We start from the raw sequence: 118053 nt of genomic DNA, 5'->3' as shown, positions 1-118053 counted from the left end.
GGCCTGTGGGTTCTACTAGCTGGTAGGGTACCTGAAAGTTAAGCTGAGCGTTGTAACACATGGAGACTTGTTTCCTAGCCAGCCCTCCTGACTGTGCGTCCCTCCAGATACACTTCATTTGGGCTGTGCAGGTGCAGGATGACAAGGAGCTGGGTACCAGCTGTTCCCCATGGCATTACCCCGGTTCTCCCCGCCACTATCCACGTGGGTATTCCATTGGGAGTGTAAGCTGATTCCGCCAGCATTGCCTTGTGCAGACTTCCCTTGGTGACTGCTGCCACACACACACTGCACACTCGGTGAACAGCAGCAGGTTCAGGGGAGAGAAGAACCAGTAATGAGGAGCGCCTGGCCATGAGTCACAGGGGATGCCTTTGCGTGCTGTTGGCAGTTCACCCAGATCTGACACATTTTTTATACTTAACACTATTTTAAATGCTACATTTATAACCCTATGTAGCAGGGTGGTCACCCGCTCCTGCCTGGAAAGGCTTAAAACAGCCCTGGGAGAGGGCTGTGGCAGGGGAAAAGCTGGGCTGATTAGGAGGAAGCAGGCTCAGCTGGGGCCACACCCCAATCAGGGCCCAGCTGGCCCTATAAAGGCTTGAACCAGGAGCTCAAGCAAACAGTCTCTCTCTGTCTGTAGAGGGAGATGGGCCTGGCTGCAGGGAGCTAGAGACAGAGTACCTGAGTGGAGCAGAGCTGGGGGAAGGCAGAGGAGCCGGGGAGCTCCAGCCTGGAAAGCCCCAGGCTGCGGCCTAGCATAAGGCCTATTAGGTACTGGGTTGCAGGGGGCAACCCATGGGTAGGCAGAGGCAGCAGGTCCGAACCCCTTTGCCTGTGATGAGTGGCTGATACTGCAGTCTGCCCCAGTGAATGGGGGCTAGATGGAGACTGGGCAGTAGCCAAGACTGAGGCAAAGTGGGGGTAGTGGGTGGGGGTTCCCCTGGGAGGGGGAGACCAGAACTGTGGGGGTACTGCCAGGGGGCAGCACCCAGAGAAAGGGGCACCAGGGTCCTGGGAGGGACACGGGGCCAGTGGCAAGGCAGATCACCAGCCTGCAGGGGGTGCTCCAGGACGCTGGAAGAGCTAATTCCCCAAGGACAACCAGCAGGAGGTGCCACCGGGTGAGTCCGCCCTGTTACACCCTATTGTTTAAAATTAATTTATCTTTTCTCCCTGCTTTTAAATTAAGACTAAAACACATTTTTATCAAAGTGGGCGGGGGGGAGGGGGAAACTTTCTCACTGCCACTTTTCACAGCAGACTTAGTGCCCCATTACTTCTGTGCTGCCGCTGGTGGTAGGCGCTGCCTTCAGAGCTGGGCAGCTGAAGAGCAGCAGCAGCTGCTGGCTGGGCGCCCAGCTCTGAAGGCAGCATCGCCGCCAGCAGCAGTGCAGAACTGCAGAAGTAAGGGCAGCAATGCCATACTATGCCACCCTTATTTCTGCAGAATGTTTGACCTTTGCGCTGGGAGGGGTAGCTCCCAGGTGGGCTCAGGCAAATTTTGGGGTCGCTATAGCCTCCACAAGCCCCCGTCCCAGTGCCCTCCTGCCTGTGCATCTGGCTGTTAAATTATCAATTCCTTTTTTTTTGCTGAACTCAGTGTTCTGGTTGATCTGTGATTTAATGCAGCTCTTCAGCTGCTGGACAATCAAGCCCTCTAATGTTGTCTCAGTCCTAGGGCCGGCCTTAGGGAAAATGCTGCTCGGGATGAACTTCTATTTTGGCACCCTTTCTTTGGAAGAGGAGTTGGGGGTGAAGTTGGGCACATCCCCTTGCACCGCCTTAGGCTCCCTCCTGCCCCTACATCCTCCTGCACCCCCTTAGTCACTCCGCTCTCCCCATGTCCCCTGCACCCCCTCAACCTCCTTTCTTGCCCCACATTCCTGTCTCCTCATGGTTTCCTGTCCAGCCCTCAAGCTGTAGAACACAGTGACAGCCATCTATCCTGACTACGGCCTGGCTTCAGTCTCATTGAAAACCATGGGCATTGGTGTCCATCTCTGTTATTACAACATTTTGTAACCCACTAGCCCTCTCTTTTTGACCTGTGACTGCAAGCCACTGTGCCTTGACTGGTCCTCTAGCGCAGCAGTTCTCAAACTGGGGTCCACGGACACCAGGGGACCCTAGAGACTGCACAGGGCGAGGGCCGCAAAATATTACAAAAAGTTTAAAAAAAATCTCACCTCATGTCTGCACTGCCTACTGATTAAAAGCAGCAAATCTACTATTGCTGTGTACACAACATATTCCGTGGTGCATGAACAACGCCATAATACATTACATAAGCATCAACATAAAAAATCGGACGGCTTTGCGATAGCAAAGCAGAAATGCCGTCCATTTTTTTGATGACTGAGATGTCTTTGGCGGGTGGAAGTGGAATATATTTTTACAGTGTGTGAGCAAATTACATTGAAAATAGATACATTTTTAAAATGTCCTCATACTAGTACTGCTAGTTGTGCTGAAGCCATGGATAATGAACAGTCAAGTAGTAAGAAACAAATGAAGAACAGAAAGTTTGACAAAAGTTATACTGATTTTGGCTTTATAGAATTTAGTGATAGATGATCGCAATGCGTTGTATGCTTACAAATCCTATAAAACGAAGCAATGAAACCTGCAAAGTTGAAACGACACTTCACAACAAGTCACCTTCAGTATAAAGGTAAATCCACAGACTTTTTTCAAAAGAATACAATCAACAGAAAACTCAAATGACAAAAGTAACATCAGTTCCGGAAAAGGCTCTGAAAGGATCTTTCTTAACAGAGCTTCAGATTGCAAAGAGTAAAAATTCCCATAGCACTGGAGAAGACCTGATTCTTCCAGCTGTTGTAGAAATGTGCAACATGATGATAAGTGAAGATGCAGCAAAGAAACTTAAGGCCATACCACTTTCTAACAATACAGTTAGTAGGAGAATTGACGAGCTTTCAAATGACAGCTAATTGAAAGGCTACGTACATGTGAATAGTTTGCAATTCAGCTTGATGAGACAGCTGATGTTGGTAATGCAGCACAGTTATTAGTTTTTGTTCATTATGTTTGGCTGGGGGACATTTTGGAAGATTTTCTTTTGTCAGGAGTTACCAGAACAGACAACAGGTCAGGAAATATTCAAATTATTGGACGATTTCATTAAAGCTGAATCGCTGAACTGGGAGAGTGCATTGCTGTTTGCACAGATGGTGTTGCTGCTATGACAGGCAATAGGAGTGGTGTTGTAGCAAGAATACAAGCCATAAACCCACAGGTAATTGTAACACACTGTACGTTGCATTGCCAATCCCTTGCATCAAAGAGAATGGAACCCAAATTACATGATGTGCTAAATGTAGCTGTGACAATTGTGAATTTTATAAAGTCCTGGCCTTTGAATTCATAATGTTTTTGCAAAGCTGTGTTTAGAAATGGGTGCAGGATATGACAAATTATTGTTTCATGCAGAAGTGCATTTGCTATCTCACAGCAGAATGTTGGAAAGAGTTTTTGAGCTTCACAAAGAGATGCTGGGTTTGCTTTCTGTGCACAATCCCAAGACCGCTGCAAATTTTTCTGACCCGATATGGATCGTGACATTTTTAACTTGTTGAATGTGCTGAACCCGTCCACACAAGGGGGCAATACAACCATACTTGAGGTGAGTGACAAGACTGCAGCATTTCAGAAGAAAGTAGAGATTTGGCAAACTAGTGGAATCTCCAATGTGTTTCTGCTACTGACAGATTTTCTCGGTACTAACAGCGTGACAATTGCCTGTGTGAGAGACAGGATCGTTGCTCACCTTTCAACTTTGGAAGAGTATGTCAGTGTTTACTTTAAAAATATAAACCTGGAGGAATATGATTGGGTTTGGGATCCATTCTCAACTCTTGCTATGTCATGCTGTTTGAGTGGAAAAGCAGACCAGGAGCTGCTCGAACTATTCTGTGACCGCACACTGAAAATTAAGTTGCAGGCACAGACTCCTTGCCACTTTTGGCCAAGTTTCGGCCAAGGTTGCTGCAGAGTACCCAATTTTAGTTACAGAAGCAATGGAAGTGTTGCTACCTTTCCCAACAACATATATATATGTGAAGCATCATTCTCTGCCATGACAGCTAGGAAGACAAAGTTCAGGTTCTGCCTGGAAGTGGAGAATGATTTACACATTTGCTTGTCAATCATCACACCAAGGATAGACAGACTCTGCAGTAAGAAACAGGCACACCCATCTCACTGATATCTGTAAGTACTCTTACACGTCTTCTCTTAAAGCTAACAATACGTGTTTATATGAAGTACACATATACTTCTGTCAATCACTTTCTCTGTTGATATGCATCCGAAGAAGTGGGTTGTAGCCCACGAAAGCTTATGCTCTAATAAATTTGTTAGTCTCTACGGTGCCACAAGTACTCCTGTTCTTTCTCTGTTGGGGGTCCGTGATTAACACTGCATTTGAAAAGGGGGCCGTCAACCAAAAAATGATGGAGAATCTCTGCCTTAGAATATGTGCTAACTGCTTGTGCTAAACAATCTCTTCTGCCTGGCATTTTGCTATGACGCTGGGAGTACCTTTCCCAGCCCTGAAGAAGAGCTCTGTGGGGCTCAAAAGCTTGTCTCTCTCTCCAACAGAGGTTGGTCCAATAAAAATTATTACCTCACCCACCTTGATGCACCTTTATTATGATCAGCCTCACTTCTCCATGCAAAGGCTGTAGGAAATGGCCGCCATTGTGACAGAAGGCAGTGTGGAGTAATTCCTGTTGAAAGTAATGGGAGCTGACAGCCACTTCAAATAAAGAAATATTTACACATTTGATGCCAGGAATCATGAGATTCCTTTAAAAGCCGTCATTTGGGGGAATGTTCACATTTTTATTTCTGGGCTCTTGTGCATTTGAAATGTTAACTGCAATGTCACATTAGTTGTGGTTTTTGCAGGGCCGGCTCCAGGCACCAGCATTCCAAGCAGGTGCTTGGGGCGGCAATCTGCAAGGGGCGGCAGTCCGTGTGTTTTTTTGCCCCCAAGCAGTGCGCCGAATTGCCGCCGCGGACGGCGCGGGCAGGCCATGCGCCGTTAGGGCGGCACGTGCATTTCTGTGGTGGCGGCAATTCGGCAGCAGCTTCTATGTTCAGCTGCCCGCGGCGGCAATTCGGTGGCAGCTTCTGTCTTCCGGCTGAAGACAGAAGCTGCTGCCGAATTGCCGCCGCCGCGGAATCGCGAGTGCTGCCCTAACGGCGCAAAGACTGCCCCCGGCGGCAATTCGGCGTGCTGCTTGGGGTGGCAAAAACAGTAGAGCCGGCCCTGGGTTTTTGCATTTCATATACAAAGGCTCACATTCCACTTCGCGTGGGCAGTCTCAGCCTTCTACAGAAGCCAGGCCTGGGGAAGGTGAGCAGCATTTGGTCCTTCAGTGGGAAGGTCTATAAAACACAGAGAACATGCATAATGTTCAGCATGACATGCAAAAGTCAGATGAACATGCAGAACACTGTCTGGCAAGGTGGACACATACAGCAGCCTTCGTGTAATGCTGGGTCATTCCTCTCCCCCTCCATGAATTCTTTAGTAAAAAACCCTAAAGATGGGTCTGTCCGTTTCATACATTATGATAGTATGCTGAAAACATGGTCCCTATGCACTTCCCCAATGCTCAGCTATCGAGTCACTAAAGGATAGCTGTGGCGTTCTCAGTAGTTTACACCCTGTGCAGTTCCTCACGTGAATCTGGACCCTGCAAGTCATTGCACAGGGTGCAGGAAGGCGCACAAACCTATTCTGTTCCAGCAAAAGCAGTAGCCGGGAGCGTGTTGGGTGTGAGTAAGGAGTGAGCTCGGCCCAGTACTGCATGCTGCGCCTCACTCTGCAGCCACACATGCTCCCTTGCCCCTAAAACTGTAGGGTAAAGGAGGGTGGAGCAGGTTTTGGCTGAGGAGACAGGGGCTTAATAGAGCCGGTTGCCATTTTTTGAATGAAACTTTTTTTTTTGGTTGAAAAATGGCCTTTTTTCAGAAACAGATATTTTCAATAAAGGTTTTCGTTGGTTTACAATGCTCTGTTTTTTCAACAAAACTTCAAAATGAAAAACTTCCATTCCTTTGGCTTTTCAGATTTGGGTTTTTCTGTTTTACCTTTTTTCTGTCTTTTCTTCCATTCCTTTGCCCCTCCCCCTCTTTCCCAGTAGTAAGGTGGAAAAATAAGAGGGAACGAGGGAACAAAAGCCAAACCAAACATTTCCAAACTGAAAAAGTTTTAAATTGAAAATTTTAATGAACAATTTCAATCCATATTTTTAAATAAACCAGGACAGTCTCTGCAAAAGCTGTGGAACAAAAATGATTTGGAAATTGTCCAAATTTTTTAAGACAGGCTTAAAACTGATTCTCCTGAAAGTAAAGTCGGGGCTCTGACCTCACACCACCGACTTGGCAGAAGTGAGTCAGCAGCCGCGTAGCCGCACTTGCTCACGTTAGGGAATGACCAGGTGCCTCTGGGTGCTGTTTGCTGGCCAGCCAAGACTTTGGGCATATGCAATATTTAGCCCATCAGACATTGCTTAAAGCAGCCAATCTGGTTCCAGTTTATGCAGTTGTGACCAGTCAGAATTTGCAGTCAGCCTCACAGCGCTTTGGCTGGCCTTTGGCCCATGGAATCCCACACTTACAAGGTTGGTCAAGTCCACAATACTTATTCTCAGGCTGAACGCCCCTAAAATGGGCCAGATCATGGTCCAGGCTATGCAGCTGCATGAGGCATATGGAGGAATCAAACACGCCTCCCCAGGCTTATGCAACTATTACAGCCATGGAGGGGCAAGCAGGAGATTCATAGCTAATACTTCCCCTGTGTGCAAGTGGGTGGGGAGTGGTCAGAGAAGGGCAGAGCCTTGATTCCACTCCCAAAGTTAGGGTTACCATCCGTCCGTATTTCCCCGGACATGTCCGGCTTTTGCGTCTCTAAAGAGCCATCCAGGAGGAATTGGTAACAAGGTTAAAATGTCCGGGTTTTTTTTCTCCCTCGCCTCCCTCCCTCCCTCCCTCCCATGCAGAGTGCGGCTGCTGATTGGGCGGCTGGGCCAATTGAGCTGCTCCCATTGGCCTCCAGCAGCCAGAGCCCTCCCCTGCTCCCCCCTCCCTCTGTCTGCAGCCCTGTGTAACACACAAACCGACCCACCGGGCAGCGTGTTTTGCCTACATGTGGAGCCAGAATGGTAAGGGGAGTCCGGGGGGGCAGTCAGGGAGCGGGGGAGTGTTGGATGGGTCCCCGGCCTCCACCTGCCACCCCCCTCGCCGTTGGCCCCCCCTCCCTGCCTGCCTCTCCCTTGCCTGCTTGTACTGCCAGAGCCAGCAGCAACTGCTGTCTGCTGCCCCCAGGCCCTAGTGTCCCCCATCCACTAATGGGAAGACAGGCTGCGCTTACTCTGCCCTTCCACCCTAGCCCTGAGCCTCTCCAACGCTCCAAACCCCTCAGCCCCAGCCCTCATCCCCCCACACCCTAATCCTCTGCCCCAGCCCTGAGCCTCCTCCTGCATCATGAACCCCTCATCCCCAGCCCCAGCCAGAGCCCTCATCCCCCCACACCCTAATCCTCTGCCCCAGCCCTGAGTCTCCTTCTGCATCATGAACCCCTCATCCACAGCCACAGCCCTCATCCCCCCACACCCTAATCCTCTGCTCCATCCCTGAGCCCCCTCCTGCATCATGAGCCCCTCATCCTCAGACCCACAGCCCTCACCCCTGCACCCCCTCCTATCCCCAAACTCCCTCCCCCTTCCCACACACCCCCTCCTGCCCTCAAACTCCCTCCCAAAGCCTGCACCCCCTCCCTTTGCACTGCCTCCCACCCCCAAACTCCATCCCAGAGCCTGCACCCCTCACCCCCTCCTGCACACCCACCCCCTGCCCCAGCCCGGAGCCTGCACCCAGCACCCAAACTCTATCCCAGAGCCTGCACCCTGCACCCCTCCTGCACCCTAATCCCCAGCCCAGGACCTGCACCCCAGACCTCCTCCCCCCACCCAACCCCCCTCCCAGTGCTTTAGGCAGGTGTGGGGGGGGGGGTTCTGGGCACCACCAAAATTTCTACAACCCTGCCACCCATGCGAGTAGATAAGGGTCGTCGGGGCAGTCAGGGGACAGGTAGGGTCCTGGGGGGCAGTTAGGGTGGATGGTTCTCAGCAGGGGGCAGTCAGGGGACAAGAAGCGGGGGGGTTGGGGTTCTGAGGGGGTCAGTCAGGGGGTGGGAAGTGGGAGTGAGTGGATGGGGCGGGGCTTCCCCCCCAAGTGTCCTCTTTTTTGATTGTGGAAATATGGTAACCCTACCCAAAGTGCCAGCCAGTACAGCTGAGTTTCCTCCCCTTTTCCCTTTCTCTCAGGAGCCAAATAGCATCCATAGGATAGGCCCAGCCTGTGAAGTATCATAATATTAGTGTAGTCATGGCCCCCGGGGCAATTTGTAACTGTCTCCCACTGGCGTGTGACTCCAGAACAAACATGATAATGATACAGCCATGCAAAGCCAGCATATACACAGTAACAAAGACATCCGAACAAGCAGAAAGCCAAAGCAGCTGTAGTAAAACCACACAGAGCCTGGTCCTCATGACTGCATGCGGGGGCTTTGCTGGCATAGGAACTGCAAGAGCGTTCATGAAACCAGCACCGGTACTACAAAAACGTGGGTATCTTTGTAGTGAGTTAGGGCTATGTGTTGCATTTACTAGTGACTGCTTTTGAGGAGGTGGGTTAGAGCAGGGGGATCCTGCTCCTCATATTGCCCCCACCTCACAGGAGGCTGCAACCATTTGGCTCCCAGTGCTTAAAGCCATGAACCAAGACCCTTGCACATCAGACTGCACTGGGAGGCCAGCACTGGGAAGAGCACTAATGACACCTAAAAACATAGATCCAGGGCTGCTAGTCACTGCTCTTGTCCCAGCATGGTACTGCCTCTTCAGGGGCATAATTTATTCCTTCCTGCGTAAGAACTGCTTTTTAATGCACGATTCACCCTCTTAGGATGCCAGTAGTTTAAGGTAGAATTAGCAAGCACCTACTGTCAGACTGCCACAGTACCACACTGGTTAGGAGTCCTCTAGACTCTGCTTCTGGCGAGGGTTAGTTTATGAGGCCAGTTTTAAGTGTGTTGGCAGAATCATGAAAATTTTTCTGAATGAAATTACTCACAAAAAGACTGAATCACGTTATCAGTAGCACCTTTTATTTTAACACACACATCACAATTTTACTGCACAATGAGAGAGACTTGGAAAGGTCCAATTGGTTTTAACGAATTCATTGCACAGACACTGAGTCACAGAGCCGTCCCTAGGGTAGGGTGAATCGGGACGACTGCCCCGGGCCCCACACTTTGGGGGGCACCGCAGGAGGCAGGCGGGGAGGTGAGGCAGGAGGCATGCTGGCAAGAGGGGTGAGGAGGCGAACGAGGAGGCAAGTGGCAGACCGGCAGGTGGGTGGGGGGGGCGAGGAGGAGCCCCCCCTACCAGAAGCTCTCCCTCCCCTCAGTGCCTCCTGCCCACCAGTGGGCCCAGCTGATCAGTGCCTCCCCCACCCTCTCAGCACCTACTTCAGATCACATGTTTTGCTCGCGGCATCAGGAGGCGCTGATGGGGAGGGGAGAGGAGCGAGGGTGCAGCGCGCTATGGGGAGGGGGCAGAAATGGGCGGAGAAGAGGGGAGCGGGAAGAAGTGGGGCGGGGGCAGAGCGGGGTTGGGAAGAAGCAGGGTGGGGATGGGGCCTTGGGGGATGGGATGGAGTGGGGACAGGGCCTGGGCGGAGCTGGGAGGGAGCCCCCTCCGGCAGATTAGAAACTCGACGCCTATGTCCTGGGCCCCCCCTAGGGATGGCCCTGCGAGGCAGTAATACATTTCACAGTAGGCGTCCTTGAACCCAGGACCCTCAGCCAGGTACAGTATACATGTACAATTTTTAACTTGTACAGAACAAGCAGCCACCAGTTTTAGATATCAGTGTACTACAAAGTAACAAATACATTGTGTTCTTTCCCAGATTAACTGGGATTCTGAAACCAGCGCCCCAGGAATGCATTTACGTGCTATTACACTTGGCTGTACCGAGACAATGGCTTTCCTGTGGACTAAGCCAGTGTTCATCTGGTGATGGAGCCCTGACATCCATGCTTAGCCCTCCAGTCTGGTTTATAGCCTTCTATTGCTCCACCCTCCACTCTGCTGTTTGGCTACCTTCTTCTGAGCTAACATTGCTCCGTTACAGGTCTCAGTCCTCTAGTTTGGTCTCCTGAACTGTTCCATCCTCTTGGCTGCCTGTGTTCCTGTCTAGTTACTTGGCCTTTTCCTCCAAGTCCAAAGCATAGGTCCCTTGCACCTGAGCTAAAGGAGAATGTCTGTTACCTGGAATAGTACTAAGGATTACACTTGCTCCAGGGTGACACCCCATCCCTATACTTGGGTAGCCTGACATTTCATCCAGAAGAGCGCAATAATAGCATGGATACAGCAGCTAGTAGGTTGTAACCTTCCATCACATCCTTGTCCTCTCCTGTTGGAAGGTTCTTGATGTTTTCACCCTGATTGTAGTATCCCCTTCAGGATCCTGGGCTCTCAATAAGTTACTGAAGAAGAGCCAGATTCTTTCTTGGGTCAGGATCTGCTCAGCACATTTGTGGGGACGGGGAGGCACAGATGGGAAGTGGGGAGGGTGCTGTCAGAGGGCCAGTTACTGCTTGTTGATTCTCTGTATGGTACTGTCCCTGCCCCAGCTGCAGTTCAAGTTAGAGCAGCCACACGGCAGTTCCAAGCTGTGCCAGCTGGCAGTTGGCCCCAAGACATCATCTGCCGGCTGGGAATAGTCAGAAGGCAGCATGCTCCAGCCATGCTGCCTCCCCACCCCAGCACCCCCTGACATGGCCTTTGGTTCAGCAGCTCAATAGGGAATGGCAAAAGCTCTGACTCTGCTTGCTCTGCAGTCGCTGATAAGGTGCAGCTGGTGAATCTGCTAAGCAGAGGAGTGCACTGGATCTGCCCTGTGGCTGCTACGTCTTCAAACCGTCTCCCTAGACATGCACAGGCCCTGGCTGTTCTTTGATGGGGCACTGGCTGAGGGGCATGTGGATCGGATGGAGAGTCACCTTTAGGACAGAGACCATCTTTCTCTGTGCTTGCACAGTGCCTAGTGTGGGGGTCTGGTCCATAGTTGGGGTCCCTAGGTGCTACCATAAATAAATAATAATTAATATAACCGCTTTCCCTATTTGCTGTCTTGAACTGTCTGTCTGACTGGTGCCTCAAGAATTTAATAGCTATTTGTTTGCTTCCACCTCATTTGATGCTAAAGAAACAAGCTTTGCCCTGATGCACACAAAACCAGCACCAACACTGCACAGGCAAATAGAAAACCAAGCAAAAAACAAGCACTAAAACCACAAAAACAAGCAAAAGAGCAGGCACATGCAGCTAGATTTTCAAAAGAACGCATCACTTAACAGAGCTGACCCTGAGCTTTACTGAAAAGCTGGCCCAAAACCAGCTTGCGAAAGCATATGAAAGAGCAAGAATGACTCACACTATGCTCGTCTGGCTAAAGCAGAGGATGGGGAATCAGAAGATCAATGCTGATGCTCCGACCGACATCACTTATGGTCTGGGAGAAATCACTGACCTGCTCGCCCTGTTTCCTTAGCTGTAAAATAGCGATAATGATACTTAGCTGCCTCACAGGGTCATGAGGCTTAAAGCTCACAATGGCTGACTTTCATGGAGCTCTGCCTGTGACATTTAAGGCAGATTATTTAATGGGCCAATTTGCGTATTTGCAACTAACTGGCATATAACAGCAAACTCTGGCTTTAAAAAAAAGTCCTTGGTTTGTCTACAGAGCAGTGTCCGGGCGAGCTGCCCACACAACGCACTGCCAGCTTGGCTCACAGATAATAGTCTGTGTCTGTGGCCCATGGATTTAGTTCTTGGTTTTGCTGCTGAGTCTTCCAATCAGTGAAAAGTGTAACTGTGTGGTGTGGGAGCTGGAACTGAACCCCTCCTGCAAACACATCTGATCTAGGGACCCAGACACCATTAGAGAGAAACAACTTTTAATCCCTCCTGAGCTGGGCTGGTTACAGACTGATGACTGACAGGCAAAAGGCTCTGAAGCCCATTAGCAATGGCCTGAGGCATCCAGTTCATTAATAAGTCCACTGCTGCTGGCTCTGGAGCACCAGTAGCCTAAAGGTGCACTGAACTGCAAAGCTAGTGAGCTGAAGGTCGAGTCTCAGCTGTTCCACTATGGGTGCTGCTATTGCTGTACTTTTCACAATCTTTATTATAAGCCAAGACCTGATACTGGAACCTTGGGGGTAACTGTCATCCGCCCACTTCAGATAAGATAACTGAGAGCGTGCGGATTTGGGAATAGATCCTGAGTTCTCTAATATAACACAGTCAAGTCCCAACCACTTTGCCACACAGCTTCGTCTGGAAGGGACATGGCAAATGAGGTGTGTCTGTATCCAGGCTTACACAGAGTGTCTCTGTGTCACCTTCTAGTGGCTAGACAACATATACAAATGTATGACTACTCTGCTGCGTCTGGCTCTTCAGCTCAAGAGGTAGACGCTCATGTTTGGACATCCAGCAGTCTGGATTCATTCCTCATAGACAACTCAAACAGGCTTGTTACATCTGCTAGGCTGTCTGTAACTACTAGATTACAATCTTCTCTTGAGCCAGAAAGAGAAACCAAGAAACCTGCCAGTGGCCACCCAGTGTCCCACCACTGTCTGACAAATACTTGTTTAACCCACTGGCAATAGGTGTGTTCTGGCTCCCTCTATGGGCTATATCCACATAAGAGGATAAAAGCATATTTTTCTCCTCAATGGTTTCTCTTTAAGCTTCAGCAGAAGAGGTTATGCTGTGGATCTGAAGGTTGTGTATGCAAATCTGGCTGATGACCCATGTGGGTGAAAAACAAATAGGTAGATATATTACAGTTAGTATAAGGACCCTGGAGTAATTGATGGAAGGATTTTTTATTGCAAGATGTGTTTAGCAGTGAATCTGGATGTTGTGTTAATATTTGTTTTACTGTTGCATTTGGATTTGGGGTATTTGGCGCTGTCTATTTAAGAACAGGATTTGGCAGACTGAGCATACGCTCAAGAAGAGCTGTGTTTGAGAGACTGTGCTGGTGTGAGTAGACTGGGGCAGACTCTGCATGTGTCAGTTCGAAAAGGTCAGGGTTCGATCGGATAAATGTGTTTTTCCAGAAAGCAGCCTCACTTTCGCACATATGGAAACTGGATGTCCCAGGGTGTTGCTATTGCTATAGAGCCTTTCACCTGCAGGTCACCACCATGAGTCCTGCCCAGAAGTGGTTCCCCTCTAATGGCTCCCTGTGTGGGATGAATTTGATGAGTGCTAGTTCCCGCTCCCACGGCATGAACACACCATTATAGTTTGCACTAGAATGTTGGCTCTTCAGGGCAGAGACTGTCTTTCTCGCTGTCTTTGTACAGCACCTAGCATTGTGGGGCCCTGATCTCAGATAGGTGGTTCTCTAGTGAAAGAACCTGTAGCAGGGGCCGGAAATCGCCTGAGTCCCATGGGTGGGGGCAGCTCAACACTCAGAGGACAGACCGGAAAATATCATTTAATCATTTTTTAAAATCTCATTCTATTTGGGCCACTCTCATGATGTTTTAGGGTCTGGCTCATGATTTTTGAACTTTTGGGGTTGGTGTTACTGGCAATAAGGCTGAATTAATGAGTCCCAACTAGAGCAGTGAAACTCCAACTAGGCTGAGAGGCGAATGACATCACAAAAGCATCACTACAGCCAACCAATTAACTTCTCTCCGTGCTGAACACTGTGAAACAAGGATGGTTGTGGGAACCTGCTATTATTATGTAATAGGAAACACTGGAGGATTATCTCATGTCTGCACCCTCAATGGACATGATGGGATCCCACTTACTTATAGAGAACAGACATAGCCAGCAGCTGAGAGACACTCACCAGATGGGCACTTTCACACTAAGGGTATGTCTATACTTACCTCCGGGTCCGGCGGTAAGCAATCGATCTTCTGGGATCGATCCCGGAAGTGCTCGTCGTCGACGCCGGTACTCCTGCTCCGCGAGAGGAGTACATGGAGTCGACGGGGGAGCCTGCCTGCCGTGTGTGGACCCGCGGTAAGTTCGAACTAAGATACTTCAACTTCAGCTACGTTATTCACGTAGCTGAAGTTGCGTATCTTAGTTCGAAGTGGGGGGTTAGTGTGGACCAGCTCTTATTATCCCCAGTTCCAGCCACAACCCTGGAGCCACTAGTGCAACGCTTATCAACAGCAGTACCGTGGCCTAGCGACGCACCACAAGACCTCGCTGGCTGTCCGTTTGCCACCAAACCTGCGCCACAACAGTTTTCCATTTTCCATTTCTGACCAGGTGCTGTGAGTGAATTCCTGCACCAAGACCAGCAGGGCGGGTGGTGCGGTGCCAGGGAGGTGAGATCACTGGGAGCTTTTCTCCATCCCCAGTGCCTCGGCCCCATGCCCAGGCACAACCATAGGCCTTGGGCTCCAGGAATGGTCTTTGTGGCAATGGTTGCTCTAGTCTCCTCAAAGGGGACAGGGAGGGATGGGGCTATGGCCCACGCGGCCTCCCTTACACACAGGCCCACCGAGCTCCCCTTGAAGAGGGCAGCTGCTGCGGCCTTGGAGGAAGAGGCAGAGTGGCTCCTGGAGTTCCAGTTCTCATTCATGGAAAGTGGCTGAACCCTGAAGGGCTACAATTGAGCTCTGTGAGCCAGATCCTCAACTGATGTAAATCAGCATGGCTCTGCTGATTTCAATGAAACTACCCCAATTTACACCAACTCAGGATCTGGCCCGTATGTTTATATCATTTCACTGCTGTGAGCTGAATGGTTATTGTTGGCTACATTCACTGTATCACAATCAATACAGCTAGCTCATGACATTTCCTGAGGATGCTGTGACAGGAGATTGTACCAGAAGGAGTCCCTCACTTGCTGAAGGGAGATGTTACTGAATGTGTTACTCCCACTTGCATTCATTGTTTTCATTTGTTCACACCAAGAGCCCCTCCTCCACTTGCTGCTACAGAGTGTGACATCCAGCTTGTGTGCTGGTTAGTCTTATGCAGGGAGTCAGAATGAGAAGATGGATTTGGGAGCATGAGCTTCACAAACTGGATTTCCCAGTGTGATTAAAACAAGACACAAAAGATTACAGGCAGTAACTCATGCCTCCAGAATAGCCTTGCTCTGTTTGTGCTTAAATCCAGCTCTGGGTATAAAAATCATCATGAAAACAGATCCCAGAGTAGCAATATGTTCTTTCTGAGAAACTGTGCAAGTCTAAATACAGAGGCCAGATCCTCAGCTGGTGTAACTCAGTGCAGTTCCATTGCCAACAATGGAGCTATGTCAATTTACACCGGCTGAGGATTTGGCCCAGACTGGGTGAATTACAATCTGGCAGTGTGGCTCTGGAAATATACAGAATAGCACTTAAAATGCTAGGAAAGGGAAAGTCCAGGAGCAGGGGCTAAATAGAACACTGTTTGACTCAAAAGACAAAGGTCCTGCTGTTTAGGTGAGAAATGAGGCTTTAAATGTGGCTTGGTGAAGAGTTAAGCAGCTTACTGCCTCATTCGGGGAGCGATGTGCTAAACAGATATATGGTCTCAACGGGGGTATTTTGGTGAAAGGAAATGACGCAAAAGTTAATGTTCCAGAGAAAGCAATTCCAAAATGCTGTGAAGTGAAGCCAGTGTCTGACTCACTGAGAGAGAGCCAAGATCCAGATATTCAAGGAGCTGGAGAATGGAGATGCAAACCCTGGGCATACAGTGGGTGAGCTTTGTCCTCCGTGTGTGGAACTCAGACACTGGGGCATCAGTTTATGGGAATTATGAAATGGCAATTAATCGCTGCTTGGACATAGAGCAATAACTAACTCCCAGAATTTATTTCCAATGTTAACAGAAAGAAGTAAGTTTTCAAGGTAAGATTTGACTGATGCCATAGTGTTGTCATTGGTACCTATCAACATTACCAAACTGCAAGCTTTCCTCGGAATAATAAAGGAACATGGGCCATTCGTTGTGCGCTTGTTCATGTTTTAAGCTTCCAGAGTGTCTTGTAAAGAGTGAAAATTATGAGTGGTCACAGGGGCACCAGAAAGCATCTAACTAACCAAGGCCTAATTTTCAAAGGCATTTAGGTGCCTAATGAAGCAGACAGGGGCTTGTAGCAGGGCAAGCTCTGCTCCTGCCTTTTTGCACACAGAAGCCAGCTCAGACTCTATTGGCTGTGTATCCACCGTGCCATTTGAGTTCCCTCCACCAACCCCTTCAGAGTTCTGTGCAGCAGTCTGTTGTCAATATGGCCTATGCTTTAGACCAGTGGCCCCCACATTTTTTTCCTCGCACACTCCCTTACCCTTGTCTGCCTCCCCCTCATAGAGCAGGGGCCGGGAGGGGGCTGCGGCTCGGGGGTGGGGGGAGGTGCAGACAGGGGTAAGGGAGCTGAGGCTGGGGCCACAACTGGGGGCAGGGCCAGGAGTGGAGCCCTGGGCACTGAGCCCCAGGCACGGGGCCGGCAGACAGGACACCGGGCGTGGGGCCAGCAGCGGAGTGCGGGACCGGGAGTGGGGACCTAGGCACGGGGCCAATAGTCGGGGCCAGAAGTGGAGCTCGGTGGCACTCCCTTCCTGCCCGCCGTGGGGGCTGGTCCGGGCTCTAGCCACACACCCCCAAACATTCCTCCATGCCCCTTGAGGGGGGTGCGTCCCACAGTTTGGGGACCTCTGCTTTAGACCATCTCCTCAGTACCAGAGAGGAGCAGAGATCGCTCTCCCCTAGGGCTTCACCAAGGCGTGGCTAGTCCCTATTCCTTTCTCCCCCCTTGCATCTTCTTCCTCTGCCTCTTTAATGAGCTGATGGACTAATTGGCTCATTAGTTCCCAAGACCACCAGCTTTCATTAGCGAATTACCTTTAATTATCCCAATCAGCTTTCTCGGGGGGGGGGGGGGGAATGGGGGGAATAATTGGTGACAGAGTGCAGGCTCACATGTTAACTCCCTGCACTGTGTCAGGGCCTAGTGGGATTTCAAAGTGCCTAAATGTGTCAGGCCTAAGTCTGCTTTAGGAAACTAGGGAGATGAGATGGGTGAGGTAATAACTTTTATTGGACCAACTTCTGCTGGTGAGAGAGACAAGCTTTCGAGCCACACTGAGCTCTTCTTTAGGTCTGGGAAAGGTACTTTGAGTGTCACAGCTAAATGCAAGGTTGCACCGACAGCCACAACTACACTGCATACAATATTAGGAAACTAGGGACTTCTGAAAATCCCACTAATCTCTTAACTGCTTCTTTAGGCATCTAAATACTGTTGAACATTGGCCCGAAGTAATTCAACCTTCACTGTGAAGTGTTAGTGCATTTTGACCCTGAGTTGGGGTTTGTGGCATGTTTCCTGTCAGAAGGGAGGCTCTAATCTCACACAGGCTGACAGATGGCCAGGAGAAGCTCAGTGCATTTGTGTCACACGCCATAAAACGTCTGACAGGGGTTTGGCATGCAGCAAGAAAGGGGAGTTGGATACAACCTTTGTAGTAATGAAATTCTACAAATTTCTCTCTGTATGGTAGAAAACTTACTTGGATAAACCTTTTCCCCAGTGATTAGAAGCCAGGCCTGGGGTAACATCTGTCACTGCTGACAGTGCAGAGCTAGTCTTTGAGACTGGTATTCTGGTTTCTCTTGCAAAGGTAATAAGTAAGGCGTTTTCAAGTTCTTTGAAAAGTTCCTGACAGAATTATATTTATTCCAAGGATCATCCTCAGCTGCTCTGGGTTTGCTCATCAATTCTTTATTGGTAACTCATGTTTTTAATCAGAGTAAATAGTTGGGGCTTTGTATTCCCATTTCCTCAGAGTAACATTGTTGTGACGTGCATGGCTGCCCAGATCCCTTACCTAGTACAGAATGCTGTTAGTCAGAAGGTTAAGTCACTCCCCCACCACTTGGCCTTCTCCATCTCAGAGCACAGGGGCTGGTCGCAGCAGCAGCCACTGGTATGGCTGGAGCAAAACACAGCGCTGAGCGGCCTCTTCTTGCTCTGGTTGGAACTGGTGGATTCTCTCCAACTTGTTCCCCTCCCTCTCTCCCGACTTCCATTCTCAAGGTCTGCTCTTTTGCTAGAAGCTTTCCAACTTTCTATGATTCTATGAACCACTCCCTGCAAACTCAGACGCTGATTCCTTCTCTCTGCTGGAACCACACACCCTCTCGAGTCTCCTAGAACAGCTGATTTATCATGGTGGATCAGAGCAGATCTCCTTTCTCCCTCACTGCATAGCCCAGACGCAGCAACTTCTTCCCTGCCCTACTTCCTGTGCTCTCTGGGAATCTCCTACATGTCTCCTGAGTCCTGGCCTCTGCCCTCCCCTTCAACCCCTCTCCTCTCTCTTTCTTCCTAGTCTCTAATCCTCTTCTCTCCTTGCTCCTCCTCTGCTTCTGTAAGTGCTCCCCTGTCATCTCAATGTCACCTCCCCTGCCTCCTCTTCCTCATTCCCACACATCCTCCCCTCATCCTTTGCGTGCTCTACCTCTGCTCTCTCCTGACCCGGGCCACCTGTGTATCCGTGCCACTCCTGCTCGCACCCTTTGCCAAGCTTTCAGACTTGGCCATGAGTTCTGCTCCTTCCAAATTTATTCCCATCCTCTGTACTCCTCCCTTCCTGCTACTCCCTCCGGAGTTCTGCTCCATTAGCAAGTTTCACCTTGATCCACTGTTCCAAGTCCCGGGCTGTCAGAGTAACTCAGGCTGCTTTCACCAAGTCTCAGAGCAGAAAGTCTCCCTTTGCAAGGAGCTTTCAGTCTACATAGCAGATCAAATTGACTGGATGTGGGGCAGCTGCTCTGACAGTATAAAACAGGAGGGAGAGAATGCCTGCACCACTCCTTCACGAGTTCTTGGTCAAGATATCCTCTCTCGATATAAATTATTTTGACAATCATAACCCATCCTCTACACTTTGCTTTCTGGGAAAGTCCATTGAAGAAGTGGTGGCCAGCCAACCCTAGAAGCATCTGGTACTGCTGTCAGATTTCAGACATAGGGCCGAAATGGCCCAGAATTTTGTTTTGTTAGCTGATGATGTCCTCAGAACAATGGAGAGATCAGACATCCATGCTGAAATATTTGACGAGGGGAAAAATTGGAGCACTAATGGCCAAGATTGCAAGATTGCAACTGTGGCACGTATGCAATGATGAAAGCCGCCTTCTCTCCCAATATCTCTGTACAGATACATCTGGCAGCAGAACTGCTCTGACTCACAGGCAGGTAAATGACATCTGGCTCTGCATTGAAACAGTCCCATGGTCAGTGCTGTGAAGAATTTTCCACCTACTTCACAGACACAATACACTGAATCTGGACTGGAGTGGCTGGTGTCATGGCGGAGGATCGGTGCCCGGAGGGGTCAAACACAATGTCTTCTTGGTGGGAGTTTCAGCCCGCTCTGAATATACTGCAAGAGCTTCTGCTTGTGGCCTGTGAATTGTGCTCATGCCCCTGTTGGTTTGCTGAAGTAAGAGCTATTAGGCCCATTGATGCCTGAGATTGTCAGTGAGTCTCTCCTGTAGAGTCAGGTGCCAGTTTCCCTTCTGCAAGTAGCTGTAGTTTGTCACTGGCAGGATGGAGAGTTATCAGCCTGTTGCTAATCTTCCCTCTGTGGGGAAGTCTATTATAAAGGTCTAGTGAGGCAGTTCTGGTGTCATTTGGAGTTCTCGGGTTTGCTTGTTCCATTTCAGCTCCAGGCCTGAGTTTGGGATGGAGTCATCACTGGTCTCATTGGGCACTGACCTCTCCCTAGAGATAGACAATGGTCAGGGGCCCATGCTCATACTTTGGGGCTGATTAGCAGCCTGAGATGGCTCTGAGGTTTATTAACTAGTCTGCAGTTTATTAACTAGACTGGGCAGACAGCTCTGCTTTAGGATGCTTCCATTCTTTCCTCTCTGATAAGTTCTGGACAATGCATGTTCTGCTCTGAGACTTTTTCGTGAGCAGGGGTAAGCAAGGGCATGTCCATGAGGTGGCCATGGCCTTCCCAACAAAATTTTCATGGAAAGCAATGTGTTTCTGTGACAGGTTGTCAAGGCTGTATCCCCACTTTGAACTTTAGGGTACAAGTGTGGGGGCCTGCATGAGGACTTCTAAGCTTAATTACCAGCTTAGTTCTGGTCCGCTGCCACCATTCCCTTCCCTGGGAAGCTTTGAGAAACTTTTCACCAATTCCCTGGTGAATACAGATCCAAACTCCTTGGATCTAAAAACAAGGAAAAATCAATCAGGTTCTTAAAAAGAAGGCTTTTAATTAAAGAAAAAGGTAAAAATCATCTCTGTAAAATCAGTATGGAAAATAACTTTACAGGGTAATCAAACTTAAAGAGCTCAGAGGACCCCCCTCTGTCTTAGGTTCAAAGTACAGCAAACAAAGATAAACACTCTAGTAAAAGGTACATTTACAAGTTGAGAAAACAAAGTAAAACTAAGACGCCTTGCCTGGCTTTTTACTTACAAGTTTGAAATATGAGAGACTTGTTTAGAAAGATGGGGAGAACCTGGATTGATGTCTGGTCCCTCTCAGTCCCAAGAGCGAACAACCCCTTAAACAAAGAGCACAAAACAAAAACCTTTCCCCCCCCAAGATTTGAAAGTATCTTGTCCCCTTATTGGTCCTTTGGCTCCGGTGTCAGCCAGGTTACCCGAGCTTCTTAACCCTTTACAGGTAAAAGGATTTGGAGTCTCTGGCCAGGAGGGATTTTACAGTACTGTACACAGGAGAGCTGTTACCCTTCCCTTTATAGTTATGACACGCCCCCCAAATCACAGATAGTGTTGGACGTTCGGTTCCACACTGGCTGTGATTTCTTCCTGGAGCGCTAGGAGAAAACAGAGTTAATAAGACACATGTACCTTTAGACATACTACTGATTATATAAAAACTAACAATATGTTCCAGTCCAAGAACAATTGTTAACCAGTTAACTCTGGGAAACTTTCCCGGGAGAGTGCATCGGCCACTTTGTTAGAAGCTCCCGAAATGTGTTGTATTTCAAAATCAAAATCTTGGAGAGCTAAACTCCACCGAAGAAGTTTTTTGTTATTTCCCTTGGCGGTATGAAGCCACTGTAGCGCAGCATGGTCTGTTTGTAGTTGGAAACGCCGTCCCCAAACATATGGGCGTAGCTTTTCCAGCGCGTACACAATGGCGTAGCATTCCTTTTCGCTGATTGACCAGTGGCTTTCCCTCTCAGACAGTTTCTTGCTGAGAAACACGACAGGATGGAATTCTTGATCCGGTCCTTCCTGCATTAAAACTGCTCCCACGCCTCGCTCGGACGCATCTGTGGTTACTAGGAATGGTTTGTCAAAGTCTGGGGCCCTTAGCACAGGGTCAGACATCAATCCAGGTTCTCCCCATCTTTCTAAACAAGTCTCTCATATTTCAAACTTGTAAGTAAAAAGCCAGACAAGGCGTCTTAGTTTTACTTTGTTTTCTCAACTTGTAAATGTACCTTTTACTAGAGTGTTTATCTTTGTTTGCTGTACTTTGAACCTAAGACAGAGGGGGGTCCTCTGAGCTCTTTAAGTTTGATTACCCTGTAAAGTTATTTTCCATACTGATTTTACAGAGATGATTTTTACCTTTTTCTTTAATTAAAAGCCTTCTTTTTAAGAATCTGATTGATTTTTCCTTGTTTTTAGATCCAAGGAGTTTGGATCTGTATTCACCAGGAGTTGGTGAAAGGAAGGAGGGGGGAAGGGTCAATTTCTCCTTGTTTTAAGATCCAAGGAGTTTGGATCTGTATTCACCAGGGAATTGGTGAAAAGTTTCTCAAAGCTTCCCAGGGAAAGGAATGGTGGCAGCGGACCAGAACTAAGCTGGTAATTAAGCTTAGAAGTCCTCATGCAGGCCCCCACACTTGTACCCTAAAGTTCAAAGTGGGGATACAGCCTTGACATGGTGGCAGAGCGGTGGAGATCGTTTTAAACCCAAAAGCCAGTAAGATATTTTTTTTCCTTCTAGCTGCTTGGAAAGCAGAGCTGAAGGTAGATGCATATCTTATCTCTCCTTGCCTGAAGGCAGAGGTGTTAAGTTTTTTTAACAAGAGCCTTTGTTAAGAGAAGGGTTCAATTAATGAGCAAACTTTGACTGGTAAAAGGAATTTACAAGTTGAATTGTTTTTTTTTCTTTTTACATCCTCGGAAGTAGCTAGTTAGAAAGTCTCTGTTAACTCAGCAGCACTCAGCAGCAGCCTGAGCTAAGTGCATCCCAGTTTCAGTCAACTGCAGAGGGGTGTGACCCAGCACAAGAAAACAGGAAAATGACTACAAAAGAAGTAGCTAACAAAATAGAACTGGCCAAACTAGAAGCAGAAGAAAATGAAAGAAAACATGAGAGACTGTTTCAAATTAAAAAACTTGAGACAGAGCAGAAAGAAAGAGAAGAGAAAGCCAAAGAGGAGGCCCACAAGAGAGAGATGGAGCTGGAAAAAGCCAAAGAGGAGGCGAGAGAAAAAGAAAGGAAGCATGAACTGGAAGTAGCAAGGCCTAGGCAGGATGCATCAGACCATCCTAGCAACTCCTCTCCAGGTACCACTTCCCATCCCAGGAAATTCCCCACCTACAAGGCAGGCGATGATACTGAGGCCTTCTTAGAAAATTTTGAAAGGGCCTGCCTTGGATACAGCATCACTCCAACCCAGTACATGGTAGAGCTGAGGCCGCAGCTCAGTGGACCCTTAGCAGAGGTGGCGGCTGAAATGCCTAAGGAGCACATGAACAGTTATGAACTTTTTAAAAACAAGGCCAGACTCAGAATGGGGCTAACACTCGAGCATGCCCGTCGGCGGTTCAGAGCCCTAAGGTGGAAACCAGATGTGTCATTTACCCGGCATGCCTACCACATTGACAAAACAAAAACCTTTCCCCCCCCACCAAGATTTGAAAGTATCTTGTCCCCTTATTGGTCCTTTGGCTCCGGTGTCAGCCAGGTTACCCGAGCTTCTTAACCCTTTACAGGTAAAAGGATTTGGAGTCTCTGGTCAGGAGGGATTTTACAGTACTGTACACAGGAGAGCTGTTACCCTTCCCTTTATAGTTATGACACAGGTATGGCAACTTCTTGCCATATCCTGGACAAACCTTATCGAATTAAATTAAACATTGTTGAATTAAGTTTAAATATCTTAGGAGCTCATTGTTTTAAAAATGCAAATATGTATGTGTTATTGTGGGATTGTATGTAATTTGTCTAGGAGACATGACTAATATGAGCCTTGGGAAGTGTTATGAGCTTCAATGGACTGTCCTAAACAATGGCTAAGACAAAAATGAACTGTTAGTTGAGTAGGTTTCCTAGGAAGTACTTGGGAGGAGGGGAATGCAAATTCCCACCTCTGGACTTGCTCTTTTGAATCTCTGCTCTGGGGAGAGGACCTATTCACAGGATCAGATGGTCCAAACGAGTAACTCACAGATTCATGAGTGTGCTTGTTCTGAGCAAACAGCTTTTATGAACTTGTGATCACAGAAAACCCCCTTGTGGGTGTTTGAAGGACTGTCCACCGGCCAGACCCCTTGTTGGAGTTGGGGTGATCTCTGGTAAGCTTATTAGCATGCATGTAGATTCTTTTATTGTTTTAATAGGTTTTCTCTGGAATGCTTTAACCTTAAGAATGAATGTGCTTGCTGAGAAAGAGCTAGGTCGTAGCCTAACTGTGTCAATTATACTGTTTACCATCTCTGAGGAGAAAAGTAAAGCAGGCCTGCTTAGGCAGTCTGACTTTGCTGCAGAATTCACAGAGTAGGCAGGCAGCCTGGAAATACCCTGGTCAAGAGAGAGAAAAATTTATGTCTCTGCCCAAGAGAGCTGAAGTCTGGGGAGCTGGAGGCCTGAGAGTGGCCCTTGCTGGACTACAGAGGGGGAATACAGGTGCAGTTGCCCTGAATTGTGACAGTTTTAGTTTTCAACAAAATGGCATTTTTTGATGGGGGGGGGGGGGAATACCAGGTTGTCCAAATTTCAAGCAACTCGAGGATTGAGGGTGGGGAGTTCTCAGTGTGGGGCTCAGCTCTGGAACACCTCACCTTACTGAGTTCAAATATGTTGACATTTAAGGCACAATGCAAGGCTCTCAAGTGTTTTCCTCAGAGGGTGGGGTGTTCGTGCATGTGTGCATGATATTGAGGGGGGGAGGATTAGAGAGAAAGAGAATTTGGATGTGCATGTGTGTCCCAGAACAAGGTTAGGATTCATTTTTTACTGATGTAATCAGAAACACAAATCGAATAATCAGAAATAATAGGTTTTGTTTCATTACACCTCAGCCATGTGGAAATGGAAAAAAATGTATAGTTTGTGTAATGGATCCACAGCTGACATGCGACTCTTTCAGCTCAAGTGCCAATCCGCCTTTATGATACCAAAGCTGCCTTCAAGCCTCAGTAAATGCCAGTAGATCTGATGACCACCACCATCAAGAAACCATTCGTGGAGAATGTAAGTCCATGGAGCTGCTAGGACAAAACTGTAGAGGTATCACTGTCCTCGTTATTATCAACGACTGTGGACACTGAGATGTGGTTGTGCATTCTACATCCCAGTAAAACAGAGGAAGTGGAATGCTCTCAGGTTTCCAAATCTCATTAGTGTTGCCAGGTCACTTCCGGGAGCTCTGCCAAGCAGCGTTCCCTCCAAGAGGCTTTTCCACTCTGCTGAGTGAGGATTCTCCAGCTTTCTTTGTGAGAATTCCATGACTCTTTTGATCACAATGCTGTTTACGATAAATAAACAACACGTTGCTATATCCGTGTTTGTATTTGCTGCATATTGAAGGGAAAGTAGAGCATTCATGATGGGCCAAACCCTGAGATCCTTACTCCCATGTTCGTCAGCACTGAGACAGAACGGCTCACTAATTCCCATTGGCTACAGTAAGAACTTTGCCTGAATAAATGCTGAATAAGATCAAAGTAAGGACCTATTGATTTGTCTGTGTAGTGATTGATGAAAGACTGCAGGAGTTGGCCCAGTTCATTCATATTAAAGTTATTATTGAATAATACTTGCTTTCAGTGATTTTGTCTATGAATGGTAGATATTCACCACATGCACCAGTGTGGATTAGTGTCACATACTGATGAAACATGTACAAATGTTGTACATTATTATTGCACACTGAATATTATACAGTTATAATTTTCTAAATTAGTGCTTATCTTGAAAAATAGATGTCTCTGTAGTAATGGTTGCTAGAGATACTATATGGTATATCATTGTAGGACAACATTGCTTTGTATGCACAGCTAAAGTAAACTTCATGGAATTGTGCACAGTTCAGTTATTTTTCATTATTCCTATTGGATTAAAATTGCACTTCCATGTTGGCTATTTGATTAAATTGCAAACATGTATTTGTCCCACCTCCCTACTTTAACCTGTATCCAAATTCCCAGGAACCATTCTGAGGGTTACACAAACCATCATCTATTAGAGACATGGAGAGCTATGTTCACTTACTATTTGGGGAGCAGCTATGGAGGCACTGTAACCTCAGATCCCCATCCTCATCCCTCTCCTCCTTTGTCCTGGAAAAGAGAATATAGAAGTAGCATCTTTAACAGAAACAACGGCTGTTCCCAAATGTACAGAAAGGAAGGGTCAAAATCAATAAGAGCACAACGTACCTGGGCTCCTCCATCTACAGCCAGCCAGGCCCTTTACGGTGATCCTAATGGTCTCAGGAGGGACTTGTTTCCATTGGCTTTGCCCTTCTCAGGGGAAAGCTTATGTACAGAGGCTAGGGGGAATGGGAATGGGGGTGGGGGTCAGGGCTGCGTCTCTCCCATTCTCTCACTCTTCATGATGAATCTAAGCAGCAGGAACTAACTTTGTACAGTACATGTGTTGGAAGTGGGTATGTTAATGCTACACCATTTAAATGCCAGTCCATGTAACTTTCCAGAAGGAACAGTTCTGCAGATGTTCCCTTCCATGCATTGCAGAATAAAGTACAGAATAAATCCAAGGCAGAACTTTGCACTTGTACCTTGTGTGCCAATAGGAGGCGAATAAGCAGATTTGAAATTCTTGATCATTTGTACTGTCAATGGCAGCTACTGGGTGCTCAATACTTTTGAAAATCAGGGAATTTATTTAGATGCTTAAATATAGACACTAGAGCCAAACCGTAGGCATCTCTTTTGAAAGTCTTGGCCAGAATCTTCACATCTGTTTGTGTATACACCTGAAGCTATTGGAAACAATAGGGATTACAGTACATTAGTAATTTTTCCTTAAGAGCCCACACAGTAAGAAAAAATGCTACACGCACATGAGACTATAGGAAATGGTCATATTGGAAGGTAATTATTATAAGGGCAACAGGAGCAAACTCTGTAGTGGTTTACAGAATTCTTTCAGTTCTAACATTTGTTTCCAATTGTTCAGAATGTTCCAAACCTTTAACCTTTTGGGCTGAAATTTCCCAGACTCAGGGTGAAATCCTGGCTCCACTGGAATCAGTGAGACTTTTGACATCACCTTCAATGAGGCTAGAATTCCATAGATTCCAAGGCCAGAAGGGACCACTGTGACCATTTAGTTTGACTTCCTGTACAACACAGGCCAGAGAACTGGCCCAAAATAATTCCTAGAGCAGATCTTTTAGAAAAACAGACAATCTTGATTTTAAAATGGCCATGATGGAGAATCCACCACCACCCTTGGTAAACTGTTCTGTTAAAAAATGTACCCCTTATTTCCAGTTTGAATTTGTCTAGCTTCAACCTGCGGCCATTGGATCGTGTTATACCTTTATCTCCTAGACTAAAGAGCCAATTATTAAATATTTGTTCCCCATAGACTGTAATTAAGTCACTCCTTAACCTTCTCTTTGTTAAGCTAAATAAATGGAGCTTCTTGAGTCTATCACTGTGTGATGGGGCAGTTGCCCCTCACTGGCAGAAAAGGGGTTAAAAGCAGCCCTATGGAGACTGCGCCAGAGGCAGCCAATTAGAAAGAGACTGAGAGGAGTAGCCAGTCATGGCCCGGCAGGCTAATATAAGAAGAGCTGCATGACAGAGCAGAGTTCAGTAGCTGACTGGAGCTTGAGGGGAGAAGACCAGGCTCCTAGCAGGAGGAAGGGCACCAGCACCTGGGACAGAGAGCGGCCAGCACATCGCTCGGCCCGCGCCGTTTCCCGCCGCCCCCATTGGCCCGGGACGGCGAACCGCGGCCAGTGGGGGCCGCGATCGGTCGAACCTGCCGCATCAGCAGGTAAATAAACTGGCCCGGCCCGCTAGGGTACTTACCCTGGCGAGCCGCGTGCCGAACGTTGCCGACCCCTGGTCTAAGCTATGTCAATTTGAGATATGCTATCCACGTAACTCATATTGTGTAGCTTAGATCAAATTTCCTCTGTAGTGTAGACAAGGCTTCAGTGGTCTCTGCCAGAAGGTGATTTTTTTTTTCTTGGAAGTTTGAGCAAAAGTGTTCAGTCATTTGGGTGTATGAGGAGAATGGGAAAAACTACAACCCCCACTTTTCTTATCCCCATTTTGCAGATAAGTTAACACTAAACATTTCAAATGTAGTTGCTTAAAGTTATCCACTACATCCACTCTCCTATTTATAAAATCTGGGAGCACCTGGGACACTAGACTTTGCAGTAACATCTAACAGAAAAATGTATGTAATCTATATGCATAGTCTGTCTGTAAAATGGGTCAAGTCCTGCATGCTCCCATTTCTCAGGTGATTTGACAGCTACAGCTGGGAAAACTTCAGGTAAATGCAAAGTGTCATGTGAGGCACATTTTAGAAATAAGAAAAACTTGAGCCACAGGAAAACTCATAGATTTTTAAGCCCAGAAGGACCATTATAATCATCTACTCTGACCTTCTGCAGCACACAGGCTAGAGAACTTCCCCAATTGAAAGTTGCTCCATCTATTTACCTTATCAAAGAGAAGATGAAGGAATGACTTGATTAGTCCATAAGTACCTGCATGGAGAACAAATATTTGTTGGTTCTTCAATCTAGCAGAGAAAGGTATAACATGATCCAATGCCTGGAAGTTGAAGCTAGACGAATTCAGACTGGAAATAAGGTGTAATTTTTTTAGCAGTGAGGACAATTAACCACTGGACAATTTACCAAGGGTTGAGGTGGATTCTCCATCACTGACAAATTTAAAATCAAGACTGGATGTTTTGTTTTGTTTTGTTTTAAAATCTGCTCTAGGCATTATTTTGGGGGTAGTTGTCTGAGGAGAGTGTGCATGAATATAAATGAGATAAAACCCACTGTTTATTAAATCTTGAGGAGCTTCTAGGCCAGACTCTCAACTTGTGTAAATGGCAGTAATGCCATTAAAGTCAGTGGAGCTACACTGATCTACACCAGCTGAGTGTCTGATCCTGTATCTTTTTTGCAGGCTATGTGAGTTACTGTGGTTCAACTTTGTCACCTTAACTGGACGCATTTGACAAATAACACATTGTTGAAATATACGAGAGAGCATGTAGACAGACCATGTCCCTTTTCTGCCCAGTAGGAGGATCGTGTCAATACAAATCATATAGGATACATCTACAAAAATGAAAATGACGTGTTATGAAGACCCCTTTCCAAACTCTAAACTAATGACATTCTAACCAGTGACAGAATGTGGTCTGCAGAGGACAGTCCATTGGGTTCTGAGCTTGTTTTTGCAAACCAGTGAGCAGACTTCAATTTCTATTAAAGACCCCACCTTTATGTTACCCACAGCATGAGAACCAATACTTCATGGTAGGCCTAGTTACATTGTAATAGTCACAACAATAAACAGAGCCCTGTAACTTCTTTTACAGGAGAGGATGTCTGTTATGAAGGATTGTAACAGGGTGCGCTGAGTAAGAAGCTAACTCATCACCCTGTCACTCTAATACCCACCAGTATATATTAATTGGGACTTAATTGGAAGACAGGTAGTTGACAGAGGGTGTCAATTAACTGAGTAGAGCTACAACTGAAAGGCTAATTGACAGGGAAGCAATCCCAGCAGGTGGGATTATATAAATTGACATGAAAGACAGGCTAAAGAGGAGGGAGCCTGAAGCAAGGCAGAGAGACCGCACTGGTTGCTGTTAGTATTGTGCCTGTCCCTAGAAGCAAATGGGGAAACTACCTGTGCAATGTAAATACATGTAACGCTACAGGCTGTGGCCTGCTGGAAGAATATAGTAAAACATGGTGCTGATGAAGGAGACCCGGAGTGGTTGTGGTCTGTGATTAAGTCCTGAAAAGACTCTCAGGGGATGACTCCATGACAAGGGGATAGTGGGAACCTTTTATTGGTATTTGGAATCAGAGGAAAGACCAGAGCAGAGAAATGCTGTGAATCCGTGTATGGCTCAGACAGACTAGGAAATAGGTTAGGAGAGTTTTCATAATATCTGGTAATATAACCAGGCTGGATTGTAAAGTTGGTGGAACCTAGTGGAATAGTTCTCTCCGTTGCTGGACACCGCCTAGAGCAGCATAAGGTGAAATACCCAATTAGCTGTTCCATTCTGAACATTCCTAGAGCTTTCACTCCTCGGAGGCATCTTGCTTTATGCAGGGAGAATTTGCTTTGCTTAGAAGGTTCTTCTGCTTTGACAATGTTGGCTTGAGCTCAACATTTTATGCTCTTTACTTCATTGTGACCCACCTATTTATAAAATCTGGGAGCACCTGGGACACTAGACTTTGCAGTAACATCTAATCTTTAGAGTTCTGAGTAGCTCCTAATTTAATTTTTGCTTTAGTCTTTCTCGCTGTCCTGTCACTTCCATTTTGGGAGCATTGGGGAAAATTTTCAAAAGTACAAAAGGTCAGTTTGGCCTAACTCCTATTTGTGCTGTTGAAAATCTCCCCCTTAGTGTTTATTCCAAGGTATCTAAAAAGCTTTGCAGGCACAGCCTAAGGACAAACAACTTGGTTAAGGCTTCCAGAACTGTCATTATGGAAGCACTGGTCCCAGCTTCATAGTTATGACTGAGTTGAGTTTTGTACTTAGAGCAGGGATGCAACCACGAAAAATAGACCTATCCTCCATAAATGCACAGCATTTACTCTTTGCATATAAAATGAATTTTCTGATAATGTGCAAGTAAATCTGTTTTAGTTTGAGTTAAAACTAATTAGAAAATAGGTCCCTTAAGAAACTTAGCACTCAACTGTCAGACTTCCCCGCCCCCCCCCCGCCGCCGAGATCTCAGTAATGAAATAACAGACTCTTCAAACATGTAAAGTTAATAGTGATTTTGCCTTTATTATTCATAACTGACAGCTCTGTCTTCAGCAGGGGCTAAAGAATAATGTTGCAATTAAAGCTGGGCAAAATTTTTCACATTAAACTTTCAATGAATAACAGATTTGATGACACCAAAATATTTTGCAAATTTATGTCATTTTCACTTAACTGTTTTGGTCAGGGAAAAGAACCTAAAATACCCAAACCAAATACCCCCTACCCTCCCCCCCCTCCGAAAAACTAAATGTTTGTTTTGACATTTCAAAATGAACCATTTTGATTTTTTTTAAATGACTGTTTCAAAATTTAATTTAGCTTAATGAAAACATTAAAAAAATTAAATTGTCAACATTGATTTTTTTTATTTTTGTCAAAACAAAACTTAATTTGACCCAAAACACACTTTTTTCAGCTTTTTTTGTTTGAAAAAGTGAAAGTTTGCTGGGTTGATGTAAAACAAATATTTTTAATTGTTCAGAATTAGCAAACCAAAAAAATCCATTATTTACCCAGCTCTAGTTGCAAAATAGAGAATTCTGCAAAGAATTGCTCTTTCAAAATGGATGCTATCTTTATTTTTTTTCAGCCTCTGTTAAAGATAAACATCAGTTATGCAGAAAAATGGGAAAACATGACCCTTAATCATTAATATTTCTTTTCACTTCATTGCACTAGGTCTGCTCAACAGAAAATGAGTGGAGGGAGAGAAATTAGGGGGTGTACATGTGTGTTCATGTGTATCTGTGCAGGGGAATGTGGGGACAGGTGGGAAAAACTGTGTGCACATGTGCATGCAGAGAATTTGAGAGGAAACAGGAGGAAGGGATAATTTGGTGAATGTGTGCATGAAGGAATGGGGGTGCAGAAGTAAACAGGAATTTGAGGGTGTGCGTGCAGAGGAATGTAGAGGGTGCGGGAGGGAGGGAGAATTTGAGGCATGTATATGTATGCAGATGAGGGGAAGGGCTAGAGGAGGTGTGGGGAAAGGGGTGCACACTGACTGATTTGTGCTCTTTCGGTGTACAAAGCATCTGTAAACCCAAAGTAACTAGCCAGTACATGCTGGCTGCTTTGCATTGCTCCTGACTGGCAAGAAATTATCCAGAGCATCCTGGTGAATCTGGCAATAAAAGTTACAATTAAAAACAAGTGATTTCAGATTAATTACTGTGTATCTTCAGGTCGTTAGAAATATCACATGATTACATTCTCTTTGGGTTTCTCGTTCAGCATCCACATGAATTTTTAATACTTTAAAATAAAAAAGGAAATTAAGATGACATTGAGGCTCAGAGTACATATCAGTAACTTAATGGTAAAAAATTACATGAAGGTTGTAATTATCCCAACACCTGTATAAGGAGCGCTTGTGGCAGGGTAAGTGTGTGTGGAGGATATATGTCTTCTGGGATGTGTATGTGCTTGTGGGGGGGGATTGTATATAGTTAGGAAAAGTTTTTAACTATGTTAGGGATTGGAAATACCAACACAGCAAAGGCAGCTAAGCTCTGCAATAGGCTTCCAAGGGAGATTGTGAAATCCTTGTCACTCAAGGTTTTTAAGAGCAGGTTGGACAAACGCCTGTCAGGGATGGTCTAGATTTCCTTGGTCCTGCCTCAGCGCAGGGGACTTGACTAGATGACCTCTCTGGGTGCCTTCCAGCCCTACACATCTAGCATTCTATTTTATGAGATATGGGAGTGTTTGGGGTATGTGGTGAGATATATGTGAGAAGAATTGTCTGATTCTGATTCTGATTCATCCAGGTTCTGATCTTCCCAGACAGGAACATCTGAACATCCTGTACTGAGCTGGGCATATAGCAGCATGGCCAGTGTGCTCTGGCTAGAGGAAAAACATCCTCCTCCCCTAAAGAAATCATCCCATATAGGGGAGAATGAGGCTATTAAATGAGAGATGGCTACATGGTTTCATGAACACCTTTGCCATTATAAACACCAACAGATTGTTTTTGGGAGTATGCCCTGAATGTAGGGAGGAGACCTAGAAGTAGAATGTCTGCTTCAAGCACAGGGTGTGATGTATTTAGCAGTTCTGATGTAGTCACACACACATTCCCGCTCTTCCTTCAGAGTGCCTCCTGAAAGGCCACCCAAACCCACATTCCCAACCAGTGAACTTTCGATTGGAGAGCAATACCTATAGCTAGGGGATCCCCACACCAAGAGATGACCCACTAAAAGATTAAGTAGACTACTGCTTTCTTCCACAAACTAGAAGCATCTTGTATTTCGGAGGGGGAGAAACAGCGACCCTGGAACTTTGAGCATTAAGGAAAGTTCAACATTGCTAATGTTCTGCTACAAATGGGATAAAAAGCACCATCAAAACAAACATGCAAGGGTTAGAATTGTTACAGTCTGCTATGCAACTGACTTGCTCTGTTTATCATGCAGGAAGGACTGCTAGTGATGCTATATAAAATTGCTTAACACTTCCCATTATAATCCCATTTTTAATCGCTTATAACTCTGCCACACTTTAACAGTTCAGGCAAAAAATTTCCATTCTTGCTCTCTACCTCAGGGTGAATTTTTCTGGGAAGACTCACCAAAACTTAATTTGACAATACTAACTTTTTTTTATGACCAGTTTTTAAAAAGAGCTCTAGCACCTTTGGTGCTTGTAAATTGATGTCAGAGAGGGGCCTTTTACTGTTCTAATAAAACACAACTAAATGTGGCCAAGTTATAAGCCTCAGAAAATCACCATTTGTACTGGCTGAGTAGAAGTTGTCATAGGTTTGCTGCCAAAATCTCTGAACAGTCCATCTGCATAAAGCATGCTGCCTGGCCCTACTGAGGCAGCTCCAGCATTTGGAAAGAACCATGCCTCCAGCCAGGACAAAAATGGCTCATTCCCCTCCTGCTCTCTGCCATCAAAATATCTTTTCACCTATGGGAAACAGCACTGCTTCCAAACATGTGCTCCCATGCCTTGCTGAGCAGCCTGTTTATTAGCTTTCCCCATCCAGATACCTTTTAAGCTAATGAAAGGTACACTGAGCAGGGAACCTGGAGGTCATTATTTCACATCTCATCTCCTTCACTGATTGACATCAATATTTCTGGGCATTTCATGTTTTGTTTTTTTTAATAGCAAGGCCTTTTGCCCTACCTGAGGGGGCAGGCAGGTATTCCTGCAATTTCAGATAGAATAATACAGAGGTTATATAAAGTCACTTCCAGCAGAGCTGGGACTAGCGCCTAGCTTTCCCATATGGCCAACTTCCATCTCAGCCACTGAGCCACCCTGCTTTTCAGAAAGTCTGCCAAATCGCTGTGCTTGTCCATGCTGTATGGAAAATGGAAATTCTCACATATGTAACCAACTGTTTGTGATGAGTGTGCTGAGCCTGAGTCACTGGAAATAATTAGCTCCAAGTCCTAAGTGCCCAGCCAAATCCACAGTCTAACCAGGTGACTCCAAGGCAGGTCTATAGGTTGCTAATGAAAGCAGCTACTCTAGTCTGCTCGGTGTTGCTAGCTGGCAGTTCTGATATATTACTCCTGCTCAACCCACAGCTGGTCACTTAGCTATCCTGATACTGTTTGATGTGATGAGTCAGCATTCTCTATAGCAGCTGACCTATGGATGATCACAACCTACTTCTGCTGCCATCTCATGTGGCTACTCTTTTAGCTCAAGGGTAGCAGTCTGAGCTGTGTATCTAATGGTCCTAGATTAAACCCTGCTGCTGATCTATGTGCGGAGCTGATACACTGGCACATGAATTCCTTTGATTTTTTTTTCATCAGCCACAAGCATGACAAGGGAGGGGCTGTGAGTGTATGTGTGGTGGTTGGGGGGGATGGGCAATGGACTGGTGGAAGGAGGAAGGGGCAGTGCATGTGTCTGGCTGAGCAGTGTGTGGCAGGAGATGTGCACTATGTGTTTGTGGTGAGGAATGGGGCTGGTCTGTGTGGAATGAATGAGGAGCATGCAAGGGGATGGGCAGCTTCAGTGTGGGAGAAGGATGGGCTCAGTATGTGGGGAGGGGAAGAGAGGGGTTGTGTTTGCAATGGGGTTGGGCGAAGTAGGCCTGAAGGGGACATGGGTGGTTTGCAAGGAGGATGATGGCCGGCCTGTGTGTAGGGCAGCTAGGCAATGCCTATATACTGGGAAGTGGGGGGCGGGGGGGTGTCTGTCTGTGCAGGATGTGCGGTGTGTTGGTGGGGAAATGGGTGGTTTGGGAGGTAACGTCTGATGTTTGTGCAGGGATATGGGTGGTGTGTGGGGAGGATGGGTGTGTACATGAAAATACATGTTGGTGAGGGTGTGTGGGAGGAAATGGGCCATGGGGTGGAAGGAGGATGGGTGATGGATGAGTTTGGGAGGAATGGGTTGTGTGTGGGATAGACAGGCGGATGGGGGAGGCAATGAATGTGTGTGAGGGGGATGGGGTGGTGTGTGTGGGGCAAACATGCATGTGTGAGGGGGAAGGGGCAGTGTATGGGGGGGGGCAAGATAGGTAGTGTGCATGCCAGGGGATAGGCAGCTTGTGTGTGTGGAGGATTGGTAGGATGGGCTGTGTGTGTGCATGTGAGGAAGAGGTGGGCTGTTAGGGGTGTGTGTGTGCGGGGGAGATGAGCAGTGTGTGTGTGTAGAGAGTTGTGTGTGAGGAGGCAGGCAGTCTACATACAGAGGGATGGACACTGGGGAAGAGAGGTGGGGTGTGTGTGGAGGGGAATGAGCACTAGGCATCTAGGGAACAGGCTACGGGTATGTGAGGATGGAATGGAAACTTGTAGGTGGATGGAGCTGGGCAGTGAGTGTGAGGGGGTGACGTGTGTGGAGGGTGCATGCAGAGGGATGGGCAGCATGTGTGTGTGAGGGGGTGGTGTGTGTGGGGGGGGTGCATGCAGAGGGATGGGCAGCATGTGTGTGAGTGGAGTGTGCATGCAGGGGGATGGGCAGTGTGTGAGGAGGAATGCGCTATGGCGGGAATGGGTGATATGAGTGCGTGGGGCAGGTGAGTGACTTGTGTGTTTTGGGGGGTGATGTGTACCCTGTCAGTGGGTGTTACGTGGGGATGGTGGGAGGTGTTGAGGGTGAGGGAAGTATGCGTATGGCATATGAATGGAGTGTGTGTCTGGAGGAGAGGCTAGGCAGTGGGGGCAAGTGGGGTTGGGTGGTATGCATGTTAGAAGGGGATGGGTGGTTTGTTTGTGTGTCGGGGAAGAGGGGCAGTGTATGGGAGGGGAGATGGCTGACCTGTGTGTAGGGAGATGGGCAGTGTGTATGTTGGGAGAAGGGTGGTATTTTTGTGGGGGAATGTGTGGTGTGTTTGCAAGGGGTCAGTGTGTGTAGGGGAACAGGCGGCACGCACCTAAACTGATGAGTGGTGTGTATATGGAGAATGGGTGGTGTACGTATGTGAGTGGGGAAAGATACTTGTTTGGGGGACAGGTTGTGTGTGCAGGGTGTGTGGGGATGGCGTGTAGAGGATTGACAGGAGAAGAGGTGTGGGTGTGTGTATGGTAGTGGGTATGATATGGGGATGGGTGGTGTGTGTGTGCAGGGGGGATGAGGAGAGTTTTTGTGGAGGTTGTGTGATGTGTGTTGAGAGGGATGCTTGGTGTGTAAGGGATGGGTGTGGGGGAGTATGGTGTGTGTGGTGGGAGGGAAATGTCTAGAGTGTCTGGGGAGATGGGTAATGCATGTATATGTAGGCAGATGTGTGATGTTTGTGGGCAGGATGAGCAGTGTGGGGAAGGAATATGGGAAGCTTGTGTTGGGTGATGTGTGTGTGTGGGGGGGGAAGTATGGGCAGTGTGTCGGCAAGGGGGTTGGGTGGCATGTGAATGTGTGTGTGAGATGGGTGATTTGTGGGGGGAGTGTGTGGAGAAGATGGCAGGTTGTGAGGGGATGATTACATGTGTAGCAAAATGGTGGGCTGGTGTGTTTGTGGGGAGATGTGTGTATTACTGGAAGTGGATGGGCTGTGTGTGAGTACTTGCAAGAATGGGCAGTGGGTGGTGGTTGTGTATGGCGGGAGATGGGTAGCAGGGGTGGGGAGGATGGATGGTGGTTGTGTGTGAAGGGGGGTGGGTAGTGGGTATGGAGGGGGATGTGATTTGTAGGCAGTAAGTAGGATGCATGGGATGTGTGTGGGGTATGGCTAGGAGGAGCAGTGGGTGTATGCAAGAAAGGCTGCAGAGCATGGGGGTGGTTTGTAGATGGGCGGGGTAATGTGGATGAGTAGTGTGTGGAGGGGACAGGCAGTAGGTACACTTGCAGGGGGGATGGGTGCATGTGTTTATGGGTAAAGACGAATGTGTGTATGGAGGAAAAGTGTGTGTTGGATGGGGATAGGTGGCTTGTGTATATGTGGAGGAGGATGGGGGTGTTAGTATGCAGGGGAAGATGGGCTGTGTTTGTGTGTGATGGGGTCAGGTGAGTTGTAGATATTTGAGCATGGAGAGTGGAGGTTGGGAGATGGGCATTGGATGCAGGCAGCAAGGGAATCAAGTATTTGTTGTGAGTGCTCATGTGTTAATGTGAGGGAGTGAGTGGTTGGTGCACATGCTGGGGAAGAAGGGGGGTGACTTTATCCTTCTTAGAATGAGGAGGTGTGCGCATGGCAGGGGTGAGAAGTGGTGTGCATGTGTGGCAGGGCTGTGAGAAGTGGAGAGGGGGTGTCCATGGCAGGTGGGGTGTGTTCACAAGTGGTGGGGTTGATAGGTGAGGTGTGTGTACAGGGGAAGGAGGACCAGTTCTGTGTGCATGCATGGCTGAGGGTGACAGGTGGTAAGTGGGTGTCTCAGGGAGTATGTGGAATAACAAGGGGGTCTGATGTGTTCTGGGTGGAGAGGCTGGTGGAGTATGCAGTTGTCCCTACTCCCAAAGGCTGCACATTTCGGACCCTGGGTCAGAGCGCAATGTCTGGCTGTTGCAATGGAGAACACATTTTACAAATTGAAGCCAATCATGTCATTGAATCACAAGCATTTTCACCTCTTTCCAGCAGGCCTGAACCCATTTCCAGAGAGGCATCTGGGCATCTGTACTGCCTGGATTCTCAATTGCTTTTTGCAAGCAGATGCTCCCAGAGCAGGGGCAGCTTCCTTTAGGCAAAGGGAAAATGTCATTTTCACCAAACACTGAACATTGGTGTAAGACTTTCAGGCTACTCACACTAGGAGAAAAGTCTTTGCTTCCATTTGCAACATTGCCTGCAAATCAGACACATGCCATAGGGAGCATGCCAATTCGCCTTTAATGAGGACGTAAGAAGTGGCACACGTGGGGACTTCACAACACTGAAGAAAAAATACAAGTCAAGCGGAATCCTATGGGCTTCTCTTTAACATGGTTCTTCTCCAAGTATCTCAGACTCCACCCAGATCTACTGAGGTGGGTGAGATCCCAGACTTTCTGAGGCTAGCAATAGCATCCACAAAAACCTCCACTGACCCAGAGACTGACTGCACTGACCTTTCTCTGAAGTACTTGATTGCCTCCTGGTCTAGGAAGGTCTGCTCCTCTCGAAAGCCCTGCTCAAAGATTTTGCGCTTGTGTCTGAACTCAATTACAGTCTTAGTGTAAGAGTTCAATGTAGTGACTGAGGCAGCCATGCAGCAGGTGAAAGAACCCCACGCCAGACTGTGGAAAGAAAAACCAGCAGACAGAATGGGGTTAAGACAGCAGCCCACCTCGTGTTTCTGGAGGCAAGAGACACATGTAAATGGAGTGTGGTCAGGAATGACTAACATATTAGAGAGAGAAGATGGGTGCAGTAACAAAAATGTAAGAAGAGCTTTGTGTAATCTCAAAAGCTGGGCTTTCACCAACAGGAGTTGGTCCAATAAATGATACACCTCACCCAACTTGTCTCTCTAACATCCTGGGACCAACATGGCTACAACAACAGATTTGACTCATTTTACTTCAAGAGAACTCTGACTAGAGCTAGACCGCTTGGATCAGCCAACAGCTTATTCACCAAAAAACATATATATTTTTTGGTCAAACAAAACTATTCACAAGTTTGGGTCAATAGATTCAGCTGAATAAAAATATATTCAAAACAATTAATTTCAACATTTTCAGAATGTTTTGACTTTTTAGTTTGAAATGACATTTTGTCAAGAATTTTAGCTGGATTTTTTTAAAGGGTTAAAAAAAACCTCATACCAATATGTAATGTAACACTGAAAATCCAAAAATATTTAACTTCAGATCAAACAATGTTTTGTTTAATCTGAAATAAGGTGAGTTGTTTTTTTTGTTTTGTTGTTGGTGTTTTTTTCATTTTGGCCACTGAACTAAAAACAGTGATTGTTCATTCAGCTCTAACTGTGGCCTGATCTCCGTAATGCAAGGCAGGATAACTTGGGCCATGATTCTTATCCTTGGCACTGAGAAGTCCTTTCTGGTAACATGGATGCTACAGTTGAGTGGGGTGAAATTTTTCAAATGAATAGTTTATTCTCCAAAAATGCAGTTTCAGTTGACCTAAAACTATTCATGAATGTGATATGAGTTCACTGAATGGCTTTAGTCAGGTTTTTATTTGTATTTTTGGGGCTTTGGTGCTATTCACAAAACAGCAGTAGGAAGAGGTGGTGCCCACCTTATAGTTCAGCGATTAGGGACCTTACCTGGGCTGTGGGAGACCACAGTTTGGCTCCCTCCTCTGTCTAAGGTTGGAGTAGGATTTGAACTGGGGTCTCCCATACTGCAGGAGAGAGCACTGAGCTATAGGGTAGTGTGAGGCAGGTTTCTTTGGGTATGTCTACACTGCACTAAAGGACCTGCAATGCAGCCAGGCTGGGTCAGTTGACTCCTGCTCACCGGCTTGGGTTGTGGGGCAATAATATTGTGATATAGACCCACCCACCCACACACAAGGTCTCAGAGCCCAGGCTCCAGCCTGAGCTCAAATGTCTACACTGCTCTTTTTAGCTCCGCTGCCCAGCCCTAGGAGCCTGAGTCAGCTGACCTAGGTTCTGAGATTTGGTACATGGGATTTTTATTGCAATGTAGTTGGGGGAGCTATGCTTGAAGATCTTAAAAATTTTCATTAATTCAACAACTGAAAAATGTTGGAAATTCTGAGTTAAAGTTAAACTTAAAAGAAATCCAGACAGGGTAAGACCTGGAAATGTGCAGTTGATATCCAAACAACCTTAATTTTGCCCTGCAGCAATATAATAAATACATTAATCGTACTTGGGTATGTGTGGTCCTAGATTAGATTAAACTGATTTTTAAATACAACTAGGAGGTTGAATTCCAATTCCTGCTTTAAGTGCAAAACTCAGCTCAACCTTAACTATGCTGTCATGACCTGCGCCTCCATAACACTGGTGGCAATTGGTCTAGTTACCTATATGTCCCCATTGCTATAACATCTGAGCACTTCACAAACATTAATTCCCACAGCTCCTATTTGAGGAAGAGTGGTATTCTTCCCCCCATTTTACAGAAGGGGGACTGAATCAATGTGAAACTATGCAATTGTACTAATGGCACACAGGAAGCTTGTGACATAGTCAGGAACTGAACACCCACCCTCTGAAGCCCAGCCATCAGATGACCTTTCCTCTCCTGTACTTCTTCAGTAGGGGGTGTAGGCCTTCCTGCTGTGTAGGCCAGACACTCAAACACTAGAACTGGATTTAAAAGGAAGCTATAAATAATATCCTATATATTTATGTTGCTGACTTAGAGGTAATCAAACTTCAGGGCATCATCTGATCCCTAGGGGGATCAAGGAATTTTCCCCTACATACAACACCTCACAACTGGCCTGAAGGCCATGTGGGGTTTTTTGTTTTGTTTTCACCCTCCTCTAAAGCATTACATGTGGGCCACTGCCAGAGGCAGATACAGTTGTCTGGTCTGTTTGGCAATTATGTTTGTTAATCTGGAAGGAGGGAACATAGTTTTATGGTCAGAGCAAGGACCTGAGAGTGATAGGCTGGGCTCTTTTCTCAGCGGTGCTACTGGTTTGTTGCGTGGCCTTTGGGAAGCCACTTAACCTCTGGCCTCAGTTTCCCAAACTGCAGAATAAAAATATTGACGATGTGCAGCCCTTTCCAGGGGGCACTGGGACTGATTTGATGTTTCTAAAGTGCTTGGAGGTCCTATGATAGGAGATATTCCAGAATGGCAACATCATTACCATGGAGATAAAAATGTTGTTAAGCATGAGAATGTGTCTCAGTCACTCAGGGAAGCTTGGCAGGAGACTGTAGCTATAACATAAAGAATCAATAGACACCAAGGAAACTGAAAGTTTGGTTATACACCTTTACCCCGATATAACGCGACCTGATATAATATGAATTCGGATATAACACGGTAAAGCAGTGCTCCGGGGGGGGGGGGGGGGGGCGGATCAAAGCAAGTTCGATATAACGCGGTTTCACCTATAACGCAGTAAGATTTTTTTGGCTCCCAAGGACAGCGTTATATCGGTATAGAGGTGTACTTTAAACAAATGTGTGAAGGTTTGGAAATGCCCAGTGACCATGACCTGGGCCATGGCACCTTCAGCCTCTCCCTCACAGCTGTGTCAGGATGCTTCCTGCTCATCACTGAACTGACACTCACAATTAGTTGGCCCCTGCAAATCCAATATTTATGTGGCTAACAATGTGAACTGGTGCATAGTGAGTTCTGAAACCAGGGTGGGGGCCCCAGTAGCCTCCTGATAACCCTTCTAAAGGGGGTGAGGGAGGTTAATAATTCCTTGCACTGGAACACAGGAGGGATTGTGGGGGATAACAGTCGTGGGGGGGGGGGGCCTAATCCTAGCAGTGGTAGGCTAAAAATCCCCTGCATTGGAATGTGGGATTTGGAAGAGGGGGAGGGCTAATCCCTTGCCTCACAATGTGGAGGGGGCTAATAATCAACTGCATTGAGGTGTGAGGGGCTAAGAACATCCTGCCTCAGATCCTGGAGGGTTAATAACCACCTGCCTTGGAATGTATGTGTGGATGGAGGGATCATTAATAATCCCCTGCCTTGGTGCCTGCAGGGAGTGTGTCCACACCTGCCTGATTCAGGGAATAGAATTAAAATATTACTCAGTAATAAAAAAAATTAAAATGCAAAAAATTACAATGGAAACCCCTTCCTCAGGCTCCACAGGACAATGCAAGCTGTTGAAAGTTGTGAAAACTGCCTGTGATCAAAATATTCCTAACTCCCCAAATTCTCCTATACTAGTCAAATGTGCCAGTTCTCCTAAAGGGCAGAACAATAAAACATATTGGGGGGCTTCTAGGCCAAGCCAGTATTTTTATCTCATGAGCAAAATAAATGTGGGACTCTTTCCAAAACCAACCCCTCCCCCCTCACTGTACATTAAATTCTCTCCAAAACACTTTGTCTGATTTGCCTCAAACCTTCCAAGAAACTCCCCCTGGGTGCTATTGTGAGATCCAAAAGAGCTATGCCTCCCACTGCCATATAGGGGCATTGCAGCTTCTATAGAAAATTTCCCTGTAAGACACAATTGAGCCTTTACTGTAAATACATGAAACCAAGAGTTTCAGAAATGTTATGGCACCTAATTCAAATGTATACACTTAATGGAATTGCTCTCAGTGGTGGTAATTGTGGCTGCAGTTGACTTGCAAGAGATATAACTAATGATTTTTATTTGCAATTTCAAAACTAGCCAATGCAATCCAATGTCTATGATCAACTGTGTGTTTTTTGCACTTGGAAATGCACATACAATTTCCTGGATATTTAAGACCATGTTTGTAACGCCTGCACTGATATCCATAATCAGACAATTCAAGAGTGAGATGAAGATACTAAATGAAGGAGACACTTACCAGAAGGACCAGCCATAGTCCCATGAATGTGGTCTCCAATCTTCTGGTCCAAGGCTGACTGTCACTTGGAAAACTTGGGTGTACATCATATGAGCCACCATCCCCAAGAGACCTGGAAAGCAGGAATTGCAACAGGATCATCTTTCCGATCTTTTCTATTCTTCCTGAAGGAGCTTCTCCAACTCCAGCAGATGCTGAAAGCTCCTGCAGATAACCCTCTTGGTGCACCCTGCACCACTGAAGAAAAGGCAGCACATTGTGGGCAGAGGAAGGGAGCCATTCAGGTTTTGCTATTTTACAACACAGTCTGAACAGTACAGGAGTGCTGATGGTATAAAGGGAACCTTTTGAAGAGCTTGCCAACACATTAATGTTAACATCAACCTTGCTACTGTAAGCCAGGTTTTCTCTGGTTATGCCATTCAGCTTCTGCATGGTACCTGAATACTTCCATTGGTTGCTCATACAAATTGATGTTTCCAAGAATCATATAAACATCCAGCCCCAAGTGTCCCTTGTGAGAAGTTGTTGTTGTTATATGTATTACCATATCACCTAGGACAGCGGTTCTCAACCAGGGGTAGATATACCCCTGGGGGTACACAGAGGTCTTCCAGGGGGTACATCAACTCATCTAGATATTTGCCTAGTTTTACAACAGGCTACATGAAAAGCACTAGCAAAGTCCGTACAAACTAAACTTTCATACAGACAATGACTTGTTTATACTGCTCTCTCTATACTATACTCTGAAATATAAGTACCATATTTATATTTCAATTGATTTTATAATTATGGTAAAAATAAAAGTAAGCAAATTTTCAGTAATAGCATGCTATGACTTTTGTATTTTATGTCTGATTTTGTAAGCAAGTAATTTTTAAGTGATGTGAAACTTGGGGGTACATAAGACAAATCAGACTCCTGAAAGGGGTACAGTAGTCTGGAAAGGTTGAGAGCCACTGACCTAGGAGTCCTAGTCATGGACCTGGACTCTATTGTGCTAGGTGCTGTAAAACACAGAGCAAAAAGACAGTCCTTGCCCCGAGGGACTTACAATGTAAGTATAAGATGAGACAACAGATGGGGGAGCACAAGTAAGCAGTGAGACAGTATTAGTCAGCATGGTAAGCAGTGGTCTCTGCACACCAGCAGCCCAACCATTGTCAAGGTTTTTGGAGGCATCACAGCAAAGGATAATTTTGAGGAAGGATCTGAAGATGGATAATGAAGTAGCTTTGTGTACATTCATAAGGAGAATCTCCAAAGCATGGGAGAAAGCATGAAGGTGTTTGAAAATTTAGCAAGTGGGCAGTGGAGACGAATTGTGGGGCCACTGTAGGTGAGCATCAACAGCTCAAAAGCAAATGAAGTATGATAGGTAGTGTGAGGACTGACTAGGAAGTAGAGGACTGCTTTTGGGGCAGGAAGGAATTCATTAGTAAAAGGATGCAAATGCAGTGCACCATGTGCAATATTTCAGAATGACTGATCATAACATGAAATTTATATATATGTGAAAAAAACCTCTTAACAGAAACAGTTCCAAATTGCATAAAGTTACACGCAATATAAAACGTCTCATGTTTTTTTGTAGAGGTCATTTGCTTGAAGACACTCAAGTACCAAGCACAACGTTGGCCATGAAGGGCTTGGGATTTCTGAGAAGATGACGATGTCATCTAAGTAGATCACTACAAACTACTTCAGAACATTTCTAAAGATGTCGTTCACAAAGTGCTAGAATGTGGCTGGAGCGTTGGAAAGACTGAAGGACACAACAAGGAATTCAGAATGATCATACTGGTTGTGAAATGTTGTCTTCCACTCACTGGCATCTAGCATACAGACTAGACTGTAAACACCACAAAGATCAAGCTTGGTGAATACTTTAGCAGAGCCCACCCTCTCCAATAGTTCATTGTTCAAAGGTAAAGGGCATTCATTCTTGAGAGTAATGTTGTTCATCGCTCGACAGCCTACACAAAGATGTGAAGAGCTGTATTCTTTTTGACAAACAGAACTGGAACCCCTGTGGTCGATGTAGATGGATGGTTAAAGTTTTTTGCTAGGTCCTCATTGAGGTATTCCCATAGGGCATGGAGTTCTGGCTCCAACAAGGTATAAAACCATTCAGTGGAATTTTGGCCCCTGTCTGAAGATCAATGGAGCAATAATAAGACCTATGCAGGGGTAGGACATCAGCATTTTTTAAAATCAAATATGTAAGCAAAATCTTAATATTTTGCAGGGATTAGTGAGCTGTTACTCCTTGAATTTGCTGGACACAAAAGGTGGTGGACTTCTCCATGCTGTTTCTTAGCCCTGCTGCCTGACTCTGCAAGACACCATTGCTGGCAGTAGCCTGACTCGAACCATACCTTTTGCATCTTCCAGGAGATATTTGGATCATGGACCAAAAGGCAGGGGATGCCAAGTGTGATGGGGAAGTGAGGTGAGTTAATAAAGTTAAATTTCAGGGTTTCTTGGTGGTCTTGTATTTTGACCCAAAGGGGCACATATAGTAGGTGACGGGACTTGGGGATAGCATGCTCCCATCAATCAATTTCACTAAGTGTGGGGCAAGCTTTCTTTGTACTGGAAGCTGGGTAGCCTTAGCAAACCCAGTGTACATTGAATTACTAGAGGCTCCAGAATCCACAAGTGCAAGTTGGGTGCAGCTCACCTTAGGTGTGGAAGGGATGCAGAGACAGAACAAGACTTACAAGTGGGGATGGCAGTGATCCACAGCTGTTAAGATGCATGTTGGCAGAAGAAGGGATCAGTTTGGGGAACCTGATTCCATGATTACATCCAGCTACAACCCCCTTAACGGGGCTGGACATGGTTGTTTCCTGGATCTGGCGCAGGTCTGGATTCAAGGGTGTAGTCAATGGTGAAGTGACCTGCCCTCCACAGTACAAGCAAAGGCCATTCCATCACCAATACTCTTTCTCCAAGACAATGAGGTGTCTTTTCATTATGGGCTCTGTCCCTGGGGCTACATCTGGGGGCAGTCAGAATGGGACTGCACCCAGACTTGGGTTGAATGTATACTCTTTTTTTCATGGCACCATTCGAACAGTCGACTGAACTATACTTACAGATTGACAGTATATGAGTTCAGCACTGTGTATGCTTTGAGTGGGGGGTAGCCCAAAGCTCAAGATCAAACTATTGATGAGATGTGGGTCAAAATGGACTCAGTCTGAGTTTTGCTCAGGGACCCAGGGTTCCCACTAAATCCTTGAGGGACCCAAATAGATAACAATATTTAAGAAATTGTACCTTTTTTTTTTTTTACATAGTGAATGGGCCAATACAGAAAAATTAAAGGGTTTCCATTCCCGCTATTTTATGTGCTTTAAAGCTTGGTTCTTGTAAATGCTCTAAAATCCAAATGGTTAATCAGATTGCTTTGAAATTTGGTGTGCCTCCTGGGCTGCATGGTAGTGTTAGGGGTTCCAGTTTGATGTCATTTGATGCCTGGGGATCCCCCCTGAAACCAGTTTCCTTCTGTTGCCTTGAACTGCTAAGCTGAGAGACACTAACCATTGGATGAATCACACCTCAGTGAGCTTGATGAATCTGCGCTCACCCTTGATGGGTTTGAACCCACCCTTCAGTTACCATAACTACTGATAAATTAATCACAAACCCCCACCTAAGACAAAAGGAGTGACTGGAGATTGGCTACAATTTGTGAGTCATGGGTAGCTGTTTGTTTTGGGGGGCATGTAATCAAAGTGACAAGAGTGAAATGCCTGCAACCTGCATGGAAACTATTTAAAAACACTAATAGAGACTCAAATTAAATGTATACCCCAACTTAAAAAAAAAAAATAGTAAGAGGACCAAAAATGCCACCATGGCAAAACAGAGTAAAAGAGGAGGTTAGAGGCAAAAAGGCATCTTTTTGAAAATAGGATTTGACTTCCAACTCAGGAAAATAGAATGGAGCATTACCACTAGTAAGTCAAGTGTAAAAGTATAATTAATTAGGCAGGTCAAAGAATTTGAAGAGCAACTAGCAAAAGGCACAAAAACTAACAGCAAAAAATTATTTAAGTACATTGATTGTTTGGCAGGCTTCCTGCTTCAAAATGAGCCACTGGAGGATGATCAAGGTGCTAAGGAGCACTAAAAGAAGACAAAGCCATTGCAGAGAAGCTAAATTAATTCTTTGCATCAGTCTTCACTACAGAGGGTGTGAGGGAGATTTCCACACCTGAGCCATTCTTTTTGGGTGACTAATCTAAGGACCTGTCCCAGATTGAGGTGTCAGTAGAAGAGGTTTTGGAACAAATACATAAATTAAACGGTAATACGTCATCCGAGCCAGATGGTATTTACCCAAGAGTTCTGAAGGAACTCAAATATGAAATTGCAGAACTACTGACTGTGATATGTAACCTATTGCTTAAATCGGTCTCTGTACCAGATGACAGGAGGATAGGTAATGGGGAGATTTTTAAAAAAAGGCTCCAGAGGCAATCCTGGCAATTACAGTCCAGGAAACTTAACTTCAGTAATGGGAAAATTGAAACTATAGTAAAGAACAGAATAATCACCCACACGTGCAGAGGTGGAGCCCCCGCTTAGGGGAGGCTAGCTCCCAGCTCTGCCCCTTCCACCCACACCCTTTCTGCCAGAGCCCCAAGACCCCCTCCCCCACGGCCAGAGCCATGAGTCCCTCTCCCCTGCCCTGCCTGGAGGAGTACCAAGTGGCGCCCCCTAAGCCAGAGGAGCCCTAGGCTGGCCGGAGCCCTGAGTGCCTGCACCCCACCCTCGGCAACCTTACCTGGGACTCCTCTGGCTAACCCTCCTGGATTGGCTGGGAGTTTCCCAGCATCAATCTCCTGGTGGCTAAAAGTCCAGTCGGCAGCACAGCGGGGCTAAGGCAGGCTCCCTACCTGCCCTGGCTCCACATGACTCCTGGAAGCAGCTGGTATGTCCCTGCAGCTCCTAGGCACAGGGGTAGCCAGGGGGTCTCCGCGCGCTGCTCCCGCCCCAGCACTGACTCCACAGCTCCCATTGGCCAGGAACCGCAGTCAATGGGAGCTGTGGGGGTGGTACCTGCAGGCAGGGGCAGTGCGCAGAGCCACTTGGCCACCCTTGAGCCTAGGAGCCGGACATGCCAGTCGCTTCCGGGAGCTGCCCGAGGTAAGCACTGCCCAGTCAGCGCCCACACCCCTCACCACCTCCTGCACCCCAACCCCCTTCCCCAGCCCTGAACCCCCTCCCGCACCCAAACTCCCTCTCAAAGTCCATACCCTGCACCCCCTCTTGCACTGCAACCCCCTGCCTGAGGTTCAGCCCAGAGCCCTCTCCCACACCCTGAACCCCTTGGCCCAAGCCTAGAGCCCACATCCCAACCCGCTGCCCCAGCCCAGTGAAAGGGAGTGTGTGGGGGGGGGGGGGACAGCAAGCAACAAAGGGAGGGGGGATGGAGTGAGCAGGGGGCAGGGCCTTGGAGAAGGGGCAGGCCAGGGATGTTGCCTCAGGGAATGGGCAGGGAGGGGAGGGGCAGGGCAAGGGTGTTCAGGTTTGTGTGATTAGACAGGTGACAACCCTAGTCCCAGTCCAGCCAAAGCCCCCATCCACCTGCCCAGACGTGCCCCAGGCCAGCCACAGCCATGCCGCACCTCCCATCCCCTCCCCTCCCCAGACCCCAAGACGTTGTGGGGAAAAGCCTCTCACTCTCCTCTGAAGAAGCTTTTGATATGCCCCATGCAGGTTCCAGGGCGGCTGGGCGGCAGTATTTGCTACTCAACTTCCTGGGTTCATAAGTAATCTCTCTGGAGTCCAGGGAGATTACTGATGAACCCGGGAAGCTCACTAGCACGTACCGACTCCTCAGCCACTCCAGAACCTGAATGGGGCATAATAAAGCAAAAACTTCCTCCCAAAACCCCTCACCGGGGGGTCTGGCGGCAGCAGCGCCAGGGGGTTAAAGGACAAGGGTGATCCAGTGGATATAATGTACTTGGACTTCCAGAAAGCCTTTGATGAGGTCCCTCATTAAAGGCTCTTAAGCAAAGTAAGCAATCATGGGATAAGAAGGAAGGTCTGCTCATGGATCTGTAACTGGTTAAAAGACAGGAAATAAAGGGTAGGAATAAAAGGACAGTTTTCACAGAGGAAAGAAGTAAATGGGGGGGGGCGGCCAAGGATCAGTCCCGGGACCTGTGCTGTTCAACATATTCATAAATGAACTGGGAAAAGGGGTAAACCGTGCAGTGGCAAAGTTTGCAGATGATACAAAATTACTCACGATAGTTAAGTACAAAGCTGACTGTGAAGAGCTACAAAGGGATCTCACAAAACTGGATGAATGGGCAACATAATGGCAGATGAAATTCAATGTTGATAAATGCAACGTAATGCACATTGGGAAAACATAATCCCAAATGATAGCTAATTTGGATTCCATTATTTTGTTACCACTCAAGAAAGATCTTAGAGACATTGCGGATAGTTCAGTGAAAACATCCACTCAATGTGCAGCGGCAGTCAAAAAAGCGAACAGAATGGTAGGCACCATTAGGAAAGGGATGGGTAATAGTGTTGTAAATATCACAATGCCACTATAGAAATCCATCCTACGTCCACACCTTGAATACAGCGCATAGTTCTGGTCGCCCCATCTCAAAAAAGATATCTTAGACTTGGAAAAAGTACAGAGAAGAGCAACAAAAATGATTAGGGGTATGGAACAGCTTCTGTATGAGGAGAGATTTAAAAGATTGGGACTGTTCATCTTGGAAAAGAGATGACTAAGGGGGGATATGATAGAGGTCTATAAAATCATGATTGGTGTAGAGAAAGTGCATAAGAAAGTGTTATTTGTCTCTTCATATAACACCAGAACCAGGAGTCATCCAATGAAATTAATAGGCAGCAGGTTTAAAACAAAAGGAAGTACTTCTTCACACAATACAAAGTTGCCCAGTGGAACTCATTGCCAGGGGATGTTGTGAAGGCCAAAATGTAACTGGGTTAAAAAAAGAATGAAGATAGGTCCATTAAAGGTTAGTAGCCAAGATGGTCAGGAAAGCCACACCATGCTCTGGTGTCCTTAAGTCTCTGACTGATCCATCCCCTGTCATCCAGTCCCAGCGTCTGGCAATCTATAATTGTCCTGTTTTGTTCATTCCCTCTGAAGCATCGGACATTGGCCACTGTCAGAAGACAGGCCACTGGGCTAGATGGTCCATTGGTCTGACCCAATATGGACATTCTTATGCTATGTTCTTAAAGCATTTGGGGGTGGGGGTGGAAATTAGACATGTGAATGTCCTGGGAGGGCAGGCTTATTAGGGGTGGAGGAGTGGGGAGAAGAGGGGTTTGGGGATGCAGTGTGGGAAAGGGGGATAAATGTTGATGGATAGTAAGGGAGGTGAGAGAGGTTGGGAACTAAGGGGCGGGAGGCCTGGCACTCAACAGCTGGGTCAGTGCACCCCACCCCTATGAATGCCACAGCTCTGACAGTGCACCCCAACCCACCTGTACCCAACCCCCAGCTCTGCCAGTGCACCCCAAACCCTTTGCACTCCCCAGCTCTGCTAGTACACTCCCTGCACCCCACAGCTCTTCCAGTGCTTCCCAACCCCCCTGCATCCCACAGCTCTTCCAGTGCTTCCCAACCCCCCTGCATCCCACAGCTCTTCCAGTGCTCCCAAACCGCCCTGCACTATCAGCCCTGTCAGTGCAGACTGGGGGTTCGGGTGAGGAAGGCTTGTGGAGTACGGGAGAGGAGAGGTGGGACAGTGGGAAGGAGCCATTGTGGGCTTGTAGGCGCCGGCAGCAGGCAAAGAGCCCTCCCCCATCCCCTGACCCAACCTTAGGAGCCAGAGGGACCTGCCAGATGCTTCCCAGGAGCCGCCCCAGGTAAGCACCGCCGGGACTCCCCACCTAGCCCCCCGGCAGGTCCCTCTGGCTGTTGGGGTCGGGTTGGGGGGGGGGGCAGAGGGCTCTCTGTGCGCTGCCGGTGCCTGCAAGCCTGGCTCCGGGAGCTCCCATTGGTGCTTTTCCTGGCCACTGGGAGCCACGGAGCTCGTGCTTGTGGCGGGTGCAGCACGTGGAGACCCCTCGGCTGCCCCTGATCCTAGGAGCCAGGGGGACCTGCGGCAGGAGGGGTGAGTAGGCGGGCAGGGGGGTGAAAAGGCCAGCGGCAGGCAGCAGGGGTTGAAGAGGCGAGCGGCGAGGAAGGCAGCAGCAGGCGGGAGGGTGAGGAGGTGGGCGGCGGGCCAGCGGTAGGCAGGGGGGTGAAAAGGCCAGCGGCAGGCAGCGGGGGTTGAAGAGGCGAGCGGCGAGGAAGGCAGCAGCGGGTGGGTGGGTGGGCGGGGGTGAGGAGGCAAGAAGCAGCGAGCCAGCAGCAGGCGGGGGTTCTCGGGGCGGGCATGGGGGTTTCTGGCAGGTGGGAGGAGGCGAGTGGTGGGTGGGGGACTGAGGAGGGACGCAGCAAGCCAGCGGCGGGCCAGGGGGTGAGGAGGGGTGTGGTGGCGGGGCTGAGTGGGGAGGGGGCAGGACCTGGGGCAGAGTGGGGGCGGAGCGTGGGAGGAGCGGGGGTGGACTGTGCTCAGGGCCGACACCCCCCCGTGGAGTGTCCTTTTTTGTGGATGTTCAAATATGGTAACCCTACAATAAAGAAAAAAATTGTGCAAGGGTTTCTATGCAGCCACCTTATGGTTGCCTGGGTAGTTTGTGGGAACAGGGCCGGCGCAACCCATTAGGTGACCTAGGTGGTCACCTAGGGCACTAACATTTGTGGGGCGGCGACCGAATCTTCGGCCGCCCCGGTCGTCATCGGTATTTTGGGGGCGGGACCTTCCGCCGCCTCTGTTGGGGGCTGCATTTCGGGGGCGGGACCTTCCGCCGCCTAGGGCGGCAAAAAAGCTGGCGGCGCTCCTGTGTGGGAATGTGTCAAAGCCAGTGCCCCTGGTGAACACCCCACCCCTGATGTTTCTAGTGTGAACTTTTGGTACATCTGAGCAATAAGATTTAAAAACTCGCGTTGCTTGCTACAAGTTGTCTCTGTTATAATAGAGCATGCTTTTGTTTTATGGGGATGCTTGATGTGAACACAGCAGAGTTGTCAGCAGCCAGTCTCACCAATTTTTTTGTTATAGTGATTGGGGGGGAGCTGGAGATAGAGAATTTGGGGAGGGGACAGAGACATGGAGAGGGGTTGTGGCTGCAGAGCAGTTGCTCAATGAGGATTGGTGGTAAGCAAGCCGTGGATTGTATTTTACTAGCCCTTGGGGGTGGGGGCAAGTGGCTACTTCCTGATCTTGGGGCAGATTAATGAGCGGGTTCCAAAGACACATAGCATGGAGGTTTGGAAACGACAGCGCAGGCATCTTTACCACTGAGGGAAAAGAAATATGTATACTGCTAGGTTTGCTAAAGGGTGGATTCCAGAAGATGGAACTTTCTCTTTGCAATCACAGTAGCAACAAGGAAGTTAATGTTGTAATTCTCCCCCTTCACAGTGAAACAGCTGTGAAATTCACTTGTCTACTGCCTAGCACAAACTGGAGTGCTGCTGAGTTCATTGTGGCCATTGGTGAGAGAGAGCGGACGGCTTGCTGTCCTGCACTCTTGTATCTTCTTGGTTTTCATTTGCATGGCCCCACACGTACAGGCTGTGTGAGAGGGAATCACACACAGGGTCAGATGCCATGTTTCAAGAGTGTGTGGCCATCCTCACCCTTCTGAGATACTCCATCAAATTCTGTCCTAGTGCAAGAGTCACAGTTTAGGGCTCCAGCAAGTTCAGGAGTCAGAGAGCTGGCAGGGAAGCAAAGCACATTAGGGATATACCAGGGACCCCAGCTGCAGCATTCACATGCTGTCCTCAGACCCTCACTTTCACTCTGTGTCTAGAATGCATGGTTGGGAACAAAATGGGTCTGTCTACCCTGCAGCTGGGAGCCTGCCTCCTAGCCTGGGCAGACAGACTCGTGCTAGCTCTGCTCAAGCTAGCACACTAAAAATAGCAGTGTGGCCACTGCAGCATAGGAATTGGCATGGCTTAGCTGCCCAAGTGCAATCCTGGCTGACCCCCAAGCTCAGGTGGCTAGCCCAGGCCGCAGCTTGTGCTGCAACATCCACGCTATTCATTTTAGCATGCTAGCCCAAACAGAGCTGGTGTGCATCAATCTACTCTGGTTGGGATGCACAGTCCCAGCTGCAGTGTAGACAAAGCCTAACACGGTTTAGTCTGCTGGAATCTGCAGCCAGCCTTAGACAATAGATCTGAGAGGTGTGAACTTCCCCATTCATGTCCATGGAGTTGTTCCTGAGCTGTCCTTTGGTAACACCAAGTTTTCTTCACCCATTGTGGATACTAGAATGCCTCTCAATCTTAATTCTCCTAATGCATCAGCTAGACCCCTTTCCTTTTTCCTGCACCCTCTAGCCCTCCTCTCTTCTTTAACGTGAAGATTAAAAAGGGATTTTCAAAACACACCTTCTCGTTTTCCTATTTGGTGACCAGGAGGGTGATGCTGAGAGAGGAGGTTCATAGATGACACAGTCAGGGCAGTGTCGGTGGCGTAGGAAGATTAACGAGCGTGCCATCACTTTGGATTTAGCTCCAGGTATTTTCAATTCTACAGGGCTATAGGCAGCACTACTGTGCTGACCCTTTCCCAAAGCTCTAATGAAACCTGGCGAGCTGCACATGGCTGAGAGGAGCCTGGCAGTCCTGTGTTTTCAACCTTTCAAAGTTTCAGAATCTCACTTCGTTGGATGTCCCAGGCGGACTGAGGAGTGGAAAGGTCCCTTACCTGACAGCACAGTGAAGACAGCAGCAAAGGCATTTAGCTTGAGCCCATCTATCACATTACTCGAATGGAAGAGCTCTAGGCACATGAGGCTGAACCCAACGACTAACAGCGTGATGTACAACACTTCAGACACGACCGATAGCCACAGGACACCTGCAACACAGAAGAGAAACAACCAGAGGCTGCTTTTAGTTACCTTTGACACAGTCCAAAATTGACAAAAGCACAGCATTGAGGGCAGGAATATGTAGCTCTGTCTCATGCCATTTAAATGGGGCAGAGAAAACACTTGAGGGAAAGCAAACGTGGCAGTGAAGGGGGCTGGCCTTGTGGGTGAAGGCTTTGCTTTGGGACACAGGCACCCTGGTCTCAATTCTCAGCTGAGCTCTTCTAATGACTCTGTGTGATCCTAAGCAAGTCATTTAATCCCTGTGTCTGAGTTCTCCAGCTGTAAAATAGACGTGATATAATAATAATAATAATTAATAATCCCCACCATAGCTGGGTGCTGCTGGGAATAAAGCATTGATGTTTGGGAAGTGCCAGGGACTGGATGTGAAAATGGACAGATAAAAGTGCTTGATATGCCTCGAGGGTAAGTGCTGAGCTGTCCTGAGACAGAAAGATTTAGTTAGGAGAGGTCAGAGAAGCTCCAGGGCTCACGCTCTCCTAAGAATGTGAATGGCGGAAGCAGCAGGCACTGACTGTTCAGAGAAAGAGTTGGTAGGGCACTAGAACTGTGCAGTTAGTGCCCACCATGTGTGTATTTGAGTTGGACAGCTGTGTGCAATTGGCTTGTCCCACTACATAGCACAAACTGGAGTTCATTGTGGCGATGGGTGAGAGAGAGGGAACGGCTTGCTGTCCTGCACTGTGGTATCTTCTTGGTTTTCATTTGGATGGCCCCTTGGGGATGGGCTGTGTGAGAAGGCGTCTCAGCTCAAAGGCCACAATTCAAATTCCCATTCCTCGCAACATCTCCAACATCTGAGTGGTGCTTATGTCACTTTTTTCCATCTGAAGATGCACATTTCTTTGGAAAGGACGGCCATTCTCCAATCAGCCCCAGTATGAAGCAGAAACACTGGAAAACTACCATTCTTGGATGGATGGATTTGAAAAGAAACACCCTTTATACCTTTTCTGGAGCACCATTGCAGGATGGTGGGGGTGTTCACCATGCCTACATTAGTGGCACAGTATCAGGCAACTCCAGAGAGACTTGCACTGACTCAGTGCTGTGTTGGCAACTTGATTCAAGCATCAGTTGACAGTCAGGTCTTTCTACTGCATGGATCCATGAGAGCAAAATGCACTGGTACCAGCCATCAGACACTAGTTTAATTTCCTAGTGCAGTGGAATTAATGAGAAATATAGCATGAACATCATATCTTGAAGGTGACGTTGGAGATGCAGAGGCAGTAGTGCTTAAAAAGTGCATTAAAAAGTTAAGTGACATGAGTCTGAATTGAGAAGCTAGCAGGTAAGACTATCTTTCAATGGGATAAATTAATTTTGGATTCCTAATAATGTTCTGTATGCACCGGTATCAGGACTTTAACTATGGCAATTTCCCATGAACCCACTTCAAGAAGGAACTGCTGCATGAACTACCTCAGTTGAAGAGAAAACATGGTGTAAGTGACCCTTCACCTATCAGCACTGACAATGGAAGGATCATTGATGTTCTCCTGGTATGACTGCCAAACAGGAGCGGCGGAAGCACCCTAAAAGAAGGGAACAATGGCCCTGCCCCCCAAGCTCCCGCCTTCATGCTGCCTCTTTCCCCGAGGCCCTGCTCCTGCACCACCTCTTCCCCGCCCCCCCATGACCCCGTCCCCACTAGCTTCTCTCCACCCCCTATCCCATGTCGCTTGCCTTTATGGCTGGTAAAAAGTGGGAGGGCCATGGCCCCTGAGCCCCCATTGTTCTGGTGCCCTGCTGGCAAAAAGAACATAAGCGCAGCAAAACCTACTGGTACCAATGTCTTTGGTAGGTATAAAAGGCCAAAGGTTGGGAAAACCAATGAGAAAGCACTGGTAAGGATTAAAAATGGAGTGAATACCATGGTACTCTCTCTGTCCTGACCATTTTTGCCTTTAATATGTTCTTTCCAAATTTCTAGGCAAAGCTGCATTTAGAAAAGTCCATTCTAAGAAGCAGGTGGATGGGTACCAATTGCAGTAAGGCAATCCCTCTGAATGCGGTTATGCAGTTGTGGGGAGGTGAGGAAGACTATGTGCAGGGCACCTTTTCTAGCCTCCTCCCCATGTGGGGTGAGCAGAGCAGGTCCTAAAAAGGGCAGCTCAGTCAGTCGCAGCTGCTGAGTTGCACTCCTGCCTCTGTCCAAATGCAAAAACGACCATCTAACAGCTGCCACCTGGGTGCTGGACTTGGACATATGTGCATGAGTTCTTTTAACGTGGAGATGCCAGTTCCCACATGGTGCTTGACAGGCTGAAGCTCCTTATCCAACGGCAAGGGAACCAAGAAGATTGGGGAACGCCATCCTGTTGCAGCCTTCGTCCACCTCCACAGCTGTTGAGAGAAATCACTGATGTTGAGGACTTGGGGTGGGGTGGATTGCTGTTCGTCTGGAACCTCACCTTTGACCTTGCTTCCTTGGGTGACCCTACAGGGAGTGCAAAACTCCTGATGGCATCGCTCTCGGAATCATGGGAACACTCAAGCTGCTCCACCATGTCAAGGTTATGATCCACTGGGGCAGGTTAGGATAACATAGGTATACTGAATTATGAAATTGAAATATAAAGATGAATTGCTAAATGGTAATAAGGGCTTTGTTACTTTAATAGTTTATAGTTATGGATAGTGAATAAGTTTGAATTAGGTAACACTTATGCCACGGCCTTGGCTTGGCTGGTGTTTTGCCAATTTTTTTCTTACATGGACTGGCTTAGATAATGCTTACCGCTGACAGCGATATTTTGTTATGCTGCAAATTTTAGATAAATGTAAAGCTAACTTTCCTTTTGCGTATTTCTTATACTAGTTCAAAGTCCCTTTACTGGGAAAGCCCAAGAACAAAAAGATGTGAAAACATAAGGACGTGCAAATAGTGCAAACAGCAAATGTTGTGTAAATTGAAGCTTGTCCATGCATGTTGTACGGGCTACATAAGAGAGTGCTTAATGCTGATTGGAAAAAAGTTAAAGATTTTGTAATGTAGAAATTTATAAGAAGACAAGAGAGGGGGGGGGGCAAGTTGGAGAAATACCAGACCAAAAACTGAAGGAATGAGACTGAAGGACCAGACCAGGAATCAGAGGCTGTGACAATCATCATGAAGTATAGAAGAGCTTCCCAGAACCCCAGTGCTGAGTAACTTGGGCTCCTACCTCTTCCATCTTATCTGTTTATTGTCTGGCATAAATACATGTTCAGAAAGTGGCAATTCTATCTGAAAATTTTATAAATAAGCCTAAATTGGGTGGACTCGTGACTCAGTTTCCCACCTTACACTCCCAACACTTATATTGATAGATTCAAGGAGTTTCATTTATTTAGCTTAATAAAGAGAAGGTTAAGGGGTGACTTCGTTACAGTCTGTAAGCACCTACATGGGGAACAAATATTTGATAATGGGTTCGTCAATCTAGCAGAGAAAGGAGTAACATCACTCAATGGATGGAAGTTGAAACTAAACAAATTCAGACTGGAAATAAGGTGTAAATTTTTACGTGAGACTAATTAGCCACTGGGACAACTTACCAAGGGCCATCATGGATTCTCCATCACCGGCAATTTTAAATCAAGATTGTCTGTTTTTCTAAAAGATCTGCTCTAGGCATTATTTTGGGGCAGTTCTCTGGCCTGTGTTATACAGGAGGTCAGACTAGATGACCACAACGGTCCCTTCTGGCCTTGGAACTTATGGATCTATGACTCTAGGTGTATATGAGCAGAGGAATCACACCCTAGCTCATAGTGTAGATGTAGCCTATAAGGCATGTTTTCAAATTCTTAATCATTCTCGTGGCTCTTCTCTGAACCCTCTCCAATTAATCTGCATTCTTGCTGAATTGTGGATGCCAGAGCTGAACCAAGTATTCCAGTAGCGGTCACAGTAGTGTCAAATACAGAAGTAATATAACCTACCTACATTCATGGATCCAGTTAGCCCTTTTCAATATAGCATCACACTGGTAGCTCTTGTTCCGCTGATTACCCACCATGACCCTGCCCCCACACACACATCTTTTTCACTGCTTCCCAGGATAGTCCCCGTTCTTTGTTCTTAGATATCTAACTTTACATTTGGCCATATTAAAATGCATATTGTTTGCTTGCACCCAGCTTACTAAGTGATCCAGATTGCTCTGTATCAGTGACTTGTCCTCTTCATTATTTACCACTCCCCCAATCTTTGGGTCTTCTGCGAACGTTACCAGTGATAATCTTAGGTTTTCTTCCAGGTCACTGATAAAAATACTAAATAGCTTCTCTGGGCTTGCTAGTCCTTGTGACTCTGGACTCGCTAGCCATCATTGTCCTGCTTCTTCATGTTTGCCCACTATATTGTTTAGTCTTTGGGATTTCCTCTGAGCTCACCAGCTCCCCCCACCCCCAAGCTCATCCAGTGCATTTTCTGTTGCCTGGATAGATAATGGGGAAGGAAAGAAACCATCATGCTGTCTGGAGTTGCTCACGACCATGAATGCCTGCCTCAGGACAGACTATCAGAAAACAGGACAGGCACTCCAGACTGGTGGTGTGGTTGATAATTAGATTTCACCAAGCCAGTAACAAATGTGAACTCCTGGATCACTATAACAGTCTTACCATGGAGTCACAGACAGTCCTCTTGGAGTCTCCAGTCTATCTTACCATCCGGACAAACTGGACTTCGTAATAAAAGGTCACTTACACCAAAAATCACCACATCAGGTTGCTCCCAGTCCCAAGAGACCAGTCACATAACCCAGATCTTACAGCAAAGGCAGTGCTGGCATTGGCAGCCAATTCTATAGTAAACTAACTAAAGGTTCATTAGCTAAGAAAAGGAAATCAGAGTTATTGAGGGGCTAAAGCAGGTAAAATATATGAACAGGTGAGTAACAGTCTATAATTCCAAATAGTAGCAGAGATGTAGTAATCTGCCAGTTTCCCAAAAGTCTCTCAGGGCTACCCAGAATAACTCTGGGGATCTCCATATTCTTGTTCAGTTGTTCTGCCCTGTTAGAATCCAAACAGTCCAAAGATAAAGGATCTTTCCCTGAATCAATACTTATAGCTTCTTCTCACCGAAGACAAGCTGACAGTGTCACTACCCATGTGGGCTTTTCCTTTGATGGCAGAGAGTGACGAATGCATTTTGAGTCTTTGACCTCCGATCATCACACACAATGACCACTTGCTTTAAAATTAGCACTTTTCTGTTGAAGTTCTTCATTTGCATTTCACACGGCTTCTTTCTCATTTGACTGCTCGTTTGATGGGTTATTTAGTTGTGAGGTATACACAATGTAAGTATTTGCGACTACATTATAATGGGATGCAGATACGTGAAAACAATGCAAGTAACATCTCACTTGTTTTCATGAAGATTAAACACCAAAAACACTCTTATACATTTACCAATTACTTTGATCTATACTAATACACAAGTGAATTGACCTGGAGCTTCAGCATGAGCTGGCACCTGGTCTGCCAGCGTCCCAGCTCATCTGATTTTGACAGTCCTTCGGTATGGGTGGGATGGTGGGGATAGGAAGGGAATGATTCGCATGCCTGGGTTCACAATTTCAGAGCAAACATTCTCAAAGATATAAAGTAAAACGTACCTATTTTCTTACAGCATGGAATACCGACATTACAAGTGAGATTAATGCATGCAGCAATTTGCAAGCATTTCATAGAGTCAAAATACATTCTTATAAGATTAATACCTATTTTGAGCAAAACTAACATACAGGTGAACTGGTCTGGTCTCTAGCTATGAGTTTGTCAGTTCTTAGCTAATGCCTGGGGCCTGGGCAAGAGCTGGCATCTGGCCTGCCAGCGTCACAGTAACTATACAAGTGTATTAAGTTTGAGGAGGAGGTGTGGGGATGCTTTGTGTCTCCTTTGTGAAAAGGCATTAAGCCCCATTCAGGCTTAAAATAAGGGCATGATGGCCAAGTGAGCACGCCTGCTTTCTCATTCAATTTCACCATTCAGATAGTTTTATTGCTATTTTTTTGCTTGTATGTTTTAGGCTCCCAGATTGGAATTGTATGCCACAAATACTTGGTGTGATCAATAAGAAATGCTGAAAGAAATAAACATTGAGCATACCGTCGTGGCTGGCACAATTTTCCAGCTCTGCACTCCCAGCACTGAGCATTCAGCCCATCTGTTGGGTAGTGTAATCTGATTATGTCAGACCATCTGCCTGATTACTTTGTGCTTCTGTGTAGAAAGCTGGGATGAGAGAAATAGATCAAGAAGCTGTGAGAGACTTCCTCACAAATTCTTCATGTTGCCTGGGGTGCTGGCAGACCAGGTGCCAGCTCATGGCAAAGCTGAACACTAATAAACACATACCTGGAATTAATCTGCCTCACTTGTGTGTTAGCATTGTTAAAATAGTAGTATTAGAATCATAAAAATGTGTTTAGTGTTTTGACTTTATATTTGTAAGTTGCTGCCTGCATTAATCTAATAACATCTGTATTCCATCTTGTAAAGTAATATTAGAGGGTTGTATTGTAAGCCTCTGTGACTGTGTAAATCATCAGGTAGGGGCTAGCCATTAACTAGTGTAAAGTGCTGATTTCCAATAGAAGGTATTACGTCCTATCCAACAGGCAAGGTCCATCAACACCAGATTGACTAGTGTGGAACATGAAATAGGACAAAAGATATTTGCTGTTTTGCTCTCTCTTTCTCTCCACCCCACCCCCCGTGAAGATCCCATCAGCTGAGTTTGCAGCTCAGAGCATATGGCAAGAGGGGGTTAAAAACCCCAAACAAAAGGAACTAGAGCTCTCTCTGCTGCTTGGACTCCAGTGGGCGAGGTTTTTCTAAGCATTGACAAGAGATCCCCAGCTGCTTAGCTTAGGTAGCCCTAAAAGACAGCTAGAGTTTACAGATTATAGAAGCTTCTATTTCCTTTTGAAATTTAAGATTGTAACTCATTTGTGTACTTATGTTCACCTGCATTAACGTTGTAAATAATTTCCTTTCCTAAGAGTTATTATTATAGGATTGACTACAGGGGTTGTCTTTGGTGTGAGATGTGAGGTGCAATTGACCTGGGGTAAGTGACTGGTCCTTTGGGACAGGAAGTAACCTGAATATTGCTGTGGTGCTTGGTGTAAGGGACCATCTATCACATAGGTAGGCTCACCTGGGTGGCAAAATAGATTGGAGTACCCAAGGGGACTGTGTGTGACTCCAGGTATAGTGCCTGAGGGTTTACATTTGATTAATTGGTTGGTGAAATCTAAATAGAAGTCACAGCCAATGTGGGGTTTGTGCCGTGGTTCTGAACAGTCTGCCCTGCGCTTGGTACCCATGCTCCTGAGCCACTGCAGGGCAGTGTTACTCTGCCAAAACCCATTAGAGGCACCTACAATGCTGAAATGTCATTAGACACTCAGCAGAAGAGATAGGGAGGGTCATCCAGCCAAGGTGGCTGTGGCTACCAGACTCTGGGTACATCTACACGTTGAGCTGGAGGTGTACATTCCAGCTCAAGGAAACATATTCTCACTAGCTCTGGTCAAGCTAGTGCACTAAAAATAGAGCAGAGCCCTCGTGGCACAAGCGGTGGGAGGGGCTAGCTGCTCGTAGTCTGTGCTTACCATTTTGGATAGGTACCTACTTGAGACCTCTGCTGCATCAGAGCTAGCATGGGTATGTGTCCTGGAGATGGAACTCACACCTTCAGCTCAAAGTGTAGATGTACCCTCTGAGACTGCATGTGGTGAGTTTAATGCCCAGGCACAGTTTGGATCATGGAAAGAATGCTGGTTGTTTTGGTTTCATGTGTCTTTAATCTTGGATGTATTTCTTTATTTTCTTGGGATGAGGGGAGCTCTGTGCCAAAGGAACTAAGAGTGTGGGCTGGAGTCAGAAGGGAGGGTTTCCATTGTCTACTGCAGTACAGTTGATTCCCTGCTATTTAACCAAACGAGAGGAAGGATGGTTTTTTGATTATACCATTGGACTGGGATCAGGAGTCAATTCTGTGTGTGACTTTGGGCAAATCACTTGATACCCCTGTGCCTCTTTGTAAAATGGAGGTAATAATACTTCCCTACTTTGCAGCATTGGGAGAGAAACTAATTAATGTTCGTGTGGCACCTAGATATGGGGTGATGAGTGCAATGGAAAACCCATACAGTAATATCTAAAATAAGAATATTCCCCATACTTTTGTATGGAAAATGCATTAAATCTCATATCCAAAACAGAGTTTCCCTACTCTATCCCCAAACACGTCAGAGTTAATACAAGCCATAAGTGACATACAACATGAGCTGCCAGTATGATGCTGCGGCCAAGAGCTAATGCGATCCTGGGGTGCATAAACAGGGGAATCTCTAGTAGCAGGGGTGGCTCCAGGCACCAGTGCACCAAGTGCGTGCCTGGGGTGGCAAGCCACGGGGGGCGGCCTGCCAGTCGCCGTGAGGGCGGCAGTCAGGCTGCCTTCGGCAGCATGCCTGCGGGAGGTTCGCCGGTCCCGCGGTTTCGGCGGCAATTCAGCGGAGGGTACGCCGAAGGCGCGGGACCAGCAGACCTCCCGCCGAAAGCTGCCTGACTGCCGTATTTGGGGCAGCAAAATACATAGAGCCGCCCCTGTCTAGTAGGAGCAAAAAGGTTATTTTACCGCTAGATTTGGCCCTGGTGTGACTGTTGTTAGGGTTACCATATTTCAGCAAGCAAAAAAGAGGACGGGAGGAGCCCTGCCCTAGCCCCGCCCCGTCCTGCCCTAGCCCCGCCCCTGCCCCTCCCACTTCCCGCCCCCCTCAGAACCCCCAACCCTCCCCCCGCTCCTTGTCCCCTGACTGCCCCCTCCTGGGACCCCTGCCCCTAACTGCCCCCCAGGACTCCACCCCCTACCTAAGCCTCCCTGCCTCTTGTCCCCTGACTGCCCCCCCTCCTGAGACCCTCCCCTCATCCTAACTGGCCCCCTAGAACTCTACTCCCTACCTGTACCCTGACTGCCCCAACCCTTATCCACACCCCCACCCCCAGACAGACCCCTGGGACTCCCATGCCCCATCCAACCACTCCCCACCCCCTGACAGCCCCCCACAGAACTCCTGACCCATCTAAACCCCTCTGTCCCTGTCCCCTGACTGCTCTGATCCCTCTCCCCACTCCTGCCCCCTGACAGCCCCACCCCCAGAACTCCCAATCCCCCCCCCGCTCCTTGTCCCCTGACTGCCCCCTCCTGGGACCCCTGCTCCTAACTGCCCTCCAGAACCCCACCCCCTACCTAAGCCTCCCTGTTCCTTGAAGGGAATCATAACATTCAAAAACCAGTAGGAGAAAACTTCAAACTCTCTGGTCACTCAATAACAGACCTCAAAGTGGCAATTCTTCAACAAAAACTTCAAAAACAGACTCCAACGTGAAGCTGCAGAACTGGAATTAATTTGCAAACTAGATACCATCAGATTAGGCCTGAATAAAGACTGGGAGTGGTTGGGTCATTACAAAACCTAAACTTAATTTCCCCAATACTAATTTCCCCCTACTGTTACTCACACCTTCTTGTCAACTGTCACGGCTACCACTGAAACTAGTTTACCTGTGTATTCATAGGAAATAGAAGATTAGCTTCAAAGCAAAGATCTGTCCGTGAAGAAAGATGCTTGGTAAAGTTTTCAAAAGTGCCTAGGGCACCTAGTAGCCTAAGTCCAGTGAAAATCATTGGGAGTAAGGCTTCAAAGTGACTTAGGAACTTTAGAAAATGTTCCCTGTTCTCTTGTGGACACAGCATTCCATGAGGACCCAAGAGAACTGGGTTCAATTCCTGACTCCATTACAGACTTCCTATGAGATGTTACGAATTGATTGGTTATAATGTATAGCATAAGGGGCAGAATTAAGGTTCCACAGAACACTTTATATCTGATATTGCTGGATGGCAATGAGTGATGGACTTTACAAACAACTTTCTTTTAGCATAGCTTTTTGTGAATAATAGGATACATATATTCATTGATCCATAGATTCCAGGACCAGAAGGCACCATTGTGACTTCCTGTATAACAGGTCATACCAGAGTATTAACAAGCAGTCACTCTGCCCCGTGCCTGTGCATTACTCGCCCAGCACGACAGTGATAGTTCCTTGGCTGCATGAAACGGGGAGGTGGGGGGAAAGAGGGAGAGAAGAAGGATGGCATCGGTTTTAAGCGGCCCTGAGTTGGGAAAGAATAGTTATGGTTGTGAAAAAAAACCCAACATCATCCCTCCCCCAGTCCCCCCATGCCCATCTTTCCTTCCCCTTATGAATGGGAACTGCATGGAAAGGGGGAGGGGCAGGGCCAGCTCCAGGGTTTTTGCCACCCCAAGCAGGCAAAAAAAAAAAAAAAAGTTGCGATCTGCGGCGGCAATTCGGCGGGAGGTCCTTCGCTCCGAGTGGGAGTGAGGGACCCTCCCCCGAATTGCCGCTGAATAGCTGGACGTGCAGCCCCTCTCCGGAGTGGCCACCCCAAGCACCTGCTTGCTAAGCTGGTGCCTGGAGCCGGCCCTGGGGAGGGGGGTGGTTGGGAGCTTGTGTGTGGGCCTGCCTAGGTCCAGGAAGGGAAAGGGTTGTCCAAGGAAAATCAAAGTGGTCCATTCTCCTTGTGACCATTGCAAATGTTATGTACCACTCCATCACCGCACTGAGCCACTCTGCAGATGCTGGGAGAAGCATCTGCTCCTTCAGTTCCATAGAGACAATGCTGTGTCCCTTAACGATGGAGAGGTGACTGGCTCGCGGTGTTAATCCAGAAGTTCAAGGGAGAAAATACACTTCCAGTGCATCTCTGTTTCCCTATCTTTTTCAATGCTGTTTGCTGTACACAGGGGCCAGAGTTTCTGGCAATGCAGGTGGGGTTGGTGGGCATTCTCTGTGATTCTCTGTTCCTCTTCCATAGGAAATCAATCTGCTAGCTTAAAATACAGTTTCCTCTCAAATTGCCACCCAGTCCTGTAAGCATAATTCAGCAAATTTTTGGAGTAGCAGAAATTTAAGCTGGTTCTTCAGATTTAAGGACTGCGCAAATGTGCTTGGTCCACCTTCGTAGCTCCTCAAATCACTCCACTTAGCCGAATGTAGAGGAGTCACCATTAGCAAAAACATCTCTCTGGCACTGGTGGCCAGGTGTCCTCCTCAGTCCTGGAAAGCCACATCTCTTTTCCATGCCAATGCTTTCAAAACTCCTGTGTTCTCCAAGTGATGGCCAGCCTTTAAAGAAGAAAAGGGTGACTGGTAATATTACCCCTGCGGGAACTGACCATACCCCAACAGGACCCTTGATGCACTGTACGCATTCCAACATTTGAATATAAGTAATGCAAGTATATATTTACCCTCAGCTCCTTCCTCATGGGCTGCAAAAGTAGTCTGAAGAAAGGAGGCTGTAACAGCTGCACTCCTGGGCTGCTAAAAACTATCAATATTGTGGCCTTCAGGCCTACGTTATGGGGGCATTTCTTAGGTTCCGTCAAAGGAGAAATGAAATATAATGCTAGCCATCTGTTTGACTCGGCAGACCATTCCGATACCAACAGGGAACCCATTCCACTGGGAAGGCAGCAGTGGCACTGCAGAGACAGCAGAGGAAGATGCCAAAGGACTCTGGAGGACCTGCTTGTTGGCATACACAGAAGGAGTCAAGAGCAGCTGGACTGATTTAGGGCAAGGGAGGATCAGGCTTTTGGCTAGGATGAGGCATTCCTGTAAATGGAGAGACAGCCCAGGCAATGGGAGCGTGGCCACAGGGAATGGGAGCGTGCACTCATACAGTGCCTAGTCCGACTGGCGGTAGAATGCTTTTGGGGCTCACCCACTGCTTTTGCTGCTGCTCCTCTCCTGGAACAGGCAGTGCCTCTCACTTCTGCTCCTCCTCCCTCAGATGCCCAGGCTGCAGCTGAGGCAGTGAATTCCAATCCCCACCCACCAGGGAGGAGCATGCTGGACACCAGCCACAATATACTCTGCTGGCATCTGAAACCCCTCTCAGGGGAACTCCCCAGAGCATGGAGGAGGGAAACAATGGGCTCCATCTTGTCCCTGTAGCCCAGCCTAGGATCAGCCCCCAAGCCCCACACAGAGAGTCCCTGTTTGTCTCCCTGCACCATAATCCACAGTTGTCCCCTTCCACCTGCCCTTTATCGGGGGGGAGGGGAAGAGCAAGAAGACATTTCCACAGACATTAACGTTTGCCCATTCCTCTGGGATTTTTTTTTTTTTGGTTGGTTCATTTGTTTCGGTTTTAAAGAAAAGTTTGCTATGGGTATGTAACTAAAAATTTCTATTCATTTCCCTTGTGTGCGCATCTTGTTTTCTGAGTATAATCAACATGATACTTCCCAGAGACTGGAAAGGGAGTAGCAGAATTCACAGCTCATGATGGTGATTTATTAAAAATCTGGTACCATGGAACTGCAAACAATTTCATCCCTGCACCAAGCCTTTCCAGGCCCCCCACTCATGAATTTGCTACCTTGACAATGAAGTAAGCGGTGAAATAACTGTTGCATCCAAAGCACCACAATGAAAACCAGAAGAGAATTTAACGGACACATCTTTATGTCTTTGTTAATAATTTGTGATAATACAGAGAGGAAACAAAAGTAAAATAACGGGAGATATGTAACAGTGAGTGGTGCTTTTACAACTCGTGTGTAGACTTCAGTATTGATATAGCCTGGTAAAATGCTCCAATAGTTGACTTCCCAAATTGGTTTACAACAGACTGATAGCTGTCAGATGTTGCCAGATACCAAAGGGTGATAGCCACATGCTTCTGTTCTATGGGTTTCCAAAAATGAGAGGCCTGGCCCTGGAGGGTTGGGGCAAGCACTTTGCACAAGTCAATGAATTTCTGCTTTCTCATTCAGAAGTTCTTCAGCCACTAGTCATCCTCCTCGGTGTCCAAGACAATGTGGACCCGCCACACCATGCTGATTCTCCAGGGCCAGAAGCAGCAATCCACCTGCGAACATACCATTGCAATCCTGGCATTGAAAAGATCTGTTCAGTGGGACCCAAATGGATTTTCATTCCTCTTCTGGGTCAGCCATCTTCACCATCTGAAATCTTTTTGGACTGATTCTGTCCAGTAACTAGTACTGCACCGCACGGACATTTGTCCCACGAGCAGGAGAAGAACGACATCATCATAGACTCGCTCCATGACTCCAATGCAGTTTGGCAGAAGGGAGAGATGACAGAGGTGCCGTTGTCAAATGCATGAAGGTACAGTTCCAGCAACGTGAAGCAAGGCAGTTCCTAGAATGTCTCCTGTGACGCACAGAACTCTGGGACACTGCTCCTGAAACGTTACCATTAACATTGCATACTGAATAGGTGCAGTGTGGATGAGGGCACTCAACAGTGCACAGCATATACCCATACCCAGTACAGCATCTCTGGCCACGTGGTGCAGGTACAGAGTACATGCTCTAGTAGTACACGGACAAGTAACTGTGTACACTTTAAAGTGCAGACATAGGCTAAGAGAGGCACAGGAAGTGACTCTGGGTGAGAGTCCCGAAGACAGAGAGCTCTGGAGAGTCTGTGAAGCCTCTATCTCATTTTAAATATCATACTTTTCCTTTTATTATTTTTGTCTTTTTTATTAGCTGGGAGATGCCCTAGCCCCCTTTTTATTTTCAGAGAGAGAGAAAGCAAGCAAAAAGCCCACATGGGGAAGATGCTGGAAAGAGAAGTGTCCCAGCTGTTAACAGCTCTAAATATTGTCTCATAAAGTAGGGTTACCATTCGTCCAGATTCCCCCGGACATGTCCGGCTTTTAGAGTTAAAAATAGTGTCCGGGGGGAATTTGTAAATGTCCGGACTTCCCCCCCCCCCCGCAGAGCACGTGCTGCTGACAGGGCAGTCGGCCGGATGGTGCCACTTACATGGGGCTCCGACAGCCAGAGAGAGCCCCTCCTCCACTTCCCCCTCCTCTGCCCTGCAACTGAGAGCACTCCCTCCCTCCCTGTATTCGCAGATCACCAGCCGTCCGTTCGCACCGGCAGTCTGGAGCTCCACCCCCTGCTCCTCCTCCCCGGCACGCTGGTCTGAGCAGCAGAGTAAGGGGGCCAGGGGGTCGGAGAAGGGGCAGGGAGGTTCTGGAGGGAGCAGTCAAGAGACAGGGAGGGGGGCGGGCGTTCGGGGGGGGCTTTCTGGGGGTGGGGGTGTGGGCAGTCAGGTTTTGGGCAGTCAGGGTACAGGTAGGGGGTAGGATCCTGGGGGGAGTAGTTAGGGTGGGGGGGGGTTTCAGGAGGGGGCAGTTAGGGGACAAGGAACAGGGAGGCTTAGGTAGGGGGTGGGGTTCTGGAGGGCAGTTAGGAGCAGGGGTCCCAGGAGGGGTAGTCAGGGGACAAGGAGCAGGGGGGCTGTCAGGGGGCAGGGGTGGGGAGAGGGATCGGAGCAGTCAGGGGACAGGGAGCAGAGGGGTTTAGATGGGTCGGGAGTTCGGGGGGGGGGGCTGTCAGGGGGTGGGGAGTGGTTGGATGGGGCGTGGGAGTCCCGGGGGTCTGTCTGGGGGTGGGGGTATGGATAAGGGTTGGGGCAGTCAGGGGACAGGTAGGGGGTAGGGTCCTAGGGGGCCAGTTAGGATGGGGGGAGGGTCTCAGGAGGGGGCAGTCAGGGAACAAGGAGCAGGGAGGCTTAGGTAGGGGGTGGAGTCCGGGGGGGCAGTTAGGGGCAGGGGTCCCAGGAGGGGGCAGTCAGGGGACAAGGACCAGGGGGAGGGTTGGGGGTCCTGAGGGAGTGGAAGGGGCAGGGGCGGGGCTAGGGCAGGACTGGGGCGGGGCTAGGGCAGGACTGGGGCGGGGCTCCTCCTGTCCTCTTTTTTGCTTGCTGAAATATGGTAACCCTACATAAAGATACTCAGTAGACTGTCTTCTGTGCCTAAAAGACTTGAGACTTTGAGATTGTCCTCTGTAATGTCTAGTAAATAAGGTTTGTTAAACTTCTGCTTAGTAATGGTGTTCTGTTAAAGTGTGTATTATAATATCTGTGGGAGAGGAAGAAAGGGTCAGCCCCCCACATAAGAACTGACGTCTAAGAAGGAAGCTGTATAATTGACTGTGAAGTTGTGGTTAAGATTATAAGAATTTGGTTTCATTGTTAACCAGGTGCAAATTATACATTTGATTGATTTTTGGTAAAATTTGCTAGTTAGGATTTATAACCAAATGGGCAGCCACCTTCTTGTGCCATCTCTTAGAGTTTATATAAGCACTGATTATATTTTTAATACTCATTTTATGATTTCATTCCAACCTAATATTGAGACTCACTTGTTTGATTTCTGGATTTGATTCTGTTTTGATAGTGTTTTATTCTTAGTTTAGTATTATTAATAATAGCTTAGCTATGGTGATATGTTTCCTTGATTTTTATTTTAGTTCATTTAAGAATTTTAATAAAGTTTATAAAATAGAAACTGATCCAGACAACAGCTCCAACTTTGTCCTTTCCTGGGGGGGTGCTCCACCCCTGCTCCACCCCAGGTCCCGCCCCCACTCCACCCCTTCCCCTGAGCCCCTACCCCCACCCTCCCTCTTTCTGCCCCTGCCCTGTTCTGCCTCCTGCCCCAAGTGTGCCCTGCCCTTGCTCCTTCCTGTGCCTCCTGCACGCCACTAAACAGCTGATCCACAGTGGGCGGGAGGTGCTGGGGGCGAGGGGGAGGTGCTGATCGGCGGGAGTCGCTGGGCAGGGAGGGAGAGGAGCTGATGGGGGGGCTGATGGTGGGTGCTGAGCACCCACCATTTCCCCCCCCCCGGGTGCTCCAGCCCTGGAGCACCCATGAAGTTGGTGCCTATGGATCCAGAATCACATCACTTTCAATAAGCAACATGTGTCCAGAACCTTTGAGGGCCTGGGTGGAGACCAGCCTGTCAACATAAAAGCATGGGAAGCTCCGCCTAATGTGTCTGTTGTTCTCACCTGTGAAAGGCATACAGTGCTTTCTACTGTATGTTCATCATCTGTCCAAGCTCCTGCCATACCTCCCCAGGTTAGTGAACTCCTTAGCAGTCTGACCACTGCAGATGCTGGTTGGTGTGGGAAATCCCCACAGCAAGATGACTCAAACAGATCAAAAAGTTAGTAGCGAAATAATCGAGTCCTAAAATGTTATGATGTAAAGAAACCTGTAACTATTCAATGTGAAGCCAGTGAATGCAGCATTATTAGACTGGCCAGCCTGTGGCATTTGCCTCGTCTTGGACTATCTCCGACAAAGCAAAGCTCAAACATAGAAAGATTGCCTAGCCATTATGTTTAAATGCATCAAGTTTGACCAATCTGTCCTGGGACATGATCATATCCACGTGGACACAGACAACAAACCTTTGGGATCCATCTTCAAAAACCCTTTGCTTCAAAATGTCTTCAAAGAATGCTAATGAAAATTCAAAACTCATTGCTTGGACATAGAATACAAAGAAGGTGTCTGATGTTCATTGCAGACTCTGTCCAGCACAGCAGGGCCATTAGGAACTTGAACATATCAAAAAGGCAAAATTCCTTTCTGTGACAGGTAGCTTCTGCAGATACAAAGACCTTCCCAAACAGATGCTGCACTGCCAGCACTCAGACCAGTCACATACTCTGCTCCCAGAGCCAGAACCCAGTATTCTAGTGCCAGTTCGCAAATAGCTATCTAACCCAGCGATGAAGTGCATGCTCTAGCTCCTTCTGTGGGCTATGGGCTGCTCCTCAGAGAAGTTAAAAGCATGCTCTCCTTTATTTCCCCCTTCCCCTCCTCCAGTACCCCAGTTCCTCCTAGACCTGGGGTAATTCAGGACTGTGTTATGCACCTGTGTGGTGGGGGTTCAAATCCAGCTGATGGTGGGACGGGCAGAAGTATATGTAAATTAGTGTGAGGACCCCAGGGAAAACAGTTTAAATCATTTTATATTACAGAAGAACAGTCAAACTGGCTCAAACAATAGGCCAGCTAGCCCAGTATCCTGTCTTCCAACAGTGTCCAGTACCAGAGGCTTCAGAGGGAATGAACAGAACAGGGCAATTACCAAGTGATCCATCCCTGTCATCTAGTCCCAGCTTCTGGCAGTTAGACATTTAGGGACACCCAGAGCATGGGGCTGCATCTTGCCTAGTAGCCATTGATGGATCTATCTCCATTAATTTATCTAATTCGTTTTTGAACCCAGTTATATTTTTGTCCTTCACAACATCCCCTGGCAACACGTTTCACAGGTTCACTGTGCATTGTGTGAAGTACTTCCTTATGTTTGTTTGAAACCTGCTGCCTATTCATTTCATTGGATGACCCCTGTGTTATGTGAAGTGGTAAATAACACTTCCTTATTCACTTTCTCCACACCATTCATTATTTTATCATATCCCCCTTCAGTATCTTTTCCAAGCTGAACAGTCCCAGTCTTTTTAATCTCTCTTCATACGGAAGCTATTCCATACCTCTAATGTTTTTTTATTGCCCTTCTCTGTGCCTTTTCCAATTCTAATACCTCTTTTCTGAGATGGGGTTGACCACAACTGCACACAGTATTCAAGCTGTGGGTGTACCATGGATTTATATAGTGGCATTACGATAAAATAGAAACTATCTGTCCCTTTCCTAATGGCTCCCAACATTCTGTTAGCTTTTTTGCTTGCCGCTGCACATTGTGCAGATGTTTTCAGAGAACAATCCACAGTGACTCCTAGATCTTTCTTGAGTGGTAACAGCTAATTTAGACTCCATCATTTTGTATGTATAGCTGGGATTATGTTTTCCAATTACTTTTCACTTAACAGCATTGAATTTCATCTGTTATTTTGTTGCTCAGTCACCCAGTTTTGTGGGATCCCTTTGTAATTCTTCGCAGTCTGCTTTGGACTTAACTATCTTGAGTAATTTTGTGTCATCTGCAAACTTTGCAACCTCACTGTTTACCCCTTTTTCTAGCTCACTTATGAATATGCTGAACAGAACAGGCCCCAGTAGAGCTCCTTGCCCCTCCTCCCCCACCACTATTTACCTCTCTCCACTGTGAAAACTGTCCTTTTATTCCTGCCCTTTGTCACCTATCTTTTAACCAGTTACTGGTCCATGAGAGGATCTTCCTTCTTATTCCATTACTACTCACTTTGCTTAAGAGCCTTGGCTGTGGGACTTTGTCAACAGCTTTCTGAAAGTCCAAGTATACAATATCAACTTGATCACACTTGCCCATGTGCTTGTTGACCCCTCAAAGAATTCTAATCGGTTGGTGAGGCATGATTTTCCTTTACAAAAGCAGTGTAGATTCTTCCAACATATCGTGTTCATCTGCATGTCTGATAAATCTGTTTTTTTTTTTACTATAGTTTCAACCAATTTGCCTGGTACTGAAGTCAGGCTTACTGGCCTGTAATTGCAGGGATCACCTCTGGAGCCTTTTTAAAAAATTGGTGTAACATGAGCTATCTGCAAGTCATCTGTTACAGAGGCTGATTTAAGTGATAAGTCGCATACCACAGTTAGTAGTTCTCCGATTTCATATTTGAGCTCCTTCAGAATTCTTGGGTGAATACCATCTGGGCCTGGTGACTTATTACTGTTTAAGTTACCAATTTGTTCCAAAACCTCCTCTATTGACACCTCAAATGAGACATTTCCTTAGATTTTTCGAATGGCTCAGGTGTGCGAATCTCCCTCAATATCCTCTGCAGAGAAGACTGATGCAAATAATTCATTTAGCTGCTCCACAATGGCCTTGTCTTCCTTGTGTGCTCCTTTAGCACCTCAATAGACCGGGACTCCCTGATTGTTGAATAGGCTTCCTGCTTCTGAAGTACTTAAAATAATTTTGCTGTTAGTTTTTGTCTTTTGCTAGTTGCTCTTCAAATTCTTTTTTGATCTGCCTAATTATACGTTTACTTTTGACTTGTGACAGTTTATGTTCCTTCCTATTTTCCTCTGAAGGATTTTACTTCCAATTTTTAAGAGATGCCTTTTTGTCTCGAACCACCTCTTTTACAGTTTAGCGATGACAGCATTTTTTTCGTCTTGTTGCTATTCTTTTTATTATTATTATTTGGGGTATACATATAGCTTGAGCCTTTACTATGGTGTTTTTAAAAAGTTTCCATGCAGTTTGCAGGGATTTCACTCTTGTGACTGTTCCTTTTAATTTCCACTTAACTAGCCTCCTCAGTTTTCTGGTGTTCCCCTTTTTTAACTTTAATGCTTCTGTGGTGGGTTTGTATTTCCCCCACAGTAATATTACATTTAATTACATTATGATCACTATTAATGAGTGGTTCAGCTATATTCACCAGCTGGAGAAGGTAATTTTGAAATACTGAAGAAATTGACAAACCAGAACTCCATATATCAGGTTGAACAAGATCTTTACAGCCAGTCCCTTCTCAGTGCTGTTGACTCGTCTCTTTATTTCTCTGCCTCTCAGACAAACAAGCAAGCAAACCTCCCACAACCAATATTTAATGAACAATAATGCCTATGACACTGCTGCTTGCTCTGTATGCAAATCCTTCTGGCCTATGAAAACAACACAAATGTGCTGCTCCTCTCCTCCACTGCTGGGGGTTAAGAAGTTGTTTCTGGGCTGTGGTTTATAGTTTGACTTCCTATAAAGCACTGGGTTTCCTCAGGAGGAGATGCATCTGGAGAACACTACACAAGACCTTGCAAAACTCCACAAAACTCCCACATAAACACTTGCCTCAAAGGTAGGGAAGGACTGATTGGATGTTCTTTCTCGCTTTACACCCCACTCCCTTTCTTGTCTAGCTATCATATAATTTCTATTGTAAGAGCCTCTTGTATTTTTATGAGAATGCACATTATCGCACTGAAGAAATATGAAAAAATAATAGTGATATCTGCAAAGTGGCAAGTAGGAAGAAGCCTCAATTGTTATTCATCTTACCTTTCTCAGAAGCCGGGGCAAGGTCAATAAAACTTCGACATTTTTCACCTTTAAAAGAAAAGGATTTATTTTAAGAGTCAGAAGTTGATTTGGTTTTGCTTTGTCTTCTCTCGCTTCCAACGATGGGTACTGCAGCCACTCCCACTTCAGGCACTAACAGACCATGCACCGAGAGCCGGCTATTAATCTGCCAATCTTTCCCATCCACCATGCACTGCTCCCGCATGGTCTGACCCTCCAGCAGATCGATATGGGGTTTCCTCACCCATGTGAGCTCCCACATTCCCTCCCTCTGTTGGGAGTTGAGAACATGATTATGGAGAAGCAATTTACCCTTTGACTGCCAGGGTCCAGTCCCCCCCAGTGTGGTGACAGAGGGGATACAGTCTGCGCTGCACTTGTTCAGGAGTTGTAAGGTCTTCTGTTGTACCCCTGCTGCAATGGCCACTGTGCAATGCACTGCAGGGGCACAGAATCACTGGGCACAGGCCTGCCCTGGCACCTGGCGCTCCAACCAGGGTGGAACAGAGCCTCCCTGTGGTAGGGGGCATTCCAAGGAAGGTGTGGGGGGGTATCTTACACCTGTCCTGTGATCCCTTTATACCAGCCTAGCTCTCTGTCTGCTTCAGAGTTACTCAACCCCTCCTGCTCAGAGCAAGCCTCCCAGAAGTAGTGGCTGGAGGAGCCTGGTCAATGCTAGCACACACCTCAGCTAATGCCAGTGAAGCAGAATTGGTGATAACAATGATGGGGCATTTTTTGCAGAAAAAGCCCATGTAAAAAAGGCCAATGATGCATGAAATTGACCCAGCAGCAAAAGTCCTTTTCCCCTTTTCACTGTACCTGGAAACACTCAATTGTGCTGGTGAGGGAGCATCAATAAACCATTGGAAATGGTGAAAGAGGAGAACCTGGAAGATACCATGAGGACCTTGCTAGCTCTGCTCTACCTGTCGTACAGCCAGCGTACACCAGGAGACAGATGTGTTATTGCAGCGGCTTAGCTACACTGCCACCTTCCTACCTGATTCCTTCCTGCTGAGGGCTCTGGTTAGTGTCTTACAGACAGGGCCGGCTCTACTGTTTTTGCCGCCCCAAGCAGCGCGCCGAATTGACGGCGGGGGCAGTCCATGTGCCGTTAGGGCAGCACGCGCATTTCCGCAGCGGTGGCAATTCGGCGGCAGCTTCTGTCTTCAGCTGGAAGACAGAAGCTGCTGCCGAATTGCCGCCGCGGGCAGCTGAACATAGAAGCTGCCGTCAAATTGCCGCCGCCACGGAAACGCGCGTGCCGCCCTAACGGCGCACGGCCTGCCCCCGCCGTCCGCGGCGGCAATTCGGCGTGCTGCTTGGGGGCAAAAACACATGGACTGCCGCCCCTTGCAGATTGCCGCCCCAAGCACCTGCTTGGAATGCTGGTGACTGGAGCCGGCCCTGCTTACAGACAGTCACAGACCCAGATTCGTCCTTGCACTGGCACCAACATAGAAACCTAGGTGAGGCTGCAGGGCCAGCATGGCTCCTGAGGTCAGCCCTAGAGGCTGCCCAACCTTGTGCCTCAAAGGGTGCTAGTAACAGCAGCAGCAGCAGCAGCATGAGCAGTACTGGGGGGTAGTGCCTAGCAGCCCAGTCAGCGTGGGACTGGACCCCATTCTGCACACACTGAGTTTACCGTCTGAGTCTAAGAAAAGAACGACAGGTAGGCTCAGACACACAGACAGAGGAGGACAAGGGAGCAGTGAGACGCCAACTATGATCACTGTGACAAGCAGAAGTCACAGTACACAAGTAGCCTGGCCTACCCCTTGTTTTGTAGCCATCATAGCAGAGGAGCTTTAAGGAGGGATTTGAAGGAGCAGTGAGGTGGCTTTGTAAACAGGGAGCTTAACCCAGGCCTTTGGGGGTGGCATGAGAGAAGAAAACTGGACTAATGAGCAGTCAAGACTTGCTTCCTTTGCAGAGTGGAGCTGAGGGTCGACAGCTCGATCACATATAAGAGATGATAGGTGGGTGGGATAGGTCAATAGGGTTTATTTAGAAGGAGAAAAAGTAGTTTGTTTTTGAGGCAGCGGAGAAGGGGGAAGCCAGTGAAGGGATGTGCAGAGAGCAGGGACGTGGTTGGAGTGATGAGGCTGAAGAATGAACATCGCAGTAGCATTTTGGATGGATGTAAGTGGGGCAAGATTGCATTTGTCAAGGCTACGGAAGAGGATGTTGCAGTACTCACGCTACGACATGAAGAGGGCCTAGGTGAAAGTTCTAGCTGTGCAGATGGAGAGGAAAAGCTGGGTCTCAGAGATGTGGGGCAGGAAGATTTAGACATGGCCAAGTTGGTGAGTGGATAGCAGGCTGGCTGTTGAGTAGAGCAGACAGCAGGACAGCTAGCAGGGTGGCTGGCAGAGAGGTGCATCTGGTGGTGAAGATTGCAGCAGAACCCCATGGAGAGGCGTGGCACTTGGCCATCAACCTGAGCAGCGGAGCATGTAAGATGTGCCCCCCCCCATACCTCCCTCCACTTCCACCCTGCCTGGGAGGTAAACTCTGCAGATGAACTTCTGAACTCTGGGGGGGCTGCACTGACCAAGGTCAGAAACTGTGGGTGGGGTGACTTTTGGGTTGCTGGACTTAAGACCCTGAGGGGAAAAGGAGACTGCCAAACTTACTTGAGGGTGGGTCATTTGCTCATGGTTTGTGTTATGAATCCTGTTTGTGGTGTTTCCCCAATATAATGCTGCATTGTTTCCCTCCTTTATTAAAATAGGGTTACCATCCGTCCGGGTCTCCCCGGACATGTCCGGCTTTTTCAGCTTTAAATGGCCATCCGGGGGGGATTTCTAATAAAGTAGAAATGTCCGGGATTTCCCCCTTCCCCTCATGCAGAGTGCGGCGCAGCTGATTGGACGGCTGGGCCTGATTGAAAGCCGCTCGCAGCCACTGGAGCCTCTAGCAGCCAGAGTCCCTCCCTCTCCCCCCCCACAGAGCAGCACGGCAGTGTTTGGGTCCATGTGGAGTCTGCAGCTCTCCCTCTGCAGGGTGAGCGGGGGAGCAGGGCAGGCGGGGGAGCAGGGCAGGCGGGGGCTGCAGGGCGAGGAGGAGCAGTGCAGGCAGGGGCATAGAGGCTGCAGGGGCAGGGCAGGCGTGCAGGGCGAGTGGGGAGCAGGGAAGCACTTAGCAACCCCCAACCAGGATCAGAGCGGGAGGGAGGAGGGGGAATGTGGGGTGCTCAGAGGAGGGGGCAGAGTTGAGGCAGGGACTTTGGGGAAGGGGTTGGAATGGGGGTGGGGAATGGGGGCGGGGAAGGGGGCAGGACCGGGGCCCGTGGAGTGTCCTCTTTTTTAAATGTTTGAATATGGTAACCCTAATTAAAAGGCTTTTGCTACACTCAGACTCCGTGCTTGCAAGCGGGGAAGTATTGCTTCTTAGAGGCACCCAGGGGAGTGGCGTGTAATTGTCCCAGGTCACTGAGTGGGGGCTCGAGCCGGTTTTGCATTGTGTTATTTAAACGGAACCCCTAGATACTGAACCCGGCCCTTGTTGCTGCCAACTCTGACGGGCAGAAGGGTTACAGGGGGAACTGCTGCAGGGAGGTTGGTGGGCAAGGCAGAGGATGGGGAAGACTACCAGCCAAAAGCAGCAGGAGAGGTAAGGGGCAGTCCAAGGGGAGGGAGGGGGCACAGGCGTCCATGTGTGCTTGCAAAAGCCCAGCCTGTGTGTGCTGCTGCTACAGGCCCAAGTGGTGGAAAAGGGGTGAGGCAAGCCACTGAGTCCCAGAGTAAGGAGCAGAGGCAGATGGTAGGTGGGGGTCGTGGAGGGGGCAGCAGTGGTGGTGGGGGCAAGGGGAAACAGATGGACTAGGGGGAGGGCTCTGCGCCACCCCGTCTCCCCACAGCAACAGTTATTACCCCCACCACAAGAGCAGAGATGGAAGCAGTCACTCAGTCCTTCAGGAGGCCCCCTCCGTGGTGTCCTGCAGAGTTCCTGCGTGCTCCCCCAGCAGCCAAGGTCTCCTTCTTCCTCCCCAAGGCACCAGCAGGCTTCCAGGCAGCACAGGCACCAGCAACAGTCAGTCTGGTAACCAGGCAGGAGGGTCCCCTCAGGTGGTGGCAGCAGCAACAGCAGGGGCGGGGTCCCTCACTCCCCCCTCTGGGGAGCAGGCCAGCAGCCCCCCCCCAAGCAGCAGCAGCAACCAGGGAGTCCACTGGCTGGCAAGGTAGCGAGGGGCGGGGGGTCTGGCACAAATGAGAATCTGAAGCAAAGGAATCTTGGGCCCAGCAGCAGCAGCTCCACACCCCCAAGAGGGTCCTGGTCAGCTGATATGTTAGCCCTAGAATTAGGGTTACCAGATAGACTGTTCTCAGTGGTGGCAGATGACAGAACAAGGAGTAATGGTCTCATGTTGCAGTGGGGGAGGTTTAGGTTGGATATTAGGAAAAACTTTTTCACTAGGAGGGTGGTGAAGCACTAGAATGGGTTACCTAGGGAGGTGGTGGAATCTCCTTCCTTAGAGGTTTTTAAGGTCAGGCTTGACAAAGCCCTGGCTGAAATGATTTAGTTGGGAATTGGTCCTGCTTTGAGCAGGGGGGTGGACTAAATGACCTCCTGAGGTCCTGTGCAACCCTGATATTCTATTATAGCAATTGTGAAAAAACGGGACAGGGGGTGGGGGGTAATAGGCGCCTATATAAGAAAAAGTCCCAAAAAACAGGACTGTCCCTTTAAAAACAGGACATCTGGTCACCCTACCTAGAATAGTTTCAGAGTAGCAGCTGTGTTAGTCTGTATCTGCAAAAAGAACAGGAGTACTTGTGGCACCTTAGAGACTAACAAATTTATTAGAGCATGTTAAATGTTAAAGGCCCTTTTTCCTACAAGCTGAGAAGGGGTTACCTCAGGTCAATTAGGGACACCTGAATCCAATTGAGGGCTGCCTGAGGCCTTTAAAAATCCCTCCTCTAGGGCAAATGAGACAAGCTACTGCTGGGCTAGCGGCAGTAAAGAAACAAGCTTTTCCAAGCTGAGAGGCTATGCCCTTTACCAGAGGGGAACAGCCAAACCTGAGTGCATGCTTGGGGAAGGATGGACACCCCAGGACAAACAACAGGACAACACCCTGCCCCAGTGAGGAGGCCGGGAAAGGTATGCCTTTGTGTTTATGAGACTGTTTCCTTTTTGATTGATGAAGGATCACCCCCCTGGCTGATACTGGGGCCAACCCTGAAAACACAGCCACAGGTGCACAGAAGGCAGGAAGGCAAACACTGCCCAAAGTGGGGCTGACCCTGCTATTGCCAGAGTCTGGCAAGATAAAGGAGGTGCCTTGCCACACTAGGAACACCCAGAGCATGGGGCTGCATCTCTGTTCATTTTGGCTAATAGCCATTGATGGACCTATCCTCCATGAACTTATCTAGTTCTTTTTTGAACCATGTTATAGTTTTGGTCTTCACAACATCCCCTGGCAATGAGTTCCACAGGTTGTCTGAGTGGAAAAAGTACTTCCTTCTGTTTGTTTTAAAGCTGCTGCCTGTTAATTTCATTGGGCGATCTCTGGTTCTTGTGTTAAGTGAAGGCGTAAATAACACTTCCTTATTCACTTTCTCCACGCCAGTCATGATTTTATAGCCATCTATCATATCCCCTTTTATTCATCTCTTTTCCAAGCTGAAAAGTGTGTTTGGGGTTTTTTTTGTTTTTGTTTTTACATCTCTCCTCATACTGAAGCTGTTCCATACCCCTAATCATTTTTGTTGCCCTTTTTTGTGCCTTTTCCAATTCTAAGATATCTGTTTTGAGATGGGGTGACCAGACCTTAACACAGTATTCAAGGTTTAGGTGTACCATGGATTTATACAGTGGCATTATGACATTTCTGTCTTATTAGCTATCCCTTTCCTAATTGTTCCAAGGATTGTTAGATTTTTTTTTTTTTTTTTTAACTGCTGCTGCTATGGGTGTTTTCAGAGAACCATCTACTATGACTCCAAGCTCTTTCTTGAGCAATAGGAGCTAAGTTAGACCCCTTGCAAAAGCATATAACTATAAAAGGCCCCTTTTGAAATTGTGTGTATATGTTAGCCCTAGAATTAGGGTTACCAGATAGCATTACCAGGATATTGTGACTGGGGTCACGATGGGGTTCTAATGCCACACCATTGTCCCAGGTCTGCAGAATAGCCTGAAACTGCTAGTTGAAACTGGCTTACATCAAACAGATCTGCTCCAGGTGCAGTGAAAGTCTGTCCGTTGCAGAATGACAAGGAAGCAATAGTGGACAACAATCCTCTTTTTCCATGTCAGCTAGGCCAGAGGTTGAAACTTTTTCTTTTGGATGCAGACTGAGCTACAACTACCCATGGCTTTGTCACTTCAGCAGTGGATAATTATCATCATGTGCTTTGTAAGGAGCTAACCAAGACAGTCATTTGGAAACTAACTAGTGGAGAATGCCTGCTTGCTTGGGGTACTTGGCAGGAACACATTACACCTCTTCTCTGGGATCTGCATGGGCTTCCCCTTTGTTTCCAAGTGCAATGCATGGTGTTTGTCTTCACCTGTAAATCGAGGGCCGGTGTTAGACTTGCTGGGTAGAAACTAAGCAGTGGGCCTCCACCCTGCCTCCCTTAGCTGTTCATACATTGGATTTCTGCAACATTTCTGAAGGCAAAGCCCGAGCCCCACTGTCACCCATGGTTACAAAATCCGGCTGCTGCCGCTGCAGTTTTACTAGTCTCTCACCCAGAGCCACTGCCATTGAATCAGGGATTCTGCCTGTCTCACTCATTTATCACCGTAAATGAAATTCTTTCTGCAACAGATTCCACATTTGCTATCTCAGCCCCACTAAAAGGCTTGTTGTTTCTGAAAGGGAAGCTTATCTCAGGGCTGGGAGGTGGGTATTTGACCTTTCCACAGAGATAAGATGATTTCACTCCTCTGAAGCATCCACCCACCAAACCAATGTAACTGCCTCTTTGAATGTGATGTGCCCTGAGGGGACCAATAGCATGGCTAATAAGCAATCCCGAGATGGCATGCCTGTCCTAGGTAATAGAGAAGAGTCCATTTCAGCCTAACAATACATAATTAATGTGCAGACAGCTGAAAGATACCGAGTGAAGGTTTTGAGTCATTTTCTTGCAATTTTAACTACTCTAGTAAAAACACTGAGACCAAAAATACAGTACTAATAGAAGAAAACAGCAAAATGCTGCAGAGACCCCAAAATTACTGTTGGGTTTATTAATGGTAATTAATTAGCTACACAAGCCATAGTAAAATGTTAACTCTTTCAGTGTCCTAGGATTCTGAGTAGAATTCAACGTATTGGAATGAAGAATCAGAAATTTCTAGAATAACAAGCTATTATAATATTGTTATTGCTATGATTTCTTTTATTTACTTTCTATAATTCTAAAACTATACTGAATAAGAAAAAGAGAGAAAACAAAATTAAAGAATTATGAAGAAAGAAAAACATGGTAAAATAATTGTTGATGAAACACAGACAAGGGATACTTGGAAAACATATAAATCAGCAAGGGTGAGTAACAGGGATCCTTGCGTATTAAGTGGACCAGATAACTAGGAGGATACATTTAAAAAGAAAAATGTAAATGATAGTCGTTTAAGAACATTTTGCTACATATCCAAAGAGCCATAATCACAAAAGAAAGGTAAATCCGTTTTTTAAAAAAATCTTACTTTAGAGGGAAAGGTAAAGCAGCAAATAATAAAATTAAAATATAACAAATAGAAAAGAAAGATGCTGATAAAAGTTAAGAAATGCAGACATTTGATAAGGGATGCTAAAGATACCAGTGAAAAAATCCATGCTTGGTCAAGTTAAGAACACAAAGGAGTTTTTTAAAAAACTATCAAAAATAAGGAATCCTAGCAATAGTGTATGTCCATTACTAAATTGAGATGGTAAAATTGTAACGCTTGTCCAAACTTTTTCACTAGAGATCATTTTTTATTTAAAATGCATTTGTTTGTTTGTTTTGTTTGTTTGTTTGTTTTTGTTTTGTTTTTTGGTGTGTGTGTGTGTGTGTGTGTGGTTTTTTTTTTTTTTTTTTATGAAACAGAAATCTTTACAAGAAATCTTCTATTTTCATTGAAATTTTGCAGGGTTTTATTAAACATAGCTTGGTTTTAAAACCTGGAAAGTTTCAAAAGCTAACAAGTGTTTGGTTTTCAATTTTGTGATGAAAGCACAAAAAGTTGAGTGACAATTTTAAACAAAAATGAAGAAAAATGAAATTTTGGCAGGAAATAAATACAATTCCCAACTAGATCTATAAAGCTGTTAATGCAAATGCAGAAAAGAAAAAATTGTTCAATAAATATTTCCATCCTGTATTTGGAAATAAGCTGGATGAAGTATTCACATCATACAATGATGAAATATTTCCATTCCAACAGTATTTAAGGAGGATGTTAAACAACAGCTACTGAAATTAAACATTTTAAAATTTGCAGCTTTTGATATCTTGCAGCCAAGAGACTTAAAAGAATTGGCTGAGGGACTCCGTGGCTTGTTAATGGTTAATAAAACTTGTTAGAGAGGAGACGTTCTAGAGGACTGGAAGAAAGGGGGGGGGGAGAGTAAGTAACTGTGGTAGCACATATAGTGGCAGTATATATAGTGGCAGCTGACATGGCAGAGTTCATACCCACCAAGTTCAGGCAGATTTGTACTTGGCACACCTCAGTCATGCCTCTGCCACCACTACCCGTGGTGCTATAGCTACACTGCTTTTTATACTCCTATTAGCTCAATCGGAGCTAGCGCGAGTATGTGTACGTGAGCAGGGCAATCGCATGCCTTGCTTGTAGCACGGACGTAGCCTAATGTCTCACTCTGGTATCTTCTCCAGTCTTCGAATCATTTTCTCCTTTCTGCAAACTCCCCTTTTTTTTAACACGTGGACGCCAGAACTGTTCACAGGGTTCTAGTAGCGGTCTCACCGATGCCACCTACAATGGTAAAAATCACTTCCCTACTCCTACTCATGACTCCCCTGTTCATACGTCCACAGATCACATGAGCCGTTTCTGCCACAGCATCATGCTGCCTGGTTCTGTGCAGCTGCTTGTCCACAGTGACCTCTAGATCCCTTTTCAGAGTCACTGCTTTTCCCCATTCTGTAGGCATGGCCTGCCTTCCTTGTTCCTAGAAGTATAATTTTGCATTTGGCTAGATGAAAGCCCATTTTGTTTAAATGGGCACAGCTTACCAGGTGATTGAAAACGGCAGCCATGCTAGCAAAGCTATTTTCAGAGCTTTCCTGATGAACCAAGAGATTTTTAAAATGAGCAGCAGTTCCCTTCTCCTCTCCCCTCGACTCCAGAAAGCAGAAATCACTGAGGATTTAAACAGCAGCTGTCCTGGGCAGCATTAGGAAAGTTGCAGAGATGGGAAGAGCTAAACATCTGCCTCACTTGCATGGTGGATTCAAACAGTCCTCTACAAACCAAGGTGGAATACAACATGTGCTGTAGGTGATCGGTACACATTAGAAACTGTCGAGTTCATCATCAGCACCTAGGCACCTCCTCTTTAAAGAGATGGAGCACAGCGTGGCCCTTTTCCACAGACAGGCTCAAGGTTTGAGACCTTCACCTCTCCTCATTTATCACTATGCAGCTGCAGAGACTACCCACATCAGTTGGTGAATAAAACCCCAAAGCTCCAATCCCTTCCAGAGGAAAAACCCTTCTCTAGCCTTTAGATCACAGCCTGTCACTTGCACAGAGAGGTCTCCATGATGCATTGCAAAAGCACATTCTGATTAGCACTAGCCCAGTGCCCTCTCCCCGCTTCTCACAGCGGGATGAGAGGCAACCCCACTCCTTACAGAAACTGACAGCTGCTCCACGTGCCACTCACAAGCTTGCAAGAAGCCCTGATGCTTCATCTCTTCAAAACTTTGCCCAAACATTTTAATTTCTCATTGAAAATTTCCCTATTTTCCAAAAACTGTAAAGGTTTACATTAAAAAAAAATAGGCAAAGGAAATAGGGTTTTGTGGGTGTGGGAGAGAAGGGTGCGCTTTAGTCACAGCTGTTAGGGGCAGGTCAGGGTGACACTGCTGGACCCCAGGGAAGGGCTGAGGAAAGGGGTTAATACGTATGCAGGGGCACAGAAAAGAAGAAAGGAGGTGTGGGAAAGAACAAGCAGAAACCTCTGTAGGAGGCTGCTATGCAGTTGGCAACAAGAGCATTGGGCCCTTTAGAGCAGTGATTCTCAACCAGAGGTCCTAGGCCCCCTGGGGGTCCGTGAGCAAGCATGGCCGGTGTTAGACTCGCTAGGGCCCGGGACAGAAAGCCAAAGCCCCACTGTGCAGGACTGAAGCCCGGGGCCCTGAGCCCCAACACCCAAGGATGAAGCCTGAGCAACTTAGCTTTGCAGGGGCCCCTGTGGTGTGCCCTTAACGCCGGCCCTGGCTAGTATATGGAGAAAAACAGTTGTGGCACAGCTGTGTTGGTGTCACTAGGCATAGCTACCAGGTAACTCAGGGGAGTGGAAGGCCAAAAGAGCCGATGAAGCTCTTCTGCTCTGGGTCTGTGAGCCACAGTGACTCCATTTTGTGAACTCTCACCTACTTCTGTGCTAACTGCTTACATGTTGAAGCAGAAATGTACTGGTCAGCTTTTCTAGCAGGCAGCTGCTGTAAACAGGCCTTGCAAGGCCAAAAGATAAGCAGACGAATGGGAATTTTTCTAATTGTAACTGCTCGAGGTGGGAGGGGTAAGAGGGAGTAACAGACAAAGGCTTACACAGAAACAGTTTGGAGTATAAAAGGTAAAAGTTATTTGTATGTGCGGCACTGGATTTGAGACATGCTGGTCTCCTAGTGCCATTTCAGAGCTCTGAAATAAACTTGGCTTGCTTTCTCCCCTCGGTGTCTTTATTGGTGCCAAGCACACTGGGCGACGAACCCTGTTTGCCATCTCGGGGCCCAGTTCTGGGCAGGCAACAGTTTTGGCGCCCAACGTGGGGCTCGAGGCTGAAATTTAGCCTTGCCCGGATCCCTCCTGGCGGCCGACAGATTACAGCGACGACCGACGCCCAGCGCGCACCAGTGACTTCATCGGGGGCCTCGGCGGAGACGTGGTTTGCTCGACCCCGGAGGGCACAACGGTGCAACGCACACAGACAGTGGAGAAGCAGCTGCGGGCGACGGTGGGGAACCGGTCCCATGGATAGGGCGACGGTGCAGAACCGGACCCTTGGATAAGGTAGGAACAGTCCAGTGGGGACTTTATCTGTTTTGACCTGGGGACGCCCAGAGTCTCCCTCAGTATGGGGCAGGAACAGAGTACAGCCGGCAGGGTACAGTGTACACCCTTCGAATGCATTCTGGGGAACTGGGAAGTGTCTGGATCTGACCAGTTGATTAAAAGTAAATTGAAAAGGTTCTGTACAGTTGATTGGCCTCAGTATCAGCTAGAGTGCCAAGAAAGGTGGCCACCGGAAGGATCACTCAATTACAACATGATCCTTCAATTGCTTTTGTTTTGTCAGAAAACAGGTAAATGGAATGAACATCTCTATGCGTATAAGTTTATGGTGTTAAGAAATAGGACTGATCTTTTGTACAAGTGCCATTTGACTCCGACAGGCTCGGTAGTAACGGCTGCTAAACCCCAGAACCCTCCCACAGTTGTAATGGCAGAATCAGTGTCCCCTTTGGCTCCTCCACCCCCACAGGCTCCAGAGAGTACCCCCCCCCCCTTGGTGGGATTGTATCCGTTGATTACTGAGTGTGGTAGCCTGTCCAGGAACCCAGGATCATGCAACCCAGATTGTGTCAGTGTATTCTCATGTTGCTTTTAACCCTGTACGTCTGGCTGCTTTTCAGGCAGAGGCAGGGGAGTTCTCAACGAATCCAAGCAGGTTTATTTCAGTCTTTGAAGGGTGTCTAGCTAGCCATAAGCCTGACTGGGATGACTGCAATATACTTATGAGAACCTTGTTGTCTGAAGTGGAGCGGAATCAGGTTATAGCCAAGGCTAAGAAGGAAGACGGGGAAGGCATTTAAGGTTTAAAAGGGAAAGCTATTGGACACCAGAGGTTGTACAGAGTGGAATCCTCAGAAGTGAGTGTGCTTGTCCTGGTTTGTTGCTCTGTATAGAAGTTATGTTACTGGAAAGGATGTATAATGGCAATGAGTATGTGTTAATGGTTGAAGAAAAGGTGTATGAGTGAAGAGTGGAAGGTTCCTTTGTAAGTTAGAAGAAGCCGAGAAAGGGAGAAGGAAAAAGCACAGAATGAGTTAACAGGAAAATATAGCTAGCAGCTCAGTCATGCTGGCCTTATCCAAGGACCTTGTTCACAGCCAAGACCTGGCTGACAACCAAGAGAAAGGGGGGCCTGAATGTGCCCAAGCAACTATGAGATCAGCAAAATACTGCCAGGCATAATGAGGACAACAAAAGGGTTAAGAAGCAGCTTTGCTGGACAGTATTGGCTCAAGGATTTAAAAATTCCCCCACTCTGTTTGGACAGGCTCTGGCCAGAGACTTGGAGGAGTGGGATAATGAAGACAAAGCCCTCCTTCTGCAATATGTAGATGATTTGTTAATTGCTGCTGTGGGTCTAATCCCTTGTCTTAAAGCTACTGTGAGTCTCCTGAACTTTATTGGACTCCGAGGATACAGGGTAGTGGACTGTGGGCTAAACCTCTGTATGAATGTGTTAAGGGAGCGGATCATGACCCCTTTCACTGGTCCCCAGAAGCGGACAGGGCATTTCAGTTACTGGGTGCCTGGAAATGTCCCGTGGCATATTTTTCTAAACAACTGGATCAAGTTTCAAAGGGATGGCCAGCCTGTTTGAGGGAGGTCGCAGCCACTGCCCTAGTGCTTGGGGAAGCTGAAAAACTGACACTGGGAGGAACTGTGCAAGTGTATGTTCCCCATATGGTCCGAGCCTTGCTGGATACTAAGGGTGGTCTTGGGCTCACACAGGCTCGGGTTGCTCGGTACCAGGCGAAGCTGTTAGAGAATCCTGAAGTCACCCTGCAGACCTGTCCCTCCCTTAATCCAGCTACCCTGCTACCAGAGACAGAAAAGCAGGAACATGACTGTCTAGAAATCATAGATGTTCTGTATTCTAGCTGCCCAGATCTAAAAGATCATCCACTCCCAAATGCTGACTTGGAATGGTATACAGATGGCAGTAGTACTGTGGTGGATGGGCAAAGAAGGGCTGGTTATACTATTGTGTCTCTTCATGATACCATGGAAGCTGAGAGTTTACCTGCGGGGACATCTGCCCAACTTGCTGAACTAGTGGCCCTAACTCGTGCACTCGAGCTGGCAAAAGACAAACGGGTTAATATCTTTACTGATTCAAAGTATGCTTTTGGGGTATTGCATGCTCATGCTGGTTTGTGGAAGCAAAAGGGAATGCTAACAGCCCAAGGTTCTCCGGTTAAGCATGGGTCTCAAATTCTCCGGCTGTTAGAAGCGGTACAACTCCGCTCAGCAATAGCAGTGGTACATTGCAAAGCCCATCAGGAGGAAGATCAAGATGTAACCAAGGGCAATGCCAGAGCAGACAGGGAAGCCAAGCGTGCTGCTACCCTGAAATCACCAACAGAGGAGAATGCCCAAATGCATGCCCTCATCCCATCAGTGGGTGAGCTTGCAGCCCCTCATTACTCCCATGATGACAGAAACCTGGCTGACAGTCTGTCTCCAGGAGAAGGAGGGATGGCTTTATTCCACAGAGGGAAAAATCCTCCTGCCCAAGGGCCTAATCTGACCGGTGTTGCAGAAACTGCATCAAACCACCCACGCAGGCAAAGAGGCTCTTACCCAGCTTATGAATAAATATTTTCTAACCTCTAGACTTAAACCCCTAGCATCACAGGTACAGGCTGAATGTTTAATCTGCCAAAAGAACAACCCTCAACCAGGAGTAGCAGTGTTACCAGCCACTCTGGAACCTACCCCAGGCCCAGGATTGGTGTGGCAAATAGACTTTACTGAGTTTCCCAGGACCCAAGGATACAGGTACCTCCTCGTCTTGGTGGATCGATTCAGTGGATGGCCTGAGGCCTTCCCATGTCGTAACAACACTGCCAAAACAGTGGCTCTTAAGTTTGTCAAGGAGATCATTCCTCGCTTCGGCCTCCCCCAGTGGATGGAATCTGATAATGGAACACACTTCACATCTCAAGTGGTTCAAAAGATATCAAGTGCTCTGCAAATCCCCTGGAAGCTCCACACACCATGGCGACCACAAGCCAGTGGAGTAGTGGAACGCACAAATCAGACACTCAAGCGACACCTCTCAAAGGTCTGTCAGGAGGCCTCTCTTGGGTGGCCTGATGCTTTGCCCCTTGTGTTACTCTGCATTCGTGCTCTCCCCAAGGGTAGGTTAGGGCTTAGTCCCTTCGAGATTATGTTTGGAAGGGCATGGCCTCTGAATGGTACACCGGTTCTGGCAGGGGAGTGGAAGATGGGGTATGGTTTCTTGTCTCAGTACATGTGCTCTCTCTGTCTGCTGTTCATTCTTCTCTTCACAGGTACACCAAAGATTCACAGCCTCTTCTGCTGGATACTCCGGTCCACTCCCTGCAGCCTGGTGACTCCGTTCTCGTGCGGACCTGGAAGGACGAGCCCCTCCAAGAGAAGTGGAAGGGACCCCACATCGTCCTGCTTGTTTCCCACACAGCGGCAAAGGTCGAAGGACACAAGAACTGGATTCATCACTCTCGACTGAAAGCAGTACCCGCTCCTGAACAGTGGACTGTCCAGCCTGCTGAGAAGACTGCTAACGACGATTTGGGACTTAAGCTGTTATTCAAAAGACAGTAAGGGTCACTGGGAATGCTTTGTGATATCTCTCTGAACAGCCACAGCATTCTCCGCGAGAACCCTGAGCATTGGTTTTATCTATTCACAGAAGGCCGACCTGGCCTATGTATTGGTCTTGTTATTTTTTTGACTTGTTTAGTGTCAATAATTCTTATCTTCTGGGCATTTGGGTTGTTGTAATCACAATATGGGTTCAGGTTTAGGGTCTCTCACAGCATTTCTTTTTATCACCGAGGCACTCCTTCTATTACCTACTGTTTCATCCACATCGCATGCAGGATGGGGAGCCCTCCCTGCAGATATGGCTACCAATACCTATGAGGCCCTGAAAATTGCCTTTGCCCGTGAGTTCAATCTCTCCAACTGTTGGATATGTGCCCAGACTCTCCACCATTCGGCTGGATTGCCCTGGAGAGTAGTACCTCAAAATTGGTCAGACTATTGTCAAAGGTGGATGGTTATCGGCAGTAGCACCTCTGACAATTTGAGTTTGCGATCTAACTGTACTGCGGAAGCTCCTTATGGCCTTCACAATGGCTCTTGAAATTCCCACTATAGTAGCACTCTTAAGCCCCAGCCTATTCGTTTATGTTCTCCACCCACTGGTCTCATATGTTATCAGCAAGCCAGTACAAGTAATCATACCTGGTTTGCAGGCATTAGTAGGTGTAGATTTTATATTGGTCCTGGTATAAATCTCACTGTTCCTTTACTAAATGCCACTGGTTGGCAAACCGGCGCTGCATTCTTTGCCCTATCCCCACAAGCCACCCTACGGGACCTACAAGGTACCAATGGAAAGGCTAGTTATGGTGAAGCATTCTGGGTTTGTGGTAATAGTGCCTTTAAATGGCTCCCTCATGGTTGGCATGGTAGCTGTTACAAAGGCTATCTTGCTCCTCCCCTCCGTGTTCTACCAAGGCTCCCTCAGGTCGCCCTAGGTACTATCGGTCCTTAAGAGCTACCCTAGAACCCATTGGAGAAGGAGACAGGTTTGGGATGATATCCCTCCCTTCCTATGGGGTGGGACGGCTAACCCAACTCTACAGAAGACTGTCTAAATTTCTCACTCAGTTTGCCAATGATACCCTGGCCATAGAGAAACGCATAACTTCTGAGCTGTACCAGCTTCGACTGCTGGCTTTGCAAAACCGCCAAGCCCTAGATTATGTGTTAGCCTCACGGGGCGGGGTATGTGCCCTTATTGGAGAAGAATGTTGTACCTATGTCCCAGAGTTTTCATAGGATATTAACAAGCCTATCTTGTCAGCCAAACAGGCCTTGAATCAGTGGAAGGCCCAGGAAGGGGAACCCACTATTTTGGATTCCCTTTGGGGTTGGCTACCTGGTTTAGGGGAACTAGGGGGTATAAGGGGAAGTATTGTTCGCATCTTGCTCACAGGTGTTGTGATATGTTTTGTCCTTTTTCTTTTGCTCACTTGCTGTAAAGTGCTCATATGTAAGATTTGTACCTCCCATACCCCAGAGGTTCCTTTATATTCTCTTATTGATAATCCTGATTGTATGGAGCTTAATCGCATTTTGTCTTTAGAGTATGAGAAAACTCTGACAAAGGTTTGTTGAGTGTTCTCAAAGGAGGGATTGTTGGTGTCACTAGGCATAGCTACCAGGTAACTCAGGGGAGTGGAAGGCCAAAAGAGCCGATGAAGCTCTTCTGCTCTGGGTCTGTGAGCCACAGTGACTCCATTTTGTGAACTCTCACCTACTTCTGTGCTAACTGCTTACATGTTGAAGCAGAAATGTACTAGTCAGCTTTTCTAGCAGGCAGCTGCTGTAAACAGGCCTTGCAAGGCCAAAAGATAAGCAGACGAATGGGAATTTTTCTAATTGTAACTGCTCGAGGTGGGAGGGGTAAGAGGGAGTAACAGACAAAGGCTTACACAGAAACAGTTTGGAGTATAAAAGGTAAAAGTTATTTGTATGTGCGGCACTGGATTTGAGACATGCTGGTCTCCTAGTGCCATTTCAGAGCTCTGAAATAAACTTGGCTTGCTTTCTCCCCTCGGTGTCTTTATTGGTGCCAAGCACACCGGGCGACGAACCCTGTTTGCCATCTCAGGGCCCAGTTCTGGGCAGGCAACAGCTGGACGGTGGAGTTTTTATAGCATGTTAGGGAGGGGGCTTCAGAAAGAAAAAGGCTGAGAACCCTGTTGTAGAGCAGCTTCATACACAGGTGCTTGGCTGAGTACAGAAGGTGCAGGTACCACATGCTGGCAGCCCCAGCCTCCACGGTAGTGAGCAGCTCTCAATCTCAGGTCTCTCTGCTGGAGAAGCAGCAGCCACTGTCTTCACATTCTGTTGGGGCCAGGTGCTGCTGCGGAAGGATTGGCAGGTACTATTATTGGACACTACTGCCTGAGAGCCGGTGCCCTGGAGGAGAGGGAGAGGAAGGGGGCTAATGGAAGAACACACCCTCCACTGGCGGATGGGGGAAGTTGGGCTGCTCTCCCTGCCTGACCTGCCCACAGCAGTGACCCCAACACTGTCTGGAGGTGGGTGCTCCCTGCCATGAAGAGATGGGAGATGCCCCCCCTTCCCAGGAAAGCATTGCTGGAGAAGAAGCTAGAAGATCTGGTGACTCACACCAGCCCAGAACCTTGTTTTGAACCATGTATTGAAAGAAAATCTAAGAAAAGGGATTGTCCATCAGAACCCCCCAAACAAATTCAGAGACACAGACCGGGTTAGCCTGTTAATCCAACACGGGCATGGTTGGCTGAGCTAGTCCTGCTCCCTCTGTGTCTAGCCCCACCCCTCCACTGCAATGAGTAAATGACATGATGAAATCACTCCATGTGACAGCACTATGCCAGGTTGCATGTGTCTGTCTGCATTGCTGGAGGTGGATGCTGAGCAAAGTCTCTCTACATGCTGCATTTGCTGGGGGTGGGGCTGGAGAATGCAAGTGCAGCTATGTCACAGTTGGGGACCTAGGGCTGCAAGCCGTCTCCAGACTTGCCGCCTCCTCCCACCCACAGCCTTTTCTGGCAGACTTCTCTCCACACTCCCCAGGAGAGACGTGCACATGTATGTCACGATAGCACGTGCCACACTAAATAGGCACTTGAACCACACACTGCAGTGGACAGGGAAGGTGGGTGACAGCAAGTTGGTGCAGTGCTGGCCTCACATCTCTGGGTATTTGCCAGTATGACAGAGGGTCTCAGTTAGGGGTTATTTTCCTGGGATCATGGAGACATCCCTCCCATTCACTGTAGCAGCAGCACCCTGGTCCTGAGAGGAGCCAGAAGCAACGCTGACCAATTGAAAGCCCTCCAGACTGTCCCAAGAGGACCCACTGCTCTCTCCCTCTGCATCTGCCATGATGTCACTTGCGGGTAGTAATGCTGCTGGCCACACGTTGGAGGCCCTTGGTCATGGATCTAAGCCACCATGCCTGTGAATCTACCTCTAAATGCAACTCTTCTTCCCTGACAGAAACGAAGCCATAGTGGTTTTGAAACAGGGGACTAGGAGTGTTGCAGTGAGGTTGAGCTTCTTTTCCATCATTGCTTGTAAATGGCAATTTCCCACAAGCACAGACAGATGTTCCCGATCAGAGCGAACCCAGCGTAGTGCTCGGTTGCTAGAAGAGGTTTTTATGTGGGGTTAGTTTCCTCTCCAGTTTGCACAGCAAAGGGATTAGCTGGCCAGTGCCACATCACCCCTGCTGCCAGCTTGGTGGCTTCACTGTAGTGCTCTAGGCCAGTGGTTCTCAAACTATGGGTTGGGACCCCAAAGTGCATCACGACCCCATTTTAATGGGGGTCACCAGGGCTGGCTTAGACTTGCTGGGGCCCAGGACCAAAGCCCAAGCCTGAGGGCTTCAACTCTGGGTGGCGGGGCTAAGGTTACAGGCTCCCTGCCAGGGGCTGAAGCCCTCGGGCTTGGGCTTTGACCCCCCCCCCCGGCCTGGGGCAGTGGGGCTTGGGTGGGCTCAGGCTTCAGTCCCCCCTCCTAGGGCCTGATAGTAATTTTTGTTGTCAGAAGAGGGTGATGGTGCAATGAAGTTTGAGAACCCCTGCTCTAGGCGGTTGCAGGTCTTCTCCACAAGCAGCTGGAGGAATGCTGACAAGTCCAGGAGGGTGTCTGTGTGAGCCTAAGCAGGGTTGCAGAATGCTAGCCCTGCTGCTCTCTGCTCAGACAGATGCTCCAGCATGCAACAGGCAGAATTCCTTGGTCAACACCTCCTGCTTTATCTGGCAAAGAGAGAGAGACCGAGACCAGCCGCTCATGCTGCACAGAGACGGCTACCATGGCCTTGGATTTGACAGGCCACTGTAAGCCATGCTGCACCTGAGCAGCCCCCTCTAGAATTCCCTCATCACCAGACTGAGGCAGTGAAGGAGGCCAGGGACATGCTGGAAGCCAGCACCATGCATGACCTTGGTGACATGCAATCCATTGTCCGTGGCCACAACACTAGCAGAGAGTTAGGAGCTCACCCATTCCTCTGCAACAACATGCAGCTTCCCCACAATGCTCCTGGAAGAGTGCTGCTTCACACGGACCGCACGGTGGTGCTAGTCTTGCGCCTGCTTACCCACTGGGCCATGACAGCTGTTTGGCTACTGGTCCATATATTAGTGGATGCAAGATGCCCCTTGCCACCTTCACAGTTACCCAGAGAACACCGTGTAGCTCCCCTCGCGGCTGCACACAGCTCTGCCATGGCTCTCTTTGCAAAATAGGACTGGCTGGATATATGCCAGCTGGGAGCATAAGCAGCTGCAAAGTCCCTGTAGCCCTTACTCTCCATTTGGGAGAAAGGAAGCAAGTGCACAGCCAGCATCATTGCACAGGCTGCAGTCCGTGATATGGCCAAAGGCTGGTTAGGACCGAATTTCTGTCCCACTTGAACACACTATGTGTGCTCTGCCAACCCCTGCTCTGAGGACCCAGTGCATATTTGTTGTCCTGAGAGAGGCTGCTGCTACTTTAAGTCCTGAGGGCTGTGCGCCATGTGGTTCAGCATGCCAGAGGCCTCTACCCTTTAGGGGTCAAAGTCAAAGCCAGCCATAAACATCTGCACAGCTGGCAAGTGACCCTTATATTGTCATCACCACCATTCAAAAGGAGGGGTGTCTAAAGGGCTTTGCAGCAGGGGCCTGGGGTTTGTAGCTGGTGATGGCTGGTGCTGAATGGTAATGTGTAGGAGCGCTGTCTTTCCCACAGTGATCCCCCTAAACCCATATCCAGCAGAGGGGGAGGCAGTGCTCCAAACTGCTGCACAATATTCTGTTGGAGCGAACACCAGTGCTGGGAATGAGGTTCATCGAACATTTGCTTCTGTTCTCCAGGAGGTTCCTGTTAGCTTTTATCTCACGGCAGTGCAGGAGGTGAGAGTTTTCTTTAAGTGTTCTAGATGTGACCAGTATATTAGGAGTCAAACTGGACCACAGTCTAAATAAGGGACAACTGTCTGGGAAGGGAGTGGATGATCCTCAACACAAACTGTAAGGGGTTGATAGGCCAGGCGATTGTTTAGATGGAAGTTTGGGCACTATCAGACTCTCAAAGTAAATCTCCATTGATGAAGCTTTGGCCAGAGCATTCATGTCCTGACAGAGTGTCTCTTCAGCATTGGGTAGATCATTATCCACATCAGCGAGACAGAGCCCATCCACATGTACATACTTACAACCTACCAACAATTAAAGCCAGTAAGTATATATGTTGAAAAGGAGGAGACCTACAGTGGATCCTTGTAGGAGTCCGCTACAGAGATGTCTAAGCGAGTTAAGTTTGTCTCCAGCTTGCAAAAAGGAACTCCAATTTGTTATCTCCATGATGAGCTGCACCATAGGTTTAGAGAGAATAGTGTGACACAACTTGGCAGTCAGCCCCACCTGCCAAACAGCATCACATGCAGCTGATAGATCCACCAGAACAGCACCAACTTTCTTGCTTTTCCCAAAGGCATCTTCAATGTCTTGTGTTGAGTGAATAATGTAATCTTGGGTACAGCATGCTCATCTGAAGCCAGCCTGAACAAAGAGCAGTTGTGGCTTGATAACGTCATTGATGCACATCAGAATTGGTCTCTTCATAAACTTGTATTTGACACAAAGTAGAGAGATGGATCACTAGCGCTTGGGATCTTCCAGGGTTTTCCTGGTTTCAGAATGGCTACAACCTTTGCATTGTGCCAGATTTTTGGGATGCGGTTGTTCTGGAAACACTGGCTGAGGAACCAAAGCAATCACCTTTTAGCCCTAGGTATAGTAGGAACTTCATATGGATATAATCCAGGTCTGGAGTCTTTCCTGTTTTCATAAACTTTATGGTCCAGTCCAGCTCTTTGTCTGAAAAAAGACCCATTAAGTTTGAATCCACATTAGGAGCCTGCCATCTGTAATCTCAGTTTTGACTGCAGGACTGAAAGACTTATCCAGGTTCTGTCTATGGGCAATAGCCATTGGCTGGGAAATGACAGCATTTGTGGAGACGGGAAACCCCGTTTTGATGAGCGTGGAATATCCAGAAAGACTTTTAATGGCCTGCCAGGCTTTCCGGCTGGAATGAGTAAAGTCCACCTTTGTGACTGTCTCCCTCTATCGATCACACTTTGTTTGATCCAGCAGTGAATGAGTTCCTTGCTCTTATTAACAGCCTCCTGTTTGTTACCAGCAGATCTGAATTCCTGGCAGAGCATAATTGCCTTTGATGACCACCCAGGGATATAATGCTGGCAACAGACTCCAGGGATTGATTTCTTAGCAGCTGCCTGAACTAATTCGCTATTCAAGCAGCTCTAATTAAAACTTCAGTTTTATTGTTCCAGTGTGTTGTGTCCCTGTCCCGTACCCTGTGTCTATGTGGTCTGTTTATTCTGTCTAGAATTCACAGTAGGGACTGTCTGCTACTCTGTTTAGCACAGTGGTGCCCCATTCTTGGTTGGTTCTTAGGCTGTACTGGAATAAATAATAATTCAGTTAACATGCCTCCTGCTCCAACTGGCACATACCAATGCACCTGTGGGAAGAGCCAACAGCACTCAGTGATAGCAGAATAGTTTAAGCCAAGATATGAATAGACTAAGACCAGAAGGGGCCATTATGATCATCTAGTCTGACTTCCTCCACAACATGGGCCAGAAAAAAAATTCACCCAGTGATTCTGGCATCAACGCCATAACTTCTGATTGGGCTAGAGCAGGTCTTTTAGAAAGATACCCAATCTCACCATAAAGACTTCAAGTGATGGAGAATCTGCCACATCCCCAGGTAAGCTAGTCAATGGTTAATCACCCTCACTGTGAGAAAATTGCACCTTATTTCTAGCCTGAATTTCTCTAGCTTCAGTTCCCAGGCACTGGATCTTGTTGTGCATTTGTCTGCTGGACTGAAGAGCCCACTGCTGTCTTCTCCCCAGGTAGGTATTTACAAACTGTGATCAAGTCTTCTTTTAACCTTTTATGATGAAAACCTTCCATCATAGGCGCCAACTTCTCCTGGTGCCAGTGGGTGCTCGCGCCCCCCCCCCCCCGGCCCTGCCTCCATTCCAACCCCTTCCCCAAAGTCCCTGCCCCAACTCTGCCCCCTCCCTGCCCCTATTGGATTCCTCCCCCAAATCCCAGCCCCATCTCCTCCCCTGAGCGCACCGTGTTCCCACTCCTCCCCCTTCCCTCCCACAACTTGTTACGCCTGTTTTGCGGCAGCAAGCGCTGGGAGGAGAAGTGGGGAAGGCGCGCTCAGGGGAGGGGGCGGAGGCGAGCTGGGGCGGGAAGCTGCCTTTGGGTGCAGAGCACTCACCAATTTTTTCCCGTGGGTGCTCCAGGGCTGGAGCACCCAGGGAGTCGGCACCTATGCTTTCCATAGAGCAGAAGAAAGGGGAGAAAACGGCCTGTGAGGGGTCTTGGAGATCACCATTCTCCTCCATTGCAGGTCTTCACTAGGCATGTGTTGCTATTATCTGCCTCACCCTTGCCCCACTGTCTGCTCCATGATCCAAATTGACAGGACAATGGCCCCTCCCTTTCCTACCCACATCTTAACGTTCAGGACCCGGAGCGCCACATGGCACCCTCAGCAGCAGGGTGTGGAGGAACACCAGTAGTTGTAGTATCAGCAGCTCCTGCTGGCATGACCACACATAGGGGTGCTGTGCTCACAGAATCATTGCACCAACAGAGAAACAGGTAGCCAGGTAGCAACAAACCAGGAAGAGAGTAGTCAGAGGAAAGGGAAAGGAATGGTTGGTGCTACTTGCAGAGTGGACCATTGTGGCAATTTAGACCACCACTGCCAAGGCTTTTAGTTCAGAGTTACCCCCAAAGAAATCACCCTTCTCAAACATAGCTTTAGTTTACATTTTTGAGAATAGCAACATTTCAAAACTGTGGAATAGGGATACCATAGGGACCTGACAAAGCCAAGGGAATGGGCAGCATGATGGCAGATGACATTCAGTGTTGGCAAATGCAAGTTAATGCACCTTGGAGGAGTAATTTTAACTTCTCGCACTCTTTACTGGATTCTAAATGCACTGGAACCACTCTGGGAAAAGAGCTGGATTGCACTGCAGATGGCTTAGTAAAGTCCTCGGCTGTGTGTAGCGGTGGCCAACAAGCAAAGAAAATGGATGGAAAATAATAGTGCAAATAGTGTTATACCATCAATTCTATCACCCCATCCTAGGAATATACCGGAAATCAAAGAGCTCCAGAGATGGGCAATGCAAACGATTAGAGGAGTGGATAGACTTCTGTATGAAGAGGTGTTAAGACTCAGTAGCATAGCTATGGGGGGAGGGGCCGCTCCCCCACTGAGCACAAGTGGCGCCTTGTCAATTTCCTGGCGCCTTTGTACTCACTCGGGGGAGCAATTTAAAAAAAAAAAAAAAAAGCCGCCTGCTGCGGCGCTCCAGGACTTCGGCGGCACTGAAGGTCTCGCCGCCGAAGACACCCGGAGCGAGTGAAGGGCCCACCGCCAAAGACCTGGAGCGCCGCTGGGTGAGTAAAAGCGCTTTTTTTGTGGTATTGCTCCTCCTGTTCCCTCCACCTGGCTACACCATTGTTAAGACTGGGACTGTTTAAGGAGGAACTGGATAAGAGGGGACATGATAGAGGTATACTGAAGAAGAAAGGGGCTAGAGAAGGTAAATGAGATGCTCCTATTCACCCTCCAATACAAAAAGAACATGGAAATATTCAATAAAATTTAAAACTAACAGGAAATATTTTAAAACAATGGAACCCACTAAAAATCCACCAAAAAGAATACTAAACACCATTTGCGCGCGCGCACCCTCCCCCCCATATCTATCTGTAATCACGCTAGGTGAAGTTCACACGTGTAGAGTACCATCACAAAGAGATGCACAAATAAAGTGGTGCACCAGCCTTTGCTAACCCTCAGCAGCATGATGAATTTCACCCCATTATCTTTTGCTTTTGTCTGTGACAATTTATATCTTTCCAGGATTAATGCTTATCTGTTTGCCTGTGACTGTGGTAGTTGCACTTGTCACACATTAATTTCTTAAAACAAAAGTGAATTAGTATATTACAAAAACAAAATGCATAAAAACCCCTGAATACATGAAAAATCTTTAGCCTCCAAAATATCTAGTCACCTTAGCATCTTTCTTTCTGTCTCCCGCTCATATAAGTTAACTGCCTCCTTCTCAGCAAATCATTAATTACTTATATATATTCATTTAATATATAAGTATAAATATTAGAATGTACATGTTTATAAATATTTTATATTTCTCATTAGAAATTCATTGTGTGCAGTATGGAGATAGACATTATTCTGTGGAAATATTCTAGATAGTTTTGCAGTTTAAACTTGACACGTAATTCTCATTGTGTGGAGGTAAGAGACAGCAACATAAAGCAGGAGCTTAGGGCCCCAGCTCCTGGTGCCATGTGATGATGCCAGAATCTCAGCTTTCATTTAAAAAAACCTCTCCTGGCAGTGAAGAAATGTTTGAAAATGTGACCCAAGTGTTATTGCTATAGTAATCTCTGCCTGAGTCTGAAGACAGCCTGATACAATAACTCTGAGAACTACAGACGACATTATTCTCTTATAGGAACATACAAATTGCGAGACTGAACCAGAACCAGATGCTTCAGAGAGAGGTGTAATACCTCCACAATAGGCAGATGTGGGATAATCTTCCCCCAAACAGGTCATAGCCTCATCTCTTGGATCGAGTCCTGAAGCCTACTGATGCTTCCAAAATTTGTTCATAATTAATTATGATCACTCTGGATCTTCTTGAGATCCAAATGTCCAATCTCTTTTTAATCTTCAGTTCTTGGCCTCAGTGATTTCCTCATTACTAGCCCCCTTTCCAGATCATTAATAAATATATATATATTTATATATATTTTATATATATATATATATAAAAACAACACAGGACCCAGTAGGGAACCCTGAGGCCCTGCTGCTAAGCTTTGCCATGGTGAAAATTGACCATTGAACCTTAGTGTTTGTTTTCTGTCTCCTAGCCAGTTTTTGATCTATGACAATACTCTGCTTCTCACCCCATGACCACTTAGCTTCTTCAGTAGCCTCTTGTAGGAGACCTTGTCAAAGGCCTTTTGAAAGTCAAAATACATTATATCCGCTGGTTCTTCTTTATCCACACATTCAAAGAATTCTAAGAGATTAGTGAGACACAACTTTCCTTTGCAGAAACCATGCTGGTTAGACCCTGGTAGACCATGATTTTCCTGGTGTCTTGTTATTCTATTTTTAATTATTGTTTCAAGCAATTTACCAGGTAAGGCTGACTGGTCTGTAATTCCCCAGATCTCCTCTACAGCCTTTTTAAAACCTGGGCACAATATTTGCCACCCTCCAGTCCTTTGGAACGGTGGCAGGTTTTTAGTGAGAGGTTTGGAAATTTTTGTTTGCAACTCAGTCACTACCTACTTGAGCTCCTTCAGAATTCTTGGATGCATCACCTGGGTCTGGTGACTTATTGTTTAAATTGCAATAAATCACAATCAGTTTGCTCCAGGACCTTTTTCAGACACCTCCATCTCTGAGAGCACCTCATCTTTACCAGAAAGACCAATCCCAGGTAGGATCTCCCCAACAGTGGGCTGAGGCAAAGAAATCATTTAGTTTCTCACTGTAGTGGGGCAGCTGCCCCACTTCCTGAGAATTTAGGCTGCAGCAGGCCAGTGGGCCTGCGCAGATGGACAGCCAATCAGGGCCCTGATTGGAGGCAGCCAATCAGGGCCAGGCTCAGCCCTATAAAAAGGCTGCTCTGGGAAGGGGCAGTCTGTCTGTCCCAGGCCTTTGGGAGGGGAAGGTCTATCTCCAGAGCTGGGAGACTAGTACCTGGGACAGCGCAGTGCTGGGCAGGCCTGAGGGAGCAGAAGGTAACTCCAGCCTGGTGTCTGCCAGGCTGCAGGTCCTGAGGGGAAGGGCCTAGCCGGTGCGAGGGGCCGAAGGGGAAACGGCCCAGGGATGTGGACAGACAGAGGGAGAGAAGGAGGGCAGGATGGCTGCCACTAGAGGGTCCCTGGGTTGGGACCCAGAGTAGTGGGCGGGCCTGGGTCTCCCCCCCGCCCCTTTCCCCCTGCAGTACACCCAGCCATTGGCCGTAGGGAGTGGCCATCATAGACCCGCCAGATCCCTGACAAGAAGGAATTAGACTTAAAGGGTGTGGTTGGACATGGTGGCTGGATATAGAGACTGCTGATTGACACCCCCTCCCCCCCCGGAAGGGGGTGTGGATGGACTAAGGGGCACTGCCAGAGGGCAGTGGTCCTGAAGAGGACGCCACGAGTTGGTGAGTGACGTGGGCTTAGACGCCAACCGAGGGCAAGACAACAGATGGGACACTACCAGGAGGGGGCGCGCCACTGGACAAAGCTAATTCCCGAGGTAACCAGTAGGAGGCGCCGCGGTGGTGAGTCTCAACCTTGTTACACTCACCAATGTCCTTATCTTCTTTAATTGCTGTCTTTAATCCTTAATGATTTAGCAAGCCCATCAATTCTTTTGTAGACTTTATGATTCTGCTATATTTAAAGAATCCATTGTTTGTTTTTTATTCCCTTCGCTATTTGCTCTTCAAACTCCATTTTGGCCCTTCTTAATCGCCTTCTTACTTAATGTCTGCTGTAACTTATTATCCTGTTTATTGGCTTCAGAGGCTCAGATTTCAAGGATTTTGGTTTGGCTCAAATAACTTCTTGAACTTATCATGTAGACCAGGGCTTCTCAAAGCCGGTCCGCCGCTTGTTCAGGGAAAGCCCCTGGTGGTCTGGGCCGGTTTGTTTACCTGCTGTGTCTGCAGGTTCGGCCGATTGCAGCTCCCACTGGCCGCGGTTCGCCGCTCCAGGCCAATGGGGGCTGCAGGAAGTGGCGCGGGCCGAGGGATGTGCTGGCCGCCCTTCCCACAGCCCCCATTGGCCTGGAGCGGCGAACCCTGGCCAGTGGGAGCCGCAATCGGCCGAACCTGCAGACGCGGCAGGTAAACAAACCGGCCCGGACCACCAGGGGCTTTCCCTGAACAAGCGGCGGACCGGCTTTGAGAAGCACTGATGTAGACAACATGGTTTACTCCTTGCTTTCCTGTGTTGGTGGGTTTTGTTTGTTTGTTTGTTTTGTGGGTGGGTGGTCTATTATAGGTTTTTCTTAGTAGCAGCCAAGCCGTCTCTAGGGATTTTCTTTCCTTTACTTTTAGCTTTAGGGCTTTAGAATCTAACCTTCTCATTTTATTGAAATCTTTTTCTAAAGAAATCTTTGTCACTTTTTGGCATCCTACCTGCCTTGTGGATGTTTAACCTAATTATATTGTGGTCATTGTTAGGTTTGTCAATTTTAAAATTAGCCTGAAGTAGTAACCACACATAACCTCTCCTCTTCGTGCTCTAGAGCTAGCTGTTTCAAGAAGCAATTACATGAAGTGTTGTCGGGAAACCTTGTCCTGTTAAGCCATCTGACAAGCGTATGTGTGGGTAGTTAACCTCCCATTACTAATATTAAGTTAGATATTGCTGCCTTTTTCATCTCTCTCAACATTGTGTACTTATCCACATACCAAATGCCTTATAAACTGTTGAATCTTGGCCTGTTGAGAAACCTCAGGAGCACTGGAAAGCCTAAAAGAAATTTTAGAGACTCTGAAAAAGGCATAGTAAAGATTGCCAGATTTCTGGATTCAGGGGATAATGCACACCAGTGTCATAATATTTTCCAGGTCATGCAGGGGCTCAAACATTTACTGTAATTATCAGTTGTAGGTACAGGATTTCATGCAGTTCCTGATTCTCAGTATATAGAGGAAGTCACAATCTTTGGCCTGGTCCACACTAACCCCCCACTTCGGACTAAGGTACGCAAATTCAGCTACGTTAATAACATAGCTGAATTCGAAGTACCTTAGTCCGAACTTACCGCGGGTCCAGACGCGGCAGGCAGGCTCCCCTGTCGATGCCGCGTACTCCTCTCGCTGAGCTGGAGTACCGGCGTCGACGGCAAGCACTTCCGGGATCGATTTATCGCGTCTAGACAAGACGCGATAAATCGATCCCAGAAGATCGATCGCTTACATCCGGACCAGGAAGTAAGTATAGACGTACCCTTTGTCACTTTATCACAGCATTTAGACAAAGTTAACAGATATTGTCACAGGCTGATTAAAGAATCATATTCCCAAATAAGTCTCTCCAACCATTCTCTAGAATGTACTATTAATTTGCCCTCTTCCTCCCGCCCCCCCCCCCCACTGGAGAAGCTATGTAATTCAAAGCTGGTTCCTTGACCCGACGGCTTTAGCACTCCCTTCAATAGTGTATATGCATGTCATCCCATAAACTATGGGTGGGGTTTGAACAAACACTCAGTGCTGGCCTAACTCTGATCCCATTGAAGTCAATGATAAAATTCCCATTAGTTTCAGTGGGAACAGAATTAGACCAACACTGAATGCTTCAGAAAAATCCCACCTTGTACATTTTCCAGTTAAACTCGGCTTTGAGATAGCTCATACAATAACTTGGTGTTGTCTGACATATACAAAACAATTGTTTCTTTCTAGGTAATAGTTAGAGCAGAGTGAATGCAGAATTTCCATCCTGAAGGAAATTATGACATTGCAGTATTTTGAAGTTTTCTGTAGAATGGAAACTTGATTGGGGAATGCTGAAACATTTTCCTTTAGATATTTTTGATCCAAACAACAAAACAATTTGACATTCCTGAGATAAAATGTTTCATTTCAGTTTGTCAGAATAACCCAAAATGCTTCATATGGAGCTATTTCAACATTAAACTGCATTTCCTTATGGGAGAGCCTGATATTACCATTCTGCCCTAAGGGCCAGGCCCCCGGACTGGACTACAGTGCCACAATACACCCAAGCTCATATATAGCCTGTGACAGGGGCCATATAGCCTGTGACAGGGGCCATATAGCCTGTGACAGGGGCCATATAGCCTGTGACAGGGGCCATTCACTGAGTGGTGCCTCCTGCTGGCCATCCTTAGTATTAGCTCTGCCAGCTTGCGCTCCCCCTCCAGTGTTGTCTTTTTTCCCCACCCCCATCTTGTCTCTCTCTGCTGCCCTGCTCCTTCCTGGGTCTGTGTCTTCCTCTGTGGCTTGGCCCTCCAGCCAGGCCATTAAAGTCCTCCCCTTCCAGGGAATTCAGAGTCTTTTCAGACCTGCTGTCTGTCTGGCACCTCCAATACCCTGGCCACTCCCCAGTGGCTGGTAGGGGAACTCAGGCCCCCTATTTATAATGGGCTCCAGCCCAGGGACCCTATAACAAGCAGCCACAGTCCCTGTGTAGTCCTACCTCTTCCTGCTGTTTCCCTGGGCTTCTTCCTACATGTCTGGCTTGCCCCCTCTCTGGTTTTACTAGCCTCCAACTCTCTCCACTCAGGGAGTGACTACAGCCTTTCCTAGCAGCAGCTCTACTACCTGGGTGCAGCTACCTGGGTTTATACCGGCCCTGCCTGTTCCTGCACAGGTGAGCCTGTCCTTAAATAGCTGCCTCCAGCCTAAATCTTCCCTGTTTGAAGCCTAATTAGCTGATTGGGCCCAATCAGCTAAACTCAGCACTTGCTGGGCTAGTATGGGGAGCATACCTCCATTATGCACCACTCAACTTGGTCACAGTGAAATCCGTGCATTGCATTATCAGATGTAGTCCCTCCGGAGCCTAGCCCATAAGAAAGAATGGGGGCTGGAAATACACCATCCATAAATAGGGTGATCAGGTGTCCCGATTTCATAGGGACAGTCCCGATATTCAGGGCTTTTTCTTAAATAGGCACCTATTACCCCACCCCACCCCCAGTCCCAATTTTTCACACTTACTGTCTGGTCACCTTACCCATGAGACAATACGTCACAGTAGGATAATGAAGTTTAATTTTTTTTTTACTGATTCTAGCTGAATCAATCTGGGTCATTTCAAAAACAAACCATTCCAGTTTGGATCAAATTGGCCCAAAATGAAATATTTCATTCTGATTTTTCCCAACAGAAAACTGCATTTTGCAGAAACTGCACTTTTCATTGGAAAAATCATTTTGATGGAATATTCCAAACCAACCCTACTAATAACAGGTGTTTTCTTTCAAAATAGTTTAAGAAAGGTCCAACTAATAAAATTGTTTTCACTCCTGGTATCAGCTGCCACTTTTAGCTTCTGTCCATTAAAAAACAGTTGCAGGCTTTTTTACTTCTGATTTAGTAACACGATTATTTTATCTTCTGACACAGCTCACACTCTCCATCCCATTGGGGGTTGCTTTAACTCAGAATTTCTGTGGCCAATTTTTTTATGATTTGCTTTTTTTCTGCCAACTCTAGCAGCGTCCCACTTCCTTATGGTACAGAGCTTTAGATTTCCTTGACTTACGTTTATTTTGTGAATGTGTGTAGACAGTTCACAACCACAACAGATTTTACAAAGGTAAAATCCATATTTTATGCCTATGCTGAAGCATTGTTTTGGCTGAAATGGTGGGTAGCTGTGCAAGGAGGCTGCGCTGTATGTGCTCCTGTCAGCCAGCATAGCAGAGAATGCTAGACTAGACTCAGATAGTCGTGCCATGGCAACTGCCTTTTCTACAGTGAAACCCTCCTGTCGTAAGCATCTTTCACACAGCATTTTGTTGAGCAAACTCCTCCACAAATTGATCTCAGATCATGACTAATTCAAATGTGCCAAAAACTCCTTCAGAAGCCCACCTAGTACAGTTCCTAGTTATAGATGTCTAATAGAGTCATGTAGTGTGGAGTCCCATGCAATATGCCAGCCTCGTATCTTTGCCTATGCCTGGAGCAGGAAGAGGGAAGGTAGACCCAGGGAGCACCTATGCAGAACCAGCACCATGCTTGCCTGACATATGCACCCCTCTGAGATGGGGACTAGAACTGTGAGCGTGACTGTGAGAGCACCCATGGCATTCTTATGATGGAGGGACCCCAGCCACTGAATGTAACTGTAACCAGACCCCAGGGCCTAAGCGTGCGCCTCTTACTCTGACTGAGTATGACAGTAGGTCAGGTTCACTATCCTAGAAGTGCCACAGTGGGATCATGCCCACTCCCCATGTCCAGGATGGCCTGATCCTGCTAGGACAGTCTAGGTGAGGGTCCCCGGACAGTCGGCTGTTGCCACGGCCCCTCCACATTGCTCTGAGGTCCTATGTCCTGGCCAGCTCTCCAACAGCACTAATTTCACTCCTGACCGTGATTCTGGACGTGGCTCTTCAAGACCTCTCCTTTTAGGGGCAACTGAGGAGCTGGGGCCCACCAGGATGACAGTCAGTTTCTCCATCCATGTAATTTCCCCATTCTCAGATCCACCACCACTGGGTCTATAAAGGGATGGCCTGTTCTGGAGATCTTCCCCTTATCCCAACCCACTCTTGCCCAAGCCCATCTCATTCCCTACTGCACACTGGCCAGAGCTCCCATTGGTGGCAGCCATTCTTCCTGAGATAGACAGACTGCACTAAGGTAGTATTGCTAACTCAGACCAATGCATTGTAATTTTTGCTCTGTCTGAAGAATGTCTTGTGGTGATGTGAAGAATTGTACTCCTCGAGAGAGAGACTTTCTTTTTATGCAGTACCCTGTAGCCGAGGGGAGAGTGCCCTCAACCACAGACCACGCGTTCCAGTCCCAGATCTTCTACTGACAGTATTTCAGTGGCATTCACAACCCTAAATCTGAACCAAGGTCTCATACCTGGTGCGTGTAGCAGGGTAACTATCATTCACCCATTTCACTGATAACTAAGAGCTTGCACAAGGTCATTTCAGGTTGAGCTGACAATAGAACCGAGGGTTCTAATCAACAGAGCTAAAAACATCGCAACCCTTCTGCCACCTAATCTCTAAGGCCTGATCTACACTGGGGGAGCGGGATCGATCCAAGTTAAGCAACTTCAGCTGCGTGAATACTTCAGCTTTGTTCAATCTCTAAGGCCTGGTCTACACTACGAGTTTAGGTCGACTTTAGCTGCGTTAAATCGAATTAAGCCTGGACACGTTTACACGATGAAGCCCTTTCTTTCGACTTAAAGGGCCCTTTAAACCGGTTTCTTTACACCACCTCCGACGAGGGGATTAGCGATAAAATCGGCCTTAGGGGGTCGGAATTGGGTTAGTGTGGACGGAATTTGACGTTAAAAAAACTATTAACAGAATATTTTATAATGGAAGACAAATTCTGTGAGAACGGGGCCAGACAAATTCACCACAGAAAATTGATAAAGGGAATTGGCATACTTTGCACAAACCTTTATCTTCCTCTTCAAGATAAAGACAATGAGAGTCAATAGGCCTGTCCCAACAGGTGGAACATCTTATCTGGGGAGCATTAATTAAGCTAAAGTAAAATACACAGTTACCAGGAAAGGAAAGCTCCAATGATTAACAAAGTCTTCAAGTTACTGTTAAAGGGAATCTCCCTTGATTTGCATGAGGACATAATTCCCGTCTTACTGGCTAGCTACAAAGTATTATGAACCAGTGATGAGTGAAGAAATGTACGTTTAAGCCCTCTAGAAATAACTAGTTATGAGACCCAGAAAACTGAAGGTCAACTGGAGCAAACTACCTGTTCCTGCAAGAAACCCAACCCACATTGCCTTCACCTCAAGCTATACATTTGTTTGCCTTATGACTCGGACGCATATCTCTCTGTGACTAATCTGTTTTATTCTGACAGTATAAAGTCTCCAATCCCATGATAAACCCTGGAAGATGTGAAGTGAAAAGAATGTAAAGATTCTGCCCACTAGGGTTAGAGGAATTATAAAGGATGTTGTTTGCTTCCTTCGTAAACAGTTGCACTCTAGAAGTGACAGGGATTGTATGGCACAAAAAGGGGAAAGGAATGGTCTAAGCACCCACTGAGGTTATAACTGGGGGAATTCCAATTAATAGTCCGGGCTAATATTGAAATACAGTCCTTGAAATGAATCCAATATAAAAATCCTCCAATAAGAAAAGGACTGAAAGAATGTGTTATATACTGACACCCTCTACTGAATACCGATGGAAGTCACAGAGAAACCAAGAGAGCTGAAATCTGAATACCCAGCTGGCCAGTGTCCAGTACAAAATAAGGGGATTGCCTTCCTCCAGTGGACCCTGAAATAGTATCTCAACTTGGATCAGCTTGTGGGACCCTAGAGCTTGCTGAACCCCTGCAGACAGCCTCTCCTCTAGGCCAGAATCACAGGATGGAGCAGGGGTGACTGAACCCACAAATAAGCTGCAAAATCCAGACAGGAGAATGATGTTTGGATCAGCCATGAGGAAAAGATTCTCCCCTATTTCATGCTTAACCGGGTAAGAAGTGGTGAGATTAAATTTCAAAGATTGTATTTCTCCTTCTATTCCGTAATATAAATAACTGAAGGTTAGCTTGTTGAGTCTGCACTCTCTTTAGAGAGACCTCAAGTAACCATATTCTGGATTTTAATTAACTAATGCTATTAGCAAGCTCTACTTTGTATGTCCAGCAAATTGGCCTAAGAGATTCAATACAATAATTATAATCAATTGCTTTTGGTAGTTTAAACTTGTCCCTTTTATTCCATACCATTCCAATAGCAGGGGACCATACTCTTAGAAGTGCCTTAAGACACCCGTATACATTGGTGAGGGACCACTAGTGTAAAAAATGTATTAGAAATACTGACAAAGTGATTATTGATCTCGTATGTAATAAAAAAAAATTGTAGTATGCCAAGGAACAAAGCAAAACTGCTGACCCTTGACCCTAGTCTGACAATCACTTTCAAGACTGTATTTTTGTGTTCAGTACAGACCTAGAAAATTGATTGTGTCTACGGCTGATTGAAGAACTGTTTATGGCATAAGGATGTGGTTCCGGGTGAATTAATAAACTGTGGATTGCTTAAGAATACCAAGTGTACTGATTTGAGAAACACTGTCTGAGCTAGAAGTAGACCTGAAAAAAACTTCACTTTAGAATTAGTAAGCTAAGGCTTCCTGGACTCAATAAAAAGGGTTCATCCTTAAATTCCATTCCAATATTGGCTACATCACCTATCAGCTTGGCAAATCTGGTTTGTCAGATTTCAGCTTTAAAAATCTAACTGGCATCTTTGCAGGTTGACAAAATTAACCCCAATTTACACTGCTACCATCTTGCAGCAATGCGATGCCCTCCCCTGTGGCTCTTTACACCACCACCACAATTGGTTCCCAACCTCAAGGAAGAGATCAAATCTCCAGGGCAAGCCAGGAAAGGAATGTCTTGTGTCCCTGGGGCCATGACGGTATGAGGGTAGCATTGGAGCCTCCAACCCAGCCCAGCCTAAACCCACTAAGGAAACCGACCCTGTTTAAACAAAACTAGAAAATTAAACACAACCACAGTTTAATTTGCTGTAGCAGCACAAGTGTCATGGTGATGCTTGTTGGTATGTGTAGGAGATGGAAGTGACAGCCTGTGTATTGCCCACACTGTGGCTATATGATCTGTACTATTGACTGCACCGGGGCTGTAAGGAATATTTAATTAACAGTGCTGTGACTTTACTGAGTGTGCTATTGACTCTATGGTGGCTATATGGAATGTCTTATTGACAGAGATATGGGCTATACAGTGTGTTATTGACCACCCTGTGGTAAAAACCGAGTTTGCTATTGACAACCTTGTGGTTGTCAACTATACAGAGTATGTTATTAACAGTGCTACGGTTGTATCGAGCGTGCTATCACCAGGGTTGTGGCTATATGGAGTGTGTGAGTACACCAAAGCATCCTTCCTTACTAGTTCTGGTCCTGTGCTTACAGAGCATTGGACACCTAGCAATTCCCCCCTCTGCAGGGTATGAAGAAGGTGTTTGAACTTGGGGTTCTTAGCCCTTACGTGAGTGCCTTAACCCTGGTCTATAGGACAGTCTGGTGTGGGCATTTGTCCATCTCTCCAGTTGAAGCTGTTCCACTGGGTATGAAATAATTAAATATGCATTGGTTCCGAGAGCGAGGGACTAAGGACGACTCTTTACTTCAAAGGTTCAGGGACTCACCGGAGAGGTGGGAGACCCACGTTCAAACCACTAGGCTAAGTGTTATAAGGGCAACAGCTTTCCCCCACGCTTGTTTTGTGCAGAGTTTGGCATCAACTGCTGCTGTTTTTGCAACAAGTGCCTTAGGCACCTGACTTGAGGGAGGGTTCACAGCTGAGAATCACAAATGAAGAGAAGTGCCAGCCTCCAGCCAGCACTTGTGAGTGGCACAGCTTAGGCCACCTCCTTCTGCTTGGTATCTGCTATTGACTAGCTTACACGGCTCTCTGCTCAGCATTCTGGCTTCTGCGAGTCCCTTTCCTAGGTGCCTAGCTCTCCCTATGCATTGTGTAGGAAGTCTGGGCCCCTAAAAGTGAGGCGCTGCAATGCACCACCTAAGTCATTCTGCGTAGTTAGTTAGCCCTGTGGCTATGTGGAGTGTTATAGACCATGCTCTGGTTATTTGGAGCATGGGAAGGTGGCAAGGAATGCTGGGGGTGTGGTGGGGAGCCAGGGGCTGTGCTCTGGGTAATGTACTTGGAGGCAGACGGCCTGTGATTGCCCTGCACGGTGCTTCTCACACCTGCAGCACAAAGTAACTATGTGTGCGCCCCCCGTAGATGCTGCCAGTTACAATCAGGTGTGTACATGGCCCTGACCACAATGAGCCTGCCTTACGGTCGAGCACTTTCAAGTCAGTCAGGCCAGTCTAGTGCCCAAGGCTGTGCTAGGCCTGTCCTGTACCTGACTGCTGTGGAAGCAGCCTTAGCTCTAAATGTTATCTACTCCAGCATGGCTCTGTCTCCTGAGCACAGCTCATAATGAAGGGCATATACAGGCTTTCCTTCTACTGCTGACTTACCTCCATGTATGAACTGGACTGAATTCACATGGTGAAGAGGTACCCAGGCAATCTGGGGTATAAACAGTAATGGTCTGAGCCTGGCTAGGAAAACTGGAATAGCCTGTAACAAACTCAGAGGCACTTGGTTGGCCCTGGTTCTGGTCTGAGTGCCACCCAGCTATGGCTAGGTCCTGCTCTTCTTTCAAAAATCAGTGAGAAAAATGCCCTTTTTTCTGTAACATTTTATTTTTCAATAAATTTTTATGGTCCAGCATTTGCCTTCATTCCACCCCAAGCAGGACTGAGAGGATGATCCCAAATCAGGAGTTCTATGCACATTCCTTCCCTCACCTGAGCAAGATGGCCCAAGTTTACCCTTCTGTTGAATGAGCTTTAGTGGTTGACTAATTCTTAAAGTACCACCTCAGAAAGCAACACTTCCTGTCCTGGCCATCCAGTAAGCAAGCAACCCAGTGCTTTGGGATAGTGCAGACCTCGTGACATAATCAAGCTCCCAGCCAAGACAGCTCCACTTTATAGACTATTTAGCCTGTTTTACTACATCCTTACTAATCCTTGCTTTAGCTCTGTATGGAATTCCACCCTTTCGGGTCTGGCAAATCCTTTTCCATTTTGCTTTGAGTCATCATTTTGCACTCTGGGCTAGATTAAGGAGATCTGGGTTAGGCACACTCCCACATGCAGCTCCCTGGGACACCACCCCAGAGGATGCTGAATCAGTAGCAGCGGGCCTCTCCATCTCTCCCAGAAGTGATGGGAGCAACACACCTGCTTTCATTGAGGGTGCGGGGCCAAGCAGCTTCCTCCCTAGCAGCGGTGGCTGCTGCTTCTGCTGGAGGCTCACTGCAGCCGTCACTGCCTCGGGGACACTTGGGTCACATTTTCATGCTTTGTTTTGCAACCACATGGACTAGAAAACAATTTTTCAAAATTAAAGCTTAGATTCTGGCATCATTGCACAGCTTGGGGAGCGTGGGCCTATAGTGCCTTCATCCAGCCCTGTTTGCTTGTCTATAACACCTTCCATCCAGGAGCGTTTTACTGGTGAGGTTGGAAAATATCATTATTCCCATTTTACAGTAAGAGAAACTGAAGCACAAACTGGTGAAGTGATTTGCCTAAGGTGGCACAAGGAGTCAGTGACCAAGCTGGGAATGGAAACAATCTCCTGTCACTCAATCCTGTGCTTTCACCAGCATTTCCTCTGCTGGGCTTTGGTTAGCTTGTGACGTAGCCTGGGGGTCGTGTCACAATAAGTGTTACTAGAAACAGACGATCGGGGCTGTTGGCTGAGTAGAACCATGAGCTTCACCCACCCCCTGAAATCCAGGACAGTGTTTTCAGGATATTTAAGGGGATGATTGGGTAACTGAACCCCAGAATCTCTGCAGCTACTAACAGGACCTTATCTTTTGTATGATATGGGGAGTGACTTATGAAAGGAAAGCACTGACTGGCCTCTGGAAGCAAGCAAGCAGCAGGGCCAGGGCTTGCTAGCACACATTTGTCTGAGGTTCAGCTGATTTCTCAGCACACACTCACTGCCTGATTAGCAGACAAACAAGCAAATTCTCCTCCTTGCTATGAACAGGTTGTTTCCCCTCTGTCCTATTTGCAACAATGAATTGCTAAATTCTCAGGCTTTCATCTGCAGAGAGTTTACAGTTGCAAATAGCTCCTCCAATTATTTGTTAAGCTGCTGAATCAAATATAAAGCAATGCAAGCTGAAAGGAAATAGTATTGCCACTTACCAGCAGCATTGATATTTTCCTCACAGGAGTACCAGATCCCAGTGTGGAAATACCGGAAGAGAAAGCGGTCATCCCCCGTCTCCCAGCTATAGTGCACCACGTTCTGGTTTGTCTCATTGGCCGTCTCATTCCCACTGTAGTTGAGGCAATTTGTCTTCTTGTCTTTCCCACAGTTTGGCTTGGGGACCCTCTGAGTCCCTTCACACCAGTGGGTTGTGATAAAGGCTGTGGTGGAGAAGAGGAGAGCCATCAGGTTCAGACTCACTGCTAGGAGGGCTCTGCATCTTCGGTTTGTCTTCATGGTAACCCGCCCCCTCCTGCGGAGAAAAGAAATCAAATGTGGTTTTTTTGGGGCTGGGAAGTTCAAAGCCCGTCACAATTCAGAATGTGGTTTTCCAGTCACAGAAACTCTCAGCTTCTTCCAATCTGTTGCTGAAACAGTGAAGGAAATGCTGCAGCCATCCTCCCATTTTCCTCTTTATTTGAAATCCCGTCTTGGTGTGTTACAAGAGCAGCTGCAGCCAGCAGAAATGTAGCTGTATTGTTGTGTGTGTCGTGGCTAAGAGTGCTGAAAGAATCAGAGAAGGTCTGTCTCAGAGGCAGCATGAAGAGCAAGTGAACATCTGCTAGCGTAACACACATGATGCCGAGGGGCTATGCAGCCTTCTCCAGGGAGAGACACCTGCAGGCTGTGGGACTACATTGTACTTGACTCCAAAATCAAGCAGGAGCTGCTTCTGCATGCCATCAGTCATTTGTGAATCTAGGCTGTTACTGCATCATGCTGACAGCTGAATGTTATCGGGGGGGAGGGGGGAGAAAGGGAAGGAAGCCTCATTTTATATTCAAATTAATAGGCTGAGGAGCCCATTTTTGGAAGCTGTACATGAATATTTACCCAGAGGAAGGGGGAATTCAGAATGATTCAAGACTTTTTATTGTGTCTTGAGTAAGGAACAAGTCAGGGGGCTGTTATGTTACGTGGTATAATTCCTCTGACTTCAGCCAAGCTACTTTTGATTTACACCTATATGAAAGGAAAATTAGGCCCAAAGGTGATTTAATTACTAAAATGCCATAATTAGTAGGAAAAAAATAATCCCACAATAGCAAATGGAGGCCACTGTTACAGACTTATTTCCAGATATAGCACATACAGGCATATCATATGAAATAAATCTGTAGGATAAATCCACTTTCTATGGATGGAGAGAATTAACTTAGAACAAACTGATCTTTGCACCTTTGTGTCTGCTTCTTGCCTGCCAGCTGATAAGAGAAACTCCTTAAAAAATCACATTCACAAGGAATGATGTATTGTCCATCATTGTCCACCTGTTTACTACATCTCTGATCAGCGTACAATCTTTTATTCAGAATTATTCAGTGAATGCTCAGCCTGCTTGTAAACTGTCTCAATGAGCACTGTTGTGAGAATTTGATATACAGAATTCCAAATCCAGCTGTGTGGTTGGTCACCATAGTCACATGGTATTGTTTTTGTGCCCTTATCAGATAAGCATAACTTTTTGAACAGCAGAAGTTGCACAAACCTCTGGGGCTCTGATCTTTTTAGGGAGCCTCTGGGAGCACATTAGGGACATACTGCCAAGTGTTATGCAACTTGTATGACATCACAAATTTGACAAAACTCTTGTTTAGAAAAGTTTTGACCGACTCTATCCATTTCACTACTGTGCCTTATGTTCCATAGAGAAATTTGGGGACCATACCAAAATAATGCCTGAACGTAAGCAGCTGTAGCATGCTGGGGGCAGAACAAAGCTGTTCCGGGCTCCCTGTGACCATTCCAATAGACTCAGCACATGGTTCCTATGGCCCCTGCCCCCATGGACACCAACTAGGACAGGAGTTTCCCCAACTTATGGAGGGAAGGGAGAGAAAGCCAGGCTAGGCTCCCCTCAACCACCTCCCAGATCTCGCACCTAACTCTAGTGCCCCTTTCCCTGCACTCCTAGGATAAGAGCCTTCTCCTGCTGGCAGTTAATGAAATTAGTACTGTAGCTCACTAACAGGTTGTCTGTCCTGGAGGTTCAAACACTACTGATGTTGCACAATGGGGCTGTTAGCCACTTCATGTGTGTTAGGTATACTATACATCACCTTAATAGGTATTATGCTCATGGTATTAATGATATACATCATATATGTTGTGCTAGGAAGTTATGTTAACTGAATGTATTATGCTCTTTCCACAATTCTGTTTACCTATGTCAGTATCTCACAACACTTTGGCTTTGCAAAGTCAGCTTTGGCATTAGAAAATAGGAAACCTGTCAAAAACAAGATACATGAATAGTGTGTATGTCCTAGCACATGCTGGGATGTCCCTCTTCACCGAACTGGTTTAGAATGTAGTAAACAAGAGATAAGGAAAAGTACAGAACAACAAGTTAAGGAACTTGTATGAACTGATGGGTTGGATCTTAGGTGATGTATAAAGTGCTTTTAGCTTGTAAACAACCCTACTATAAATAGAGGTAATTTTGAGGGTGTATCTTTGAAGTTCACCTATCGTGTAAGATGAACATGATGTGAGAAGCAGCTTCCCAGAGGGAATTGCATATAAACCTCTGTGACAATGTGTAGGGTGTGAATACAGGGATACACTCTTGTAATAATCTTTGTACAAAGTTTACTTTATATGGTATCATCGGAAAACTCAATTTGCTGATCAGTATCATCCTGATAAAATATGTGTGTGTGGCAGGGTGGACTAGGTCCGGAGGCCCCCTGCCCCTGCATCACCCTGTCCCAGAATAGATCAGCAAGAAGTCCTCCAGGCAGCCAAGAGTGGCCGCAGAAGAGCGGCCAATCAGAGGGGCTGCTGGAGTGACCAATAAGGGGCCAGATAAAAGGCAAGCAGCAGCGCAGAGCCTTCAGTTGGTGTGTAGAGCTTGATGAGGGAGGACCAGATGTCTGGCTGGCTAGATGAACAGCAGTACGGTGGATTGGTCACTGCAGAGAGCTCACCAGGCAGAACTGAGCCCAGCGGAGGCTGTCAAAGACTGGGGGCCTGGCTGGCTGTCTGGCTGGATAGAATAGCTGCAGAGCTGTTGGAAGGTCAGTGTGGGCAGGCTGAGCCAGGAGGACTGAGCATAAAACCTGGCCAGACCAGATGAGGGTACTGAGATGGGCCCTGCTGGTCTGGTAGCAGACTGAGTCCAGGGAGGGATGCTGAAAAGGACACCAATTGAGGATATCAAGATGGGCCCCAGTTGAGTGGTTGAAGAAGGCGGTGCCTTTGGGAGAAGCCTTAGAGCTATGGCCCCATACCAGAGCCGTGATAAGAAGAGGGGGACAGCGTATGTGGCTTAGCTAGAGGGCTGAGCTGCTGAAGACCAGCCGAAAGAACCACCAGCCGTAGGGAGGGGGTGCTTGCAAGAGGTGGGTGCCACCCTGTTGAAAGAACAAAAAACCAAAAGCAGGCTCACACCTAACCAAGAGAAAGGGGGCCATCCACTAGAGATCGGTGCATCCCCTCACCCCCCATGAAAAGAACTGTTTGCAGGTACTATCCCCCAGAGAAAGGGGGGCATGCGCAAGAGGTGGGTGCTGATGCCATTACAGTATGGCAACATTTAAATGAAGTCGTAAGATTCCTATGTATGGTGTTTATACGTGTTCCAAATGGAGGCTGGCAAACAGGTCTGTCCTAAGCAAAGGAATGTGTGCTCTCCTTAATTTGCATTTAAGCAGTAAACAGAATCATCAATCAGGAAGAGAAAAAAGGGACTCTCAAACAGGTGGCGGGGGGGAAGCAGCAGGGAACATCTTTCCCCATAGTCTCTTGGTACTCAGCTGAAAATATTTTTCAAGAGGGGGGACTGACGCTATAACAAGGAGGGACAAACACCCGAAGGGTTCTGCTTCCTCTCTCCTAGCCCATTGCATTCACGGCACCTGAAGCAACAAGACAAAGGAAGCATTTTTTGGAGAAGGGGTCCTGATCTAAGAAGTTGGATCAGTAAGACTGCTGAAAGCATATGCTGAGAGAACTTTGTTTTGAATGTATAATAGTGTGTTAATTTAGGCATCAGCTGCATTTTATCTTTATTTTTCTTGTAACCATTTCTGACTTTTGTATCTCATTCTTGTATTCACTTAATCTTTGTAGATAATACACTTGTTTTATCTAATCCAGTGTGTTTAAATTGAAGTGTCTGGGAAACTCCATTGGGGGTGGCAATTTGTATGCATATTATTTCTAATAAAGAAATAAACTTTATATAACTTGTATTGTCCAGGACAAGGCTGGGCACTGCAGGACATAAATTTTTGGGGGGAAATCTAAGACTGTAGGTGTGTTGTGGTCACGCTACAGTATAACCAAGGCTGGTGAGAGCCAGACTGCAATCCACTTGTGGCTGGAAGGCTGCAGTTACACACACACTCACACTCAGGGTGTGGTTTGCATGCTGGAAGGCTGTTGTGAGTGGCCAAAGTGGGAACTCTTTCAGCAAGGCATCGTAAGGCACTCAAGGTTACAGGGTGTGGTCACACTGCTGCTCACTAGTGTAGATTGTACTCTGAGATTTGGGCGGCAGATAGCCTCATTCTAAGCATCCAGGATCCTGAGTGCAGATGCCCAGAGGCAGAACCTTAGGAGCATCTGGAACTTTTACTGCAAAAACTTAGGTGCTGAGCATGCTTAGGATTAAGCAGCAGCCATGCATGGATCACAGTGAAGCCTAAAACTGGTGCTTAGGCACCTAACTCCCTTTATGGATCTGGACTAAGGTACCTAATTCCCACTGGTAGATGCCTAGTCACTTTGGAAAATCCCACTAGACATCTTAATACTTTTAAATATCTAGCCATTAGGTACCTTTGAAAATTTTACCCAAGATCTATTTTCAAATCTATTCATAAAACATTGATTCATATTAATTATGCTACCATTCTCTAATTCAGTGGTTCCTAAACTTGTTCCGCCGCTTGTGCAGGGAAAACCCCTGGCGGGCTGGGCCGGTTTGTTTACCTGCCGCGTCCACAGGTTTGGCCGATCGCGGCTCCCAGTGGCCGCGGTTCGCTGCTCCAGGCCAGTGGGAGCTGCTGGAAGTGGCGACCAGTATGTCCCTCGGCCCGCGCCACTTCCAGCAGCTCCCGTTGGCCTGAAGCAGCAAACCGCGGCCACTGGGAGCCGCGATCGGCCGAACTTGTGGACGCGGCAGGTAAACAAACCAGCCCGGCCCGGCCCGCCAGGGGCTTTCCTTGCACAAGTGGCGGAACAAGTTTGGGAACCACTGCTCTAATTCTTTACTGATTGCATCCCCTATCAGCCATTTCATGACTTCATAGAATATCAGGATTGGAAGGGACCTCAGGAGGTCATCTAGTCCAACCCCCTGCTCAAAGCAGGACCAATCCCCAACTAAATCATTCCAGCCAGGGCTTTGTCAAGCCTGACCTTAAAAACCCCTAAGGAAGGAGATTCCACTACCTCCCTAGATAACCCATTCCAGTGCTTCACCACCCTCCTAGTGAAAAAAGGTTTTCCTAATATCCAACCTAAACCTCCCCTACTGCAACTTAAGACCATTACTCCTTGTTCTGTCATCTGGTACCACTGAGAACAGTCTAGATCCATCCTCTTTGGAACCCCCTTTCAGGTAGCTGAAAGCAGCTATCAAATCCCCTCCCCCCCCTCATTCTTCTCTTCTGCAGACTAAACAATCTCAGTTCCTTCAGCCTCTCCTCATAAGTCATGTGCTCCAGCCCCCTAATCATTTTTGTTGCCCTCCACTGGACTCTTTCCAATTTTTCCACATCCTTCTTGTAGTGTGGGGCCCACAACTGGACCCAATACTCCAGATGAGGCATCACCAATGCCGAATAGAGGGGAATGATCACGTCCCTTAATCTGCTGGCAGTGCCCCTACTTATACAGCCCAAAATGCCGTTAGCCTTCTTGGCAACAAGGCCACTCTGACTCATATCCAGCTTCTTGTCCACTGTAACCCCTAGGTCCTTTTCTGCAGAACTGCTTCCTAACCATTCAGTCCCTAGTCTGTAGCAGTGCATGGGATTCTTCCATCCTAAGTGCAGGACTCTGCAATTGTCCTTGTTGAACCTCATCAGATTTCTTTTGGCCCAATCCTCTAATTTGTCTAGGTCCCTCTGTATCCTATCCCTACCCTCCGCCTATCTACCATTCCTCCCAGTTTAGTGTCATCTGCAAACTTGCTGAGGGTGCAGTCCACGCCATCCTCCAGATCATTAATGAAGATATTGAACAAAACCGGACCCCGGACCGACCCTTGGGGCACTCCGTTTGATACCAGCTGCCAACTAGACATGGAGCCATTGATCACTACCTGTCGAGCCTGACTTGGCCCAGGATTGATGGTAATCTCACTGGCCTATAATTATCCAGGTCATCCTGTTTATGCTTTTTAAAATCTTGGCCCAAGATTAGTTTTTTTTCAGTACTTGTACTTCTCCAATATTTCAAAAATTTATAAAATATCAACATCAGTGGTTCAGAGAGCTCCTTGGTCAACTCCTTTTAAAATTTGTGAATGCCAATTATCTAGCCCTGCAGATTTAAAAATGTTTAGTGGTAGCAGTTTCTATTTAACATCCTCCTTAATTACTGTTGAAATAGTAATTATACTGCAAGATATGAATATACCATCAGACTTTTCAAATACAGAACTGAAATATTTATTTAACTCTGTTTTTTTCTGCATCATTGACAATTTTACCATCCCTATCTTGTAAGGAATTGACACTATTACTGGGATTTGATTTGTTCCTAATATATTTAAAAATTCTTTTGTTGTCCTAACCCTACTGTTTATAGATATGTCCAATACCTTTTGCTTCTCTTTAGTCTCCTTTCTGTTTTCACTTCCCTTGTTAACCAATACAGTTTTAAAGTAACAATCTTCTTTCATCATTGGACAATTGGGTGTTTTGTATCTATTAAAGTTTTCTTAAATGACTTCAAATGATCTTTCCCAATGTTTTGTTTACATTTTTCCTCCCAGTCAATTTTGC

At 47.2% G+C, this 118053-nt stretch overlaps 1 protein-coding gene across 1 annotated transcript; it reads right to left on the bottom strand.

The window, feature by feature from the left end:
• Window positions 1–37426: 37426 nt before the first annotated feature.
• GSG1L (GSG1 like) lies at window positions 37427–111331 on the bottom strand. Its single transcript, XM_065412021.1, has 6 exons — window positions 111031–111331; window positions 73085–73132; window positions 52994–53146; window positions 42201–42312; window positions 37843–38010; window positions 37427–37472 (listed from the first exon to the last, which is right to left on the bottom strand). The coding sequence occupies exons 1-6, from the start codon at window positions 111329–111331 to the stop codon at window positions 37427–37429; spliced, it is 828 nt and encodes a 275-aa protein (XP_065268093.1).
• Between the last annotated feature and the right edge of the window lie 6722 nt (window positions 111332–118053).

The sequence above is a fragment of the Emys orbicularis genome, chromosome 10 (genome assembly GCF_028017835.1).
Source record: "Emys orbicularis isolate rEmyOrb1 chromosome 10, rEmyOrb1.hap1, whole genome shotgun sequence".
Taxonomy (NCBI): domain Eukaryota; kingdom Metazoa; phylum Chordata; order Testudines; family Emydidae; genus Emys; species Emys orbicularis.
This window is presented reverse-complemented; position numbering and strand designations above follow the sequence as displayed.

Bases quoted from the DNA above. Each gene is read 5' to 3' on its own strand.
- GSG1L (XM_065412021.1), bottom strand. From the start codon at position 111,331: ATGAAGACAAACCGAAGATGCAGAGCCCTCCTAGCAGTGAGTCTGAAC. The intron at 38,011-42,200 runs GTAAGTGTCTCC...TTCTTTCCACAG, and splicing joins GACTATGGCTGGTCCTTCTG to TCTGGCGTGGGGTTCTTTCA. The intron at 37,473-37,842 runs GTCAGTGCAGTC...CTTTGCCTAAAG, and splicing joins ATCAAGTACTTCAGAGAAAG to GAAGCTGCCCCTGCTCTGGG.